The 144,179-nt window shown below is 38.1% G+C and overlaps 1 protein-coding gene across 5 annotated transcripts; it reads left to right on the top strand.

The window, feature by feature from the left end:
* Nucleotides 1–381: 381 nt before the first annotated feature.
* On the top strand, nucleotides 382–111,587 carry elfn1a (extracellular leucine-rich repeat and fibronectin type III domain containing 1a). 5 transcript variants are annotated; one of them, XM_079871787.1, is made up of 3 exons: nucleotides 382–1,379; nucleotides 63,228–63,291; nucleotides 108,612–111,587. In XM_079871787.1, exon 3 carries the CDS (start codon nucleotides 109,017–109,019, stop codon nucleotides 111,408–111,410), a length of 2,394 nt encoding a protein of 797 aa, XP_079727913.1. In that variant the 5' UTR covers nucleotides 382–1,379; nucleotides 63,228–63,291; nucleotides 108,612–109,016; the 3' UTR covers nucleotides 111,411–111,587. The 5 variants fall into 5 exon arrangements, with proteins under 5 accessions (XP_079727913.1, XP_079727914.1, XP_079727915.1 ...); XM_079871788.1 differs by having other exon boundaries at nucleotides 1,373–1,477; XM_079871789.1 differs by lacking the exon at nucleotides 382–1,379 and adding an exon at nucleotides 48,944–49,116.
* Nucleotides 111,588–144,179: the final 32,592 nt, after the last annotated feature.

A 144,179-nucleotide genomic window follows, 5' to 3' on the forward strand; every position in this document is an offset into this window, starting at 1 on the left:
CAAATGAACGAAAGACTCGGAAGGTAAAGTAATTATTTATGTTCCCTGTAAACGATTTTTGACTGCATTATAATGATTTCTTAATTCAGAATATGATCAAGATTACGTAGGTGGATGTGTTCTGGGAATTTGCCAGTTTATAACATTTAAAGCCCCTTAAATGAACGAAATGACTCGAAAAAAGATTTGTTCGTTTTAATGAACGAGATCGAACAAGAGAGTCAGTAGACACTGGTGGCTGGTGTTGCCAGATTGGGTGTTTTTTCCGCTACATATTAAGGCCGGTTTACGGTGTGTTTTAGCTGGGCTTTCGACTGGAAGGCTCTATAGAAATCTGGCACTCTATTGAACGAAGTTAAACTGAGAGAGCGTGCCGTTCACAGACACCAGAATGAACGAGTTCACAGTAACGCTCATCAGGCAGTAAGTACGTTCAGTTCACGTTCACCCAAAATATGAACGAGTTCATGAACTATCGTTCAATGAACGCGTTCAGGCACAACACTGGTTTAGTAGTGGTAAAGCGCCGTTAAAAAGTAGTGCGTGCGGTGCTCTACTAATGCAAAATCTTCAGCTGAACCGAATGACAAAAATAAACCGGTTCGAGTATTATTAATTTTTAAATGTGTTCCTGCACAACAGGTATTGTGGTAGCTATACTTTGCAAGATAGTAAATAGTTTTCCTGCCTCGACCAGCAGCCTAAATAATTTAGTGTTTACCAAAGGTTTATTCTACATAGTCTTCTATATTTTGCTCCACGTGTTGCTTATAGAATTACAAATTCGAAAATAACTCGCAATTTTTAAATGCTTTCTGCGTACAGTGATGTGTTAAAATCTCAGATCAGTTCTCTCACGTGGCACACAGCCGTTCAGTGTCGAACCCACACCATTTATAGCCTCGCAGTAACCTACAATCTTATTATGAGATTTAACTTTGCCCCAACTGGACTTGTGGATGAGCAGTGCTCTAGTCCCGCTCCTCAACTCAACTCAACTAATAAATGACTGGAAATAGTTGTAAGGCGCTGTCGCTCGCGTTATGACAGACAAAACAACTCTGCCATGTCTCTGTCTGTGCGGAACACATAAAGGCTCTGCCTTGAATTAATCACTCGCTCTTTAGTGGATCTTTGAGGATAGCGCTTGACGCAGTGAGGAGCTGCAGCTCTTTGTATTCCGAGGCCAAGAGGAACCTTGTGTGTGTGTGTGTGTTTTTTTTGTTTGCTGTTTGCTTTTTTTTTTTGCTTTTTTTTTTTTTTTTTTTTTTGCCCCCGTCCGATATCTACTGGCTCTTAGAAAATGTCAAGGGGATACATGGTGACATAGGGACCCCGGTTTGGTTACGGAGAGACTCTCGCTTCGCTCTGCGAAAAAGGTGAGTGAGAAATGCTTTGGAATGTCGCATCTACGTCGCTTCTAACGTTGGTTTTGTTGGACGAGAAATGAAAGGACTGCAAGTGTAGGCTGTGACATGTAAGTTATACGTGTGGCTTTTGTACACCCGCGTATTTGCAACAAATGCCTCGGTGTGACTTGTCTAACTTATAAATGCATCGTCGAATGTGTTGAGTTTGACAGCGCGCCTTACCAGACTCGAAATGAACATGAATTCGCTTCGTTCTGCACTAAGGCGTGATTGTATATCGACGTTCAAATGTGCACGCGAGTTGTGAGCGGGTTTCTTTTGGAGTCCTTTAGTATTCTGCATGGAATAATTTGACATGTATACACGATGAGGTCATATATGGAATTCTAAGCTACATTAACCAAGGAAACACTATATTAATGTTAGTTGATAGGTTGTTGAACTCTAAAGCGTCTCACTTAGAGATGTTTCAGGACTGAATATCTCGTGCTTTCGCTAACATCTCCAGAATGTCGCCAAATGTTTCAGGACCTTGGACAGCAGACCGGTTTAGTTTGCCGCTAGAGTTCGCCTTTAGCCAATAAAAATGACAACTGATTGCCCCTTTCAGCCCTCAGTCGCTAGATTCTATTGAATCGCGTGAGTGTATATATGTGCGATTTGTACATGGCAAATACGCTTATCATAGCTAATCGTATCCGTTTACACCAACAGAGCTCCGAAAGTTTCCCAGTCTAGTAGTGTTCATCTATTTCCAGAATGGTTATAACCATGAAAGTGTGCTGCTTACTGTATATCTGAAATACAATTGGTTTACCAGTTACTGAGTTACTGTTGAATGAAAAAGCCGTGCATGAGTTTCTCTCTGAGGACTGCACGTTAAGATTGCTAAATTAAGAAATCATTTGAAGCTAGTAGTCTAATAAATTATTCAGAGACATTATAATTGAGTTGAGATTGAATATATGACGCAGACATACTTTGGAGTAAGTCAGAATTCAAAGAATTATATGGAGTAGATGCAGTGATTTCATAAAACTTCGAGATCAAGAAAAATAACACTTTACAAACATACTCTGTTTAAAAAAAAAGTGCTAAAGGGGTTTAAAAAGAAAAGACATGAAAAATGACCAAACCCAATCTGTTTTATATGACTGTATACTGAGGAGTATCAATGCAAATGCCTAGTTATCTGTGAAATGTAAGTGTTGCATGCTTTAAACTATGAAATATGTGCATCCAATTGAATATGCGTTTTATTCACCTTGACTGACATAACTGTACAGTTACATGGACTTTGAAACTCACTCTCAGAAATCACAGAGTAACACAGTTCATAAGAAAAGAGCTTAGTCCGGCATGTTACTGTCAGAGCAGTGTATTGTAAGATCTCGATCAGCAAACAGAGCAACGGTGTCTCAGCTTGTAAGTAAAGCACCTTTCCCCTTTAAAAGACGCAAATGCATTTAGCAGGACAAACATGCACATTTGGAATGAAAGATTTTGTATTTTGAGTATAAATATAGTATTATACCTTTTTATTTGAGTATTATAAATGACTCTCCGAGGTCTCAAAACCCAAATGTTAGGATTTTAATAGCTTTTTCAAGTGCTAAGTGCAAATTAACTAAATAATTTTGGTCTTACAGAGCTGTTTTATTTTGACTATAACAGGTTGCCTACCCTGCAAAGTATTGTTGTTGCCTAAAATAATCAATGTTATTGAACTGAAGCAGGCTTTTTCAACCTTTATAGACCCAGGGACCCCTTATCCAGATTTTGAGCCAGACCCACAAAATATATATACTGCATTTCTTGTAACAAAATATATATACTGCTCTAAATGCCATGAACATGTAAGTTTATATGTTTCAAATATCTTACCCAAAGACCCTCTGGAGTACATTCAGGGTACCCGATTGAAAACCCTGTGTCGGAATGATTATTAATATTATTATTATTTTGGATCTTTGTGCATGTTGGTATCATTGCTGAAATATCATTCACTCCAACCTGTACATAGATGACCGATGGTGAATCACACTCTTTAGGCTATATCAGACACACTGAGAATCTCCACCCTCACTTTAATTCATTGGTAAAAGGCAAATCTAAATAATTCGTCAGGAGGAATTACACAAGAGCTGCGCCTAACCATAACCTAACGTTCAACAAAGAGTTGCGTTGTTAAAAAACAAACAAACAAACAAAAAAAACATAATTTGTTAGATGTGTGCATCTGTCTCTCTCTCTCTCTCTCTCTCTCTCTCTCTCTCTCTCTCTCTCTCTCTCTCTCTCTCTCTCTCTCTCTCTCTCTCTCTCTCTCTCTCTCTCTCTCTCTCTCTCTCTCTCTTATCTTGATTATGCAGCCTGAAGATTGAGTCAGCTGTTTTGTATGCAAGGTGTCTGAGCCAGGCTCTTTGTGGAGGAGAGAGCAATCGTGCCGCGGATACAGAGAAAGAAAGAGAGAGATGGATAGACAGACAGATAGACAGAGTGAGCGGAAGATGGCAAGATGGGGGTGAAAAAAACGGTATGTCTATATGTGCGGTGTTGGATTAGCACTCTCATATTAATATCATATTATCTGGCTTTATAAAAAGCATCCTTTATGCCTGCAACACTCACATATGGCATAACGAATGATAAATTATGTAGCCACCCCAATGTGCTCACTTAATACATAGAGTCATAAAACACAAGTGCAATTGTTGGTGATATGTGAGGTAGAAGGCTTTTACAGTCCCACTGAGTGTGTTTATAATGGATAAAGACAGTTCTGAACCGATCATTCTGAGAGATGAGTGCCGTGATCCAGAGTACAGAGGAGAATAAAAGAGAATATTTACATAGGTAAGGCAGAAGCAGACATTTATAGCAATCAAAACTATGAGATATTTGAAATTATAGCTTCATTATTATAATGTTGGTTTGTTTCTGTGTCTATTATAGCTGCGGTACAAATAGTATTGTAAGTAAGCTAATAAAATAACTACTGAAATAGTTTCCTTGCTTTGGCTGTTAAGATGTTAATAACTAGAATATAACAAGTATAACTCTTAATCAGAACTCTTTCACTTTTTCAAGTTTGGGGTTAGAAAGATTTTATGTTTTTGAAAAAAGTCCCTTTTGAAATCATTCTAATATGCTGATTTGCGGCTCAAGAAACATTCATTATTATCAATGTTGAAAACAGTTGTGCTGCTTAATATTTTTGTACAAACCAGTATCATACATTTTTATATATATATATAGTAATATATACTAGATCTCTTATGCTGCTGATGTTGATTATTGATGCTGCTGCATAAATAAACACATAAATCCCATAGTAGATCTAACAACGAACTTTATATAAAAGTTGATCAAGCAATCTCATTGGCTGCAGATATATTATTCCAGATTACCTTAATACATAAAACATGCATCTGATTAATTTTAGACATGCATGCTTTATTCATAAGATACCAATTTTTACTTATAGCTGTATTTTAGGAAAGCTACAGGTATAGGCACTTATACATAGCTGAGATTATACATACAAAAGTATCTATAAACACAGTGGATAAACCTCTTGGTATCATGCAGGAATGTGACATGACTATATGAGACTGGAAGGACCCTATTTTTATTCATACGCCAGTATCCTAGAACTGAGGCGGAGGAGGTTGAATAGGGAAGGAGGGGCTGTCCGTGGTCCTGAACACCCATGAGAGGCTGTTGGACTGAAGTGGCATATTGGGCTTTGATTTGTTGTGATATGAAGTATGTACTTTTGATAGATGTTTCTTGTTTACACATTGAGACGGCAGCCTTTTGATTTTAAATTGATGGGGATGTTGTAAGCCTGTGGCGATGTCCCTTGCGCTTCAACACACATTAGCAGCTGGATATGTCTTGTAGCAAACAAAGGTTTTACTATACCTGAATGCTTGAGGGCCTTCATTACAGTGACATGGAGATTCAAGACTAGGTCTGTTTCTTCACTTTTCTTATCCCGAGCACAATGCCTCTTGGCAGCAATGCACTGCCGTGTTGGGAGGGACTGACTGGGAGCTGACAGGCAGTGTTAAGCCTTGGGACAGCTTGAAATTGACAAGTAATTAAAATTTGAAGCAAATGTTCAGAAAGGGGAAATGGAGGTTTCAGTGAGCATCCGGTGGCTTCTACAATGTGTTAAATAAGTGACTGGAACTTGCAGATAAGGTTGAATTACAAAGCTGATGTCCTTAGATCCTTTGCCCTTGAGTGCTGTTTTATTTCAATTTAGCAAAGCAAAGATTGCACAGTTGTTGCGATTGTATCTCTTGGAAAGCACACAAATGGCATTAACAGCTTCACCTTGAATCAGCAGCTTGTATGAGTCATTAACCGCATGGCTAGCGATTACCGAGCGGTATGGGCCATTCCAACCCTGCAAGCACCATGGCAAAGTTTGCTTTGGAGATTGCAACTCTAACACTGAAGATGTCACTGTCAGTCGCAGCTGTCATAAATACAAATGATGCTCTCAAAGCTATTAGGATGAGATAACATTGACTAAGTGGGACCAGTGTTTTGGAACTGTTGGTGAAACAGATGGTCTCTTTAAAGAACCTATGTGTAGTTAGTGAAGGCTACAGTTCTGGACAGTACATGCAAATTTGTTTTGCAATAGATCTGGAATCTTGCTTACAGCATAAACTGGATGCAATTAAGTCCAAACAGTATTTAATATAACTAAATCGATGTGGCTATGGCATGGGTCAATGGGGCTTATTTTTTGTCAAATCTATTAATTGATTCAAAAATACAAAATGCAATTCATACATGCAATGACTTGAAAACAATTGTTCTGTGATTATTAAAATATGTATATTTTAATACAAAATGACACACACACACACACACACACACACACACACACACACACACACATATATATATATATATATATATACTAGAGAGAGAAGCAATAATTAGAGATTGTGTAAATACATACAGTATACAAATTTTATTTAAAGAGCTGTACATACAGTACATAATGCACAAATCTGTACATAAGTCTTCTGTTTCAGATGTATACCACATTATTATTATTATTATTGTTTATTTTATTTATGTTTTTTTCCTTAGTCTCATTTAAATGCCTGTTCTCATGTCATATACAGTATGTATGTATGTATGTATGTACCAAGAGCTCCTGTAAAAACCACAACAAATTCCTTGTGTGCATGCGCATACTTGTCAAATAAAACTCATTCTGATATCAGAAGTAGGCTACCTGTAAACATATATATATAAACAAAATAATATATTTGTTGCCATACATTTTTAAATGTCAGGGTGATACAACTATCCTGATATCATAATTTAAAAGCCTCATTAACAGAATGACATTCTTAAAAAAAGGAAACTTTTTTAAATGTTGTGGTATGAAATTATTTATTTGAAATAGAAATGTCATGTGGTGCAACCTATACATACAGCAAAAATAAAAAATAAATAGGAAATTATATTATCATAGAGACAATTTATTTATTTATTGCAAATGGTGATTGAGATGTGTCCAGTCGCATGTATTCAAAATGTAAGGAAATACACTATTGCTACTTGAAATGTTTTCCATCTTTAGCACTTATATATCATTGACCCATACACTGAGACCAGTTTGAAGTATCTCTTTTCATTAATGTCCATTGCTAGAAATAACTGTGCAGTTTGCTGTCGGCACTCTTATTATGGACAAATCCTTTAGTGATCAGGCATCATGTCCAGGAGCATAAGGGATATTGAACATTTCCAATACCCCCCCCCCCCCCCCCCCCCCTTCGTCGTCGGCATCCCTCCTGCGAAGTAATTAGAGGTCTGGATACAGACTAGCATGGCTGTATACCTGCAAAATCCATTAAAGCTGGTGATACATAACAGGTTTGTCAATGCTCACTTCAGAGGTTCTTTTATTGATTGAGTTTTTGAGCAGCCAGCCACTCTCCTCAAAGAGTTCTCTCTCTCTTGCTGTCATTTTCTCATGTGTGCTTGGCTGATGAATATGCACACAGTGCAGATATCAGTCAGATTGCCATGCTTTTAGGCGTTATAAGATCAGTGAAATCATAAACCATTGGTGTATCGATAAAATGTGTGATTCATGTGATGCAAAGCAAAAGTTGTGCTTTTGGGGACATGTTTTTTTCTTTACTAAACCAGGTCATTTTCTCAAAAATACAACTTTTACATACATGCTGCTCACTTATTATTTTAGCACAGTTTGTGCAGAATACAGTGTAATCAGACTTCAGCCATTAAAAAGGTTATAAGCCTTCATGTGAACTACCAGTCATTAGAGTATTAGTAGACTGTCAGCTTAATATCTGCTAACTCTTTATTTTGATGCTCCACAACAGACATTCTACTGACTATGAGTAACTTTGCAGCTACATGTCAACTTATTACTAACATGAACCCTAACTTAACAGTCTACTACATAATATACATAATAAACATAATAAAAGTGAAGCTATTTGAGAAAAGCTTCCTTTTTTAATATAAAATTGTGTGTATATATACTACAATATAGTATAGTGTGTGTATATATGCTACAAACGCTTAAACAATACATAAAGATTGTTTAATCAAATAAAACCATAGTATTTGAAATATTATTACAATTTAAAAGAACTGTTTCCTATTTTAATTTACAGGATGTTAAAATGAAATTTATTCCTGAAATGGCAAAGCTGAATTTTTTGCTGCTTAATTGTAGCTTTTTAATAATAGCTTTTATTTTACTTTGTAACAGCATCAACTTATTCCCTCTTTGCTGAATAAAAGTATTAATAATACAAAATAAAATCGTACTTACCCAAATCTTTTGAATGGTATGAATGAATCATATTTTCCTTAAAAAATATTAACAGCAAAAACTTTGTTTTCAACATTGATAATAATAAGAAATGTTTCTAAAATCCTTTTAGAATGACGAATAAACTTTAGTCAGGGTTCCATCACAGTGTCATTGTATTTAACAGGATCAATATTCTTGATCACTCTGCATGTCAAGCAAGAGCTGACGCTTGCATATACTTCACACACTCACTGTAAAATTGCTTCCTATTGAAAGAAATGTCCATATAGCAATCACTCTAATTAGTTCACATGGAAACTCAAGGCCTGTGCAATGACTCCAAAGCCAAAGCCAATATAATACTTGTGCGGCAGTCCAAATACACCGCATAAGAGTATTTCAGGGTAGACTCTCAATATAAAGCCTGAGTCCAGTAGTGTGCTCTTGTAAATTCCATGTGCAGTTCTTAATAATGCTTTTGGCTGGATGGAAAAGCATAGTGTCCTCAGCTGGTCCCTCACTGAGATATACAAGGGCTTTCATACTCTTGTCATGATCAATACTTTCTAGTTCTACTTTCTATCAAATCTTTTTGTAAATGAACGACACGCTGGCTCACTGTGAATGCTGTGTTTTTAGTTCGGTGACATGAACTGTGAATTTAGTTGTAAAATGCATAGTTAAAACACTGAATGTGTGTGTTTGTAAACTGCAATAAAATTATGGCAATAATGATAGTTTTGATGGTTTTGATAGTTTTCATAGAAATTATTACTATTATTATTAATTACATATCAGCATCATTTATAATAAAAAAAAAAGTGTAGGCGAAATCAAGTCTGTCTTCTTACATTCTTAAACAACTCATATATTTATATATGTGTTGTATTTGTCATGTGGCGAAATCAGAGACTATCCAAATGCAGGTTGGATCCAAATGTAGTGGGTTTATTAAATTAACCATCGAATAAAACAATTCAAAAGCTGCAAAACAAAACCGCGAGTAAACAAAACTGAGTGCACTAACATGACAGCTATAGCAAGACCTGACAAACAACATGGGAAACACAAGGGCTATAGATACAGTACAGACAAATTAACAAGATAACAGGGTAATGACACACACCTGTGGATACAATCAAGGGGAACCAAAAGGACTGCAAAACTAGACATAGGAAACAGGAAACTAGAAATACATTTACAACTTAAAAGTCCAAACAAACAGGGGACATAACAGAACTGAATATAAAAACACTAATAATCAATTACTGTATGTCAGTACACTCTATTTATTTACTTCAAAAATATTTTTGCATATGTAAAACCTATAAAAACATAATTTGCATATGTTTCTACTTCAAAATTTCATGTTTAAATTGAATGTGCCACTTGCTGTTTGTTTGTAATTAGTTAAGATATTTACTAGCAATTTCTGAGTGAAAACTGTATGCCATTTTTTTCAGTGTAGTTTAATATTTTAGAGTCATTTGATTGTATATATGTTAATCAGACTACTTTGTTATCTGTGTATTTCATTCTCCTGTAAAAAACATTAAGTACTTGGACTTTGTATCTTTTTCAAATACTTTACACTTTATTTTGATGGTCCCTTTTGAACATTCTGTTGGCTATACGTAACTTTGCAACTACATGTCAACTTACTTTTATTAGAGTATTAGTCTGTCAGCTTAATATCTGCTAACTCTTTTTTGTGATGGTCCTCCAATAGACTGGACTATATTGACTATAAGTAACTCTGCAACTAGTTCAACTTATTCAAACCCTACCAGTCTACTGATACTCTACTTGCACTCTAATGAGAGTTAGTAGACATGTAGGTGCAATGTTACTTATAGTAAAAAAAATGTGTTAAAGGGACCATCAAAATAAAGTGAAACCAAGTTTAAAATGTCATGACTTATTTCAGAGCTGCATTGTTTATTTCCTGACTAGAACTATGTATTAAGCAATATTTTTAAATCTCGAATACTTCTGGAATCAAGACGGCTGGAAACATGGTCTGTCACTTTGCACTCCATTTTAAAATGAAAAAATTGCACCGGTTCGTTTATCACGTTTCAAGATTTGACTCATTGCCTAGTGGGACAGAATAGGATGAGATATTAGAAATGTGTTGAGAAAGAAAGTAGAAATAAATTGAGAAACAGGTGCATGGAAACAGCCAAACTACCATCTGCTAGAAAATGCTTTTGGCCTCTGGAAGAAAAAAACAAAACAAAAAAAACCCAAAACTGTCTCATACTTGCAGATCTGATTAATGTCTTCGTCTGCTCACCAAAGACAATTCAAACAGATTGGGATATTGTGTAAAATGGGATGTCTCTCAGGAAATCAAATGGGAAGCAAAGGTAATATCATTCATCGTGTGGTGCTGTACATATGGCTGTAGAGGAGGAAAAAGCTGCGAAAGCAAACACCATGTCTGTCTTTGTGTCAAGTGTGTCACTGTTTACCCTCTCCTGGGGAAAAGCTCATTTATAATCTGACTGTGTGGCTTGTTCATCACAGTAAATAATAGGCTACTTCATGCCCACATGACAATGCAAACAGTCCACTCTTCAGGTTTCCCTCAGTTCAATCCTGCCCCCCAATTGAATCTGCAGGGCAATTTATCCGTGTGTAGAGCCGTATCACGTACGGACAGAGCGCATTCCTTTTTTATTTCTGACAGACTTATCTTGTTCATGGGGAGAAGTATACGAGAGGATATTTTCCTCTGACAGCATCACAAAAGAAAGAGTCGGGCAGGTCATCGGTCCGTATTCAAGCACGCCGGTAGCGTGAACTGTGCACTCTATACAAACAGCGGATATCAAATATTTTCCATCCTTTTGAGACGTCTTCTTGTTTTCTTTTGTCAGAGGCCACCAAGACATTTACACAAAACTTGAACTTCAAATACAAAGCTGGTGGCATAAATGTGTTATGTTGGTCAGTTGGAAGAACGTGTTTCTATGACGTATTTATGCAAATAAATGAGCCTACAAATAAATAAAAAATACAGTTAATATATGTAGAATTAATTAAATATGCCTCTTCATGGATGAGCATTTTACCAGTTTCTGAATGAAAGAAACTGATTATTTAGATTATTTTTGTTGTTTAATTCCGTTTGTAAAATTGTCATGGGGTGTTATTCCTTAAGCGTAACGATATTTAGGAATTAACTTTTATAAACGTAAAATTTTTGGAAAAATACTTCTTTAAAAAAATAAATAATAATAATTGCTGGTTTCAACTGAATGGATAGTTCACTCAAAAATGAAAATCTGGGGTCTCATTTATAAAGCGTGCGTACGCACAAAACGGGTCTGGAAACGTACGTACGCCAGTTCCCATGCAAAGGTTGTGATCTATAAAAAACAAACTTGACGGGAGAATGTGCGCACCTTTAAGCAAACTTTGAGCCGTGCGTACGCACATTCTGGAGACAAAGGGAATTGGCGACACCGATGGTGAGCTGGAGTTAAGTGTATTTTTGGTCACTTTTAGACAGAAAATCTAAAGAAATTAAACATATACAGAAAGATAATACAAATATAATTTCACTCACCAAGCCTGTCACTTGAAGCAAATATCCATCCCTTCTTAAATGTCCGCGCCAGCGAGCGTGTTGAGCCGTTTAGTGAAACTGACGCAAATAACAGTTTAAATAAATAAAATAATGATTTAAACTATGTTTTACTTCTGATATAAACATTTAGATTAAATATGCCATTCAAATTAATGGAGTTAAGCACTTAAACATGAAATCATTACTGAGAAGTTACAACATTTTTATATTCAAATTCAGTCAATAGAAATATTTGTTGTGGATGCGATGTTTTTGAACACTTTTCCTGTGGCATGCTGTGTTTTAATGTTTTAACCACAGAGATAATTTCTTATCATGATAATACAAGATTGTCTGAGAAAATAGTTTTGTGCAAATAATGCCCAAGGCCTATCTGTTTACATTAAAAATATAAATCAATTAAAAATAAAATTCAGCCAGTGGAAAAGATTGAGAAAAACTTTCTCTGAAATGTATTTTACACTATTTGATTTATGTATTCAAAAACAAGGCAAGGATAGGCAACTACTTGATTTTTATTAATGTAATGTGTCTTGTACCGTTAAACGTTATCACGTGGATGAATAATCATATGCAAATGATATGCAGATTAGGATCTGCATAGTAAAACTAGGCGTTGTAAGCTCCATATATGGTTATTTCGGGGAGGAGACGCATGTACGCACAATCTTCCGCTGACTGGGATTTATAAAGTGAATTCTGCGCAGGTTCTGGCGTACGAACGGTTTTATAAATCTGAATATTTTTTTGCGTACGCCATTTTTGGCTTTCGGGCGCACGTCCACTTTTAGTAAGGTTCCTACGCACAGTTTTATAAATGAGACCCCTGGTCATAATTTACTCGCCTTCATGTTGGTCCACACCTGTATGAATTTCCTTCTTCTGTGCGGGGAAACCATGCACCATAAACACAAAGAGCACATTTGTATGAACTTTGCATGTTTTAAACTATCTGTAAAAAAATAATATGATCAATAAGTTATGACAACGTATGTTTTTACATTGCTTTAACTCATCAGAAATAAGCAAAGTTAAGCAATGTTCAACTTATTTATAAGTTATACAAATTCAGCTAATTTTTAAGTCAGTTTAATGTAATTTAAGTTGATTATACTTAAAAATTTTAAGGCTGCAACTTTTTCTTTTTTACAGTGTAGATATTTTCCTAGATTGTTCTTTAGAACCTCTTGACCCATGACAGACCCACATTTCCCATGTAATTTATCAATGCCATTTCCTCCAATAAATAAATAAATGCAAAATACAAAATCAGCACTGTGGAATGTTTAAAGTCTGAGTAAACGTTTTCAATAAGGCTCTAGCAACCATCTGTCCATTTACTGGTTCAGAGAAATAGCGTTGATACTTAACAGGGAAGAAGATTTTCAGGGGCGTCTGTAGAGTTCTCTAGCAGACATGTGGAGCATTGTTGATGCTGAATGTGACCAAGCGCTTAACAAGAACCTGTTACTAATATGCTTTTAATATGACAAAGCCAAAAGGGCAGAGATTCTATGACCTATCTCTTGCTAATGTGCAACATTGATCCCTGCTTTTCCGGAATACCATTAAGGACTCCTATAGTTGTTCAAAGTTCAGGAGATAATTAAGTAAAATGTCTTTTAAACTCTATGACTGCAGATTGCACCAGCTGCCAAGATGGGTTTTAATGCATCAGATTTTAAGGGCCTCTAAGCATTTCTGCCACGATGGACCATAAATTTCACTTTTGGCTGGCAGAGGCTTACCTCAGAGCAAGCATCTGTCCATAATTAAGGGCTGGGGATTGTTTTATATCATTCATCTAATGCCTAGTTAAGAGGTCACATGATTAAAGAGCACTACTTTCATTAGAAATCTTTGGGAAACCAACTGATATTCCCTTGCAGTGTGGAGATAAAGAGCACAGTTGCCATAGAAACTGTCTCTGAAGTTGCCGGAAAACATACAGTCCTAGCATCTACTTATTAAAAATGTGCCAATATTCACACAGTTTGTTGGCTACGCTGTATGCTAACGCTCCAATTAGACTATCTCGCTGCACAGCGGATGGGACCTCTGTTTGCTCAGACCTCTTTTAGCGTTAATTTCATTCAGAGGTTTACATTCATCTGTATATAATTACAGTGCATACATCACTCTTGAAAGATTCAAGTTCCATATTCGTTGAAAAATTAGTTGTTAGCTTGATATAAGCCTGCTGGTTTGACAATCTGCTTTAGTATCACATCCAGATTTTTACAGACACTCAGGGACTCTTGAAGTGGAGGCAGACATCTTAATTGCATTACTGATTTGGAGTTTATTGGAGACTCAGGAGATGTAACTGAGATTTCTATCTATCTATCTATCTATCTATCTATCTATCTATCTATCTATCTATCTATCTATCTATCTATCTATCTATCCATCCATCCATCCATCCATCCATCCATCCATCCATCCATCCATCCATCCATCCATCCATCCATCCATCCATCCATCCATCCATCCATCCATCCATCCATCTGTTTGTCTGTGCTTATATTTATATATTTTTGTCAATTTTAAAAATATACACATATTTAATTCTTTTCATCACAACTCTCTCATATTATCCCTAGGCCATCTTTTTTTTTTTTTTTGTTGAGCTCTGAGAAAGAAATGAGGTGTATTTGACAGAGTAAGAGTATAGAGCTACAAAATGAACCAGATATCACCATTCAGATAATTTGATCTTGGAAGAATTTGATGAAAGATGTTGGAGTTTATATCTTGGCAAATCTAATCACAGTGTCATTGTTGCTATCTCTTTTGAAACTCCAGAGGACACATGTCTGAGAAAAATCAGAAGAGAAATCTCACAAGAAGGTGATTTGAGCATTTAATCTCATTGTTGTCTAGCAGAAACAACTGGGATATTATTTGGTGATTTTTCTTTTTCCTGTGGTCTTTTCTTGGATCCGTTTTGGGAATAGGTGAGACGAAACGGCAAAAAGCTACAGATTATTTTGCAGCCTTTTAAAAAGTGTTTGTCACTTGTTGTTTTGCCTTGAGTGGTTCCAGCCATGTAGACCTCTGCCTAGTCATTTCCACAAAAGCGGCCAATCCGATGATGATGGATTGCAGCCTAATGAAGGTGGACGTAGCATTGGGCTTTCAGGGCAGCAACTTCACACAGCAACACCTACTGAATTAAATCAATTTAACTCAGTATATTTGTGTGCCCTTAGCAATAAATTCGATCTCACTGCATGCCAAGCTTAAAGAAAGCCTTTTTACGGCAATCCCAATTCAGATTACACTGTGACATTCATTCAACCGCCTTTTCTTTCCCCGTCTGTTCACATGCTTTGCCAAAGTCCAGGTGGATTTCAGTAATTACGTTGGCATGTCGATCCGAAATGATCAAAACCCATCCCTCGTTTTCACGTGAAAACGTTCTTGCCAAATGAGGCGATAATACGCGAGTCCTTAACGGCAGCCTTGCCCGTGTTGTATGAAGATGATTTGCAGGCCTGCGGTTTTAATGATTATTATCCAGGCCCGACAGCTGGTAGAAACAGTGGTGCCTCCCCAGCTGCAGCGCGTGAGACTGATGCTCCACCTGTTGTCTCCTTACCCACATGCCCACTGCTTCTCATTAAACAGCGCCGGCTTTCACAGCCAATCAGAATGACCCGCTGATTACCTATTGTGAAGGCGGGAAAAGACTGGAAGAGAGAGATACTGTAAAAGAGAGAGAGAAAAAAGGGGAGCATGAAAAGCACTTTCTCACCATGGGATTGGAGATTGCAGCGCGCGTGAGGTGTTATCCTGAAGATAAATATGGATATTCACGGAAGCACTGCGTGCCAATTACAGCTTCTCACTTCAGCGCTGGACCACCTGAGCCAGAAAGCAGTAAGAGAGTTAAAGACGTGAGAACGATCTCCTCTGGGTTCTGCTTGAGTAGAAAAGCAGGAAAAAAGTAGAATGTGATCAGGCTGTGCTGTGGGTATTTACCTCCATCTGATCCTATCACTTTTACACAGCCGTGGAGTAAGTGTACACGCTGTTAAAACGTCCTATAGATTTAAAGCAGCGCAGAGAGGCACACTCCAGTTTTACAGAGCTATCAGATGCAAGTAAAGAAGGATATTCCAGCCTAATGTTGTCTTTTTTGTGCTTGTGTGTGTTCTTGAATACTACAGTAAATGATCAAGCCATTCTCAAATGAGGCTTTTAAAGTCTAGATCGATTAGTAATGAAATATTTAACATGCAGGGTTATAAAAGGCAATCAATGAAATGCGCAAATGATGAAAACTCAGGGGTGGGTTGGTGCTCTATTTTTCCATTTGTATTTTTTTCTGGCATCTAAAAATGTAAAGAAGAAATTAGTCAGTAAATAAAGGCTCTCAATTTTGGACTGGATTGAAGAAAAGCAAGTAAAGAGGTTACTGTTGGCCTTAAATGGGAAGGCTATGCCATGCCCAAAAGCGTTGTCTTTCTTAAAAGGGCTTTGGAATTTTGTGGATCATTGCTCTAATTCTCATTTTCTTGTTGCTATTTCCCTCATAAATGCATGCAAACAGCTGTCAGCAAATGTTATCTGCTGCATGTTAGCTTCAACATTTTGTGCTTGTATAGAAAAACAAATTGTACAACCATTTTGAGTCTTCGCAAACATAGATTTGGCACTCGCATCTTGGCAATTTCTGCAAATGGGGTACAAATGGTGTACAAATCGTCCAATTTAATTTTTTTAAGGTTACCTCTCCCACCTCAGAGGTCTTGGCCTTCTCATCTGAATCCAATGATGATCAAACAACAGTGTAATTTTTACACAATCTATTGAACTGATTTTCAATTATTGCAGCAAAAATATATTAATATTTATCATTTTTCTTTCATTTGTTGCAAAATATAAAGTTTATGACTAGCAACGAATCAGCATTAGGTCCCAAGCTAGCTTAATTTAGACAAAATGCAAATTTTTTTCTTTTAAACAAGCTCTATCTTGTATCCTCATTGTGGAAAGGGTAATTTGCTTACAAACATGCTGCAGTTTGCCCACACTTACATTCCTAGTAAGAAATTCAATGCATTGTCTGTTCTCCCCACCCCCAACAAACCCAGACCTTTTCCTTCCTTCATTCGAATTTCCTAAATGTAATAACCAAATCTAAAAATCCCTCCAAGGATGTGCTCAGGTAATCGGCAAGACAATAACAGAAGTGCTGTCCTTCCTGCGGCAAACCAAACCCAATCTTATTTGATTAACATTACATAATTCATCAGATTAGCTATGATTTATGACCTTTGAATTAATAAATCCACTCAGTTCATACGCTGTCAACCTTGTTTGTTATGAGTGTGACTTTTATTGCTCCTCTCCACCCATGAGAGTGAAGCATGCTTGTGAAAATACAGTAAAGCGCTGAGGCTCTTAAGGCACCCAGCTGCTTAAAACGACGAGGGCTGGGCACATTAATCACGTTATAAAAAGGCAGAAAATCCAATTAATTCTATTTGATATTCCAATAAGATCTGGGTCTGATTAAAAACTCTAATCTCTTCTGACCACCATATAAATCTACATTACCCACATTCAAAACAGTGGGGAATATCTCCCAGAGTGGAAAAGAGACCTTTTTTTTTTTTTTATCCAAACAACTGTATCCCTAACTGTCTGATCATATTTTCACGGTTAAATGCTTATCTCTGGTGGTTCGCGTTTTTTTCCTGTGTACTTTTAATTAGAGCGGTTGTGTCTTTCACCTCTCATTACTCACATTGCTCCAGAAACCTCCAATGCTATGAGCCTTGGTAGAGCCAATGCTGGTTTCATCGTATTACATTTACATTTACATTTAGTATATACATATACACTCACCTAAAGGATTATTAGGAACACCATACTAATACTGTGTTTGACCCCCTTTCGCCTTCAGAACTGCCTTAATTCTACGTGGCATTGATTTAACAAGGTGCTGAAAGCATTCTTTAGAAATGTTGGCCCATATTGATAGGATAGCATCTTGCAGTTGATGGAGATTTGTGGGATGCACATCCAGGGCACGAAGCTCCCGTTCCACCACATCCCAAAGATGCTCTATTGGGTTGAGATCTGGTGACTGTGGGGGCCATTTTAGTACAGTGAACTCATTGTCATGTTCAAGAAACCAATTTGAAATGATTCGAGCTTTGTGACATGGTGCATTATCCTGCTGGAAGTACCCATCAGAGGATGGGTACATGGTGGTCATAAAGGGATGGACATGGTCAGAAACAATGCTCAGGTAGGCCGTGGCATTTAAACGATGCCCAATTGGCACTAAGGGGCCTAAAGTGTGCCAAGAAAACATCCCCCACACCATTACACCACCACCACCAGGCTGCACAGTGGTAACAAGGCATGATGGATCCATGTTCTCATTTGTCTGAATGTCTCAACAGAAATCGAGACTCATCAGACCAGGCAACATTTTTCCAGTCTTCAACTGTCCAATTTTGGTGAGCTCGTGCAAATTGTAGCCTCTTTTTCCTATTTGTAGTGGAGATGAGTGGTACCCGGTGGGGTCTTCTGCTGTTGTAGCCCATCCGCCTCAAGGTTGTGCGTGTTGTGGCTTCACAAATGCTTTGCTGCATACCTCGGTTGTAACGAGTGGTTATTTAAGTCAAAGTTCTGGCACCAACAACCATGCCACGCTCAAAATTTCTTAAATCATCTTTCTTTCCCATTCTGACATTCAGTTTGGAGTTCAGGAGATTGTCTTGACCAGGACCACACCCCTAAATGCATTGAAGCAACTGCCATGTGATTGGTTGATTAGATAATTGCATTAATGAGAAATTGAACAGGTGTTCCTAATAATCCTTTAGGTGAGTGTATATATATATATATATTAAATATATAAACATGCAATCCTCTCTGTATCCCAACATAAAGCCGTGTGCCCCAGTGTGGGAATGTTCTGAAAAGAGCATGGCGAAAGCAGGTCTCATCTCATCAGCAGAGCAAAGTCCTGGTTAAATATGCAAGAAGCCTTTCTGCTAGACATTCCCTCAGGAGATGGATCAGAAGCTGCTCCATCTAACCTGTGAAGAAGAGGAAGGGTGCTCTGAAGGATACACTGTCCCTTGTCGCACATATCTTACACATCACCTCTGTTTACACCAAATCGGCTGGTCACAAAATTAAGCTGTGTTGAGTGATGTATAAAACTTTAATCACATACTCAGTAATTGACGTTTTCCTCCCCACTTTCTTCTTCACTCTCCCATCGGACTATAACCATTTAATCACAAATTCATCTGAGAAACGTAATTCTCTACAAATTGAAATAGAAATATGACCTTAAAAACGACAGTCTGGGTCAGGCTAAAGCATATGAAGAGATGTTTCTGCCATGAACCAGTTCAGTATTCACAGATTTCAGTTTTGATTTTACTACTTGCTTTTAGTTAGAACTTTTTTTTCTTTTTGAAATGGAAATCGATACAGTACACTGCGCACACCAGGATATCATTAATACACTGGAAATGTTAATTCATAACATTACATCTTGCATTGACACAAATGCATTAAGCCCAGCAGGAGAGAAAACAATCCAATGCAACTAAAAGGCAAAAAACTAAAGTGTAAAGAATGTAAATGTAAAGAATATTTGCGAACACACCGAGTCCAACAGTTTGTATCACGCCTTTTTGCGCATTCCAGAATATTAGTCTTTATTATTGGTAGGGATTTTTCAGTGGCTCGTACTGCAGTTTTCATGTTACCACTAGGTGGCAACAAACGACTGTATTTATGAATGAGTCATTTGAATCATTCATTCAACCAATTTGCTCAAAAATGCGTTTTTATTTCAGAGCCATAGCCTTGTGGACATTGCTCCGATATCAATGCAGTAGCGTTTCAGAGGGCCTGAGTTTGAGTCCTGGCTCGAGGCCCTTTCCTGATCTGTTTCCTGTCATCTGTACACTGCTCTATATAGGCAAAAATGGCAAACATATAACATATACAATAAAAAACAAACAAACAAAAAATTATTATTATATATTCAGAAACAAAATAAATGACAGGTTTTATAAGTGAGCCATTGCATCATTTACTCAACCGATATGTTCAAAAGCGCCAAATCTATCTATCTAACTATACACAACACTGCTGAAAAGAGCATGCTGTATATATATATATGCTGCTTTTTTCACCAGTGATATTGTGCAATTTTTGGTCACAAAAATTGGATTTGGTGCAGACCTCAACATTTAAAAATCTACATCCGTCGTGTTACGTTATCATCATTCTGCAAGGCACATCTGTTGTATATAACAAAATATAAGAAAGCCAGACAGTTCTCCATGGCTCCATGTCCTTGCCGGTGTATATTTTGTTTGTATATGTGTGTGTGAACAACACATTTTGGCAGCAGGTGCATAGTTCTAGTGTAAGACGCTGGCAGTGGGCCCTGAGGATACTGCTGCCTTTGTCATGCCCATGTTTGCGCTGGACTGCATCTGCGTTCACTCCTCTCGGGCTCTGAACAGCTCATGCCGTAGCAGATCTCTGCTCTGCTCAGTGGTAATATTAACAGTTAGTGTGTAAGACAATAAAATGCAGATTGCTTTGACCTCTGGAGTTGATCTCTCTTGCTTGGTCTGTTTGTATCATGGGGGGGAAACAGGCATGAATGGAAGCTCTATGCCTGGAGAACCGGTTGTCTTTGCTAATACAGAATAATTAACTCAAAGTCAAAACATTGCTTTACATGACATAATGTAAGACAGATGTCCTATGACCCCTGGAAGGAATTTTGGAAAGCATAGATATCAAAGGGAAAGTCAAAAGACCATGGCTGTGGAAATCAGTATATGGCTTCCTCTCTGCTTTACTTCTGCTTTAGTGAGCCTGGGGATATTTAACAGTGCCACGGCTCATTGGATTTGACAATTTTTACATGCTGTAATTTGGAGTTTTGGTGGAAAGAGGAGCAAAGGCACTTTTGAGAGCTGTTTAAGAATTTAAGACATTTGTGCATGCATTATTTCTCATCAGCAGACTTGATTTTCTGTTGACTTGGTTTTCATGTTGCAGTGGAGACTGGTGCTTGTTGTCACACAGGAATGTAACTTGTCACAAAGATATATCTCAGTAACTGTGAGGTGTTGAGTAAAAAGTCCAATTACACAAATGCTTATCTAGCATGTACGTCGGCTTTAAACATCTAGTTCATTTCATCTTCAAAACAAAATAAGTACCCCAAACTTTTGAACAGTAGTGTAAATTATTATATTTTTGCTGTATAGCTATCGGGTAACAAGTGAACACAATTAAGACACATTGGTGTTCATTTAGAAAAGCGTATTTTTCATGTTATTTGTTTTGTTGTCACATAATCGTCCCGCTCCCCAATTTTTTGTCTTTTGGAGTATGTTTTATGTTACATTTTTGCTTTTTTCTTAAATTGTTTTGTGTTTCAAAATTGTTTCAAGTTTGAAATGATTCTGAAATGCTATCATAGGTTGTTTAATGTGACAACTTACCCCCTAGCCCAATACACCTAACAAAAGAGGAACGTGTTCAGTGCCTTTTCCCCCCCTGGACGATAACAATGGAAATGTTCAACAGCTTTTTTTGTAGCTATGACTTTAAAGTAAGTGCAGATACAGATATTGATGCATATACGCTGGAGTAAAAGTGTTCATCAGGACTGGTGTGTTGTGTTTTCTGCAGCAGCTGATCAGGGCACTAGAGCATTGAGTCTCAGCAGAGGCTGGAGAGCAGCCAGCAGCAGGTGAGAAACCCCAGTAAACCACCTGCTCAGTCCACGACTGATGACAGTAATGGAGAGATACAGTAATGCACATGACTCATCTAATGGCATTCGACTGAATGCGTCCAAAGCCAGAAACAAATACGCTTGTTGTCTTGTCTTTTGGAGGGATTCATTTACGAATCCTCCCAGAATGGTTTCAGTTCTTTTGAGTCATTCTCAGTTTCCCGCTTTACATGCCAAAGAGCTGTTGGTATGTTTTCTCGGGGGTTTCTCTGTGGAGATCTCTGGCAGGTTAGAACAATTAGGGAGTGAATATAGGGGTATTAAACACAGTTCTGCTCATCACTGCTTGTTATTAGTAATCTCAACCCTGGCTCATGTGGATGATTATGTTACATAATACCTGTTGTTATTGCCTGCTCTAAGTGTGTTTGATTAAATTGCTCTGGTTGTAGACGTGTGTGTGTGTGTGGGGTGGGGGGGTTGTGTGCCTTGCAGTTGCCATGCAGCAGCGCGGAGCTGAAAGCAGTAAGCTCTCTCCTGCTCTCATTTGAATTACCTGTCCACATTGATTAGAGGGACTACGCACGAATGGGATCTTAGATTTTCTAGCCTTCAGAATTAAGATAAGCCTCTCTGTGGCCGTGCGAGTTACACCCAGTTGACCCTCCTTCAGAGTGGCACATCTGCTGCTGTGGGGCCTTTAGACTCACAAATCACCAAGGGTCTCGTACTGTTCGACTAACTAGCACCGCGCCTGTTGTTTTCCCCATTTCTCTCTACCTCGTGCACTCAACCGTTTCTTTCCAACCACTGCTGCCTCAAATCCTCACCTGCTTCACAGCATCCCTCATTGCTAGCATCCCTGCACTGGAAAAAACAAATAAAATAAATACAATGCTGGTCAGAATTATTTGCCCCCTTGGTAAATATGATCAAAGATGGCTGTAAAAATAAATCTGCATTGTTAATCCTTTTGATATTTTAATCAAACAAATCTAACCTTTCATTGAAGTAAAATAATTGAAAGTGGGGGGAAAATCACATTGTGAAATAAATGTTTTTCTCCAAAACACATTGGGAACAATTATTTGCCCCCTTTTATTAAATACTTTTTGCAACCTCCTTTTTCCAAGATAACAGCTCTGAGTTTGGAGAACACCTGACAAGAGATCAGAGACCATTCCTCCATACAGAATCTCTCCAGATCCTTCAGATTCCCAGATCCATGTTGGCGCTTCTTCTCTTCAGTTCAGCCTACTACTCATTTTCTATAGGGTTCAGGTCAGGAGACTGGGATGGCCATTGCAGATGCTTGGTTTTGTGCTCAGTGACCCATTTTTGTTTTGATTTTGATGTTTGTTTTTGGATCACTGTCCTGTTGGAAGATCCAAACATGGCCCGTTATAAGATTTCTAGCAGAGGTTGTCAGGTTTTGATTTTTTATCTGTTGGTATTTGATCGAATCCATGATGCCATGTATCTGAACAAGATGTCCAGGACCTCTGGCAGAAAATTAGGCCCACAGCATTAAAGATACAGCAGAGTGTTTCATTTTACACATGGGGTACTTTTTATTCCTGTATGAACCAAACCCTTATTAAGTGTTTGCTGCCAAAAAGCTCTTTTTTGTTTTTGTTTCATCTGACCATAGAAACCGTCTCGTTTGAATTTCCAGTAGTGTCAGTTGCTTTTCAAACATTCTATGGTCATAATATAATTAGAAATGTATCTTGAGCATCAAATCATCATATTAGAATGATTTATGTAGGATCATGTGACACTGAAGACTGGAGTAAAGATGCTGCAAATTCAGCTTTGCATCACCGGAATAAGTTACATTTTAAAATATTTTCAAATAGGAAACTGTCTTTTTAATTTTTTATTCTAATATTTCACAATATCATGGAGAACATTTGGAGACTTAAAAAAAATAAAAAAAATAAATACAAATTATTACAGACTGCAAACGGTGTATCCTGACTTACTGCATTACTGTCTGGTATAAACCGTTCCACCTCAAACAGAAGGGCCCTGCAGCCAGTTGTAAAAATGACCAAGTCCATTACTATTTTCTGGCTATTATGGACACCTACACAGAGAGGTGTAAAAGGATGGCTAGCGGCATCTGGAAAGATTTGTCTCACTCGTCCCATTCTATGTTCACACTCCCACCATCTGGATGGAATGAGGCAAAGGATCATCCAGTCCAGAATAAGCAGGCAATGGAAGAGACTTTCAGAGCTAAATGATAGTTAGCATTTAAATGCAGCTGATTTGCAATTAAAGCTAACGTGGGTAATCTCTTTAATGTTAAAATACTTTCTCAGCATACAGAGACAACAATAAGTAAGCCATTTTAAGAGGATTTTAAGAGCACTAAGAAAAGCTAAGAAAATACACATCTTGCCCAGCTCAACTCAGCAACATTGCCCCAACCAATGGCGTGAGGTTTGGGCGGGACTATCTGTTTGGCTGACCAATAGCAAATGGGGGAAGTATTTTGCAAATTGTTTGAAACATTTTCCTATATATATATATATATATATATATATATATATATATATATATATATACAGTACTCACTGTTCAAAAAGTTTGGGGTCAGTACGATTTTTTTCATGTTTTTGAAAGAGGTCTCTTATACTCACAATGCTGCATTTATTGAATCAAAAATACAGTTAAACAGTACTATTGTGAAATAGTATTACAGTATAAAATAACTGTTTTCTATTTGAATATATATTCAAAAAATATAATTTATTCCTGTGAGGGCAAAGCATCATTATTCCAGTCTTCAGTGTCACAAGATCCTTCAGAAATCAGTGTAATATTAAGATTTTATTATATGTACTCTAGTCAGTGTACTTTGTGTTTTTGTTATTTGGAATTTTAGTTAGTCCTTTCCTGTTTCCTGTTTCCAGTGCCATGTTGTAGTCAGTTTGTAGTTTTTTTTTCTGTTAATCAACCTGTCTGGATTTACTTTGTTTTTGCCTTGTGCCTGGATTTACTTTTGTCTTTTGTTGCGTTTGGATCCAACTGCCCCTTCTCGCATTACAGATTAGCTGCTCAAGAAACATTTCATACTATTATCAATCTAAAAACAAAACAGCTGTGCAGCATAATATTTTTGTGTAAACCATTTTAACAGTGTAAACTTTTTTTTTCAGGAATAGTATAGACACCAAAACTTTGAATGGTAGTGTACACTACTGTTCAAAAGTATGAGGTCAGTAAGACTTTTTTTTTTTTTAAAGAAATTTATATTTTTAATTAGTAAGTATGCATTAAATTGATCAAAAGTGAGAGTGAAGAGAGAGTTTTGTTTCAAATAAAATCAGTTCAAATCTATTTCTGTTTAGAACGATTCAACTTGATTTAGTTTTTGTTTATGTTCCTGTTAAAATTGTGTTCGTTTCCGTTCCTTGAACCGGTTGAGAGCCCTGACGTAAACCGCTATTTCTTTCAAATGTTGTGTGGTTTTTCCCCATTCAAGACAATCTCTTAGTAACTAGCAGTTTAGCACCACATTTCCGATTTCATTACAATGATTCCCCACTGGAAGACAATGAACATGCATGTGACACTATAGGCCGATGACAGGAAGTGCCTAGCTGTTGTAATTCGCATTCAGTCAGGAGGTGAGGAGTCAGTAGTGCTATTGTTCTTCCTCCTCTCGTCTTCCTGCTTGTCGGTGTCCTGCAGTGGCCACTTCTTCTGCTATTATTCTCCGTTTATAAGCCATTCATTCCCACAGGGGTTGCGTTGAAGAGCTTTATTGTCTGCTTTCAAACTTGGCACAGTAAAATTAAAGTGTCTTCTTAAAGTGGGTTTGTTTCCGTACTTATCGTTTCTTAATCCCTGGGTAATCGTTTTCTTACCGCCAATCCCATGAGCCTGGCGGCCCTAGACACTTCGCTTTGGTGGCTCCTCGGATGCTCCAGACCGTCCTAGAGTAGGATGGGCATATGTTTCTATTAGAATCGGGAGGGTTGGCCAGCTTGTCCGTGTTTCTTTCGCAGGGTGACCGTAAATCCCTGAGGAATACACAGTGATTCATGGGGTCTGAGAATAACAGCTTCTTAATTGGATTCATTTAGTCCTGATCACCGTCCTCATTAGCACCATTTGTGCGTAGCGATGTCGACTCATTCTTTTATTGCCTTTCACTGCCTCTTCCCTTCCCTCCGGAAATGTACAATTATCTTTCGTAAATGAATTCTCGCCTTACGCCGAAGCACGGCGGATCACGAATGCGCCGCCCTCTCTTGGTTCGCCGTATCATTGCAACTGGCAACATGCGCACACATGCAGGCTTTATCTCTCCTTCGCATGCACATACATCTAGGTCAGGAGGAGGTTCAAGACATATGGCTCTTCTCATGTTCGCCTGCCTCTAATCCCCGTAATCCATTATTTGTCATGCTCGATGTGCAGGGTACGTATTGGAAGTTCAGGAGGAAAAGAGGATCAGGACAGGTCTGAGAACAGAGCTAGGGGCCTCAGCAGCTGGCGTTATCTGATCAGAGGCGACAGAAACTTTTGCATGTACCTGCATCCCTGAGGCTGCCGCTGCTCCTCTCTTCATGCGGAACATACATCTGCCAGCGCTCGCCATGATGCACTTGTGCTGTTCTATTAAAAGCTGTCATGAGCCGTGACTTCTCCATGTCAGTCATGACTCTATAAATGCACGTGTGTTGGGCGAAATGTCATTTCTCTTGTGTAGCTGTATTAGGGCTGTCAAGCAGTTACTAATGTATTTATATGTCATATATGAAACTGAATTAATTGCATTTATATTTGTAAGACTTTACAGTGCTATTCAGTTTGTGCAACATGAAATATTTATTAATTTAATGCATTAATAAAAATGCATTTTTACAGCATGAATTAATCTTGGTGAATATTCATTTCTTCATGCACCAAGTAATATATTTTTTACATTTTTAACATTAAATGAAGTTTATATATTATATATTGAAGGGAGTTCAACAGTTCACCCCAGAATGAAAAGTTCTGCCAGCATTTACTCATGACATTTACATGTCGTTCCTAGTCTGTATGTCTTTCATTCTTCTGTGGAACATAAAACAAGATATTTTGAAGAATGTTGATAACCAAACAGTTTTAGTTCCCATTGACTTCCATTGTATTTTGTAGTCTATATAATGGAAGTTGGTTCTCAAACTGTTTGGTAACCAACATTCTTCAAAATATCTTATTTCATGTTTCACAGATCAAATAGAAAGTAATAACGGTTTGGAACAAAAAGAGTGTAAGAAAGCAATGACAGATGTTTTTATTTATTTTTGGGGGTTGAGTGTTGTTCATTGTTAGTTAGATACCCTTATTCATTAATTTATTGCTAATGCACAAACTGAACCTTATTGAAAAGTGTTACTAATATACTAATAGTTGAGGAAAGCCCTTTAATGAATAGAATTTAAAGATATCACACTGTGGAAGAAGAAAAAAGCATTGCATTGACAGAAGCAATCTGAGGTCGACATTCACAGTTCACTCAGCGGCTTATTTCGCTCATGCAAGGCCAACTCTTATCTGCTTCAATGGGTAGATATTGAAATCTCAAAAACTGTTTGCCATATTCACATTTAAATAACATATTTCAAATTTGACATGAACTGTTCCATAAATGTTGTCTTAAGCTCTTTTATAGGTTGGTCCATCTAATGTGTGTGTGCTGTCCCAAATGCGTATCTCTGGACACTGATACCAGAGCTTCTAATGGCAGCTGTAGTGACGCGATGACTTTAGCAATTGCAGAATGGCTTTTTTTTTTCTGGTGGTGTTGAGAGACGCGTTTTCTGGATGGCGAATTTTTTCACGTTGAGAGAGATCAATGTGATACAATGAAAAACATGCAGGTAGAAAAAAACACGTGCTGCAAATATTCACAATACAACCAAATGCAGAAACGCGCTACAAATAGCACAGACCATAATGGAAATGTTTCAAGGGGACCCCAACAACCCCGACGGATGCTTATTGGTCAATGTCTACTCATCAGAGGTGCAGTATTTGCAGCACTTTTCTGTATTTGGTTGCGTTGTGAGTGTTTTCTTCAGTTGCAGTGCTTTAAGCTCTCTCAGCCACCGTACTTTTTCTTTAAAAAGGCAGGACTTCTTATTCTTATATTTATTTCATTGTTGGGCATTGTTAACTTGCAGACTTAGGTCTTAGGCCGTTCTCTTGCAGTTTTTATATCGTCTTGTAGAACAGTATGCAGTATTTTTTTCACGATACTTTGTTAAGAGAAGATTTTCAGTTTGTACCCTGTGTGAATGGTTTCTGCTCTTGCTAAGTGTGCTTTGGCACAGCCTGAGTCTAAGCTGCAAAAAAAATATTTTGTAGAATTGAAATACAGGGCATGTTTAATTGTGTTGATTTTTAAAATAATTATTTTTATTTAATAATAATATAACGAGATAAATTATTTAATATTAATAATATTAAAAATAAATATTTTTATTTTGTAGTAATTGCATTAAATTGACCATTTTTATATCAAGTATCAGTATTTGACTTGTATTTCTGAGATTGTGAGACGTCTTGAAAAGTGAGCAGTGAGGAAATTACAGTCATGTACCGGCATCAGTTATTTTAAATTAGATATTGATTCGTATATCTAAAATACATCATTGAAATGGTTTCCTGTGTGTTATAGATGATAATATGAGGGCATGTGCTGATGATGTGTGAGGTTTTGTGTGATTTGCACAGTGCAGTGTGAAGCTGCTGGGAGATGAGCTCTGTGTGGGTAGCTAAAACACCCCGCGAGTGTCCGCGCTGGTACAGACTCATGTCAGCGTGCTTGTAGAGGAGTTCCTGTCTGACTGTGTGGCCCAGTTGTCACAGTAGGGTTTGTGCCCTATGCTGTTTACACCAAGAAAATTGAGGAAGAGGAGGGGTAGTCTGTACACCGTACACAAATAAGACCATAACTCAGTCGACTCGCACTCCGGGCTCTTTCCATCCATGCATGATTCAACAACTGCTGGATCCACGTCACCAATCAAGACTGGAGTCGCGATCGCTCTTTGAGGGCATTACACTGATGGACGCATGTCGGGCGGTGCATATCAGTGGCGTGACATACGAGGATAATTTGCTGTCTTACATCCCAGCTGCTTAATGGATTCAAAAGGCAGGAGATCTAACAGGCAGAACAGAGAGATATTTCTCTCACTGGCTCTGTCTATGCCCGTCTCCTTCTGTGGTTTACCTGTCAAACCTGTCCGTAGGCTATACGCAGCTCTCGCTACAAAACAGAGGGGAGGTGGTTCAGAATGGCTATGTTCACACAGCAGCAAAATATGGTTGTCAGTGCTGTTTTACCAGCCTAAAATACAGTTACATTCGCACATAGTTTAGTTCTAAGTCTAACCCAGAGTGACGTGCCTTTATGTAACCAAACTGACTTCCTTGAATCTCCAGGACTCATTTTGAGGGGTGAGATGAGGTTGTGCTTCGTCTGAAGCTTTTAGATCCAGCCGCTGTTTTCCACCAGAGCTGCTCCCGTCAGTTTTGTGGTCTGAGCACGAACCAAATGATGCACTCTGCAATTCAAAACTGCTGGTGGTTAATTAAGATTTGATGGGTGAACTTATGATTCGACTCATTTATTAAATAACATCCTGTCAACTGATAAGACTTTCCAGTGTTGTGGATGTCGCCATCTTAGATATTTACCTCTGTTGTTATGGTTACAGCAGTGGCAGAGATTTTCTTTCACTATGTGGGCGCAAACTATAAATAACAGTCAAAAACTCTATGTAAAACTGTGAATATAATACAATGATATAGAACAGATTTTATAGACCCTTTTTCAGCGCTGAGCTCTTTGTGTTCTGTCTTCCGGTTTGTATTTCCACAGCATGAAGGTATCTTGCGGATTTATGAATGAACCGCTATTTTTTTAAAAAAAACTTCCCGGTCTTCTGACATTAGTTATGACATCCGCTTCAAACATTACAATGCTCATGATAACTTTCGTTAACTCTACAATAAGTAAATCCACTGCAGCAAATTACTCTCCGACAGCGATGCCATAGAAATATACAGAGCTACCACAAAAATCTCAATAGATGGCTGTGCTTGTTTTTCTGGTGCATTAAGGTCTATAGTAATATCACACAATACAAGAGTTTGCTGTTTTTAAAAAAAAAGGGTGTAGGCCTATTGCATTGACCATTTAAAAAAAAAATTAAAAAAAAATTATATCAAGTATCAGTATTTGACTTGTATTTCAATAGATTGTGAGACATCTTGAAAAGTGAGCAGTGAGGAAATTACAGTCATGTACCGGCATCAGTTCTTTTAAATTAGATATTGATTCATATATCTAGAATACATCATTGAAATGGTTTCCTGTGTGTTATAGATGATAATATGAGGGCATGTGCTGATGATGTGCGAGGTTTTGTGTGATTTTCACAGTGCAGTGTGAAGCTGCTGGGAGATGAGCTCTGTGTGGGTAGCTAAAACACCCCGCGAGTGTCCGCGCTGGTACAGACTCATGTCAGCGCGCTTGTAGAGGAGTTCCTGTCTGACTGTGTGGCCCAGTTGTCACAGTAGGGTTTGTGCCCTATGCTGTTTACACCAAGAAAATTCGACTCGCACTCCGGGCTCTTTCCATCCATGCATGATTCAACAACTGCTGGATCCACGTCGCCCATCAAGCTGCATTTGGTGCATGCAGTCAGACGATGAATACAATCGGTCACAGGCGATCCACACTCCAATCCAGAAGGGGGCACATGCTTTAATGCAACGCTGTTTGCTAACGGTCACAACAGTAAAAGCGCAGAAGAACAGATGTTCTGTGCATAGATATGTTTACTTGTAATCTCTCAACCAGTGTTTCAAACGGGGAAAGACATCAATAAAACATCTTGAGAATAATATCTCATGTAGCATTACATTTACTTTTCACTAGAGAAATGAACTCTAAAGGGGAGCATTTCTATAAATATATTCACTATATTGGCTTATATATTCATTATATTTATTTTACCTGTTAGAAATGTCTTAATTATCTTAATTATTTTTAATATATATATATATTTTTTTTTAAAGTTATGAAAACAAGTTATTACAGGAACTGTGTAAATTATTAGATTTCAAAAATGAATTGGAGAGGTTAATGCAAAACCTGCTGTATGTGGAATTTACATGTTTTTTTTTTGTTTTTGTTTTTTAGTGTTGATTATTATGTCTAAAAATAATTAGCAACTGAATTTAATAGTTTGAGCTCTGTTGTTAATTGTAACCTTTAATATTAAAGTGATGTGCAAGAAAGGGCTCCCTATGTATACTTTACTGCATTAGCTGAGATAGATTTGTTTTGTCCTTAAAACATTTTTAATTATAATTTAATTTATTTATTAAGAGAGAAGCAATTTTTTCAATAATCACTGTTTAATAAATTTTGTGTTTAGTTTTCTCCCCCCTGCTGTACCGAACCGTGACTTCAATACCGAGGTTTGTACCGAATAGTCATGTTTGTGTACCGTTACACCCCTAATATACAGGCTTTCCAATATCGTTTGAACCCTGTTTCTTGAAATACATAAAACTGTTGTTTTAAAGCTTGTTTTATGCAGGGTTCAGAATACACAGTATTTTTGTCTGTTACGATAGTCAATGTGTCTGATTATGCGATTTTGACTCCTCAATTCTTGTCACGTTGAGGACAAGAAACTTGTCAGACTATACATTGCTCCCGACCAATCATCGTCACTTATTCATTTTGCCATGTTTGAAAGCTGTGCACGGAAGAGCTTCTGTGCTCCCATTGGTTAACATTACAGATTTAACGGAACACGTTGTGGTGGACCAGGAAAAGTCTTTCTTTCATGACGTCATGAAGTGTCAGAGATGCGCCATTGGTTATTGTCCACTATGACACATTAGACGAGATGAAACGATTGATTCTTGTGTTCCGACACCCATTGTCGTTTGCGAATGACACCCTACGCCAAACGGATCGTGCCAAAATCGGGCTGATATCATACTTTGAACCTGGCATTATTTTAAATCATTTTAAGTCATCTTGAGTCTCCCTAATAGCCCCTCCGGTTGATAACCACTGGTTTAGGGGACATTTCAGTTGGTAAATTAGCTAAACACCAGCTTGGCCAGGTTGGGAGATCAGTTTAGTTGGTTTAAGCAGTTTTTTTTATATAAGTTTCACTATAGAGTTACAGGCATTATTCACTGCTAACACAAGAATAGAAAAGTGTTGTATGAACAGGATCGTTTGAGAGTCACACCTGTTAGTAAATACAGTCGTCAATCCCAAACAGTTTGATTGTGTGAACATAGCCAATTATCCAAGCCTCTTTAAATGAACACCCAAACAATAGATAATTAGCTATTTTCTCTTAAGATCTTGTGTACTGTGTAACTAATTACATTTCAAATCAACAGGATGATTAGAGTGTTGCTCGTGATGCCTGGCAGGTGTGACTAAAGGAAGGGGGAACCATGGTGACTTTGAGAGTTTGAAAGTCTTTGTTTTGGAAGAAACAGCTGAGCTGACAAATCTTTTCTTCGTTCATTCCGTGATGTTGCCGTAGGACTTATCAGTTGAAAAGAGAGATGTCCTTTGTTGTTCTCACATTTATACTGCTGTGCCCAATGAAAGGGAAGCGGCCCATAACACACAGAGAGGCAGGGACAACCAATCAAATTGTCTAAAATACTATTCCATATATATATATTGGAAGTGTCAAAAGCTATACTTTATCCCCCGGTTTCACAGACAAGGCTTAAGCCTAGTTCCAGAATAAAATGCATATTTAAGCTATTTTAACTGAAAGGTTAACTTAAAATGATATTTAAATTGAGTCATGCACTCATTTTATATGTTCAAGACAACAGTAGAAGAAATCCATTTCAACCAAGCATTAACAAAGATCACTTTGAGGGGAGATTTTGAGCATCATTAGTTGTGTACATTTCAGACTTATTTACTGACTGAAGGCATGGGAAACTAATTAAGTGAAAGACACTGAACGGGCACTCATTAGGCAAGCTATCCATTTGTGCGTGCAAGCCTCCTGCTGGCTCCTACTGGAATATGCCGCTTGCGGATTCATTGTTCTAATGAAGTTGGCAAAAGCCACCCGGTGCCAGTATAGTGACAAATCACTGTCAAGCTCCCACCAAGTGAGACATTTTCAAGACAAACAGTAAAAAGTCAAGCATATTCATTACTGAATAGTGATAAATGACAATATGTGACCATTAGATGATAGTTGTTATAGTTTACAAAAAAAAAAACAGGAGAAAGAATTTAGACATTTAGTCTAAAATGTAGGCCGGCTCGCGAGCCGTGACAAAGAAGGAGACGACACGTTGGATAATGATCAAAAGGAATAACATTTATTGAAGTAAGAATAATTAAATGGGAAAAATACGAGACGAGATGAAAACAAACAACTGAATCAGGTACGCAAACTGCACGAGGATGAGAGAGCGCGCCCCATCACAGCTGAAGGGAATTGCTTTAATTGCCGGCATCAGCTCCAACGCAGGTGTAACTCCTCAGTCATCAATGACGTCACTCACCCTAACTCCATCCTGCAAACCAAACAAAGGAAAAACAAACAACCCACAAATATATCCCATACTGGGTTCATAACATTAGCCAAATTATTTATTTTTTTATGCATTTGCATTGCAAAACAAAATGTCAATCCAAGTGCCAAATAAGAAATATAGGAGAATGTATTTCATACTTTTTAGGTGTTGTAATGAAATTCAGACATTGTGACTTGGAGAGTGATTCAGACAAGTGTGTGGCAATATCCAAATACACTATACCGTTCAAAAGTTTGGGGTCAGTAAGAGGTTTTTGAAATAAGTCTCTTATGCGTACCAATGCTGCATTTATTTGATTAAAGATACAGTAAAAACAGCAATACTACTGTGAAATATTATTACAGTTTAATTTGAATTTGAATTCTGGGTATGATTTTTATGTTGTGGGCATAATTGGATTTAAACAATTCCTGAAAAATCACACTATGGAATGAATGAATGAATGATGAATGAATGAGGTAAAAACAGTAAACCTTTAATATTAATGCTTCTCACACATTACAACAAAAATAAACATGAGAACAAATAATTTTTAAAACTGTATTTACCAACTGTATTTTTAACAATTTGTTTTAAAATAATATGAAAATTATAAACAGTATCATAACTTTTTTTTTATTTCAAATTATTATTTTTTTTTATGTTTTTGTTTCATTTTTGCGTGCGTTTTTGTGTTTTCCTAAAGCTCAAACTGTAGAGCATGGTGCTAGAAACACCAAAATCATGTGTTCGATTCCCAGCAAAATTAACATGCTTGTTTTTACCAACTGATACAAATGTACGCCTTCAATGCAGCCGTCTCGGGTTACGACTGTAACTCTCGTTCCCTGAGAAGGGTACAAATTGGGAAACGCCTTCAGCGTGATGCGTCTGAAGTCTGTATGGAACTAGTCCAATCTTGATTGGTGTTGCATCATTACGTCACTTGTGACGTCGCATGTGATGGTAATGCGGAAGCTATAAAAGGATGCCGGATCACATCAGCTTCTGATAGGTCGAAGCAAGTCGTTCTCAGGAGCGCAGGAATTTTGGCCGAGGGACGCAGCGTCTCGTTCCCTGAGGGTTACAGTCGTAACCCGAGACGTTCCCTTTCGAGGGAACTCGAGCTGCGTCGAGAATCGACAAATTGGGGAACGAAATTCCCACTGCACCACACTGACTAGTACCCGCCCTGGTGTGAAGCAATCTGGCACACTCAAGACGAAAGAACTTGTGAACCCGTTGTAGAGGGCAGATCCAGACTATAATGTTTTATGAAGGTGTGTGGGGAGGCCCAGCTGGCGGCATCACAGACCTATTGAAAGGAGACCCCTGCTAGCAGGGCTTTAGAGGATGCCACTCATCTAGTTGAGTGGGCTCTCATCAGGAGAGGCAAAGGCAAATTGTGCGCCTCGTAAGCTGAAGAAATGGCCTCTACTATACATCTGCTAATAGTTTGTTTAGAGGCAGGGGAACCCCTCTTGGGTGACCCAAAACACACAAGCAGCTGGCCCGACTTCCTCCAGCCCGAGGACCTGTGTACATAGGCCTACAGAGTTGGACCGGGCATAATAGATTTAGCTTAGCTTGATCAACCGACATGCGGTGGAGGATGGAATGCCTGCAAGATTACAGACCGTGCTACATTTGTAGGCACCTTAGGCACATAGCCAGGTCTAAGGTGGAGAAAGGCTCTCACTATGCCAGGAGCGAACTCGAGGCAAGAGGGAGCAACAGATAGCGCCTACAGGTCCCCGACTCTTTTTAGGGACGTGATAGCTATCAGGAAGGCTACCTTCAGGGTTACATATTTCTCGGACACCTCGTCCAAAGGTTTGAAGGGTGCCAGGGATAACCCTTCAAGAACCACTGCCAGGTCCCACGTGGGGACCCAGTTCTGGACTACAGGCCTCATCCTTCTAGCTCCACGAAGGAAACGTACTACAAGTGGGTGTTTCCCCAAAGTGCCCACTCCTAGAGGCGTGTGGAAGGCAGCTATGGCCACCACATAGACCGACTCTGGAGGAACTCCAGCACTGAAGCCACTGGGCAGTTAACTGGGTCCAACTGATGTTCTCTGCACCATAAAAGAGAATACATTCCATTTTAATGCATATATAATTCCTCGTGGAGGGGGCTCTAGGGTTTAAGATGGTCTCAACAACCTCAGTTGAGAGACCAGCATTTACGAGTTGGTCTCTCTCAGGGGCCAGACCCATAGCTTCCACAGCTCCGGCCGAGGGTGATATATTGTGCCCCCGGCCTGAGACAGAAGGTCCCTCCTGATGGGGATTTGCCACGGAGGGCCTACTAGGAGAGCTATTATGTCTAAAAACCATACTCGGGCCGGCCAGTACGGGGCTACTAGGAGCAAGCTGACCCTGTGCCGCCGGACCCTCTCTAGAACCCCTGGGAGGAGAACGGTCGGGGGAAATGCGTACAGACGTAGCCTCGGCCATGCCTGCACCATGGCATCCAGTCCCAGAGGAGCTAGATGTGTGAGAGAAAACCAGAGCGGGCAGTGTGAGTTCTCGTGAGAGGCGAACAGATCCACTTCCGCCTGACCGAACTTCCTCCATATCAACTCCACTGTCTTGGGGTGGAGTCTCCATTCCTCGGGCCTCAGCCCCTGCCTCGACAGGATGTCAGCCCCCACATTTTTGTCCTCGGGAATAAACATTGCTCTGATTGAGAGTAGTTTGCCCTGGGACCACAGATGAACCTGGTGCGCCAGTCTGCATAGAAGGCGCGATCTCAGGCCCCCCTGTCAATTTATATATGAGACCACCGACGTATTGTCTGTTCATACTAGAACATGATGGCCTCTGAGGTCTGAAAGGAAATGTCTGAGAGCCAGAAATACTGCCAACATCTCCAGGCAATTGATGTGCCATGAGAGATGGTGGTCCTTCCATGGACCCCTGGTGTAGCGGCCCTCCTTGACCGCTCCCCAGCTTGTGAGGGATGCATCCGTGGTCACTATTTTTCTCTGACACGGTGCTTCCAACACAGGGCCTTGGGACAGGAACCATGGTTTCTTCCACATGAAAGCAGAAAGCGGCGAAAGGCGAAAGCAGGGCATCGAGGAGGAAGGCCCTGTCCTTCTCCCCAATGCCCGACAGGTTCAGCCACAGGTGTCTCTCCGTAGCTACTAATGCTACCATAGAGCGGCCGATGGCACAGGCCGTCTCTTTAGCAGCACGGAGAGACAAGTCAACTGCTCGACAAAGTTCAGTAATATCGTCGAGGGCGACCTCCCCGCTGTCGTCCACCTCTTTGAGGAGGTCGGCCTGGTATGCCTGCAATTACCCCATTGTATGCAGGCATGCACCAGCCTGACCCGCCGCCATATATGCCTTCCCCACCAAGGCCGATGTAGTATGGCAGGGCTTGGGGGGGAGCGCCGGAGCTCTCAGGGATAATGCAGTGTCGGGTGAAAGATATGATGCAAGAGTTTTTCCACCCGCGGCATCATCCCATAACCATTTTCTTTCGAGCCCACAATGGCTCTGTGTTGTTTGTCTCCCAGACAAACAACACAGAGCGAGAGTGTGTCACCCTCACTTAAATAGCGCGGGCAGGGGGACGCACACTTTCTGAACTGTTTCTCTTTATGTAGAGAAAGCGCTTAGACAGACAACACCAAATAAGACAATACAGTCACACAGAACGCTTGCTGAAGACCAGAAAGCTGACACTGTTGTGATCCGGCGTCCTTTTATAGCTTCCGCATCACTGTCACATGTGACGTCACGAGTGATGTAATGACGCAACACCAATCGAGATTGGACTAGTTCCATACAGGCTTCAGACGCGTCACGCTGAAGGCGTTCCCCAATGTGCCGATTCTCGATGCAGCGCGAGTTCCCTTGAAAGGGAACTACACTTCTTTGGATAAAAGTGTCTGCTGTATGCATTAATGTAAATTTAAATACCCTCGGAGGGTGGTTAAGAAACTGATATAAAAAATACATAACTTTTTTATTTTGGGTCAGTGCAGCTGCGTTTAACCATGAAACTGAACCGCGAACATTACAATCATCAGACATTTTGTACACGCATTCCACTTTTCAGGCATGTGTTTACCCTAATTGAGAAATTGTCACAAAATGTATCCCTATAAAGACACTTTTTGTAATGTCTAGTGAATGTTTTGCTCAATAATCTATAATATCTCTATATGAATTATTTTAATTTGAGGGATTTCTCCCCAAAAAACTATTGATATATGTGATTATATGTTGTGTTGAGGCCAAGACCGTATGGGCTTGTCTCGACTACAGCATAGTGTGATTAATTTTATGCATTAATCAGCATTTCATGTAATTAATTAGGTTCAATTTTGAATCGATTGACAGTGCTAGTTATTTCATGTACAATGAGTAGCACCTCCTCATCAAATCCCTGAGTTCAAAGGCATTCTGGAGGACAAAGTTTCTGAGTTCATTTGCTGATGCCATTTGAAAGGCTCTCTTATAAAATGGATGAATCAATAGTGGGATTAAATCCTTAGAGCTGGACCAAGAGGGAATGAAACTGAGGGAAAGAGAGACAGATCTTTCACTGTGATCTTGCATCACAAGCAGTCTCACCAGCACTCAAGCCTTATTTAAAACCATTGTGCTGGAGACATAACACCATATTTCATAGCAACCACACATGATAATGCACTACATGGGTCTGAAACAGGTTCAAGTCTGTGGTGATTTTATGGAGTGTTGGAGATTCGGGGTATCTGTCACCCTGAGCTCACGTGTGATGTGGAACAGCATGAACGTGGAAACATTGAACGCCGTTCTTTGAGAGTCGCACTCAGGTGCACACAATATCTGCCACGGCGTGCACGGGTTCGATGAATAATACATTTGGTTCAAAGGAAAACATTTGGATTACTCAAGAGCAAAGACAAATACCTTTTAAGTTCCATTTGATATGACTTGCTCTGGTAAATTATTCATTCTCTGAGGGGGAGGATTCGTGACGAACCTGACATATGTTGCGTTCAAACTACACGTCTGAGGTTGGCCTGTGACTTTTTGTGCCACTAGTACCTCTGACATACTCTAGGTTTTGGATGTTTAATCCAATCTGCAAGACTGTGGTGTTTGTATGCATTTAACAGTAATTTAACTAGGGTGACCAGAAGTCCCGAAAAATTCGTGACAGTCCCGAAATCTAAGCTGTTGTCCCGAATCCCGAATCTGGCCCTAATTGTCCCGAAAATTATACTGAAGCAAAATCTTGAGTAGTTATTGTCTGATAAAACATTAAAAACTGTCCATGGAGGTTGAGTTGTCCTGCAGCCAGCCCCCGCCGGCTGCTCATTGGCTGCAGCATCTTTTTTGTTTCTTTTTTTGAAGTTCTACAAAGATACCGTAGGCGCAAATTTAGATATGCAGTGATAAGCGAGCGCAAGTTGCAGTAGCCGCGAGGACAGTGAATGTGCAGGCAGCCAGTCGTTAAGGAGTGATTGATTGATCGCGGCACTGTGTGCAAAAAAAAATACTTCGGCCTAATGTCTGATGTCGGGTTACACAAAGCAAATCATCTACACAGTTATTTCGTTTTCTTATTTAATGACAGACAATTTTGTTTTAATAATAATTTTGGCATAAGGCTTATTAGCGTTAGGATATACAATGTAAAAAAAATAAACGTTGGTTTAACTTAAAAAAAGTAAGTTATGGTTGCCTTAAAATTTTGAGTTCATTGGAATAAAATAGTTAATACAGAGAAGGAGATTGGTTTAATCAACAGAATTTCAAAATATTATGAAATGGTTTAATCAACAGAATTTCAAAATATTATGAAATATTAATATATTTTATATTATTATAAAATATTAACAAATCATGAAAATATTTTTTTACAGTGTTGCCTGAAAGGTCTGATTTATGCACTGTTACAATAGTCCTTGTTTTTTTTTTGTTTTTTTTTTCACAATGAGATTTGAGTTCATGATTTTAATGTTGTTGTTTTTTGTGGCAGACTAAAGACTAATGACAGACTGTTGATCTTTGAAAAAAAAAAAGTTTGGTTCAGGTTTGAAATTCATTATCTTTTATTATTTTATTATAATATAGTAGGCCTACCTACATTTTACATACTGTACATTATAATGCTGTGATGCCTGGATTCACTTGTAGCATTTAAAATAATTTTATTTATTTGTTTATTTATTTGACATATATTTAGACAAATAGTGTAGAATTTTAAGTTCTGCCATCTGTCTGGGGTCTGTAATTAAAAAAACAACAAAAAACTTGTAACTGCCAGTGTTTGATAAATGGCAGTGAGGAGATATGACTGTCTAATGACATGTAACTGTCTAAATGTCTTTTGATAAGCAGGGGGCTTTTGGATGAATATTACACATGTGACTCTGTGCAACATCTGTCCTACCAGCTTTGAAGAAAAGCACATTTGCTGTGAAATAAGCTCCTTTCATTCACACTCACAGATGCGCCATGTTTCAGCACCCCTCACCACATCACATAACTAACATGGTAAATGAATAAGGCATTTATGTGACTTTGGCTGATGACTGTTCATTCAGTCGAAGTAATCTTACAGTTTAGATTCGTGTAATGAATCACATTGATAACACTAGGCTCAGAATTACAGAACCTCAAAATCTCATCTGGCGAATGGATTGGACCTTGGCCTCCTCCAAACAGCCTCAGCTCATCAATCTGTCCTGAAACATTGATTGGCACATCATTGCTGTGAGATAGTTGGAGCAGTGGATGTGATTGACACTGCGGGACTCCCAATTGGGCGCCAGCTCTGTTGGCATAGTCACCCTTTTCTAATGAGGAGGACCCGGTGTAGATGCACGTAAACAATACGGCGGGTGGAGAGAGCAAAGCAGGAGTAAATGTGCTGTCAACAAGCAAAATATATAGACTAGTGTTATTTGTTAGGGGAAAAGCTATGCTGCTTTATAGCAAGTGAAAAACAAATGTGGTGTCTTGGCTGATGTTTCTAGGCTCATTTCCTGTCTCTCTAATTATGATTGTTTCAAAAAGCAAATATCATAAGATTTTAATCACCTACCTGTTTAATCGCACTTCAGAGCAGCATTACGGTTTGCTAGCAGCGCTTTTGCTTTTGTTTATGCTTTTTACAGCCTTAGGTTTGATGGTAATGTGCTTGAAAAGGGATTCAATTTTCCACTCAGAAATATTTAATAGATCAAGTTTAATCATGTCAGGTTATTCATTTAAAGAAACCACCTCAGAGGGAGTGTTTCCATTTCTCTTCAGTCACTCTTGAGATGCATTCGTCCTGACTTACTGTAGGCTTAATCGACGAACGTTAATTGCTCTTCCTCCTTCTGAAAGTCTGAAAAATTATATTCATTGTGCCACAATCTATTTCAAGTGATTTAAATGATTCAAATGAGGAAGTAGCGTAATAGACTGATTGCTGCCAGCAATTATGTTTTATTAAGTCAAACTGAAAATGCACTAGTGAGAGTCACTGTGCCAGGAATACATAAATTATTATCTGAGAATCATTACCCTGTGAATTTTATGTTTTTAAAAAAACTGCATGTTGTTCCAAACCTGTGTGGCTTTCTTTCTTCTGTTGAACACAAAATGAGAAATGTATTGGTTGTTCAATTATTTGCAATGGTGACTGAAGATTTTTAGCTTCAAAATGGATGCAAAAGTACCTTAACCATATAATTAAGTGGTCTCCTGTGCTTTATTCCACGCCAGTGAACTGTTGTCAAGTCAAGTCAAGTCACCTTCATGTATATAGAGCGCTTTTAACAATATAGATTGTTTCAAAGCAGCTTTGCTGTGATAATAGGAAATTAAAGTAACAGAGATTGTTTTGACTTTACAGCAGCTCTAAAATAAAGTTATTGTCCAGCTAAAGTTAGTTTTGATTGATTCACTTCCGTCACAACGATCATTAGATATTAACTTAGGGGCCGCTAACACGACACTGTTCTAACAGAAAACCCTTAATGCGATCCGGCTGCTTATTTGCACAATACAGTGCCTGATGGCCTGAGAAGGCAAACCATGAAATAGGATCCAAGGTACAAGCCTTGAAAAAATTATAATACAGAATTTTTTATCGCTTCCGCGTAGCCACGTGAACCGTAATTATCCCAACAATGTTTTATCTGTACAGAGGTAAAGGGAAGGGAAGGAGGCCTTCACAGGGAGGGACTAGTTGACACTTCAGGACTGCGTTGTCATCGTGTCCAGGCGCTGGTCCTTCATCAGATCCGGATACGGCCTGGATCCGGCGGACTGCGATAAACCTCTGGATAAACAGAGAGACTATTTTATAGACTTTATCATTTGTTCATCTGTATTACATCTGCTTTTTATTTGTTGAACATCAATTACATTTTTACCCTTAAATGGGTTTAGGAGTTTTTTGTATGTCCTAATTCGGGGAACAGACACAGTCTCTATATGATGATGTCTTGGTGAAAGAGTCTCTATGTGATGGGATTTACCTGACCTCAGTAATGTGAGACAGCTAGCAGACGGTCGGTTTAGCCAGTCTGTCTGCTTCCTGACCTGAGCCCCAATTCATGTTTGAGCTCTAAGACTATGTGCCATATTACTAGAGAGAAGAGCAGCACCATCCCAGGAGGGATGAATACCATCTCTTTTCAACAGGTCAGGTCTGCCCCAAAAACTTTTCCAATTGTCTATGAATTCTATATTATTTTGTGGACACCACTTAGACAGCCAGCCATTGAGTAAGGACAATCTACTAAGTATCTCATCACTCCTGCGAAAAAGGAAGGGGACCAGAGCAAATTACAGTGCCTGTTCACACACACCTCTTTAGCGTTCATTTTGGTGATCTCCGACTGGCGAAGTCGAACATCATTAGTGCCGACGTGAATAATAATCTTAGAGAATTTATAATTAGCTTTAGCCAGCACTTTTACATTTGCTTTGATGTCAGGCACTCTGGCTCCCAACAATGTGACTATGGTTGTCTCTATTTTCACGTTTCGTGTAATAGAATCGCCAATAACTAGGGCACATTCAACATGATTCTCAGTTTCACTGAGTGGGGAGAACCTGTTTAATGTTGTAATCGAAACGGAAGAGCGGTGTTTTGTCCCACGACTACAGCGTCTCACGGTCACCCAATTGCCCTGCTGCATGGGCTCTTCAGCCAGAACCGAACAATGTACAGAGTTCACTAAGCTAGTCACATCCAAAGCAGTATCTAAAGCCCTTGCACTCTTTACTATCCTTGATTAAAGTTTGGATGCGTGTCTATAGTTCTGAAATCTTCTCTGTCAGCCTCTCCCTGCATTTATCACATGCAAATCCTTCATTGCTGACAGAAAATGCTATACTATACTTGTGACACGAAGTGCAAGTGACAATAACAGGAGAAGACATTACTCACCGTGCTTGTTGACTGATCCTACTTACGTTAGTTGTTTGATAGACTCGTAAAAGGCGCGAGAGAAAAAAAGACGGCAAGCATGGATGGCAGGTTAACAGGCTAGCGAGATACTAGAGTGTTGTGCTAGCGATAACGATTAAGATAAAAGCTAGCGATGTCAGATTAATGTGATAGGCAATATTAGACAATATCTAATATATGTTGATAAACAAGTTAAATGTAGCAAATAAGAACAGCAAGGAATGATAGTAAATAGACATTCAAAACAGAAAGCTATACAGAGCTACAGACACAAACCAGCAGCAAGGCAGACAGGAGCAATCGATCAAGGCCTCGATTGCTTGTGATTAATTGAACTCAATAGATTCATTCAAAAGATCCGACTCAAAAGAATGATTCATTCAACTTCTCTCATGATTTCTCATGAAGAAGATGTCAAGATATAGTTAGTAATGTAAATAGCACACAAATATTTGAAATATAGTGCACAAGTCTTAAATCCTGTTCACATCAAGGATGAAAACGATAACCATAAAGATTGAAATAGGGGAGTCAACATCAAAATTATAATGATAATGGATCAATTTCAGAGCGATTTATTAAAAGATTATTAAAAGGTAAAAACATTGACAGCCAATCAGATTCCAGCCGGCAGCTATGGCATAAATGCAGCGTGTGCATATAATAAACAATGTATTGGTGTAGACACTAGTATAGTTTTCATAATTATCGTTCTTGGCATGAACGGGCCTTTTTGGATATGTATTTATGGTGCTGTTTTGTCACTGTCATTGTGGCCAGGGTGTTCTTCAAAAATTCACCTTTTATGTTCCACAGAAGAAATAAAGGTCTGAAACAACATGAAGGTCAGTAAATGAATTATAATGTTTGAGTGAAGTATTGCTTTACTGCAGTGAAACACTCATTTTAGTACTCATTTAGAGCTTGAAGAGCATAAAATGTTACAATAAATTCTCAGTGAACAGCCTCTTTCCACGGTATATAATTTATCTGGTTTTGGATGATTAGTTTAAACAGAGCTGAACTTCAATTTACTTTTAAATAAATCTCACGATTCTAATTCATTTCAAGCGGGACGTGTCTGTTGGAGTCTGTTTTATATGCACAGTCGTGTGTGAGGTCTGCAGCGGTGCTTGTTTTAACACTGCTGTATGTGCGGCATGCATGTCTGATGGCAGACCGCCTTGCTGAGCTCTCAGTTGCTGAATGTTTGGCTGCGTGTCAGCATTGTGGCTTTATCTGATCCACAAGTGCATTACTAGTTCCTCTAAGTCCCTTTAATGAATCAACTGTGGCAAGACCCATCAATACCCAGACGTTGACTAATGCCCTGAGTGCAAACACTTCGCAAGTGAATCTTTCCATTATTGAGTGTTCTCCAAGTAAACAGCCAAAACAGACTGCATGAGACCTGCATGCAATTATCTCAATATCGATTGAGGAATGCCATCACACTTGGGTATTTTCTGCTTTTTTAAGGAACATATTTTATTTGAGTCCGGAATTGCATGCTCTCTAAGGACAATATGCAAAGCTAAAGCAATCTTTATGTCTGCCCAAGGAATTGTGATTCTTTCTCACTGTGGATGACACTGGATTCCTTGTACTTGTAACTTTGGCCAAAGTTGAGTCTCTTAGACTGTGATATGACCTGTGACAGACAATTTTTGGCTCAGCTGTGCTGAGATTCAGAGAAAATGGAGTGTGAAAATTGAAATCAAATCAATCAAAATTCAATCAAAAAACCTCTAAAATAAGTTGGTGTAGGTACGCGGTTTTGCCTGTTTAGGGCAGTATTAAAGACCCCATGAAATCCAATTTTCCAATCCTGTTAGTCCATTTCGATCATCTATATCAGTGGTTCTCAACCTTTTTGACTCAAAGGCCCTCCACCCATATAAGCTATGAAATTCGCAGTATTTCTGCTGTAATTATGACAATACATTTCTGCTGCTTATTTTCAGACTTCTTTATTAACAGAATTGATATGTTGATATATTAAAGGAGTTAGCCATCATTTTATGTTTCCAGAAAGTTCAAGAACTGCATGTTCTTCAATAAGAATAATAGTTACTGAGTGGGGAAAAAAGTAATATGATTGCAGTTTACAATTATATATATATATATATATATATATATATATATATATATATATATATATATATATATCATTTAGATTAGAGTTAGATTATTTAACTTTATTAATAATTATTCATTTAAATACTTTTAAGTTTTTAAAAATGGCCCCTCTGAAAGTTTGCTGAGACCCCCTAGTGAGCTCCGGACCCCTGTTTGAGAACCCCTGATCTTCAGTGGCAGCAGTTGCGTTTTAAAATAGAGGATGCACAAATCATTGTAGCAGTTCCTCCCAAGGAAATTATTAATATTATTTTTTTATTTTTATTTTTTTTCAAGTCTGATGGGATAGAGAAGGGGAGGGGAGACAAAATCACAAAATCCATAGCTAGAGACTTTTGCCTCCTTTGGTAAAAACAAAAAACAAAATTGCCAATCACTGTTGAGTATTTCACTTCCAGCTGTTAAAGTGGAGAGAAAAAAAATGCATAACAGAAAAGGCAAGCCTCCCTTGGTATATCAACCAATCATAACAAAGATGTAAATTACGTGATATTAGTTTAGACTGGTACACCACCATAATTGACATTTTTGCTTATTATACTTAGAAATTACACACTTCACTTTTAAATTCCCCATGATATCAAAATGTTTTAAAAAGTTTTTAGCTTTTAGTATGAATATGTTAGCCTTACTGTTAAGCTGTGGTCAAAAACAATGACCAAATTCGATTTAGAAGATGTAAGCATTCAAAACTTGCAGTCTCTCACTTCCGCCAAAATGGATCAATGATTTTGATGACATCATGCTCTACTTCAGCTTCTCCTCAGATTTTCTGTCCAATCAAATGCTCTCTAGAATCTAAAGTGTCCCATCCCGTACACTATAAATAGACGCTGAAGCTGCAGCTAAACTTGTTCTCACATTTACAATTTTCTACATGATGAATGGCACATAGGGCTAGGTAACGATTCGGACAAATGATGCTTTCCATTGGGGCAAATGAAGTCAGGTTTCACATTATTGTCATGCGAACCGACGCAGCGTGCACACAGTCCGCTTTGGTTCAGAGGCTTGATGGTATATCAGACCCATTTGAATTCTGCACAGAATGCTATATTTTAAAATGAAATTAGATTAGGAGGAAAGTCAACTGCTCTGGCCAAGCTGTGAAATAAAATAAACGCTATTGGCTATTTTAAAAAAGGGGAGGAGCTGTTCGATATGCCCCGCCCTGTCTTCCTGTTTCAATGGAAATTAAGTCAACGCTTAAAAAAATGCTGCACATTTCAAGGCACTTCAGTGGGCCTTTAAGGAACCATATTTACATATGTTTCCTTAAAGTGTTACATATGAGTGTTAATTGTTGATGGTGAAAGTTATTCACACTGGATTATTGTTAAAGGGTTAGTTCACCCAAAAATGAAAATTATGTCATTAATGGCGCACCCTCATGTCGTTCCAAGCCCGTAAGACCGCCGTTCATCTTCGGAACACAGTTTAAGATATTTTAGATTTAGTCCGAGAGCTTTCTGTCCCTCCATTGAAAATGTATGTATGGTACTGTCCATGTCCAGAAAGGTAATAAAGACATCATCAAAGTAGTCCATGTGACATCAGTGGGTTAGTTAGAAGCATCGAAAATACATTTTGGTCCAAAAATAACAAAAACTAGGACTTTATTCAGCATTGTATTCTCTTCCGGGCCTGTTGTCAATCCGCGTTCACTGCGGAGTCGTGAACGGACTACTTTGATGATGTCTTTATTACCTTTCTGGACATGGACAGTATACCGTACATACATTTTCAATGGAGGGACAGAAAGTTCTCGGACTAAATCTAAAATATCTTAAACTGTGTTTCGAAGATGAACGGAGGTCTTACGGGCTTGGAACGACATGAGGGTGAGTCATTAATGACATAATTTTCATTTTTGGGTGAACTAACCCTTTAATTAACTCCAAAACTTTATTCCTCCTGATTGTAAATGCTGATTTCTAACAATGCCATTATGAATATGAACATTTATGGTGCTGTGTCTGCTAACATATCCTGTGGGAACTAAAAGGGTGAGGGGAAAGCATACAGTGGTACATGTAAGAGCGTGATATGTGACCATGTGTGATTACTGAGGCTTCCATCCGTCGTTTAGCTGCTCAGGCACAATGTGCTTTGACGGAAACAGGCTCACGAGGGGTTTAATGAGCACCCAGCGGATGAGATTCAACACTGGCAAATTGATTTTCCGCATTTATCCGCGTTTAAATGGGCAGGAATTAAAGCATGAAAGAGCTGAGAGATAGTGCTCTCAGAGCCGTAACCTTAGAGATGGAGCATGGGAGAGAGCTGCCTGGTGCGCTTACAGGGCAACAGCATGTACGCCACACATTACGGAAGGTGAGAGTGAGCTTGTTAAGCACACGCTGAAACGCCTTTCTCGGCTGTTTCTCTCCCATCATGCCTCCTGCAGGGCAGAGAGAAAGCATTCTCCTTGCTGAACACAAGCCCGATGATGGGCCGTGCCTGTTAACCCGGCCAGGGCCATGTCCTCTCCCCATGAACAAGTCTTAGGTGAGCTACTGTGGATGACCCTGCGCATGTCAAAGCTCAGTTTTTATAGATTTTAATGGAATCGGCTGCTCCGTTGCGCTGTTAAACCTGTTTAAACTTCCCATCATGCTGGATGCTCCCAATAAATGCTTTTAATTTGCAATCTGTACTTGTTTTGTTTGGACTGCATCCGATCGTTTGCTCCTCGCTGAGAAGCATGATAAACATTTAGAGGGCATCTGTATGCAAACTGATGCTGAGAAACTTGATCTGCAGGCCTCCTATGATGCACGCTAGCCTCAGACACACGCCTTTTAAAGGCAGTTCACCCAAAAATGAAATTTTGGTTATTTTTGCTATTATTTCTCTCTCTCTCTCTCTCTCTCTCTCTCTCTCTCTCTCTCTCTCTCTCTCTCTCTCTCTCTCTCTCTCTCTCTCTCTCTCTCTATATATATATATATATATATAATTTTTCTCTTTTTTTAAAAAAAGTGTATTGAGAAAAATGTTATTATATTAACACTTTCCCCACCAGCGTTTTTGCTAATTTTCACAAAATGTTCATGCCCCCAGAATCTTTTGTTGTATGAATATCTGAACATGCAATATATAGAACAGAGCCTCTGCTTTAAAAAACAACAACAACAACAACAAGAACACGTTTTATTCAAGCTTCATGCATTCTTTTTTATCAAAAAAGTGGGAAAGTTTCATAAAAACAAAAACAAAGAAAAACGACATTACAAAACATAAACAAAAAGCTGAGAAAATCAAAGACTACAACGTGCATAAGCAATGCTTTTATCTCTTCTTTCTGTTACTTTTGTGCCTGTTCTGTTTTGATCCAGAGATTCTCTTTCAGAAGTTTCGTAATAGCGCCCCCGTATACCGTATAACAGGAAAAACACAGATAGCCAGAAAGTTCTGTCAATGGTGGGGAAAGAGTTAATAATAATAATAATAATATATATATATATATATATATATATATATATATATATATATATATATATATATATATATATATTTATTTCCATTATGTTATTAACATTATATTTTATTAATATTGATATTTTAAATAATAAAAAATGTAGGTGAACCATTCCTTCATTCATGTTCTTGTGTTGTCTTTTTACAGATAGTAGGCTACTGTTTGCTAGGACCCTGTATGTTTTACAATCACTCCCTTCCAGAAAACACCCTCATAAATTGCGTTTGATTGACAAGATGAACTGCAGTGTTAATCGTAAATTCATCAATGGCACGACAAAGTCTTTTGTTGATGGCGGTAAGCTCCATTTGTCAGCTGAGAGAAGAAAAATGTTTGAAATGTGCTTTGCTCCATCACCTTACGCAGAAGTTGATATGAAATGTCAGCGCTAATTCATTCTGGTTGGCTAAAATACGCTTTATTGTTCTCCGAAGTTGAAAATTGTGCACTAGAATCGGATAGAGTAGGGATGTTCAGATTTTATCATGTAAAAAGATGGACTCAGCAGCGCAGTGTTATTCAATAGAGCTCCAGTGGTCTTTCTCATTGTCTGTGGAATTACCTCAGCTGAATTAGAGTCCAGACACACTAATGGCCCTGATGACAATACTTATCCCACATCTATTCCTGCCAGTACTCGCCAACTGATTGGACACGCCACAGGCCTTCATTTCATTCCCAGCCAGAGATTATCGCAGCGATTGATCCAGAGCCGTGCAACACGAACAGACGCATTAAGGATTCCAAACCCTCATTCCTCGGTCAAAGGCTGAGGCGCGATGCCTCTGTTGACTGATAGCGTTATGTAGGAGTGCAGAAAATGCAGTCTTTTTCCCTCTGAGAATAGCTTCAGAATATAGACGACATAATGCATTGAAATGAGAGCAGAGCCAAAATTGAACACTTGCAAACCACCAGATGCAATGGAAATTTACTTTGGTGAGTAAATTAAATCAGTTTGGCAGGGAACTAGATCTATCTATCTATCTATCTATCTATCTATCTATCTATCTATCTATCTATCTATCTATCTATCTATCTATCTATCTATCTATCTATCTATCTATCTATCTATCTATCTTCCATCCATCCATCCATCCATCCATCCATCCATCCATCCATCCATCCATCCATCCATCCATCCATCCATCCATCCAATCCAATTGTTTTCTATTTCAAATAAATGCTGTTCTTTTGAACTCTCTATTAATCGAAGAATCCTGGGAAAACGGCATCGTGATTTCCACAAAAATAAAAAGCAGTACAACTGTTTTCAGCATTGACAATAATGTGAAATATTTTTTGAGCAGCAAATCATCATATTAGACTGATTTCTGAAGGATCATGTGACACTGAAGACTGGAGATATGATGCTGAAAATTCAGTTTTGAAATTACAGGAATAAGTACATTTTAAAATATATTCAACCACAAAAAAAATGCATTTTAAATATTTATAACATTTGACAATATTACGGTTTTACTGTAATTTTGATCAAATAAATGCAACCTTGTGAGGATAAGAGACATCTTTCAAAAACATAAAAAAAATTACTGACTCAAATATTTAAAAGGCAGTGTATTTAACTGGTTTATTAACGTATTTGTTAATTTATAAAAAAATAAATAAAAAAAACATGCAAAATTCATTTTAGTTTTAATATTTTTATTCGCTATTGGAAGGTGTGGCTAAATTTAACTTTAGACCTTGAATAAGTGATTGTGGCTAAATTTAACAGCAGCAGTAGCTCATGTATACAAACAACTCCCAAATCGGTATACTTTATAATAACTGCACGCTATTAATCATTAGTTAAGCATTACTAAACAGTTAATTCATCATTTATAAAGCATTAATTGACATTAATAAGCAGTTTATAAATACTGCTATAAACGCTTTATTCTTGATTTATAAGCATATCTATAATGTGTTTAATAATTGTATTTTGATACTTTATTAATGATCAATTTATCATTTCTAAATGAAGTATTGCATCATTTACAAACCAGTTACATTATTTACCATTATTTACAAACTAGGTGTTGTCATTGATTAATAAGATCACTTATAAAGTGTAAGTAAATGTAGCAGATTCAGGCAGTTATAAAGCATTTAGTAGTGGTCAGTTCACTATTTTGTGAGCTCGTCTAAAGTGAGGACTAGTTATGCTTTGTAAAGCATTTATAAAGGAGATGTAAAGACTCAGTTATCTTCTAAACAGAAAAAGGAAACAAACACAACACAGTCATACAGAACATAGAAATATTTAACAGCCTTTAAATCTCCTTTATAAATGCTTTACAAGGCATAACTAGTCCTCACTTTAGATGAGCTCACAAACATAGTTCACTGACCACTACTAAATGCTTTATAACTACCTGAATTAACCCTGAATTACAGTAGAAATACATGTTAATAAAGCATTTACTAACACACTAAGTAACTATTACTATATGTCTGAATAATAATATGTATTTAAACCGTTTATTAATCTTTTACTTACACTTTCTAAGTGATCTTATGAATCTCTGACAACTCCTAAATAACCAGATTGTAAATAATGCAATACTTCATTTAGAAATGATAAATTGATCATTAATAAAGTATGAAAATACAATTATTAAACACATTATATATATGCTTATAAATCAAGAAAAAAAACATTTATAACTGTATTTATAAACTGCTTATTAATGTCTATTAATGCTTTATAAATGACAAATTAACTGTTTACTAATGCTTAACTAATGATTAATAGCGTGCAGTTATTATAAAGTGTTGCCAAAAAGGTATCTATTTCTGGCTAAGAGGCTACTAAGAGTAAGTTCATTGTTCCTGGATACTTGAGCTGTGAGCAAAGCAGGCTCCTTAAGGAATCGGGATAATTAGTTCCACTTTTGTCTTCTATTTCCTGATTAGACTCCAAAATGCTGCACTTCTCTCTTTCAGGACCGTAAGGGAGACTACGGAGGAAATTAATCTTCCACGTAAATAGAAAAATATGATACGAGTCCATGTTTAATTAATAGCTAGCCGAACATCAAGAGTTGTTTTGATCTAAAATTAGATATACCAGCACGCTCGCACATTTATTAGGGAACTGTTGATCTTTTAATCCTTGGTAAGAGTGTCTGTTTTTAGTGCGCATCGTCTTATCAAAACAGTGAATTTGAAAAAACAAAAACAAAGCATATGCTGGTTTCGTTATGACTTGAAATGTTTAACAAGGGGCTTTTGGTTTCTGAATAACTCGCCTTTGATGTTTTTGAGCTCAAAGGTTTATTGATCTGCAGGCTAACACTCCACAGCCTATACTATGTATACCTTTGTGTCATAGATAAATACTCTCTTCAGATCTCACAGTGACATACAGTAGCATGCTTTGGGCGCATTCACCCATAGCCATGTCCTTGAGGTCATGTCTAATGAATCGCCTCCTGAAAGAATCCCTTTATACATTAACTATGAGCGAGCAGTCTCGTCTTTGCCATGCTCCAGAAAACAATCCCAGATTACTTATTTATCATGAACTTAATACATTTCATAGCTCTATATGCTCTGAAAAGAAGATGCTCACAGCCATAGCCGAAGCTGAAGCCAAGAAACGCTTTTGATGAATGGACCCGTCCATCCTTCCACCCTACATACTCAGTATAATAACTAATTACTGTCTGTGTCACTCAGGATATCTTCCATAGATTAAGCACAAAAGTCATTACAGCACTTTAGTTAGCTCTATAAGAGCTCTGTCGTTGTATAATACTTGAGAGAAAGAATAGGAGGGTCGTACATTAATCTCATTTTCACAAAGCTGTAATTCGGGCCATCCTTTGGAATATATTACAATTTCGACGCAAATCTTCCCCATAAAAGCAGGCTGAAAAATGAATAATTTCCCCCGAGCAAAGATCACCACAAAACCAAAATCATACTTCCTCTGCATTCCAAAACACAACGCTTGCTCTTTCTTTACACAGACGTGAACATCTTGCACTCCTTTAAAGTGGTTGTGACAAAAGAACGCAATGCTTCTGCTTCAAGCTTCCAACGCAAAACTGTAATGTGCTTTTATAGGGCAGACGCTAAGCGTACATCTTTTAAGTGGTTTTGCGTTGAGTTTGACATTTGTAATATTGACAAGTGGAGGCGTTAACTTTACATAATGGAGAACCTGGACTACCTTATGGAATGACAAACTTTAAGACAAAATGGATGTTCCACGTGTATGTAAACGACTGTTTGTTTTATATCGGAAGTTAATGTGGATGATGGTGAGTCAAAATGTGTTGGAAACACAAAAATTGTGGAGTGCAGCTTAAAAGTAATGTGCAACAGATTAATGGCACCTGCAAATCTAAAAATGGCATAAAAGAAATACAAAAGGAAAAACTGTTTGAAAATTGCTTTGGGTAACAAAATGTAACAATAAAAGCTGACTTAAAGAAGCAGTTAGTGCAGGTGTTGATATAATCATTCTTTTCATTTATTCTCATGTGTACTCCAGGCTATTTTGTCTCTTACAGCAGAAATAATCTTCAGACGTTCCTGTTTCTCTTTGAAATTATGTTGTATATATTACGTTTAGGAAAACTGCCAGAGCAGTTTTTTTTTTTTTTTTTTTTCCTTTTATCACGCCTGTGTTTTATTCAGTTTATAACAACTTCCCAGATTTTCTGCAATGCATCAAAATGTCAGACATAGATCAAAAGCCATCTGTATTCTTTATGGGCTGTGATGACTCAATTAGCATTGTGGATTTTCGAAAACCTGGTGAGTCAACCTGGAAAATAGCCCTTCCTAAGATGCCATTTTCAATAATCAAATATGTACATCTGCTGTGAGTAATGCTGTAGGTCTGCCTCCGTATTTTGAGGCTGATGAACTACAAATAACACAAGAGGAAATCCATTGCAGCATATGGCTGTACATCCTGCATGATACATCACAATTACGCTAATGCTCCGTCCGGCTCTCAGAGGCCAATTAGAATATCCAGAGCATGATGTCAGACATCATTGGTATTTTGAGACAGATTACACTATGCTAAAACATTCTTCCTCACTCTTATTAGAACATATGACCACTTCTGTTTGTAGTCAGGTTCCATTTTCAACAGTAATTCCTAAACTCGTACAGATGGATGGGTATGACTCTGAGCCAAAGCATGATGCAATGATCTTAGTCTCGTGTAATCAGACCCCAGCAAGATGTCTGGTCCACATTGCTGGCTGTTCTGGCCAAGAACTGCACATTTAGACAGGAAGAATTTGTCTGAGTGAAATGTAAAGTTGCCAGTCAGGGTTTGTTTTGTTTTGTTTTAAGTGCTGTTTAGTGGAAGGCTTATCTGAAATAGATTTGACCACAATATAGAGCTGAGCGATATGGCAAAAAAAAAAAAAAAAAAAAAAAAAAAACCTTTCTAAAGATCTACATTTAGCACAATATTAATTTCATAAAAAACAAAACAAAAAAAAAAACCTTCTACATGTTTGTTAGACCTCAAGAATCATTCTAAACAATAACTGGGTTGTTTGCAAGTAAACTAAGCTAGCTTTTAATTTAGGGCCCCATAAAATCATTCTCAGATTTTGAACAGTATACTGTAATATGGGAATAGCATTATATATATATATGTCCTTTGATATATATTTGATGTCCTATAACTTGATGTCCTTTGTTGAATTATTCAGATCTTCTGCTACAATTGATCATTCTTGTGTATATAATAGTCATTGATTTAGTGTGAGTATTTTATGGTGGAATTCTCTATGAGAAAATGCCCCAGTATGTTGCCCTCTCTGAACTTGTGTTGTCTTTGTGCCAAAACTGAGGGTAATGTAAAGGTATCCATCAGCCCTGCCTGAAAAAAAAAAAAAAAAAAAATCAATTCAGAGAGGCAGTTCTGTAGCAAATAGCAGATTTTACGCTTTTATTTTTGGTCTGAGTGTTTTTGGAGGTCCAACAGTTCAAGCTTTACTCTCTCCTCATCTCACTAGGGGGAAATGAACAGTGTGTCTTTTGCTTTTCTTCCTCCAGGCCTAACAGAGACAGAGTCACTCAGATGTGAAATCACGTTTACAGAGGTCTCTTTTTTCTTTTATTTTCGCCTTCTCTGTCTCCTATGCTGCCAGTCCACACCATGAGGAACTGTGCAATGTAATCAAACTGCCTTTTATTATAATTCTCTTGATGGCTTTTTGTGTACGATCCCACGAGTGTGGGATTGATGTCTCGCTGAGTGACAACACAATATCACAATGCCTTTTTTTCTTTTCCAATTAAAGTCACATTTATTATGTGGTCAAAATATTTCCTGTGATACTCGATCACTGTCATATACAAATTGCCTCTTTTAGCCTCTCTTACTGTGGCGTTCTCCCTGCAGATCTGCAGCGTGGAGGTTGGCTTAAACCATATGTCATAGAAGCCACAGTCAAACGCAGGCTCGTGCATCAGTAGATACCACCGTGAAGCATTAAAGGGATTCTCATAAATGCTCAAGAGATGAACCGCGTGACTTTTCCGTCTTAAAATAACCTGAAAATCAGCATTAGGGGCAGCCACTAGAGGAAGCCCCATCAGTCCTCGCCAACGGCATCCTTTCATTCAAAACCCCCTCCCATCATCCTCTGACACTTGCACACGCTGTGCGGCTTCAAAGACTCAACCCTTCTTATTCTCTCTCCTCTTGGTTCTCGTGGTCAAGAATGTGCTCTTTTTCCACCTTTCTTAAGCTGTGTTGTTGCTGGTCCATTTATTTGTATTATGTTGTATTGTATTTATTTGTTTTGTAAACCCACTATTTACAAACCATTTAGAAAAATAATAAAATTGAGAACTTCATTGTTGATGAAATAAGGAATAATTCAAGCTAAGGGGTTTATTTTACAACAGTAGCTGATTGAATGTAGGCCTACATTTATCCCTCTTGTTACAGAAGTACAAAATAAATAAATGCATGGACATGAAATATTTATAAAAGTTGAAATTATTTGATTATATTTTATCTTACTTGTAAATAGCATCAGTTTAAATTAAGAAGCTTCATTGGAAAAGCAATCTGCCCAGCAACAAGACAAATGCTACAACAACATTGCAACATAAATGTATAAATTATTAGTGATCTGTTATCTGTTACTTTTCTATTTGCCTTATTTTTAACGTGGCCATTTCTAAGTAGAATGTGCAATTCTTTATTTATTTATTATTTTAAGTTATTATCGTATTCATAAACACTGGTTTGTAGCGCAAATATTTGTACCGTTTACTCGTACTGTAGTTATTTCCCTATAGCGGCTAATGAATCTCACACATTCACAGGATATACCTCCACACTGAAAAATAGCTAACATATTTAGCTACAATCATTGTTTAATTTCAATTTCTAATTTATCTCTATTTTCTTACTCAGCTCTTTCTCTCTTACCTGTTTTGTTATTCATACAAGCGGTGTTTTAAGTTTTCTTGTTTTAATAAGCACACATAACATGTTTTTGTATTTAAAAGCTTGAGACGCAGAGCAGTATAGAGTAAAAAAATATGCAAGTTCTTGAGACAGTTTTATAAATTGAACTGCTTTTAACTACTTAGCTTTTTTAGTTTTTAGAACACCTTGTCATGTGCGAGATGCTGAAAAGACGAGACCACTTTTATGAAGGAAAAACGACAGCTCTAAGGCCCTGTTTACACTTGGTATTAAGATGCGTTTTGGTCGATCGGATTACAAGTGGACGACGCTAAATTCAGGTGTAAATGGGGTCTAAAACGTTTTGAGCTTGTTCACGTTTGACCACTTCCAGAGGTAGTCGAAAATACATTCAACCGGATTGCTTTCATAGTGTAAACGCTCATGTGGTCGAACAGCAACAAAAGACCGCCTTCTCTCTGACTTAATGCGTAAACATTATGGGAAGTGCACTAGACAGATGGGATTTAAACTTTGTCGGCTGAAGATCCAAGTTTGTTTGAAGATGATAAACTTACCATTCCTGATTTCTAACACGCACTCACTGCATTCGGCATGATCTTGTGGCTGTCAGAGCAAAAAAAAAAAAAAAGCTGAAGTTTCCGTGTGTTTTCCTGTCATCTCCGGTCTCGTTCATATGTAAAGTGTGTGAGCTTGTTTTGTCCATCGAAATATATGGGGAAAAACCATTTGAAAGTGGACAAAAGAGATGGATTAAAACACCAGGTGTAAACAGGAACGTGTCTCCCTCGTCCACTTGTGATCTGATCGACCAAAACGCATCTTAATACCAGGTGTAAACAGGCCCTATTGGTGCGGTCACATTAACCTTGAGGGCGAAATCCAGTCATTCCAACAGGAATCCACGCAATTGGGAGTTTTGTGTGAGGATGAAAAAGTTTCCCAAGCAGATTTTGCTCCTGTTCAAGTTGCTAAAGCGAATTTGCCGCCCTGAGCGACAGAAAGCTGCTTGATTTGAAAGTGGCTTTTGTCATACATCTGTTGACAATGGACCTTTTTTTTTTGCACACAATATTTTGCTGAAATTATGCCAATGTGACCGCAGCATAAGCCAGTTAGTTGTTCCATGTTGCTATGTAAAGGTCCAAAGACAATAGACAAAAATATTTGACAGCAAATTGACCAGTAAGAATCAAATAATCCAGATAAAACACATAATAACAAGGTTTAAATAACTTTTTTTTTTTTTAAATGACAGAACCACAAAAATTATCTGCATTAGAATAATCAAATAAACCATAGGTACCATTTCTACTTCCATGCACTCATGGATGTTTTTTTTTGCCTTTACAGAAAAGCATTATTTTGCTGGTGATTACTGAGTTGTACTGAGAGTAAGATAATTATTTAAGATATTAATTAATATGTGCAATACATTACTATATGCAAACAGACGGTCTGTATATTTCATAATAACCACATGCCGAGTTCATCATCACTGGAATGAGCTGACAGTGGATTTCCTCTGTCATTTGGGTTTGCCGGGCTTCTTTTTAGAACAAATACACTGACACACACTGACAATAAAAAGGCTTTGTCAGTTCGCTCCAAACAAATACGACCTTCATATTTTTCCTCTCTCTTTTTCTTCTTGTGTTCATAGTTTTCCTCATTCTTCTTTAGTCCCATGCTTTTTTTTTTTTACCTTGAAACAAGGCCCTATTTGTACCTGTGAGGATGAATAGAATTTTAAATAACTGTTAAGTGAGGGGGAAAAGTGTATCTTTTTACCCAAGACTGCTCTGTTACAGAGAGCAAGTGCTAAAGAGGGCAAATGTGCACTGGACCAGTACAGTTTTTTAACATAAAATTCTGCATCTACCCAGGGAGTTCCAGACTTTAGCAACAGCTCCAAAGGTCAGGAGCACCAGGATTCCGAGGATAATGAGATTATATTGAAATCATCCAAAAGCCTGTGAGTAATGCTTATGCACCAGGGAAAATCCCTTTAAGAGGTTTCTGTACAGTTGGCATCAGTGCTAAGTCATAAATGTAAAGAAACAAATCATTTAGCTCTGTATCTTTGTGGGACGGGAGTTTTTGTGCAATTGCATAGATAACATGCCATTAATAAACATTTCTATTAACAGTATTGATGAATGAAATCAATGGCCATTGTCTGCAGTAAACACATCCTTACTCTCCTAATGAAGGAGATCAGTTCAAATATTTAACCCGAGGGTGATCCCATTTTGCATTTCAAAGACCCAGGTCTCAGAAGTCGTGCATTGGCCATGTTGTTGTTTTTTATCTGAAGCAGCTGCGGCAAAGCTAAAGTGGACCATGGCGGGGCTATTTTTTCCCACATACGCATGTGTAGCCTCCTTCCCTTGTCAGCAGCTGAACAGAGGCTATCAATCAGAGCTGAGCGGCAGTAGGATGCACGGGCTGCTGCGGCGCTCATGGTTAGTGTGCCGGTGATATGCTCCTCAAGACCATATGGGGTCTGATCTCCTGTGAGCACCGGCCCATCCAACGGCTCTCCCTGTCATGCTTACATCACATATAGGTCAGGGTCTTCTCACAACTGCACATGAGGCAAACGTTTAAGATGGCCATGAAGTGGCTTTCGTTTTGAAAATGGTTTGAGATGGATTAAATTAAGCCAGGAATAGGCCTTAATAGAGAATAGTTAGTCGTGGCTTAAAAAAAAAAAGGCTTTCTGAAAGAAAGTTTAAGTACAGTCATGAACTGAAATAATCAAGATTAATTTAAAACTAACTGTACTAATCTGAATAAGTATGAAATATATATATATATATATATATATATATATATATGTGTGTGTGTGTGTGTGTGTGTGTGTGTGTGTGTGTGTGTGTGTGTGTATATAGCTTCACAATAACACAATAACAAGCTTCACAAAACATTTCAAGAAAATAGCACAAAATAGAAAATTGTGCAAATTTCCATTTCAACCATCGGGGCAATTAAGAAGTTCCAATCAACAGGAAATGTTACAAATCTACCTGGAAGAGAATGCGTGTCTATATTGTCTTAATGCAAGGCAAAGAGGATATGAAATTAAGGTTCCCTATTGAAAACATAAGAGGAAAGTGCATCAACATGGACCTGGGAATCTGTAGGATCTGGAGAGATTCTGTATGGAGGAGTGCTCTTTGATCTCTTGTCAGGTGTTCTCCAAACTCATCAGGCATTGTAGGAGAAAACTCAGGAGGTTGCAAAAAGTATTGAATAAAAGGGTGCCATTAATTATAGCCAACGTGTATTACAGAAAAACTTTTCATAATTATTGTGTATTGCCAAGTGTGCCAATAATTCTGACCACGACTCTATGCATCCAAGTAATACATGTGTCTTCTTTGAAACACAATGTTAATCTGAAGTTAAAACCATGACAGAGAAAGCAGATTTCTGTTAATCTGGTTTAAAAGGCCATTTTAGTCTAGGACTAGGCTTAAAGGAGAACTCCGGTCAATTTTAACATTGAGCTCATTTTTTGGTAAATTTGGAGTGCTGTCAGTACAGAGAACAACGACAAAAATTGGTGTTGCCTACACCGTGTTATCCTCTTTTTAAAATTTGCATCCTGTTGACTTCAATGGGGCAATATTTAAACCTGCTTTTAGCCTCTTAACATCCTTGATGTGTCATTACAAGTGCACAGCCATGTGAGTGATTCCTTTAGAGTCAACACGTGGTGAATCTGACTGCAGTAGATGTGAAAGATATGAATAAAAATTATAAAATTTCAGCCAGCGCACATACCTGTATTTACTTCCTGTTTTCGGCTGAAGTCCACAGTAGTCGATTGTCGAGTTCGGGCGCATGATCGTACGTACTAAACCTATGTGCGTGAACTCGACAATCGACTCTGAAGGAATCACTCATATGGCTGGTGCACTTGTAATGACACATCAAGGATGTTAAGAGGCTAAAAGCAGGTTTAAAACTTGCCCCATTGAAGTCAACAGGGTGCAAATTTTAAAAAGAGGATAACACGGTGTAGGCAACACCGATTTTTGTCGTTGTTCTCTGTACTGACAGCACTCCAAATTTACAAAAAAATGAGCTCAATGTTAAAATTGACCGGAGTTCTCCTTTAATCATATTCCGGGAAACTGCCCCTAAAAGTTCAAACAAACACATTATTTTTCTCGAACTGTACATTGCTGCAGCACCTCTTTTCACCCTCTGCGTGAAATGCTCTGTTTTAGTACCTGTCTCTTTAAAGCCGCTTTTATGAAAAGCACAGTCTGTTGTGATTGGTCAACCTCTTGGAGTGTATGACAGAAATGTAACATCCCTCAACACTGGTTTCCAGGTCCCAAGGCTTCATGAGCAGCTGTGAACAGTATTATATCTATGGTAACGGCGTCTGTATTGAAAGTCCATGCAACAGGTTTACTAGACAAAGCTAAATCACTTACCCAACTGTAGTTGAAGCGTGGCCAGTAGGCGGACATTATGCAGAAGTGTAACATGGTGATGTAGCTAAATCACGGAAATAAAAACAGGACTACAAACAAACCGTTTCAGGCAAGTGTTTTCTGTTGAAGGGATTAACTCTACTTGCAAAAACAGCTATATTACACATTAAAGGAAATGTAAAATAAATACAAACTTTAATTAATTAAACCACACATTATATTCCGTACAGTTTTGCACACATTGCTGTGCTACAGGTGTAGAAGTCACATTTGGAGCTGCTCTTGGTCCCCGCATATATGGAATGGCATGGATGGTGGGGTTGTTGAGAGAGGCCACAGTTTGGGTTAAAGGTAGCATACGCCAGGGCAGCTGCAAAATCTGCCCTGCCAAGGACGCAGTGCTTCCAAAGCCTGCTCTGTGCCATTAAATGGGTCATTGACCAGCTAAATGGACTCATTATGATGAGTAACTAAAAGAATAGCACCCAAATCCATGAACCCCGTCTCTGCGGAGCTCTGGGTTCCGCTGCTTTTGGGGTTTCACAGGCTTTTGCTACATGACAGCTGCCTGAGACTTCTTTCAAGGGAATGCAAATGACACACTGACCAGCTAATTATACCACATCAACAGTGCTTTATTGACAGTTGCAGTGCTCGAGATATCCATGGGAAACTTTATTTTTTTCCGGGTTCGGTACTATCTATACTGGTGTAATCCTGAGATCTCTTTTCAGAGGAGTCTTGTGTGAATGCTACAGTAGCAGGCTTGATATAAGCAAGTGCAAGCTGATCATAGGCGAAAGAGACATTCAAATACAGAAACGCTTTGAAATAACTAGGCCTATATGTTTTCACGTATTTACAATTATAATAGTAGTGATTATAATAGTGATTATTTTTTGCAAGTGATTGTATAGTGTAACAAAAGCTAGTGGCTAATCACAGCCAGTGTTAAACCTTTAAAAGTTCAATGGGAAGTTAATTTTAAACAATTTTAGTACCCTTGCACTGCTTGATATGAATTTGTGAAGTGCTAGTGAACAAGTCAGCTATTAGAGATAAAAAAGTGCTAATAAAAAGCAACACAAACATAATTTGTAATGCTAATTAGTGGAGTGTTAGAGGACTTTTCCAAATTCCAATGGTCATTCCATTGTGAAATATTTGTACATTTTAGCATACTTTTCAATGGAAATAACATACTTTAAAAGCATATACTGTGGTGCAAACTGAATGTAATGTTTTTGGACACTTAACTGCATTTTAATTTCAATTAAATTATAATGTATTATTGTTTAAATTTATATCAAATAATGTATATAAAATAATATTTTGACAATCTTTGTCATTTCATAATCTCTTCATAATTAGTCTTTGAATTATATAAACTATAGTACTTACTTAAATGTCATTTCTATTGAAACTTGTACCGTGCAAGTACACTTACCCCCAGTTTCACAGACCAGGTTTAAGCTAGTCCCAGACTAAAATGAATGTTTGAGCTGTTTTAACTGAAAGCAACGTGCACTGGCAGTAATGTTTTTTTTTTTTTTTTTTTTTTTTTTTTTCAAAGGCATGTTTATAAAAGCTACACAATTGTCCTAATTGAACTAAGGCCTTCTAGTCCGATTTTACTCAGCTATTGTGGAAAGGATTCTGACATTGTCTATCAGTGTGTGGTAAGGCATTGCTGACTTCCTAACTACAACAACAAAAAAGAATGTACGCATCCTCACTAAAACCTCAAAGGTCACAAATACAGATCTCCCCTCAGCTGAATCCATGAACTTCCAACACACCACCACACATACTAAAAAGACCCATCTGACCCAGAACATAACTTTCAGCTGCTCCCCTCAGGCGGATGCCCGAGACTACCAACAGGCGAAACATCCTGGTTAAAAACAGCTTCAGTCTAACAGCTGTCAGACTCCCCAGTAAACATTCATTGAGTAACTCTATTAATCCTCAGGTAAACGCTATATGTTCCTTGTTTACTTTGCACACCATAAGTGCCGTAGCCTATTCCATAGAAGGAAATCACTTGTATCTAACTATCTATCAGATTATGTATAGATTTTTTTCTTACAGTTTTTAATCAAAATGGACAATTTATATATTTTATAGAATATTGCAGTATTTTTTTTTTTTTTTTATAAATAATTTATCCATTTACATCATGATTTTTAAATTCATGTGCCCTCATTGTCTTTAATCAAAATAACTTTCCCTCCCTCTCACAGTGACATCTCTTCTCTTCTCTGATGATGTGTTTACAACCTGTCACTCACATGACATCACAGCAATAGCAAACCACAATCAATCAATTCCCAATGGACAAAATCAAGTCCTGCCCTACATTTATTCTTGTTCGAGCAGCCGTTTCACTTGGATGTACGTCAGGCTAGGGAAGAAAAGACTATCACAATTTCCGTTTCATGCCAACTTTCATCTAATATTTAAATTTGAATTCATTTTTACCGAAAATCTTTTTGAATAGTTTTCATTTTATTTAACAATAACAACACCGAGTAATGCATTCTTGCACATTAGCAGACTGTCTGCTGTAGGTTTTAAAGCTGTACCTATATTATACTTGCACTCAGGCTTCTCATACTTTCTCGTATGTTCAAAAGTCATCTTCCTGTAGACTGTTTTTCCTATTTCCACAATTAATTGTCTTTATGTTGGAATTTTTACATTGATATGCCGAACATTCATTAGCACTCTGTGTGGATGTGCATGGAGCTCACAGAAAAAGACGTACTGAATTAATGGAGTGTTAATAATCGCTAACTCATTAGTGTCATCTTATTTGCATAGCATATCATTGCATCTTTTGAGCAGTGAATATTAATTTCTAAAGGCATGAAGTATTGCATGATATAAATAGAGGAATTATCCATGGGTAAAACACTCATCACGAAAAAAGTAAAAGCGCTGAAAAGAGCTTCCATTAATATTTTTTTGTCTCATGTGCTTCTTTTTAGGCAAGTCAGGAGAAGTATTATTCATTTATTTTTTGGCAGTTTAAAAAGATTAGTAAATGGCTTTGCACAATGAAAGTCCATCTCACATTTTGCGTTTTTGTTTTGATGTCTAAGGCAAAGTCATTGCTCTTATACTTTCTAATGCACAAAGTGACGTCTTTTCTGTCTCTTTTTTTCCCACAGGGACTGGCCAGCTACCAGTGGTGGATCTCAGACATGCATGCGATCACTAGACAGTTTAACCGGGGTAAGTCAATTTTGGAATGGCTCCATGACCTGAATAGTGGCACTGCGAGAGCCTGCTCTAAAGCCCCAGTGTCCTCCTCTCTGATTGGATCTGCCCCTTTTTAAATCAGCACTGTGAGCTTTAAGACTTCACATTCAGTTATTGCTCCGATGTCTATAGAGGCTCTCAGACACTGAATGAATGTATTTGAAGAGTGATAACAGATGCTTTTAGTTTGTTTCTCCTTGTTAGTTTGTTTTTCCTTCATTTCTAGGAAGGTTTTTGTCTAGTTTTGTCAGTTGATAAAATGTAATCAAATTTGTTCCATGATACTGAGTAAATAATCTTGTTAATTGCATATATCAGTGTTTGCCTGATATAGAAAAATCATACTGTAGAAAAATTAGAAAATTTTTCAAGAGACTATCATTCGTAGACATTACATTATTGTGGCAGATAAGTACAGCGTGGAATATAAATTATTTAAAAAAGTGTCTTTTGGAGTCAATTTGTTGATCTTTTATTTTCCTTTTCACTGCCCAGCTAACAAAAATGTTTTGCTAACATTCCCATTAAGTAACATTTGTTCATAACTTTGAGAGAACCTTGTCACAGCTATAGCTAAAGTTCTGAAAACATCCCCTGTTAGCTGGGTCTATCAGTCCCCTAAAGTCCACAGCAATCAATTTTGCAGGTTTGTTGTTTATTCCAAGACTAGGGGTTGTCTATTTGAAAAAAAAAAAAAAATGTAATTAATACATGGCCACTGTTTTTCAGTGTAATGGACCACTTACTCTATAAGACGCTGTTTCAAGATACATTTCAGTTCAGCTTTGAAACCTTTGTAAAATTCATTATTACAAAATGTACATATGGGGCAGGGTTGATTAATTAATTGAACATCATTAATTGTTTCAAATGAATGTGTTGAATCGGCAACTGTAATCATTTCATTTATTTAGACTGGTAGAAGAACAATTGATGATAATGACTTTTTACAAGCCCTCCCTTAGATCCAGTCACAGACTGGTCAATTGTTTCAAAAAGAAAATTAATTAAACACACACATATAATGTGTCATTATGTTTAAAACATAATATGGTATTTCAAAGCCACATAGAGGATACTGAAACTCTATTTTCATTCATGTTTGAATCATCTTTGTCAGTTAGACTTTAATTATCATCACAGCTGACAGCCTCTGCCCTCTTCTAGAGATTGATGACATGGACGTCTACAGAAACAGTTATGACAGCTTAATTTTAGTAAGAACGGGCCAATCCTTTGATGTGTTCTTATAAATCACATTAAGTGGCAAATATGAAAGATCTTAAATATTTGATCATAGTGAATATCCCAGACAGTTTAATTTGCTTAGTTCTTATGGATATTTCCCTAGACACCGTGCACTGTTCCACCTCTGAGGCTATTCACTGACAGCAGCAACCACGTGTGTTGACTTCTTGCACGAATCTGTCGGTTTAGTCTTGGTGCATTCATTCTCGTTCACACTGGCTGATGCAACCCAGACTGTCATTGGGGCAATGCCAAAGAGATTAGATGCTGCTTTACTCTGCTTGTCTTCACAGGGGAGAGAACTGAGCTTAGAAAATCCTCCAAATATGCACCAATTCATTAACATCCATGCATTCTCTTTACTGATTATCCATTCTAGGGTGACGGGACAATTCATTAACACGAAACCTGTATGAATGAGAACAATATAAATACTTGAAAGAATGTTTCAGGTTCAGTACAAGTTTAGCTCAATCTACAGCATTCATTCGACAGAAGTCGGAATTGTGTTTTTTCGTGTCGAATGCTGTTGCTTGAGAGTGGTATATAGTTTCTGCAACACTAGTGGCACCTAGCGGAATTACAAAAATACAGCAAACGCCCCTTTCTTGCGTTGCGACTCCCCCAACTCAAACATCACAAACACAGCTCTTACTGGGTGCTTCTGAAGGCATATCTCGACAGGTACTGTAAAATTAGCTACTTTCAATACAAGGTTTAAAATATTAGGAATATTTGGTAACACTTTAGAATACTGTTCCGTCATTAATGGATAACTACACAGGAACAAATGAGTAACGCATTATTAACACTCCAGTAACTACTATTAACTAACAAGAAACTCTAATAACGAATTAGTAAGTAATAGTACTAGTAAGTAATAGTAAGTAATAATACTTGAATGCGGTAGTTCACTATTAGCTAATCAGTAACTACTATTTTTAAATCTCCCAGAGGACTATAACTACTACAGCTTCATAATTAACATGAATAATGCATAATGTATAATATAAGGTAATGGTAACCCACTAGTAATGACTCAAGTATTACTACATCCTTCTAAAGGAACTACTCAAAATTTAGATCAGTATTCTAAAGTGAAAAGCATGATAACTCCCAAATATTGACTGAAGAAGTTGTAAGCTTTTGAGGTTTTTGTAAGGTTTTGGATAGTAATCCTCCTAAAGGAACTATTAATTATTTGGAACAGTATTCTAAAGTGAAGATCATGGTAACACACTAGTGTGACGGATCTCGTCGCTTTTGTAACTGGATCTGGTCTCTTTCCCCGTATTCTGCGTTGTGATTCGTTCACATGTCCTTCATGCACTCAGATAAACAGGAGTCAGTGGGCTCAATTCCCCAATAAATGCATGGACACGTCATTTGTGTTGATCTGTATTTACTGAAAAGTGAAATAAAACATCCTCTCAGTGGTGTTTTGCTGCAGACATTACACATCAACAGCACGCATTCCCCGTAGCAACTCTGTGTTGCGCTACAACAGTATATAATCAATAATAGAACACACGACACATGACCACATTTCGTATGAAACATGACACAATAATAAAAGCAAAGGCAATAATAAACACAAAACTATACATAAAAACATACCTGAAAAGTGAAATAAAACATCCTCTCAGTGGTGTTTTGCTGCAGACATTACACATCTAAATAAAATATACGATACAATTAGCAACCTCGTGGCCTTGCTAACGAGAGCACTATCAGACGGAAGTTTACAAAAGGCCATAACTAATCAAATATATGTTACTACTCGGATTAAATGGTTTAAACATTGGCTAAACCAAATCACAAACACAAAATATTTGAAATTGCTAGTCATTTTGCTTCATAATCACACAAATATTGCCAAAATGAGATAGAGCATGACCATACGCACCAACAGCACGCATTCCCCGTAGCAACTGCTGTGTTGCGCTATATTCCGTCAAACCACGCATTTTTGTCTGCAGCTCCCAAACAAACCACATGAGGGCACTACTTTAACATGAAATTAATAACTACTGTTGAATTCAGGAGGATTCACAATAAAACTAAATACAATTCTAACTCTGTTACACTAGTAATGACTCGAGTGTTACCAAATCCATCGGAAGGAGTTACTATTCAAAATCTAACAAACATCGCAAAAGTTTACAATGATTTCAGTAATTACTAGAGAGTTATCAAGTTTTTCATTTTGGGAGATGGGATGGAAGAGAGCCTTCAGAGGTTGTATCCAGACAGCTTGAATTGACAGACAGATTTCCCTTATAATGCAAGGCATTTGTGAGGGGAATTTCTGAGGCAGATATTCAAAATGTACTGTCTGTCTGGATTCCTGTTTATCATGCCCCAGGTTGATTCCAAATATACATCATATTTTCTAGTGGTGAAAATGAATGATTTGGTCATGTATTCAATAATTTATGAATTCTAGAACGATGTAAATGAATTCATGAATTCCTATGAACAATGTAAACTGAACAATATCTGGCATTGGAACACATTAGTTCTCTCCTGAACCTTGTGTTCGCTGCTATACGTATGTCTCAGACTAGACTGGGCTGCCTCCTCCTCTTAAACAAAAGGGATTCACATTTAATTTTTGCCATTCCATATGTACAAAGGACATAATGTCTTTAATGACTGTTGTTATTATGTATTATCCAACACCTACCTACCTATCTACTGTCTATCTGTCTATCAGAACTAGCATTTGTGGAGAAACAAAGAGGCAGCATAATTCTAGAATATAAAACAGTTTAATAAACAAATTTTAGACACAATTTTGCCAGTTACTTTGTCTGTTTTTTCTCTACCAACGAAAATAGCAGAACTGTTTCAACACTGAGCAACCCACAGTACAGAGTTTTAATGTTTCATTGTTTTTAAACAAATCAGTTGAATGAATGATTCAATGACTCAACCAAAAAGACACACTTGTCTACGTTCCTGAACATAACTTTGATTAATGATTCAGTGACTGTTTCTAGCGTTTTTGTATGAATTGGTTAAATGAATGATTCAAATCCCTCACTTATGAAGACACCTGTGTAACCTGCAGAAAGAATCACCAAAAAATCCCCACCACTAATGCACAGACTAACAATTTGCTACATTGCTTGGTAACTGCCGGTTCTCCTAATGAGCATATTACTTGGGGGACGAATCATTTATTCAGATTTTGAGGACTATTTAACTATATAGTGAACTGATGCCTTTTTTGATGTTGCTGTTGTTCCAATAATCTGCTCAAAGGCAAGGCCTGTGATTTTTACCACGGCTAAGGGGATTCACATCATGCCCCAAAACACCCCGTGGTAAAATCACTGTAACACACAGCCTCTTGTAGCTTATTGCTTTAATAGACAACTCCTCTGAAGCTTTCTACTGTAGCTCTCAAGATGCATTTCTCCTAAGTAATTCAGAACATCATCAATATTCTTCCTTGCCCCTTGGGCTCTCGCTCACTATCACTTTCACATTGAGTAAGCGAAACTCCAGACTGTTTCACATCATATCATTCTACTTTCTATGCACAACACTGTTTTTGGTGTGGAATGATTTGGAACATATAGAGTGTTTGCGTGTTGTGTGACTTTTTAAAACCCCTGAAGCCTAACATCTCCAGAATAGGTAAATATATTTCTGTTGCGCCGCTAATGTTATTCATCTCAACGAATCAGTCGGACGCATTTCTTAAATGTCATCATTTTTATTTCCAGCTGAGAAGAGGCATCCCTCCCACAGCCATGGCCATTAGCTCTGCCATACAATCATTTCATCTATGTGGGGCATGAAAAAGAGGTACAACGTGCTGCATCAGCTTAAAGCAATTGTTCATCTCTAATGACTTACATTTAGAAAACTCTCTGCAATGCTAGCTGAAAGTAGAGAGGATTAATAAAAGCCAATTGCATCTCCAAAACCGGCACGGACGTGATAGCTTATCATCTCGCATGCAATTTCAACTTCCTCTACCGAACAGAGCCTATTTAAAGCAAGTCTCCCAATAAACCCCTATGATAAGAGTTGAACTATAATGTTTTATTATTATTATTATTATTATGTATTTATAATAAACTAGACACTATGGTTGGCAGACGTTCACCATAACAGGATGGTATTGATATTACAAACAATGTATTTGTAGCTGATTCGACTTTGTTACATAATAGAGGGTATGGACATGATATCACAGTGGGCGGAGTTTTGTTTCTACAAAATATTCTGAAACAACCAGAATATCCATGTCCTCATCACTTTAATTTCACCAACATATCCTGTCTTGAAGTACAAACAAGCATCAAGTCAAATGTATATTACATATTACTTCACAATACACATCACTTCCAAGGGGCTTTACAGAAAGTCATAATGTCTAAAAAAATTAAGGGCTGTGTGATATGATGAGATATAAAAATTATATTAGTAATCATCCAGATTCCCCAGTGAATGAATGTAATTCATACATTTTACTTCGAGAAACTATATTGCACAGTGAAAATTACATGTATTCTCTTTATAAAAATACAATTAGATTTTTTAACTATTTGTATTGCAAAAGCACTATATGAATAAAGGTGACTTGACTTGACAAAATGGGAAAAGTAAAATAACTATAATCTAGTGTGATGATTAATGCAGGAGCTTCTTTCCCAATGAATTATAAGGCAAATCATACCTTTTCCTCAAAATCGTAAAAGTATACACATTGGCTTGTTAAATTCATGGTTTCCCCATAATTTAATAGGTACTTCAAGAAACTACCATATCACACAGTAAAAATGACATGTATTCTCTTTTAAAATACAATTTGATTTTTTATTTATATTGTAAATTAACCATAATTATTACTTTGAAAAGTCTATTTACTTTTCTGTAATTATAAACTTTTTTTCTGCAGCAGCTGATAAACAGTGAGTACTGCTATCCTTTTCACCTGTCAGAGAGAGAGAAGTAGGAGAAACATTTTACCAACAAGCAGTGCTTAGAGTATGTGACCAGTAATGGTTCTTGTAGACCATGCTTCATAAGGTTTTTTTTTTTTTTTGGTCATAAACAACCAATGCTCCATCAAAACCGACTGTCACAACAGAACATTTTCATCAAAACAGACCATGAATTGCACTATGTGTAGACATACACAATATATATACTGTATATATATATATATATATATATATATATATATATATATATATATATATATATTAGTGGTGGGCATAGATTAATTTTTTTAATCTAGATTAATCTCACTGTAATCTTGGAATTAATCTAGATTAAAATTGCTCATTTGAATTCTGAAGAAGGCATTCAGAATATGTGTGCTACCCAAATAATGACTAAAGGGCACGTGTTTCTTGTGAAGAAATGCCATAGATTTTGTTTTATTTTATTAAAAATAACATAATAATGTAATTTTTTTTTTTTTTTTTTACTTTGAGCAATGATGGAGCTATAATAGACTCTTCTTATGAGCATATAAAACAAAACAGCTCCTTGGAAAAAATGAAATGTAGCCTAATATTATAGTAGTTATAAACAAATGTCTATTTTTAGTTCAGATTAACATTTGAGGGCAGCAATTTTATTCATAATGTCAAAATAAAACCAACGTAATGTTACTTGAAAGCATTATAGCCTACTATTCCTGCCAAACTTCCATGGTTGCAGTTAGTGCTACTACAGTAAATGTTGCGGATCTGTGGACACTGGATAGTTCATTCATGGCATAATGTTTCTTCCTGGCTTCCACGCACTGTTTGATCCATTAATAACAGAGAAATGTGAATGTTTCTCACTAGATCTCGCAGCAATGTTATTACTTAAGTAGCGAATTCAAATGATTTATTTACTGGATCTCTTAGCGCTGTGTAGTAACAGTGTCGCTTGATCAAGATCGGCTCGCGCTGCTTTGGTCCAAACTGATAAACAACGGTCCGTCAACCACACAATAACGAGTAGCTCAGTTTCGTTCCGCTTACATTACGCTTGCCATTTGATGTCGAGAATGTTGTGGTCGCGCCAGCGTCTCTTATGAGCGTGCTTGCCACGCGCGACCCGCCTACATTTGAAATAACGAAATTTTGGTTGGCAGGAAAAATGATCCAACGAACCGTTCGGTTTGAAAATGCGTACCGAACACCGAACCGAATTCGGCTAGGTATACATCCGCGCTAAAATATCAAGGTGAAAGTCATCATAGCTTGCGTAGTATAGACCCAGCTCCCAACCCAACTTTGAGAATAGATTAACGGTGATATTTTTTTTTATCGCCCGATAAGAGTCTCACGTTAACGCAGCACGTTAACGCCGATAATGGCCCACCACTAATATATATATATATATATATATATATATATATATATATATAATGAAAGTGCTACACAGTCCCTGTTTTTAGTTTCCAGCATGCTTTACTGTTGAGTGTCTAATGCCTTGATCCTCAGACTTATTTGAATGGATTACTGTAGTAGATCTGAGATCAGCCTTTAAAACACTTCTTGGTTTTTTTTTTTTTTTTAGTTTTTTTTACAAATCTAGAAATTTAGAGTTGATCACAAAGCAAAGCTTTTATTTAACTCCTATTGCATTGCATTCAGAAATTAATACACACTTTGCAGAGAGGGAAGTCAACCATTGTGGAGACCGGAGCTCTCACGTGGGCCGGTTCCCCGGCAACAGCCATTTCCAAATGGTCCAAATGAACAGTGCACCGGCGGAAGAGCTAGAGGCATGACATGGCCGAGCAGACATATTAGTTTTTACTTGTCAAGTTACAGCTCTGGAAACCAAAGATTCATGCACCACTAGCTCAAAAGACTATAAACAGTCATTGAGCAGGCAACACAAATTCTTAAGAAACATGGGTATATAAAATGATATACCCATTATATGGGTATATAATGTATCTAAATGGGATGATTCAATATAATTTCACTAGTATTGACAGCATTTAAAACCATTTGAAGTTTATAGAATATTGAATTCATGGAATTCAGAAGTTGAAAAAGTTGATTTTATTGTGTTTTTTTATCAATTAAATTAATTAAATATGCCAGTGTCATCATATTTATTAAATGCATGTGCATAACTTTTGATATTATAACTGCCTCATTCTGTTCTCTAATTTCTGGTGCTGTATTCAGCTTTTGAAGTTTTCAACTTGTGAATGTAACTGTACAATATGAAACCTGATTTCACTAAGTACAACATGTTACTTCCTGGATCAACATCTTTGTTGATCCTGGAACATTCCAATCAGCTAATCAGATTTTAGGAACAAGTTTACAGTTTATGTCAAGTTTAGGCTTATGAACAGGGTTAAGCTGTATTCACACTACAAGTGACTTTGTAGCTGCATGTTTCCAGTGGCTGGCGGTGAGGTCACTAGTGGGTGTTCCCACTATGGTTGCCTAGTAATGTTTGTGAATGACATTCACAGATGTTACTCCATGTTGTAGACAACTAATCAGTTTTCTTGGTGCTACAAACAAATATTTTAGAAGGAAAAGTCTACATATAAATGGAATCAGTACAATAAATGCCTTTTATTAAAGATGAACGAGAAACATCGAGTGCTCTCTGCCATTGCGAATATTTATCTGCAACAAAGGGGCAAATGCCGGTCTATCTGGGCTCCTGTCACCAACGGTCACTGGCGCTCTTGTTGCCAGCTCTCCGTTGAAATGAATGGGATCGTGTCGCTTTGTCGCTTCTTCTGTGAACACAGCTTTAGGTGCTTCTACATCAGTGTTATTCACCTATCATTTCACTCTGATTTTAGGGATAAGTTATAGGTAGGGTTAGGGGTAAAGGATTACATTTTTGGACAGGATTGTTGTTCCAGGATCAACAAAATTTTTAACTTGGCAAAATCCGGACATGCGTATACAGCATTGCCTGCTTACACTGTGACTTTATTTGTGAAAGCTGTATATTGTATTGCCCATTACATCTGCATGGCAGGATAAGCAAAGATCCCAATGAGATGCTGATCATCCCAATGTAAGAGTCAAACGGCTGCTTTACTGCTCTATTAATAATTAGAGTAATTAGAGCTTGCTTGTTAATCGAGGCTCACTCGGGCCGAGAGAGGTAATGATGAAGAAAATAAATGTGAGTCGAGGCTGAGAGGCAGCTGTCACATGTTCATTACAGTGAGTGTGACTTCTCTCACTGCCGATGCTGATGAGCACATGGAGCCCTTCCATTGACACTGAGCTCTCATCTGTGTCCTCTCATCACAGCCTGCAAGGAATCTACGCCTGCTGAACTCCACAAGAAGTTTGATGTTTGTTTAATTCATATTTTGGATAATTAATAATGCTTTTAACTGTATATGTAGAAGCAATTCTTTGGTAAAATGTGGAAAGAATTGTGCATATAGTCTGTTCAGGCCTACTTTCCCTCTTCCATTCTCATTTGCTGAGCAAAAATCATGACAGATATACAGGAAGATTTGTCTCAGTGTGACCGTTGAATGCTCTCTGTCTTCTTCCCAAGTGAAGTGATTGAGTGAAACAGGGCAGTTCTACCAGAAAGACTCAGGAGGAAAAATACAGTAACAAGTATACATTTATTAACAGCCCAGCAAGCAATATTATGATATAAAGTTCTTTGGCGTAGGCCTTGTCCGTAGCTCGCAACCCGAGGGTACGGAATCTGCATTTCCTGCCTGAAGACGAAGGCAGGGGCACAGCTGACCCCTTGGGAGGTATGAGAAGGGACCATCCTGGTGGTGGTGGGGAGGATGGAGGGGAATGTAGGCCTCAGCATCTGCGAACTCAGATGTGTAAGTACCGATCTTTTATACTACAAGTATTAGAACATGATTGGATAGATGAGAAAGAAGTGACGTAACAATTGAGTCTTCCCGGCAGAACTTACGCAAAAGCTTTCATTTCTAGGATTTCAGTTTTAGGGAGGCTTAACCTCCTGAGCATGAGCTGATGTGGCTCAGGGGAGTATTTCTTGCTTTAAGTGCAATAGGTCATAAATTCGAATATTCTCAGTCAAGCAAGATTTGGTAAATAAACATTAATATTGCATCTGTTTGTCAGGAGATGTATATCGGTATCAGCGGCAGATTTGGCTGTATTTTATATTGTGATTTCATATGAACGGAAAGCCCTCTGAAAGGGAAATAACCACAGATTGCAGTCACTGCTTTCAGAGTCGTCACATTTATTTATATAGCACTTTTTACAATACAGATTGTTTCAAAGCAGCTTTACAGAGATAACAGGAAATTAATGCAAAAAAGTTTGTTTCCAGAAGAAAATAGCATCACAGTACAGCTTAAGTAAGTTCAGTGTTGTTTCATTTTTGTTTTTAAAAAAGTTATTAAGTTAATTTATATAATACACTGAACAAAATTATAAACACAACACTTTTGTTTTTGCCCCCATTTTTCATGAGCTGAACTCAATGAAAGTACATAGACTTTTTCTATGTACACAAAAGGCCTATTTCTCTCAAATATTGTTCGCAAATCTGTCTAAATCTGTGTTAGTGAGCACTTCTCCTTTGCCGAGATAATCCATCCACCTCACAGGTGTGGCATATCAAGATGCTGATTAGACAGCATGGTTATTGCACAGGTGTGCCTTAGGCTGGCCACAATAAAAGACCACTCTAAAATGTGCAGTTTTATCACACAGTACAATGCCACAGATGTCACAAGTTTTGAGGGAGCGTGCAATTGGCATGCTGACTGCAGGAATGCCCACCAGAGTTGTTGCCTGTGAATTTAATGTTCATTTCTCTACCATAAGCCGTCTCCAAAGGCGTTTCAGAGAATTTGGCAGTACATCCAACCGGCCCCACAACCGCAGACCACGTGTAACCAACACCAGCCCAGGACCTCTATCCAGCATCTTCACCTTCAAGAATCGTCTGAGACCAGCCACCCGGACAGCTGCTGCAACAATCAGTTTGCATAACCAAAGAATTTCTGCACAAACTGTCAGAAACCGTCTCAGGGAAGCTCATCTGCATGCTTGTCATCCTCATCGGGGTCTCAACCTGACTGCAGTTCGTCATCGTAAACGACTCGAATGGGCAATTGCTCACATTCGATGGCGTCTGGTACTTTGGAGAGGTGTTCTCTTCACGGATGAATCCCGGTTTTCACTGTACAGGGCAGAAGGCAGACAGCGTGTATGGCGTCGTGTGGGTGAGCGGTTTGCTGATGTCAACGTTGTGGATCAAGTGGCCCATGGTAGCGGAGGGGTTATGGCAACGGCAGGCATATGTTATGGACAACGAACACAGGTGCATTTTATTGATGGCATTTTGAATGCACAGAGATACCGTGACGAGATCCTGAGGCCCATTGTTGTGCCATTCATCCACGACCATCACCTCATGTTGCAGCATGATAATGCACGGCCCCATGTTGCAAGGATCTGAACACAATTCCTGGAAGCTGAAAACATCCCAGTTCTTGCATGGCCAGCATACTCACCGGACATGTCACCCATTGAGCATGTTTGGGATGCTCTGGATTGGCGTATACGACAGCATGTTCCAGGTCTTGCTAATATCCAGCAACTTCGCATAGCCATTGAAGAGGAGTGGACCAACATTCCACAGGCCACAATCAACAACCTGATCAACTCTATGCGAAGGAGATGTGTTGCACTGTGTGAGGCAAATGGTGGTCACACCAGATACTGACTGGTTTTCGGACCCCCCGAACCCCCTCAACACAGTAAAACTGCACATTTTAGAGTGACCTTTTATTGTGGCCAGCCTAAGGCACACCTGTGCAATAATCATGCTGTCTAATCAGCATCTTGATATGCCACACCTGTGAGGTGGATGGATTATCTCGGCAAAGGAGAAGTGCTCACTAACACCGATTTAGACAGATTTGTGAACAATATTTGAGAGAAATAGGCCTTTTGTGTACATAGAAAAAGTCTTTGAGTTCAGCTCATGAAAAATGGGGGCAAAAACAAAAGTGTTGCGTTTATAATTTTGTTCAGTGTATATAGCCGCTCTGGAGTAAATTGTGATGTCATCGTACAGCTCAGTTCAGTTCTTGTATAATTGTGTCAGTGCAGGCAGATCAATATTATTGCTGAATATTAAATTAAATTTTAAATTTAATGTCCCCCCCAGAGAAAGATCATCTAACCATATAATAAGAGTACTGACAGATGAGATAATCAAAGATTTTTGGGGAGGCCCAGATGAAAGAAGCGTTCATGTTAAATGTGTAATTTCTCTAGCAACACCAAACACAGTTACCAAAAAAATAAAAAATAAAAAAATAAAATCTGTTTACAAGCAAGTATTCCTGATTAAGCCTCCCATTTGCAATTGGTTGATCAAACGGGTAGCCCCGCCCCAACCACATGCCATTGATTGAGCCCCTGTTGATGTGGCGAACAGAGCAATGTTTTGAAAGCGCCAAAAGACAGTGTTTACATTTTTCAGGAAATCAGTGTATACTAATGGCTTAATTATAAATCTCTGTAAATAAAGACATCACGAAATGGCTTAGTGCAATTATCAAATCGCAAAGGCTGTGATTTAAAGGTGCAGTAAGTGATTTCTGAGAAACACTGTTGATATTTTATCATAGCTGAAGCAAAGCAAAATAATGCTTCATGAAAAATAAAATGATGACGAAGGAACAAAATCACAATTTTTTTGATTTTTTTTTTGCCAAACTCTTATAGCCCTAACTACACACGCAAGATGCTATTTTAGTCACAAAAGGAAATCTGCTTCAACTGCTTCAGCTTTCAGTTGCAAATAGATGCAAATTTAGAGGCAAGTATATGCTGATAAACACTGTAGTCTCAGGACAATGTGATGGTTTAAAGCTGAAGAGAGCACCCTGTCTTATGCTGTAAGCACAACAAAGGTTTAAACCCGAGGCCACACCTCTAAAGAGGGATGTCTGACCATCTGCCATTGCTTTTTGTTGTAATTTAGGTATAAAGTGGTATATCAGATATTGCTTTTGCTTACAATATGAATGATCTCTCTTTAATACATCAATTGGTGATTTTATAAGATCCGCTCCTGCATCTAGAGAGTATGGTTGGCCATTGCCTGCATGCTGAGACTTGAGTACAAACACTAAGAGGCAAAGTAGACAGACTTAAGCCATTCACACCATAATCCTATGTAATCCTTAAAGGGCCAGGTAACTTCTTTGGCCCAGGTACTTAACGTGCCGTCTATAAGAACATATTGAGAAAAGGGTTACTACAAAGGTAAGACGGCCTTAAAGGGACAGTTCTCCCTAAGAATAAAAAATCTGCGGTTTGTTCACCTTTGACATTCCAAACTTGTTTTAATTTGTTTACTTTTGTACAAATAAAGAAAGTAATTGGGGGTCCATTTTGTTTTGGACCCCATTAACTTTCATTGTTACAATGTTATATATATATATATATATTATAAATATAAAATGTTTGACTTTTTTTCATATATATATATATATATATATATATATATATATATATATATATATATATATATATATATATATATTTGTTATGACATTGGTGAATATTTACTAAATGAAAACTCTGTCATCATTTACTTACCATCATGTCATTCCAAAGTCTAAACCTGTATAACTTGCGTTTAATATTATCTCATCACTTTGAAAAGTCTGTCAACATTGTGAAGGTTAAAAAAAATGATAAAGAGACTGTTAAAAAAAATAAATAAATAAATAAATAAAAAAACATTGTGATAACCTTATTGCTATTTTGTTTTATTCTTATTAAACCGCTTAATTCATATTTAGGATTCCAGATTTTTGCGTGAACTATCACTTTAAGATGTTCCAGTTAGACTAAAGAGTTGAAAAGGTGAGGAATATTAACACAGAATTCCTTAGTAACATAAATGCTTTATAAATAAAACCAGCTCTTAGTATCCACATCAAACTCATGTTATACTCTGAGGAAACATGCTTTGTCAAACTATTATTTATTCATGCAGCATGCTTTTTTATGTGCTCTTGAAAGGGTCTGGTGCAGCACTACAGGTTTTTAGCTGAATGGACTCGCAGGCCGCGTTCTGTGGATGCGGATTAGAAGATGGAATGCTTTTTGGCGTCTCGGGCTTCGAGTACTCTCTCAGGCATGAGATGCAGTAGTAATGGCTGCATAATGCCTACGGTGATCTCAGTGATGACATGAGATAGAGAGGTGTGAGAAAAGGGACGCTTTGTGTGAAGTGTGGAAAGTGCCATCTAGTGGCATTAAAGGCCAGCTCTTTCATCTTGCTTGGCACATCATCATAGCTTGCCTTTATAGCTTGAAAGGACTTTCTCTCATGCATTTGTCAAAAAATAGCACTGCCATTAGATAGCTCGTACTTAGCAATGCTGAATTTGTAAATTTGCATCTACACCTACAACTAAAAAGGCAGTTAGAGAGATTTCAGATCTGAGACTTCAGTCAAACTTAACTTAAATCTATCTATCTATCTATCTATCTATCTATCTATCTATCTATCTATCTATCTATCTATCTATCTATCTATCTATCTATCTATCTATCTATCTATCTATCTATCTATCTATCTATCTATCTATCTTAAATCCCACAATTCCATCAAAAATGATATCCCGTTCCTTATATTTTGTCTTGTGGCTAACATTTTCCAACTAAGACCAACATTTGAGGACTTTAAATGTTTGCTGCAACTACTGTAAGGATTTAGAAGAAATCAAAGGAAACACAGTGTCAAGAGCCAATGAACTGAGTGTGATAGTTTCAAGATTGATTAGATGTTGTCATCTGATATGGAGTCCTCATCATCTTAGAGTCGCTGACTGTTTCTGAAGAAAAGAGGTTGAGACCTAAAACAATTATTTACAGACTTTAAAGAGACTGTCACACAAGCTTAACTGATCTCTCATAAAGATGTCAAGATAAATTGCCCTCATAACATTTGAAACTCAAATGTCTGTGCTGAGCAGTAAAGCGATTTGAGAAATTTAGTTTACTGTAATTGCCATAAACACAAAATTACCCCTAAACCTAACAATTTAGAATAAACAGCTAAGAATTCTTCTAATATTGTGGTGTCTTTGTTGCCGTCTGTTCTTCAGTAACAATATTTGATTTTCGCAGTAACAAGGGCATTCACACTGACAAAACAACTGGAAGTCATTCTGTTTCAATGAGAGCTGTCGATTGCAGCGACATGAGTGACAGTGATCATTGCAACAAATTTTAACTTCATGCAACTGAGAAGTGACAACTACCAATGAGAGAGCAGACGGTAAAGCCAGGTTATCCGCCTTCTGATGGGATTGGATACAGTAGAAATTTTTTTTTTTTTTTCTCATTTAAAGGTATGTATAATGTTTTTAGGAATGGCACAAAGGTCTGTCTTTGAAGTGTTTTTTTTGGCATTTGTTGTGTATCTTTGGGTTATGTTGTGTTGTAAATAAATCCAAACAATTTAAAAGCCATTCTTTTTTAAATCTCCTCATTTACAGTATTGTGCAAGGTTGCTCAGAATGACAGGGCTATTAGGAGCTATATTAGGATAGCTCCTAATAGGGCCGTTGGGGAGGTTCTTTGTCTTTCTCAGGTGAGAAAAGCTTACATATTAATGAGCTGCCGCATAAGGCTTTCTAACACAAAACACGTCGTAAAATTTTTAAATCAATATATTGTCTTCTCTGAATGAGCAGTCAGGGTGATTTTCACATTGTTTTGGAGCAAATATTCTAGGCTATGTGATACAATTTTCAAAAGTCTTGTGAAGAAATAATCAGTATGGGTTTCATGGCCTTATTTCAGTGAGAATTTTTTTTTGTATTTTCACAAACCACGCATAAATGTCATTATCTCAAAACTACAAACTTTTACATACATGCTGTTGATATATTGTTGTAGCAGAGTTTGTGCTGAATACAGTTTAATTAGACTTTAGCCATGAAAATGTCACAAGTAACAGAAATAACCAGAAATGTCAGAGCATGTCAGAACACCTCCAGGGCCCAGAAAACAGCTCAGACCTCAGAGGGTTAAACAATGAAATTGAACCGAAAGTTTTAGGATTTTAATGATTTTAAAACGATAAAAGGCACTGTAAATAATTTTCCTGTAAAATGATTGTAAAGAGCTGGCAGCAGGGACGCCAGCAGTTTACTGTTATTTTTACGGTACTCATTCATAAAATGACTTTACGGTAGTAGTAGTCTGTAAACCAGAAAAACTGTATATTTCTGTATTTCTATAATTTACAGTAAAGAGCTGGCAACAAAGACGCCAGCAATATACCGTAATTTTACAGTATCCATACTGTAAGATGACTTTACAGTAGTAGTCTGTAAACCAGTAATACAGTATATTTCTATAGTCACTATTGATTGCAATATTGATTGCAATGAACTTCATTATTCTCAGGGCTATAGACAATTTCTTAAGAAATGCATTATTGTGAATATTATGCAAAATAAGCAATATTGATTGCAATGAACTTCATTATTCTCAGGGCTATAGACAATTTCTTAAGAAATGCATTATTGTGAATATTATGCAAAATAAGCAATAAAAACATAAAAATCAAATACCTTTATTTCAAAGAGTAATGTCAATGTCAACATGAATAAAATATAAATAAATAAATAAATAAACCCTGTTGGACGACGCTGAGAAGAGATTTCTAGTAGCAAACAGAAACAGCCTAGTAGTGTCTGCTTTAGACTATGGCAATAAACTTAAATTCTTAAATTGCTCTTCAGAGACTGCCCCTAAACCTTACCAAACGTGAAGGGCATAACCTATAGTTTACTTTTTTTATTTAAGACATAAGTTTGAACACTTACAAAATTCTTGTCATAAGTGATGTATCTTACCTACAGTAACTTAAGCTTTACCTTGAATAACACAATGGGTCTAAGAAAAGGACCAAGGCAACAAACAGAAGAATGAACTTTCCATGAAAATTCAGATATTTCAAACTGTATCAGAGCCCTGGTCAGAAGCACTAGTTTAAAGTAGAGAATGTTTTAGAAAAAAAGAAAAAAAATGTTAAGTGATTATATATAGTACATGGCAAACGATACTTATCAATAACATTGCACACACTTTTAAATGAAACAGAAAATGAACTGTTTAGTAGATGACCGTAATTAGAAACTTATTAAAGATGAAAAAATGAAATTTATGTCAGTAATTACTCACCCTCATATCGGTCCAAACCCATAAGACCTTCGTTCATCTTCGTAACACAAATTAAGATATTTTATATTAAATGAAATTAACAGTCATTTAATTAACAATTTGAAGGCACAGAAAGGTAGGTAAGACATCGTTAAAATATTCCATGTGACTACAGTGGTTCAACCTTAATTTTATGAAGTGACGAGAATACTTTTTGTCTGCAACAAAAATAACGACTTTATTCAACAATTTCTTATCTTGCGTATCAGTCTCCGACCCGCGTTCACGAGAGCACCACGGCACATGCGTGACCTTGTAGTCACATGGACTATTTTAACGATGTCTTTCCTACCTTTCTGGGCCTTCAAGGTGTTAATTAAGTAGCTGTCAATGGAGCCATCGGATTTCATGAAAAATATCTTCATTTGTGTTCCGAAGATGAACGAAGGTTGTACGGGTTTGGAATGACATGAGGTTGAGTAATTAATGACAGAATTTTAACTTTTGAGTGAACTATCCCTTTAAGTAAATTAATGAGGGTGTAGGTTTGTTACTGCAGAGAAAACAACAAAATATCATCCTAACAGAAACAGGGGCCAAGACATGACAGTTTAACTGTGTGTAAAAGGAAGTGATTTTCCAGAGGAGTGAATAATTATGTGATTGAGTGCGTGTCTGTAAACTATGGGTGTATTCTGTATGCTACTGGAAACATGCATGTGAATTTGCATGTGCCTCACAAATGCATAGATGGTACTGCATGTGTGTTCACAAATTTTGCAAAAGTACATGACTCTGATCTTACAAAATCGTAAATACATTTAAATCAATTTAAGGGTTCCTATAAAAGAAAAACAAACCACTTTTGCAATAGTAGGCTACCTCTTTATAATTTTGTTCCAGCTGTTCCAGGCAGGTCCAAGTAGTTCCGGGCATCTTGAGCATTTGACCATTACAGTTCCATATCACGCCACCAAATGATTTCAGTTATCTCACAGGTCCTTAGGGCCTAGAATAGCAAAATAACCAAAACCCACAAAAATTTGATCAAGCAAATAAATATAACTAACAAAAGGATAAAAATTACAAACTTTTTTCATGTTCTATCATCTATGGAACGCATACTGTCTTTCTCCCGCTCTTTATTCCATACAAACGCACAAATATATAGTGCAGGCACACACTTGCACATAGACCACTTTATCAATAAAATAGTTTTAAAATTAAAAAGCGTAATGTACCATTTCTCAGTTGCATAGTAAAGTCGCTGTTCTTGAAGCACTTCTCTGTTAGTTCTAATGACGTTTTGAATTAGCAAGGCTTGGTATCTGATAATATGAAATAAGACAAAAACCTGACAAATGTCTTGAAATACAACATATACAATGCCTTGAGGTGTGGTCACCGAGGAGGAATAACTGACGACGAGCCGTTGAATTGCACTTCGAGTCATGGCTGCCTGCATTACAACCTTGGATGTGTATTATTTTTCCAATAATTCAGCAGCCCGTCGTCAATTATTCCCAAACCTAGAGTTATAATCTGATGGAGAACACTGACTAGTGAAATGCCTCACCCGAGAATGGTCTATGTGCCTGCAAACACGCGATTCGCGCCAAGTAACGTAAGTACAGTCGAAAAAGGCGAAGTTACTGTTAAATGCTGTAAATTTACTGCAAGTGCTTATTTTAACCACCATTAGCTGTAAATTTAGACAATTTAGCTGTTTATTGAAATAACAGTATTTTACTGTTGGAAAATGGCTTTAATTTTACAGCAATTTTTTACAGTAATATATATAAAAAAGAAAAGTTATGCAATTTTGGTCTCAGTGTTTTTAAGTGAATGTTGTGTGAAGTTTCGAGAACCAGTGCAATTCTGCACATCTTATCTTCTATCATAAAAAAAAAATGGGGTCCAGACATCTGAGACCATGCTTAAAATCCATAACTTACATAAAAGGTAGAAATATTAAGATTAAGAATCTGTAGTCTAGTATGCCTACTAGTAGCCAACAACAAAAACTTGAGATATAATTACTTTTTTCTTGAATTCTTAAAGTAAATATTATGTGAAAATAACTGCTATTTTGTGTACATCCAATTTGATCCTGGAACTGAACAAAGTTTTAGGTTTTTAAAAAGGTTATGACATAAAAATTCTGAGAAATATGTACGTTTCAGGAGACAAGTAGAAACCTATATTAGCAGCCAACAGCATATAGACTCAACGGCCTCCAGCGGTTTGACGGCTGTCAGTGTGAACCGGAGCTTAATGCAGCTGAACTGTTTCGCAAGTGCTCAGGAACCAGGTATTTCAAACAGTTCTTCGATTCTCCGTGCCTCTTTCATTAGGTGGTTTGTAATGCGAGAGCGCATGTGACAGCGAGAGCAGCGTGTTAGTTATGCGAGTAGACGAAGTGCCTGTGGAGGTAATAGCGTGAGCTCAGCTGGGCAGGAATGGCGACTGAGGTCTCCCGGGGAAGCGAGGAGGCAGTGGACAGCTGCAGTCTGCGAGGGGGGCTGGCTGACTCACATCTCTGCAGGAAGAGGGAACCTGGGGATGGCTGCGGGGCGGTGGAGGCGAGGAGGAGGTGGGCTGCATTGGCCAAGGTGCCCTGTCAGGGGCCTACTGATAGAAATGACTTAGACCTTAAAGATGATTTCCCACAGAAGGAAGATTTGCCACATTTCAAAAAACATTTCAGACTTAATGAATAGGATGAGCATTGCGAATTACATATTCACCAGGCTCCTCCCGGCTTTGAACACGTTTCCCTCCTCACGCCATGTCTGATTCTAAAAACATCAATAAGCAACAGCAATAAAAATGCAAATTCAAAGTTTCTAGTGCAGCCGTTATCAAAATGTGTTGTTTCTTCCTAGATGTTTTGCTCAGCACTTTAAGGACAATAAGGTTCAATAACATGTCCTGAATCCTAATTGGTATGATACAGAAATCATCTTTCAATCTTTACAAGAAGAGTGCCACAAACACTATATGTTCCTGTTGCTGTCCTGATGTTCCATAACTCTCGACTTTCAGTCGCAATCGCTTCTCCAGCTCGGTCGCTGCCCTCTAGAATTATGCCATGTCAAATGATTTCATCTCAAAAAGCGAGGGGAAAAAAAAACAACCTTATTTTCCAAAACAGCCATCTGGCAGGACAGCTCTCAATGTTTCTATCCACCTCCATCCAATTTCCCATTCCGGTCTCCACTCCACAGTCACTACGTCGCTGCGGATAGATCACACATGCAGGAGCTGGAATATTCTGACAGGCCCAATGTCCTCGCTGCCGCCGAATTCTCTGCGTGATTGATTCCATTTCTCCATCCAACATCCTCTCCCCCTCCCCGAAGCTTTCGCCTCATTCCTCCACTCGCTGCTGTCATTTGCTATTCATATTTCCTGTGCTCTGGGAAACTGTCTTTTCGCTTATTTCTTAAATTAAAGTGAAATAGATCATACATTGTGCTCAAGGTGTTGGCATTTTCAACCTCTTGTTTAGCTGCATTTTCCTTTCCACTGGGTTGTTTTAAAAATATCATTTAAAAATGTAACCAAATGGCTGGGTTAGTCCATATGTGACCCAAATTTGGGTTAAAACAACCCAGCAGTGTGTGGGTGGTGCAAAGTGGAAGCGGATTAGAGTTGCTTTGACTTATTTTAGAGCTATTTTCCTTCGCGAAAAAGATACACAAACTAACTCGACAAATTATATCTGCTTGATAGTAACTCTCTGTTTATAGAAGCATTGTATAAAATCTCTTTTGCAATCATGCTGTTGTTCTAAATATCAGCATGGGCGTGATAACCCCGCATGTGGCGCCATATTAATATTCAACATAACAGCCCTCTCGTTTTTGATATTGCTTGAATGCGCATATACTTTCATGATGTAAGCCAGGCGGCCAAAAATGGCTCATGTAGTTGAGGTTTGACTTGTAAAAAAGATGAGCACTGCAGAATTTCAAATAAAGCGTCATGAATTAGTTTAGCTGTGGGCTCTTATGTTAATGCATCCTCAACTCTTTATGTCATAGTTGTGAAACCATCATCTCTTTAGTCTTGACATGACAGATGGAGAGAAGGCTGTGAGGTTGTACGGCATCCCACAGCTTACTTACAAACACCGTACATAAACAGCTCTGCAGAGGATCAAGGCCAATTCATTTAAAGAACACTATATTCTGTGTTGCTTAGGATATGTTTTTCAATATAAGTATGTAACCATGAATATTGTGGACACAGAACGTTTTTCATTGAATAACAGGATGTCACGGGTAAATAGTTGTTGTTGGAGTTGGATGTGTTGGATTCTTTAGAGAACAGTTTTACTATAATGAAGTGCCTTGTTCTTTTTCACAAGATTACAAGATACAGAGTGCAGAAAATATCTGTATTAATTCAATCAGATTTTGTTGACTGGCAGCCCTTTCTAAATGTTTTCTTTTGGTCTGAAAAAATAAATAAATAAATAAATAAATAAATAAATAAATAAATAAATAAATATATATATATATAAATTTGCTCTTTTCCGAAACTTTGTAAGATAGGCCGGATTCTAAGGCAGCATTCCAATTCACTCTGTTCTGGTGTTCTGTTTTCATGACAAAGTTTCTGGACATAGAGCTATTGTTTTCTTTTATTTCTCATCAAACAACAATTCCACATAGGCACTTGTATACTACATTTCTATTGTCATCCAGTCTGCGATGACATTTTCTCGAGTTTTCTTGTGAACACTCTGTCTGTTTGATGCTGTTATTTGTTGTGATGGTGATTTGAGGTTAATCTCTGTGGGGGTGAAGAGCATGCTAGCAATATGCTCGGCTCCAAATAACCAGATGTTATGCCCAGAACCCATTATGAGTTCACTTGGTAATAATGAGGCTTTGCAATAGGTTTCCATGGCAGCAGCACAATGCCCTTGCTTTCTGTTCTGTTGTGTCATGTTTACATAAGAGGGATTCCTTATGCAGGTTATTCAGTCTTAGGCTTTTTTTTTTTAAGTATTTGTCCAGTAGGCTATTGTGTCCTGCTGTAAGAGGTTCCACTCTTATGATCCCTTTAGGTTGCACTGCCTGTATGTAAGTAAGTAAGTAAGTAAAATGTATTTATACAGCGCCTTTCACAGACACAATGGGTCACAAGGCGCTTTACAATAGACAATAAAACATAATAAAACACTTTGAAATCAATTGAAACAGATAAAATTAACAACATCTACAACATAGATCACCCAAAAGCTAACTTAAACAAGTGAGTCTTCACTTGTCTCTTAAAATTGTCCACATTCTCAGCAAACCTAATACTGATCGGTAAAGCATTCCATAGACGAGTTGCGATAGCGGCAAAAGCTCTATCCTCACCTGTCTTTAGGCGAGTTTGTGGCGTAGCTAGCAGATTTTGATTATTAGATCTGAGGGACCGGAGAGGTGTATGAAAATGAATTAAATCCGCAAGATAAGAAGGGGCCTGGCCATATAAGGCTCGATATGTTATGGTGAGAATTTTTAATTGGATCCTGTAAGTTACAGGAAGCCAATGAAGGGAACAGAGTATTGGGGTGATGTGGGTGCGCCTATTTGATCGGGTAAGTAACCTAGCAGCTGAATTTTGAATGGTTTGTAGTCGATGAAGAACAGATTTGTTGAGTGAAGAAAAAAGTGAGTTACAGTAATCAATACGGGATGAAATAAAAGCATGAATGAGCATCTCCAGTTCCGACTGAGAGACCACAGACCTCAATTTACTAATATTACGTAAATGAAAAAAAACAAGATTTGGTCAAAGATTTAATGTGGGTTTCAAAAGATAAGGATTTATCAAATATAATCCCAAGGTTCCTTAAACTAGGCCGCACAGCAGATGCCAAAGGTCCAATGTCCTGTATAATTAGAGGTATAGCGTTGTCTGGTGCTACAATTAAAACCTCAGTCTTATCTGGATTCAGCTGCAAAAAACTTTCGGCCATCCAGCTGTTTATGACATCTATACAATCTAAAAGCCTCGAAAGTTTGGATGACTCATTTCGCCGGAAGGTAAAGTGAAGCTGAATGTCATCTGCGTAAAAATGATAGGAAATATTAAAATCTCGTATGATCTGACCCAGAGGCAACAAGTATAAAATAAACAATATTGGGCCCAACACAGAACCCTGTGGAACACCACAAAGCAGGGTGACGAGGCAGATTTAAAATCACCAATAGATACGTCAAAACTTCTATCTGTGAGATATGAGCTAAACCAATCTAGGGCCACTCCTGACACGCCGACCCACTCGCGCAATCTCATAATCATAATATTGTGATCCACAGTATCAAAGGCAGAACTCAGATCCAAAAGTACCAATACTGAACATAGGCCTGCATCCGATGCCACTTGAAGGTCGTTATTAACTCTCACTAAAGCGGTCTCAGTCGAGTGTCTCTTCCTAAATCCTGACTGAAATTTATCATACAATTCCAAGTTCTCTAATACAGCAGTAAGTTGATTAGCAACAACTTTCTCAAGTATGTCCTGTACATCCAACAGTTTGGCAACCAGCACATATCATAATTTAGAGTAGAGAACATTTATCTTTTCTAAACTATCTATACCATTATAAACCAATACAGGAATACAATACTCATAACAAAAGTAGGGAACATTTTTGCCATTTTTGTCCTACTTTCTTCTTTCTTCTGGTTACGCCAACCTTTTCTTTCTTTATCAGGATTTTGTTACAAAAGGTCAGAAGAAATTCTGTCATCATTTCCTCACCCTCATGTTGTTTAAAACCTGCATGCTGTTTTTCCCCCACAAGTCTCTTATGCTCAACTAGGCTGCGTTTATTTGATCAAAAATACGGTAAAAACAATAATATTGTGCAATATTATTACAATTTAAAATGCTGTATTTTCAGCATCAATGCTCCAGTCTTCAGTCACATGATCCTCCAGAAATCATTCTAATATGATGATTTGCTGCTCAAGAAGCAGTTATTATTATTATCAATGTTGAAAACAGTTGTGCTGCTTAATATTTTTGTGGAAACCGTGATTCATTTTTTTGAGGAATAGAAAGATCAAAAGAACACAATTTGTCTAAAATTGAAAAAGTGACCGTACAAAGAATTCTATTTCTATTTAATGCATTCTTGCTGAATAAAAGTATTCAATTCTTTCAAAACAAAATAAACCCCAACTACTGAACAGTAGTGTATATAGCCGTAATCCCCCCAAAAAACTGTTGTTGTCCTGTGTGAATATTCTTCAAAAGTATCCAGTCATTTTTGTTTAACCGAAAAAAATAAAATAAAAGAAATGTTTGGTTTGGAATGACTGTAAATGAAAACAGAATTTAAAATTTTTCTGTGAATGATCCTTTTAAGAAAATCTTGACCATTTTCTGTGCCCTCTTTTATTATGCGTTTTTCGATTGACTAGCCTTTGTTCGTTGGATGACAAAAATTAAACAGCATCCAAATGGTGCACAGGGCCACATTAACCTATCAAACTGTGTATCATCTTCTTTCCATCTCTGTTTTTCCATCTTCTGAGCTGGCTGATTATGTGCTGTAGGCTTCCATATCCTGAGTCAGCAGTAGGAAAGGAGTCAGCTCCCATCCTTCTGCCTGCAGCTGCTCCACGCAAAGGCCACAGCACCGAGCGAACGAATTGATGGTCTGGAAAATTGCATTAAAACCTGCAGGTCTTATTCTTCTGTCCATCACGTACATTTCATGTGCTGAATCAAATTAGGCCAGTTATATATTGACGCCAGTTCTATGGAGAAACAGATGCTTTACAACCTGATTATTGTCATATCCTTAAGTTTAATTACATGCTGGGATGGAAATGGGCCTTGGATGTTTTGTTCTCTCGGCTGCATTCAAGAATTTTAGGGCTCACCAGTCTTTGTATTGGATAAATCCTGAACATAAATGATAGTGTACCTGCTTGAGTTGCTTAAAGGAGAAGTGTAACATTTCTACACCGCTAGTGTGTAGATGTTGTTGCTGGGCTGATCGAGATGGTCACACAAACAGAGCAATGGTTTAATGGCGCCACAGGTTTTATACTCTTTGATTTACTTATAGTTGTCTTTGCATAGCAAGTGAATAAGAAGTACAGTATGTTAAAGCAACAACATGGAACTTTTCCTCTGCGGTCGCCCTACAGGTTGGAAGCGGAATTGTCCATTACCGCTGTCGTAAAATGATTTACGGTTACTGTATATGAAGCATGTAGGTTTTTTTTCATATGGGCAATGATAATATTATTAATCTTCCTCCTTTTATAATTTATACATATTTAGTAGACTAAACATTTTAACTCAAACATTTGCGATTTGCATGTCGATTACAATGCTCAAATCTGAACGAGAATGATAGCGATAGCATCCTAACCATCTAAAACTAACGCATGTTAGTGTTTACTAGCTACCAGATTGATAATTCGCTCATCTACTAGCTGATTCATGAAGATAAATAAATGGAGGACCAGATAGTTTCCGTAACGTAGCCAGGCAGACAACAGATTAGAAAAACTAAAGATAGTATGCAAGCAATTTACAGTTACTTACTAGTTCAACAGCATGACGGCCAAGTCAGCATCGGTCTGGAAACACTCCTCCTCCATTAGCTCACGTCAGCGAGCAAACGCTCGACCCATATTGATCCTCGTCCAACCTTTCAGTTTATCACTCTCCCTTTTCCTCTTCCGACTCTACTCCGACAAAACCTTGGACTTCTTACGTTTCGCTGCTGCTTCAGCCATGACGAAAACAGACGCACGAAAACAAACGCGCTGGTTGGCCACATTTGAGGAAGTGGTGGGCGAAGTGACGTATGCCGTAAAGCAGTCGAATTTTGTAGTTCTTTTTGAGCGCTGGTTACTACCCGCACCGCGAAGTTACATAGTGCCAGTAAAAGCGATACAGACCCCGTCAGGCTCTGGCAGACGTCTCATTCAACCTATTGTAAGTCGATGTACTATCACAAGGGTCTTGGAAATATATTATGAAGGTTGAAAAGCTACATGTTGTTACTTTAACAAAATGACATACTTCACATTTAAAGATTCTTGGTCTGGATGGCATCTGTCATTTTCTGATCCCATTCTTCCCTCCCTCTTTACTGCCCATCCATTGTTGCAGTAAACTGTAAAATTGTGTATTTCATTAATTTGATATTCAAATATTCCTCCTTCCCTCTAAATTAAACCCTAGAGGTTTTCTTCAGTTTACATAGGCCAGTTGTCTGGAGAGCAGACTTATACAGCATACAGTCCTCCAATTTTAATTTTAAAAGTGTACATTTAGCCTTGAATAAACAAGTACAATCACACAGCTGTGACGGATAGCTTGTGTAAACACAACGCTAATTGATGGGCAAGAGGTGAATATAATGACTAAATCAAACACACGAGAAAACTATAAGTCACAGGGGAAACACAATGAAACATATAACTATGACAACAGCACCTAATGTCATAAAAGGTTTTTCTCAAGGTGCCACGAAATAGCATGTTAAGCATGTATCATACATAACAATATGGCACTTAAAATCTTGGTTTAAACATACATGTCCCATGCAATGTGTTATATTGAATATTTACAAAAACTAATAATTATATTTTCTTTGAACTTATTGACACTTAAATGTATAGGTCACCCAAAAAGGAAGGGACTTTTGAGTTAAAGCAGATCTCGGCCCCCATTGACTACCATACTATTTATTTTTTTATTTTTTTCTACTATGGGAGTCTATGGGGCCGAGATCTGCTTGGTACAAACATTCTTCCAAATATCTTCCTTTTTGTACAGCAGAACAAATCCCTTTAAACTAAACTGTTTTAGAAGTTTTTTTTGTCTTAAAACCCTTCAAATACACAATATCTAGTGATCTGTTCTTGAGGCATTTTAGCGTTCAGTAATGTGCTCCCAGAAAATCCCTATTAAATACAGCATATCTAAATATTCAGAACCTGTGAAAGAAACTGAAATTGACAGAAATGACAAGGTCACGTTTAAGAGAGTCATCTGTTCATCTGTGTCACCTTCAGTTTATATTTGCAGGTGACGCCAATGGCCATGAGGAAATAGGCTTTGTCTCACAAACAATTGAATCCGAAGTACCCAGAATCGTCAAAATGCTGCTAACTTATCAGCAAGGAAACGTTAGATAAAGATAATTAGTGTGCAGCACCCCAAGGCTGTCCGTGCTCTTGACTGAGGCGTTGGGACAAACCTGAAAACCGGACCTGAAATTGCTTCTCCGCAGTCATATGGAAAAGTCCAGCTCTCTTCACACGGAGAGGTCTGGCCAGGGTAAGACCAGTGACACTCAATTCCAGCCAGTCCTTCTCTGGTAATTAACGTACAGCGCTAATACCATCTGATACAAATGAAGCACGACTCCTGCCTCCTCATAATTCTCTCTCACTCAAAAGTAATTCAAGGTTTCAATGCGCCCGAATGTCCTCCTCTCCCACGAGAGCTGGCTCCATTACAACTGAATTGTTTCAGCACCTCTGAGCCACTTCTGTGCAATTCTTTTATGTTTTCCTGTGACACACGTATGAATTCTAAATGACCTCAAATATGCAGTAGGAGAACATCATAGATGGACGACCTCAGAGGGGATCAAACACCTTTAGAAGGCCACCGAAGGAAGGCGAAAGGAAACAAGGGTGGAGCTGGAAATATGAGGGAAATGACAAGGAGGAAAAGGGGTACCTGGATATATGGAGGGTGTAAAGAGGGATGAAAGGGAGGCAACAAGAGGGAGGAACTGCGGTTCAGCTTGTGTGGAATTCAAAGGTGAATTGAGAATTAATGAATTCGATGTAGCAAAGAGGATATAGAGCTGTGATATGAATTTGAATTTGAAAAAGTAGGTACTGTATATTACATTTAGAGGTGAATTCAAATTTATTGGGACACTTTAAAGGCATGCATTTTCAGGTCTTTATATTATGTTTCTGGAGGTTAGCTTTTAATTTAGTTTTTTGCATCATACAAGTTCAAATATTTGTAGAAAATATATTTTTCCATCCTCATCTTCACTTTCTTGTCTCAAACACTTCATTTCAAGGGGCGTTGCATCTTTCAGAAACGCAAGTAATCCTTTTATTGGTGAATTTCAATGAATTTCAAATCATGACATTTCAGAAAGGTGGAAAACAAAAGCTAGAGAGTTAGCTTTGAGGTATAAAGCTTGCAGTAGGTTTACAACCTCGTATATGTACAACTATCAAGGAAATTTTGACATTTCATGACTCCTTTAAATTGTAACTTTTCCCCAACCCTACTATGGTTAAACAGACAGCTCTGCTGAAAGTTCTTGGGTGGTGAGATTGTTACAGTAGTCAGTGAATCTGCGTCCTCCATGAAGCGTGAAGGTCCAACCAACTGCACTTTGCTCAGAGTGATGTTGAGCCCACAAGGCTCTACAGAAAATCACAGCAGAATTTCTGCTCCGATCAGTCTAACAGGATTTCCACCAGCAATCATCATTACACACATGGTATTATACAATACTGCTTTGAATAGCCATTATACAGGTATGTGTAGAATTCAGTTCAGTTCAGAAAGATCATTATGGAACATGATCCGATGTTTCTCCTGAGATTCCTTAGGAAAAAGTATAAACAAATAAGACTACCTGAGATTTTACACTTTAAAAAATTATGTGTTCGTATATGGCAACAGTTGTCTTAAAGGGGTGGTATAATGCCCTTTTCACAAGATGTAAAATAAGTATTTGATGTCCCTACAGTGTGTATGTGAAGTTTTAGCTCAAAATACCCCACTGATATTTGAATAGGGCATGTTAAAATTCTCACTTTTTGAGGGTGAGCAAAAACTTTTGTGTGTCCCTTTAAATGCAAATGAGCTGCTGCTCCTGGCACAGAGGGCGGAGCTTCAACAGCTTCCACTCACACAGACATGCACTGAAAATTTCAAAAACTTTTAGCCTTTTATGTTCAAACCAGAGTCAGACAAAGATAGAGAGACTCAAGAAGTGGCAACATGTTGACAACATTTCTGAATGGTTAGTTGATGAATGTATGTAGCTAGTTATCTTCTAGTCATTGATTAGCATATTCTGTCTTGATAATCTATAAATCATGTTCTGGGGGCGGGGTTTATGTAAATTTTAGGGTTCGTGATGTCACTAACCCGGGAAGAATGTTGTGTAGTCCCAACCAGCCGTTTGTTGTAGTCCTTAAAAAGTGATTTCTTTAAAAGCAAATATCTCCCTTTGCTTTGAACTTTGAGCGTTGTAACTTTGCAGATGTTATTTACGCTCAAACAGCAACATTACACACTAACTAAAGTTGGAAAAGTGAAATCATAATCAACCACCCCTTTAAAGTCTGCCTTCATTCTTCTCAGTCTGCAATCAATTCAGAGATTTCAAAATGAACTAAAACATTTCTTTCAGGACAATTGGTTTTCAGGGTAATTTACTTCATCTGAGAATATTTTTTTTACAATGCACGGTCTTAGAAATTATAATAGGCTTACTAATAAAATAAAATAAAAAAATTTCTTCATCAGTCTCTCTAGCTCTTATTTACCATTCATTTATGAAATGAGAAATGACAATTTAAAAGTCTTCACATATACAAGGGAGCGATGACTTTATCGGCGATTGGCTCTTATTTAGAAGGTATTTAGAATCTCTTTCTTATTCTGCCATATTGAGCGTTGCACTTGTCCCCATTCAAAACAATACAAGTGACACGTCTTGTGTTATGAGCGCTTCACCCAACAGTTCTATCTATGTATCACTACACAACAACCCTAGCAACCTCTCTTAGCAACATAAACATGTTCTCACTGATATTGCACAACAAGTTTCAGTCCTTTCAATAGACCAATTTCAAGCCGACGTCACAGTTACGTCACGGCGTTAGCTGGTGGCAAAACAAAGGGAAAACTGGAGGCGACCAATACAAACCAGCACAGATTCGGCTACATAATAAGGAGCTTAAATTAGTATTATTGTTATTAAATGCCATCTTGTTGTGTTGTTGGGTGCAAGAATCGACGGAGTACAGGCTCCAATTTGATATGTTATCGCATAATGTTTTCTAAATGATTGTGATTATTTGTGAATCATCTATGATTGTATACATTGTTTTGATTGATTGTGGCTAGACTTTTTGAAGAACCTGGTAAGAAAGGGTAATCAAATACATAGTTAAAAAATGAATATGCTGTATCTGGAATTTTTATTTCTAGAAAATATTTACATCATTAAAATTGCACCGTAATGTCACTCTTTACATTGTCGTCTTCTGTCTGGCCTTGGCGCTGGCTAGGCAGAACTGCGGATCGTAGGCTACCACACAAGTCTTGTACGTGACCATTTAGTACAGTTATATAGGCATCTAAAGATTTATATGCCCTCAGTTTCTCTTTACGCTCAGTTTCTCTATCAGGTAGGTGTAGAAGTCAGGCCACTCAACCAGAGTTTTCCGTTAACGTTTTCCATTAACTTTAATCCTGTCAGATCGTCCATCCATTGACTGAGCGTGTACGGGTCAGCCAATCTGGGATGTCCGTTAAAATTAACTTTTGCAAATAACAATCGCGGTCCTGGACAGTGAGTGACCTTGCACATTACGATAAAATCGGATTTTCTCCAGTCATTATTAAAAAACAAGCTAACAAAACTTGCAAACTAACGTTAGTGAAACGGCCAGAGGAATCGTTCTGCTACCACCTAAGCTCCGCCCACAAAAAAACGTCACCATGTTTACCAACTGAAAAGGGGTCTATATAAAAATCTTCTCAACTGACTGACTCACTAATAAAGATGGTCTTTGTCGCCATCCAATGACAAAATAATGTACCTTCAGTTGCTGTTCACGGTCAGGGACTATTTTTTCCTGTGGAAGGAGGGCTTTAGGTGATTTTACTTCATGAAAGTTGCATTGATACATATTTTATTGGCTTTAATATTTGTATTGTGTGGTAACCGTTTTATAAAAGCAATAAGGTACTCGTGGCTAGTGCTTCAGCTGTGATTTATTCACGATATAGCACAGCCTTGAGTACCTCATTGTTTCATTTGAATAAAAATACTATAGCCTACACCTATTTTCTACATTAATAATAATCAGAAATGTTTCGTGAGCATCAAATCATCATATTATAATGATTTCTGAAGGATCATGTGACACTGAAGACTGGAGTAATGATGCTTTTGCATCATAGGAATGAATCACATTTCATATTAATTAAAACAGAAAAATGACAGTAATAATTCACGATATTACTAATTTACTGTATTTCTGATCAAACAAAAGCAGTCTCGGTGTGCATAAGATAGCTCTTTCAAAAACTTTAAACATTTAGAATGGTAGTGTAAATCAAAATCTGAGAAATTGTTCATATTGAAATCTTGACTTGATTGCAAACTTAACTCAAAAGTCCCTCCCTTTAATTGCATCGCAGTCTAGGGGAAACGACTGAGATATTAAAGAAATCTCTCTTTTTTTTTTTTTTTCCTAATGAAATACCACACAATTTCAAATGGCCAGAACAAGGAACATTTCACAAGTGCTTAATGTGTGGTAAAAACCTTTGAGTTCATCTACTGCCGTCTCATTAGGTTTTGCACAGGAAACAACAGAAAAAGCCATCACTGCTCTGCATGATCGCCAATGCGAAATGTCACCCAGACCAGGGAGCAGCTGTGCGCTCCCAGAGGAGGCTCCGTCTGGCTTGAAGACCCTGACTGTTCTGGCCTATAGCACACATGGCCTCTGCTGGACCATGGAGACTCAGGCTATTAATGAGGAATGGACAGAGGAGAAAGCAGAGCTAAGAAGATTCCCTACAGACACTATTACCATTTGTTTATGTAGCTCATTTAAGTGTGGAGTACAGGCTTCCTCAACAACACATGCCTCATGTTGTTAATGGAATCATTTATATTAATATTTGCAAGAGATTCAGTATGTTTTTAAGGAGCTTGGGGCCAAATGCAAGCAAACACACGAATAATTTTTTTTTATAAATGATGGCTTATGCAGATCAGGGTTGTTGTTGTTGGTTTTTTGTCCATTGCAAACACTTCAGTGTTGACTCTAACAAGTTACGTGGCTCATCTGTAATGAATGCAGACACTTTGCAGTAAAATCAGCCTAACTGGAGTGAGTCAGGCTGGACAAACAGCATGTCTATGTTATATTAATGAGCCCAGTCTCTATTGGTTTACCCAGAACTTACCTAGAGACCTAAAGGCCTCCGCATCCTGCTGGCTGAGGTTATGCACGCTCTTGGCCTTTGCCATTTTGTTGCTTTAAAGGTCACAGACTTGGGAGAATGGACCGCAGGATGGAGTCTGTTTTCTTATGCCCATTAAAGCCATCAGTCATCCCACTTCACATTTTTCCACCGATGGATTTCTAATATTCATTTCATGGACATTTGAGTTTGGTAGGTAAAGTTTTTGTAAAGGATAGAGGAAAGTGCCGATATAATTTGCCTCTCTGTTCTCTTTTCATGCTCAGTTGGAGACTAAGCTGCGGAGGAACTGTATTGCTTTAAGATCATCCCGGTATTCCTGAGTGAGCCCTCCACTAGTCTATTTTTTTCCCTAGATATCCTAAATGAGAGTTTTAAAATGGTAATGGTAAAAATAACGATGATGATGAAGAGGAGGGGATGAAGGTGTGAGCGACGATTCCAGTGTTGCAGTTTGGTGGTGTTTAGTCCCAATGGATATAGTTGTGAGTCTGACTTACTGTGGAGCCTTTGATATATATATATAATTTTTTTTTTTTTTTTTGCTCATTTCTCATAAGTTGTGGTCTGATTTTATTAGTCACTATTATAGATTGTGTTAGTAAACAAACACAATTTGACCAGTAACACATAAACAGTTGTACTTTACAACCATTTTGTTGAAGACTGTTATGAACTCCCCTGTCTAAGGTAGAGAAGGAACAGATAAAAAAGAAAAAGAAAAAAGAAATACAAAAAAAGCTAATGGTCTTCAGAGCCCCCGTCTCCCGTCCCAGCCCTTCAATAACAAAACCATTTTGCACACCAGGCAAAAATATTTATTTAGGGAACATAGGAAACCAGTACAAAAGAAAACTAAAGATCTTTACATGGAAGCTTTTACCTTCAGGACAAATGTCAGTTCAGGAGATGAGATTGGAAGTGTGGGTCGCACAGGTGTCCTGCCTTTTAAATAAAGTCACACAAAGCCTGGTTACTGACAAATATGTTAAAATACAAATATGATTTGTTAGTATGAATCATGCGTAGGGTGGTTATTGCTCTGTTGCAGGACAGTATATGGGATTTTATTGGACAATACAGGACACGTGTGTGAGAGATAAATGTACTACTATTATACTGTTTAAATATTGATTTAGATTAGTTAGAAGGCCTATTTACCATCATGTTGGATGATAACGTTTTAAAGCTTTGTTAATTGTGAGCAGCTCTGTGACTCAATTTGCCCAGGTTGAGTGATACAGTTTACTTTATACCATTTCTGATACAGAATTTACTTTACAGGACCTGTAGTAGCTAAAAATCACATTTTATACTAATTAGTGCTGGCAAATCGATTAATCGCATCTAACATAAAAGTTTGTTTATATATTTGTGTGTTTATATTATATTTATTTATGTATATATGTATATATATATGTGTGTGTGTGTGTGTGTGTGTGTGTGTGTGTGTGTGTGTGTGTGTGTGTGTGTGTGTGTGTGTGTGTGTGTTTTGTGTCTGTGTGTATGAATATTTATAATATAAACACACACATATATTATATAAACACAAACTTTTATGTTAGACGTGATTAATCGCGATTAATAAATTTGACAGCACTATACTAATACAAATTTCCTTGAGTAGCGACCTGTTTATTTTCTTTTGTTTCATTTTACCGGATTCGATGCATCTTGAACTTGCTTTTTTATTTTATTTTTTTTATCTGACAGGTTTGATCAGGATGTTCTTATCCAGTATGTGTCTAGATGAAGTCATGGCTGGTGTAGCTGTATTTCACGAGTTTGAGATCCACACTGGTTCCTTTGCTTCGTCCAGTCGTCATCAGCGGAAAAAATCCTTCTCTACGAATGCGTTGGTAATTTACCCGCTCTACTGTAGCTAGATCATGACGGCTGCACAAATGGATTTTTAAACGGCATTTGCATTTTTAGTATTATATTTCATTGTGATATTGTGATTTCAGGGAAGCTTAAGTCTTGTGGGATGTGGCACAAAGCTCCCAATTTTGGGACTGTCCCACAAAATGGGCAGCCAGTCACCCTAATCATGCCTCCATCCCAAAAGCTTTCATATGACCTTATAAGTACATTACAGAGCTGCACAAAGATTTGTTTGGGTGTTATTAGTTTAGTCAAATTGTGTTTGTGTATAATCGTTTGTCAAATTAAAATCTGGACAGATTTTATGAGTAATCAATACAGAAATCCAGATATTTTCAAAGGGTTCACAAACGCATTCTTTCCACTCATAATTCCCAATGGTAAGACAGTTGCATAAACTTTGCCACTATGTTAAGACGTGTCTTAAGAACTAGATTGACCAACTAGCAGTAAAACAAGATCAGTCTTACTTTTTCGATTTAAATGAAACTGTTGACTAACTTGCAAGACTAATCTAAGCAGTTTATGCAACTGGCAACAGGACACACACATTATATGGTTTTGGTGATTGTGCTTTTGATATTTGGAGATTGCAGGAATTCAGATATAGTCTAAACCCGTTTATGTGAGAGATTGGCCCATGTGTTTTTCTTTGGTTTGATGCGTTTTATAAGCAGTACAACTTTAAAGATGCTTTTGTTCTTATGAGCATTAGTGGGAGTCTGGAAGAATTATGAATTCCATAGTTTATAATTATAAGCGCCAGTCATTAACCCTGGAGAACCCAAGAACCCTTTTCTTCTTTGGAAAATTATGAACTATGCATTAAATTACTGCTATAAGTTCACTGAACACCAAAATATCCACTTTTTCAATTTTAACCCTTTATTCCCTAATTTAGGATTAGGGCCAAATTTGACCCATTGGGCTTTAGGCGTATAATTTCAAAGAATCACAATAACAAACACTGTCAATGCAAACTATTTTAAATTTAGGAAAATAATCAGTCAACCACACAGCTACATTTAACAATGTTTTTTTTTTTTTTTTTTTTACTTTATTTGTTGCATGATAAACCTGGATTCCAAATGTGGCCAATGGAAACAAGAACACAAGGCCAAAATCACGACTGAAAAAAACTTTGCTTATCCAAAAATCTGTTCTGCTAGAGAGAGGAACTCACACTAGACATTGTGGTAGTCTTAGAAACAATTTCTTTTTTGTTGTTGATGCAGAGAGGAACTGCACATTTTTCACAGTGAATTTTAGTTTTGAGGTCCTTGCACATATGCCAAACTCCCTGAAAAGATATACTACTTTATTAGTCTCTGGCCCTGTACTACTGAGGTAACTTATTAAAATATATTATACAAATGAAATTATTTCAGTGCTTTAGCCAAATACAGGACTGTCACCATTCTCCAGCAAAGTAACTCAGAGAACCAAAGGGTCATTTTTGACCCGACATTTTTTTAACCTATATACACCCAGAGTGTCATTTTTGGCCCATCGTTTTTTGAACTAGCTCAGAGTCACTAATTTATCCAAAAATAATATAAAACGTACTTCTAGGCATTCTGCAAGCTAATACTAAATAGATTAACAACAAATACACAATTTTACCATCCGCTGGTTTGCTGAGAAGACGATTTTGTTTGGGTAGGTTTCCAGCTCAACAAAACAGCATGTGGTCAGCCATCATGTTACTACCACTCTGGCACTTGTGAGTTCAATATTCATCCACTAGGTGTCTCTATGCAGGGGTCAGAAGTGGCACTCTGGGCTTTTGAAGTTAAATTTGACAATTTTTTTTTTTTTTTTTTTTTTTTTTTTGGGTAGCAGCAATTAACAGCGGCCAAATTTGACCCCGTGGGTTCTCCAGGGTCAGAATGTGCAATATTCGAAGTAGGTTTGTCATTCTCTGAATCAGTTTTTTATAAAAAATCTGAATTTTATAAATTCATTATTTACTCACCCTCATGTCCCTCTAAACATGTATTTTACAGAATTCGCTAACACTTTATTTTGATGGTCCACTTTAGATATGTTATTAACTCTTTCCCTGCCAACGTTTTCTTTTTTGGCTGAACTATCCCTTTAAGACCGTAAGTGAATTTTTTTTCTCCCTGTCCCCCATTCTTCCTGTTTGTATGGGAGGCATCTGTTCTGAGAGACTCAGGATCCATATCAAAAACTGTTCCAACCCAAACTATAGTCATGTCACTGCATAGCACCATTACTGATGTGAGAAGCTCTGGCCACATCCAGACAGGTTTTTCAGGCCAACCAATTTCACATCCATCCAATAGCTGATGCCAAGCAGCTCTCAACACATGGCTGTCCGTGCCCCTCCTCAGGCACCCCTGAAAACAAAGTGAATTTCTCTAACCCTGCCTGCCAGCAGCCACTAATGGCATATGCAGAGCGAGAGTCATTAATATGTGTGGATGAACATGCAGAACAGAACGATGAGAGGGCACAAATTTGTGGGTAGGGAAGCAGTAATGATTGGCACAATGTTTGAGTTTAGGATAGAAATGTGCATTGTTGGTAAACCAAAGTTAATTCCAAACTCAAACCCAGCCGACACTGAATAACAATTTCATATAATCCCTCCCCTAGGCCTCATTCTGATCACACCCCCACTGGCTCTCTGAAATGGATAAAAAAATAATTGATTCAAACATGCTGTTTTTAGGCACTCGATAACGTCCACTATGGTTTCACTACAAATGGCTGTCTCCTCAAACAGTGCCCTATTTAAGGGTATGGGGGGCGATTTTGGACACAGACAAAGTTTAAGTCCGGTATCAACAAAGGCACAGGGAAGAGACAGATGAAACATTAAACCAAATATATACACAATTATCTCTGGTATTTTCCATTATAACATGTGTATGTATTATCTCACTGGTCAGCATACAGTAAGTAGCCTTTAGCATTGCATATAAATATATTTTTGCCTCATATGGTGATGAGAATCCCTGTCGGATCACAATCGGTAGTTATTTCAAACACTCGCTGCATTGTGTCTGAAAGTGTCTTTTGAGCTGAACATTTTTTTAAATGGCTTAAATGTTAAGGTCAGCTGGTAGCTTGGTATGAAAACATAGGAAATGAACAGAGGTGTTGAACCTCTCATGACTCAGGTAACCTCTTGTTCACAAACTTTGTTCATGACCATTCCTCAAGACCCAGTTGGGCTGCTTTGGACCAAGGAATTTGGCAGGCCAAAACCCCCTGGCCGTTGGCCCAGAGAAAGCCCCGATCAGGCCCGATCAAGCCCCGGAAGTGACAGTGGAAACGAAACTGGCCCTGGCACGCACTAGCACGCTCGCTTTTGGCCCGACAGTGGAAACACGGCTAGGCCATCCTTAAAAATATTTTGGTTTGCCGTAACAGCAAAAAAAAAAAAAAAAAAAGGTCGGTAGGTCGGTCTATATATTTTTTTTCGAGATTCGATGTAAAAAAAAAAAAAGTACAATTTTGCATATCGGGACTTCACTGACAGTTTTCCAGAACTTCGAGCCAAGTTATTTATATATATATAAATATATATATATATATATATTAAATAACAATTAGAAAATCTGTATAAACTGAACACCAAAGAATAATATTATAGCGGTAATATTATAGGCCTATTCATGTAACGGGTGCGCTGCCAATAACGCGCCTAAGCTGTCAGAACTGGGAAAAGTAATGATTATTAGTATGTCAAATATATCAAGGAGACATTTCAATTGTTTATTAATAAACAAGTGTTTTCTGTGTCAAAGATGAAGTTGACGATGCTGACGCGATCTTCGCAGTTATGAACGCGCCAGAGAGAAATGCACATTTCATTACATAAGCAGAGAGCAGTCTGTTTTCTTTCGTTTTGAATTGTTTTGTTTAAAGGGGGGGTGAAATGCTCATTTTCACTCAATCTCCTGTTAATTTTGAGTACCTATAGAGTAGTATTGCATCCTTCATATCTCCAAAAAGTCTTTAGTTTTATTATATTTATAACAGAAAAGATAGGCTGTACCGAGTCTTTCCGGAAAAAAACGAGCGTCTGGAGGCAGGCCGTGTGGGCGAAGCCAGAGCCACAGAGAGAATCCGTCGATCTGGGCTTTGTTTATAAAACATTCATCGTCGAAATGCAGGGAACAAACAGCATCCACTGTTCCTAACTCTGGGTTCTTTGGTAAGCTTTCCCTCACATCCAAAAACACACTTTGGAGACACTATGCAGCGCTACCGATGATTTCCTGTTGAAGCGCGTTGATGTGCGCGGTCTCGCTCTCCTCTGGTCGACGTGTGCGCGGCCGCGCTTTTCCGGGAGAAATGCTCATATAAGGAGTTCCACTCTGGTCTACGTCATTAGATCCACGGTCGGAAAAAAAAACAGCCGAAACTTGTACCAACCCGGAAGTAAGATTTTCGGCACAGAAATTCTCCGTTATTCGTCCAAAATATTTTTTAAAAACTTTGGCCATGTTAAGCATGAGAATCCATCTCTTTAACACTGTAAACAACTCTGAATACATGAAACACCATTGTACCCCCCCTTTAAAAGTGTACATTTCGTGCTTTTTTATATATAGGCCTGTATGTCTCAGGTCTGTGAGGCAAGTAGCTTATACGCTGAGTTTCGGTTCATTTAAGAGACCAGCTCCAGTTCACGCGCCGGCGACTCCGTGTCCTGATTATATTGCCTTATTTAGCCTACCTCTTATTTATTAAATACAGGAAATTGGTTGTTGAAACATTGATCAAAATTAAGATACAATTAATACAAAACGAAATTCACTTTAAAGACAGACATTCTACAAAAACAAACTTAATGAAGTGGTTAAAATCATGTCTGCCCACTCCATTTGTCTTCCGATATTTTCGGGATCATCTTATCTTATTCATGCTATTCACTTTTCATATAAACAACATGAAATTTAAAAAATATATATTATTTTATTTAAACATGAATATGAAACTAAATCGTTTTTTAATGACTGCGGGCTACAACACAGGCCTAGACAGTTAGCCTACAGAGAAATTTACTGTCGGAGCGTTGCCGGTGGGCATGTCGGAGAAGAGATATAATTTTCAATCAATCATCGAATTTTATTTTGCTTGATATGCCAATTCTTAATATTTGGTGTTTTAAATGCCTGTTTGAGATCTCTGTGAAGTTTTAATTGTAGTGCCGCTTTCAGAGCGGTCACGTCCGTAACATTGTTTCTTCCTCATAAATGCAAACACGAAAAATAAAATAAAATGAATAGGCTATTATGTTCTGTGGAGAGCCGATCCCTCTTCATCCGGTGGGTATATTAGCCTACTTTTGGTTTGCGCAGTGTAATTCATAGAAGTAGCCTACTAAAACATATTTTTCGTGGATCTGAGTGTCGCGATTTCGCTTTCATTTCGCATAGGCCTACAGCCTACACAGCCCTTATAATCATAGATGACGCCACGGGTTTTTATTTAAAAGAAAGAGCGTAGCCTACGTTTGTAGCCTATGTAGGCCTATTTTTAACAAGACTATTTTTAAGGATGGCCCTATTGTTTACCAAGTGTTAATGACCCAACTTTAAGTGTTTAACTTACATTGCTTATTATACAAGCTCTACATTGAAGATTGTCCGCACAGCTGAGATGATGTGGGTGAGAAACGCAAGTGTGGATATCTCCATTGCTACATTTGTTGCTTATGTTGTCATTAACAATTCAAAAACAGTCATGTCGCACTCGCTTTAGTTTCTATAAGCCTCTGGGTGCTACTTCATTAGTTTCAGGGTGGTTGGCACGAATTGCAGCTTGTGTGTGAAGACTCTAAATTAACTCTAAATGAAATGAATAGACCATCACAGATGCCTACAATTTGTTTATAATATGCTTTGTGAATGCATTGCCCTCCTGGTTCACTTTATTTTAACTTTTATGCAACTCCAAAAATAAATTTGTCCGTTACAGTTTACTACAAGACTAATGTAATGCAGCTGCACTAGAAGAGTTTGTGGACAGGATTTTTCCTCCAGCTATTCCCATGTATGGAACAAGGGCAACTGAAGTCATGTGATCCACAACTAGTCGACACAGAGCCAACAGAACAATTAATAAATTATACATATGTTTTTCAAATCAGAACTTTAGGATTAACTGTTTGCATTCAATTATTGTGTAAGAAATGAAATCTGATAAGTTCAGACAGTAGCTGAGTTTACATGGACACTTATAATCGGATTGACGGTTCAATCGGACTAAAAAACCTTCATGTAAACACCTTAATTGATCCGATTGAGCTCGATCCGAACGAAATTTCGATTGGATTAAAAGGGGTGGTTTATTCCTTTTGTAATCCGATCGAGAGAACATGTAAACACGTGACTGAAAACCGTAACTGAAAGGACTGCGCATGTGCAATGACGTTAAATAGCGCAATGACGTATGATGCGCGGAACGAGCTTTTGTTCCTGCGGAATAAAGTGTCATATAAATAAGTGTCCCATCATTCTAAAATTCTCATTTCACTGCGTCTGTGAGTGAAGCAGGACAACGTCCCACCAGTCCTTGTTTTGGATTCTCATCCACAGACGACTGGTTTTGGCCGCGGGCAGGGGCATTTTTACTGCGTGATAAATGTAAGCAGCACGGCAAAACGGTTAATATGCTCATTGTCTCCAAATCATGACCAGAGACGGATTAATATTACGTCTGCTGTTTAAAACAAGTAAAGAACCAATAGAGGAGAATAGTAATGCGCGAACAGCGGGAAGCTCTGTATATTTGTGCAGTGTGCGCATGTCAAAAAATCTATTCCGATTTGAAACTTGTGACATATAAACGCGCACATCAACCCGATTACTTTATTTATCGTTCATGTATACACCGTGTTCGGATTCATCAATTGTATTGATTTCATTCCGATTGAACCAAAAGGTGTCCATGTAAACATATCCAGTGTAGCTAAAATCTGGTGTATCTACGTCAGATGTTAAAGAAATGATGAACACTAGTATTCAAAAGTTTGGGTCTTTTTTAAGAAATTAATATCTTTATTTTATAAGGACACATTACATTGAACAAAAGTGTCAGTAAGGCATTGATAAAGTTGCAAATAATTTCAAATAAATGCTCTTTTGAACTTCCTGTTCATGTATGTAAAAAAAAAAAAAAAATTATATATATAAAAAAATATATATATAAAATAATCATGTTTTCCACACAAATATTAAGCAGCACAACTGTTTTCAACATTGATAGTAAAAAACTAAATATTTATTGAGTACCGAATCAGCATATTGCAAAGATTTCTGAAGGATCATGTGACACTGAATGTTTGTATAAAATCATGTGGCGAATTTTCTGATTTCATGTTTTTGTGCTCATCAGACTACAATTACCTAAACAGATTTGAGTCTGACACACCAAAACAAACACCATAGGTGCTACACAGGAAACCAGGGACAAAGGTTTATTTGGGGAATAAAAGAAAACCCTTGTGCAATGTTTTCAAATTACAGAACAATGCATCCTATGCTAAAAGTTAGTCAGTGCACATCTGCCTTGTCCTGTTGCTAGTCATTTTAATGTCTGACTTCATTAATGTAGACAACAGCTTGCAGGTCTGAAAAAAAGACTAATCAAACGGAGAAAGGTCAGCTGACTAAGAAGATGACCTCTGACCTTCAAGTGTCATTGATGGATCTAGTCGATTGGTGCTGTGGCCACCATTACCATGAGCTGTCATTCTGATCTCCATCCACCAATATATCCACCTGCTAAGGTTCCTGCCTCTGCACCTGTCCGTGACACTGGGGGATCTTGTGTCAGCAGCTGCCATTCTGGACAGCAGGATATCTGTTTGCACAGGGCAGCTGAAAGCAGGCAGCGGCACGGCCTGAGGATTAAACCATCCAGAAAGCAGTGTGGCATGATGAAGCTGTCTATCAGCCCATCGCCTGCCTGTCCTGTCACAGTCCTAACAGTCGGCAGAGAAAAATATGGGCCGTGAGCAGGCGAGGTGGGTGCGTGCCGTGGTACTCGTGAACACACACACACCTCAGAGCAGAAGTGCTGAGCTTCAGGAAATAATAGGAGCTCTCTGGGGGACGGCTTATGTTTTTTGAAACTTTCCAATTACATCACCCTCCCCAAATGTTAATATACTATTTTACTGAGGCCTGGTTGCCTTTCACAAATCTAAGAATGTGAACACCATGAACATATATCCACAAATCTCTTTGTAATGGGGTTGCATGAAATTTCTCACCGACATATTCTAGAATTTTGAAATTAAAACCACACAAGGAGTATTTGATTGCGTTGTGGCAGTTTAGTGGCAGGAAAAAGGTTGTTAAAAGAAATGGGATATGATTATGTTTGCTTCGGTTCATGGACATTGCTAAATTAAAATTAGGGCTAACTATCAATAAAATAAAACAAAAGAAATTGAATTAAAATGACTTACAGCAATATATTTTTGTGACTGCAAGTTATATTTATTAAGTGACTAAAAGTTTTGCACTTACATTTCTATGATGGTATGAAAATGATTATTCTGGAATTTATGAACAGGTAAATTCATGTTTTAATGTTACATTTGTACCCCTTTGTTTTAAATTTATATTTGTTTGCAGATTATGAAAATGATCTCTCTCAGTCTGATGAAACTGGAAGTATTTCTCAAAAACAAATGACTTCAGTGTTACTTTGTTTGTCATGAATGCAATTTTTTCAGTGGCAGACAGAGAATCTTGCAAGTCTCAAAGGGAAAATGCAGGTGTATTTGTCATGTGTAAATGCATATTTCTATAAATAACCACATGCAGTCTTTTTCTTTGGGAAACACGCACGCACGCACACACACACACACACACACACACACACACACACACACACACACACACACACACATACAAATTGAACTTTTTTTTCTTAAAAAACTTTTGTTTCTTAAATCCCAAAACCCATATTTTCAATGTGTTCTCAGACCTTTGGATCTCTCTAAATGCTTAGTTGAGACACTGATTAAAATTGATTTCATCAGATGCATGACATGTAATTTGCGGTTTACACCAGCGCGTCATCTTAACTCATAGACAATCTAACACATCAATTAGGAGGAACCCAGGCAAAGTCCAGTGAAATCCCAGCTTTGATCCACTGCCTTCCATAGGGAGTTTTATGAACCGTGTCCATCTACAGTATGTTTCTTTCCTCTTCAGTGAAAGCATGCCCTTCTTGCATAATTCACTAATATATGGCTTGTGTAAAATCAGTGTGCTCCCTCTCTTCCAGTCATTGTGGCTTCCACAGGGCAAAAAGCTGCTGAAGTTACGGCTTACGGCGGGCCAATCAGACAGCGCAATTAGAATGCGTTTTTAGTGCAGTTGAAATCACTGTACAGAACTCAATATTGTGCAAGTCTTTACTCATAATTCCTCCATCTAGCGAAGTGGTTTTAGGAGCTTCCACCAGCTTTAAGGATTCAGAGTGCAATAATGAATGACTTTCATTTTGTGCTGCCATTGTTGTGTTCTTTTTTTAACACATAGTTTTATCCATATTATATGGATAATGTAGGTAGCATGCACATTACTTGACATTGCTGTGATAGGGGACAAAGTGGTCATTAGTTACAGGACAATATACTGTATTGCTCCTTTAATGTAGCAGTAAATGCAAATACACACAGGAGTGTGTAGGTGTTTTAGGAGTGTTAGGAGAAGGAGTGCAGCAGAAAGAAAAGCCTTTACTTTCAAACCCGTTCCCATCCTCTCTTAACTCACAAAATGATTTGCGATACAGCCAACATTGCTTACAGCTGTCTCAATGTAGTTTCAAAGACTGCCAGGGATGACTGTGAACTGAAGCTCCCTCTTGTCTCTGCCACCCAGGGAACGTACCTTCTCTCTGTGAGGGCAGTGTCTTTCAAAGAAATACTATTCCCATGTGATTTGCTTCTGTCTCCATAGCTGGGTATTTCATTTAAAAAATAAATGAGTATCAAGAAAAAGCTTGAGAAAACTTTAGAGGCAAAGCAGCTTGTGAAATACAGAATTTCTTTCACCCACAGTGTTATTTATATATATATATATATATATATATATATATATATATATATATATATATATATATATATATATATATATATATACTGTATGATGAAATTATTTAGTAATTGATTATGTGTATTTTTGCCCACATCTAGTACATTTTTTAACATTATGCAATTCTTCAAAAGCTCTATGGATGCATCTGAATTTTTGACAAAACTGGTCTCAAGAGCGACTGGTTGTTTTCACTTGAACATTTTAAAGGACAAAGTGAAATTGATTTATTTCATCCCCCAAATATTGGTTCTGCACATTTTGATGGTTTCAGAGTTAATGGAGAGAGAACAGGGACACTTTTGTTTTCTTTTATCTGTCAGGTGGAAATTGGCCAATAATAGCAGTATGTCACAGGAACTGAAGGGAAGGAAAATTGTGTGCAAAATAAATTGATGGTCAACTAGCAAAGTTAATTTATCTTCCATGTCCACGGACATATGAGTGAGGCGTTAGGGAAATAAATACAATGGGATGATTTGAATTATTCCTTTGAGCTGTATTAGGTTGCACACTCTTGCATAGTATGAAACGTCTTCACTGCTGCCCCATGTTGAACTGTATTTCGAATATTGCTTTTCTAATTTAAAGACTTTGTGAGCGTCAGTCAATGCTTTCTTTTTCTTTTCTTTTTCTTATCCAGGGTGTACCTCTGGGCCCATAAATGAGACTAAAATGGTGGAAGAGAAGAAAAGACAAGAGGATGAAAGCCATCAACAATGCTCTACCCTGGGGAAATAAGCACAGGCCATTTTGAATTGGTGAAACACTAGGACCCAGCTCTAGCACTCCACTAGCGTGAAGACTTCTCCATTGGAGACTTAACCTGTAAATGAATAAGCTATGGTCAGCGGGTTTAATAAGGGGCTGATATATCAGTGCAGAAACACCCAACTCATGTGAAATAATTCTCTGGACCAGAGACTGAACATTTTTGTCCCTTGGCTAAAGGGAAAGGGTTTATTACCCTGCTCAAATACTGTGAGGCTCCATCCAGCCTAGTTCAAACTCAAGTGTTACCCCAAGCTGCTACCAACTGGCATCGCTCATGGCTTCCAGGAGGGCATCAGGAGCTTGTAATGGAGGCATGGTGAAGAGTGCCTTCTTCTGGTCTGTGGCCATAATCTTTCTGACTCACATAGGTGGTGTGAGGGGGGATTGCTGGCTCATAGAGGGCGAAAAGGGCTTTGTATGGCTGGCCATTTGCAGCCAAAACCAGCCACCCTATGAGGCCATCCCTCAGCATATCAACAGCACCATAGTGGACCTTCGATTGAATGAGAACAAGATCAAGAGCATCCACTACTCTGCCCTTAGCCGCTTTACCAACCTCACATACCTGAATCTGACCAAGAATGAGATTAATTACATTGAGGATGGGGCTTTTTCAGCCCAGTTCAATTTGCAGGTTCTCCAGTTGGGCTTCAATAAGTTGCGTAACTTGACTGAAGGGATTCTCAGGGGTTTGGGCAAGCTGCAGTACCTCTACCTCCAGGCCAACCTGATTGAGACTGTAACACCCAATGCCTTTTGGGAGTGCCCAAACATAGAAAACATTGACCTTTCCATGAACCGCATCCAGGTGCTAGATGGGTCCACCTTTACCAGCCTGACTAAGCTGACCACCTGTGAACTCTACACCAACCCTTTCAACTGCTCCTGTGAGCTCTTGGGGTTTGTTAAGTGGCTCTCTGTCTTTCCCAACAGGACAAGTGAACGGATGGTGTGCGATTCTCCTGTAGGAGTCTCGGGCTACAGTCTACTAAGCCAGAATCCGAACAATCCCACATACCGGAATGCTCTGCATATACTGTCCACTGTGTGCACGGAGGACTACGTGACTCCGTACATCCCTGTGCCTCCCGAGACCACTACTTTCCCTCCGGACTCAACACCGTGTGGGCTAGAAGACTGTCCCTCAGGGACTGAGCCGGAGGAAATCAGCATCAGTCCCACTTACATAGACTTGGATGTGAAACCAGTCATGAAACTCAAGCAAGTGTCTCACACGAACGCAGTGATCACTGTTCAGATCCCTTACCCCTACAAGAAGATGTACATCCTTGTCCTGTACAACAACAGCTTCTTCACTGACATACAGAATCTGAAGCGGCAGAAGGAGGACATTGAACTGAAAAACCTGAAACCCCACACTGATTATACCTACTGTGTGGCTTCCATAAGAAACTCGTTGCGTTTCAATCATACTTGTCTGACACTGTCCACTGGGCCTAGGAATGGAAAAGAGCGAGTAGTTAGTGGTGCAACAGCCACTCACTACATAATGACTATCTTAGGATGTCTTTTCAGTATGGTAATTGTTTTAGGGATTGTGTATTATTGCCTGCGAAAAAAGAGACAACAGGATGAAAAGCACAAAAAGGCAGGTAGTTTAAAGAAGAACATAATTGAGCTTAAATACGGTGGTGAACTGGAGGGCGGAACAATATCTAGGATGTCTCAAAAGCAAATGATGGCTGGGGAAAGCATGACCCGCATGCCCTATCTACCCTCCGGCAGTGAAATGGAGCAATACAAACTACAAGACATCAGCGAAACTCCGAAAATGGCCAAAGGGAATTACATGGAAGTGAGAACAGGGGAGCACCAAGATCGAAGGGAATGTGAGATGTCCATGCCTGGCAACAGCCAAGGCTCGGTTGCCGAAATCTCAACAATCGCGAAGGAGGTGGACAAGGTCAACCAGATTATTAACAATTGCATAGATGCTCTCAAATCAGAGTCAACCTCCTTCCAAGGGGTGAAATCTGGTGCTGTGTCAACAGCTGAACCTCAGTTGGTACTGATCTCAGAGCAGCCTCAGAGCAAGTCTGGCTTCCTGTCACCTGTCTACAAGGACAGCTACCACCACTCTTTACAAAGACATCACGGATCAGATGCTTCTCCAAAGCGTCCGAGTACAGCCACTGGTGGTCCGATGCGGAGCCCGAGGCCTTACCGTTCAGAGGCCTCGTACAAGTCAGAGTCGAAGTACATAGAGAAGACTTCACCCACAGGGGAGACTATTCTGACCATCACACCCGCAGCTGCAATACTAAGGGCAGAGGCGGAGAAGATCCGTCAGTATAGCGAGCATCGGCACTCCTACCCTGACTCCCACCAAATTGAGGAGCTGGAAGGACCGGACAGCCGGAAAACCTCCATCTTGGAGCCCCTTACGCGGCCTCGGGCCAGAGACTTGGCTTACTCACAGCTCTCTCCCCAGTACCACAATCTCAGTTACTCATCTAGTCCCGAGTACTACTGCAAACCATCGCACAGCATCTGGGAGCGCTTTAAACTCCATCGCAAGCGACACAAAGATGATGAGTACATGGCTGCGGGCCACGCTCTGAGGAAAAAAGTGCAGTTTGCTAAGGATGAAGACCTGCATGACATTCTAGATTACTGGAAGGGAGTGTCGGCCCAACATAAATCTTAATCTACTCAAGTGTTTGTCTGTGTCTTTTCCATTTCCGATGGACCACAAAGAACAGAACCAGAATGAATCCTTAATCTTGTGAAATCACATTCTAACGGATATTACACTTCTGTGAATTTCAACTTAGGGAAAGAGGTTTGTGTACCAAAATTAAAAGATGTTACTTAAAGCAACAAGAGGAGAATATATTGCAAATATATATATATATATTAAAAAAAAAAGATGTATATATATATATATATATATATATATATATATATATATATATATATATGTTGAAATAGATTTTTAGTATTTGATTACCGCATGGCCAAGTCCTGTGACAGTGGATTTGCTGTTGTGTACTGTGAGACTAAAAGAACCCAACAGTGACAGACATCTTCTGAAATCTTAGTATTTCTTCTGCAGGACCACTGTAATTTATGGACCTTTTTTCTCCCAATATTTGAGTTTGTTCTAAATACAATTGAACTGTGTACAGATACTGTTTCTATATTTGCAACGTTTGCTGTTAAAAAAAAAAAAAAAAAAAAAAAAAAAAAACTATGATGTGTATGATTCAGGTTTAGACCATGGATTTCGGAGTTAGCTCCAGTGATATTATCTGTCTTTAAATGAATGTTTACCGTCCTGATGGATAAACATTGCACTGGTCAATGAAATGGCATATTTTCCTTTAGGCCACAGTTTACGCTACCCTGCTCTGCTTTGCCAATTTTCTTTTTAATCCATGCCACTGATCAGACCGCACAATATTACACAAAGGCTTATTTTATGTTACATTTGTGTATCATAACCACAATGTAAATCCTTTTGGTTGGGATTGTGTAGAGGAAACATCTGCATTCAAGACTGCAGTGTCAAAGTGGAAGAAAATGAAAAGCATTGGAGAAGTAGAACATTTTGATACACATTCAGTAGTTATGTTTGGTTTGTTTACCAGTGAATCGCTCCACAAAACATGCACTTCTGCTTTTTACCTTACGATGCCTAATAGTAGTGAGGGGTTATCTGATCGTGAACCAAAGTGCTTGGGTGGCAGCTCATCACACATTTTTCTGCAGATGTTTCCACCAGTCTCGAGCCAACAGCCCTATGGATGAATGTATTACATACATTAAGCAGCCTTTTCAGCTGTAATTTCTTTGTAATTTTTTACAACCACATAATCCCCATTTTTCATGCTGTATGCCGTGTTTTGATATTCATACTTCTTTTCAGTTTCATGCATTTGTCATTTCTGTCAAAAATATTTAATCAATCAGAAAAAAAAAAAGTTAGGTTTTATTTTAGGCTTTCTTACTGTTTGGCGGGTAAAAATGCTTTTGTAAATGTCGAATGCCACTGCACGGACCTTGTGATGATCAGCGCTGATCCGGAAGGTGAGGCATGTGAGAAAGACTAAATTACCCAGCTGAACTGTTGCCACTGGAGTTGAACATCAGCTATTTAGAGAAGTACAGGAAGTAACTGGGTTGTCCAATTTCTTTTTTTATTTTTATTTCAACCGCCTTAAACTTCTGGAACTATCTGTATAACTGTATTTGTTTTTCTTTAAGTGTTGATGTTTTTGAAGAGTCTTCATCTGTTGTAATTTTTTTTTAAAAGACAATACATTTCAGTAGATTTTGAGAGCTGTCAGGTTTATAGGTAATCTAGAAAGTAACTTACATGTTTTTATATTGCATAGTGTAGCACTCCTGTATCTCATTCAATTTAGAAATGTTGGAAAATCTGTGAACGGAGAGCATCATATACAAACAAGAGCACAATGAGTGTTATTTTGTATTTCTTAAAAAATATGTTACCTGCTTTCAGACAAAGTACTGTGAAATAAAGGAAAGGGGGCACCCATACTGTCAAGATCCTCATGATACATTTTCTTTGGAGTCCTCTGTACCCCTCCCCCTTCTTTGCAAACTCAACACACACACACAAACATAAGTAAATAAATAAAATACAAATAAAATAAAATAATACATATTCACAAGGGCTGTTGATTGATTTGAAATCATCTAAATCAAATTAACCCTAAAACAGGCAACGTGACCTGGGAGTCACATAGTTTTTATTGTCTTTTTTGGGGTATAAGAACGATTTTTTCATCAGATCCTTTTATCATTTATCACAGCCTGGTCTGTCTTGAGTATGCTGGTCACATGATTTGCTTCAAGTTTTTTGTGATAAATTAGTCAGCCTGACCTAAATCCAACATGGCTACCGGTGGTGCAGGACATTCAGATTTTGAGGGAAGTAAATATATATTAAACTTACTTTTCTTCAGGAAAAATAATAATAATTCTGCTAACATTAATTGTGAACATTGTCTTAAGGTGCTGAAGAAGAAAATTAATTAATATGTTGTTCATGTTGTTATTTAGCACATTTTGAAATACAGTATGCGACTCCTGAGCCTGTTTAGGGTATAAAAAAGGGATTAACCCTAATTTTGACCATCTTTGTATTTTGAGTTTTTAATTCACTATATTACAATTCAATCCTAATCTAATCATGACAAACTATATATCGTTGGAAAGGTCTAAGACTCCTAAATAGATATTTTAGCACTTTTCTTGTTACAAATTATGTAGAAACAGTAATAGATGAATTTATGACAAGAGTGCACCTTAAAAAATCTACATCATAACATGAGTTCTGGCTTTGTCACAAAAAGTCGACACACACTTTTAATAATTGAAACTTTGGTTTTCATGCCAAAAGTTCATAATGAAACATATAATCTAGTATTTGTCAATAAAAAATTATAAAATAAGATTATCCTCTAAAAAGTATAATACATATTTTATCCTCTAAAATATAATATCTTTTTTATCGCCTTTTTTTATTACATCACATCTTTTAGTAGTTATCATGAATTAGGTATCATTTGAAAGCATACAATCTCAGAATTCATCCTGTGAAAACTGTTTTGAAATTGGACGTTGCGTTACCATAGAAATGGTACTCTAAATTATTTTATCTGGCTCCAAACCCTTTTGGGCGTAATCATGTTTTTTTAATTTATGATCAAAACCTTTTCTAATCTTGACAAAATATTGTCAGAAAGGTCTGAGTCTCAAGGTTCGATATTTTGTGACAGAAGTGATATTTGGACAGAAATGTATTAATTTGTTACGGCAGAATGCATACAATTAAATTCAATGGAATGTATGTCACCCAGTGGATATTTTTGGTATTATGCCTAAACAAAATCTCATGGGAACTTCAAGTTTTGTGATATCAACTTCAAATTTGGAACACTACTTGGTTAGATATATGGCTTTGATTTTATATTAATTTTAGAGTAAAAAATATTTTGTAAAATATATATTTTATATAAAAGAATATTAAGTATAGTATATTTGATTTACTGTAAATTTAAACTTCCATACCTTTTTCATACTTTCATTTTTTTTTAAGTGCTTTCACTTCAGCAATAATCTGCTGAGTGTTTTCTTTAAAACAAGACGAAACTTAGGTCTATACCCATAAGCATTCTTGAATTACATTTTTAAATTTAATTCAAGAATGTTTTTACATTTTATGAATTACCATTTAAGTTTGAATAGTGCATGTTAATGTCCATTCTCAAAAAGGGGGCTGAGAGTTAAGGGGTTAAAGTACCATTTTTATAGTAACGCAAGGTCCGATTTCAAAACAGTTTTCACAGGCTGAATCTTGAGTTTGTAAGCTTTCGAATGATATATAATTTGTCAACATTAGATCAGATGAAGTATAGGATATAATTGTTTTAAAAATGCAGTGGCAAGTGGGCCAGTAACAGTTAACAGTTTAATGACTTGGTCCTTTTTTTATACCCTAATCAGGCAACGTGACCTGGGAGTCACAACTCATAAATTCCAAAATATATCAAATACTTCAAAAATTCTTTTGGATATGTTTTACTTAAGTCCAGATGATGAAAAAAATGACATTGTTTGCTTATCATTTTCCACTCTTGCCTGTTTAAGGGTTAATAATTGTATGAAGTGCTGATCATATTACAATATTTGCTGAGAAAAGCCCTTCAAATAAAGATAATTCAAAGACATGATATTATTGTGGCAAATGAAAGCATTGAAAAGACATTACAAGCCTGCCACTGACTAAAGTACACCTAAAGTACAGACCACAGTGAACAATTTTTGCAATTGAACCAGTTTATTACACAAGAGCATTCACACAAAATGTTACCTATAACCAGTTTATCTCCTGACAAAGAGGAAAAGATAATACATAAACTTTAACTGGTAATTATTCAGAGTGTTTCCTGATCTGTGGGAAAGTGTGGTTTGGCGACTCAAGAATTTACATACAGGTCGAAGACATGATTAATTGACAGGTTTATTTATTTTTTATTGCATTATTGGTTTATATAATTAAACACACTAAATTAGCATGTTATTATTAACAGCCTTAACATTGACATTTCAAAGGCCCTGAGACGTGATAGTTATCACTGAGTTTTAGCAGCAGCATTTCCCTTTTTATTCTTGGTTCACTTGACTAACTCATTCAAAGGGTCCTGAGTGACACCATATCGAACTAAAGGAAAACCTCTATTTTAATGAACTTGGGGTGCTAAAACGTCTAGGTTACGACTGTAACCTCTGTTCGACACTGCGTCAATGACGCTATGGGGAATACCCTCCTTGTCAACAGATGTCTGAAAAGCTATCACAATCATTGCAATCGATATTGACTGGCAACAGCCTATGACGTCACAACTAGTGCGACCCGAAAGTATAAAAGGCGCACCTAGAGAACATGTCATTCACTTATCTTCTGAAGGGACTGTTCAGCAGGCATCTCCGAGGCATGGCAAACGACGCAGTGTCTCGTTCCCTGTTCTCAGGGAATAGAAGTCGTAACCTAGACGTTCCCTTTCCAAAGGGAACTCACACTGCATCGATGACGCTATGGGGAACGATATATAATGCCACCACGCTGAGGGGAGTGCATGCCAATTATGGCTTGTGACAGAAATGTCAGAAACGCCAGGGGGTCTGAAAGGAGTCCTGTCCAGTCACTTTCTGAGGGGAACATAAAGTCAACCCTTTATGGTCAACCTGGTCAAATTTACTGACCTAGTCTTGCCAACAGCCTTTCTGTTTCCTAAACAGAGTCTCTCACAAAATCCAATAGGGAAAAACTGCAATTTAAAGGCAGTAGTTCACTCACAAACCGGATCATAGAGACAGGCATCCTAGAGAGTAAGCTTCCTGCTAAGCTTCCAACTCGTAGGGGAGCCGCCTTCAAGGAGGCCTGTTAACCCCCTGAGGTTGGCAATCGCGCCGGCGCGATAGGCTCGTTTTTTTCCTTATCAGTGCAAAAAAAAAAAAAATCTAAATACTAATATTAATTTTTATTTTATATGCTTGTGTTATACATCAATCGATCCTGTTAAGTGTGTATTATTTTTTTGTATACTCACAATAAAAACAAAGTGTTGTGCTTTTCGCCAAATAAAGAAAAATAAACGTGATGCGAGTTCTGCCTTCTCTCTGTCAGTTAAGTCCATTCTGAAACGCGTCCGAAAATGAACTGTAACTCAGCGAATACTCAGTCAAACAGGCATACAGACGCACAGGCATGAAATTTGAATTCTCTTCTTTTAAATGAAGTAATTTATATAAAAAACAAATATTCTCATCTTGTGAAATCTGTATTAAAAGAGAGCTATTCCAGTCGAGCTCATTAGAGCTCATTCAAATGTAATATGACCACGCCCCAGGAGAACGCGCGCTATTCAAACGCAAATTCTGAGAACCATTTCAGACCTGTAAAACGCCCACATCAGCTGTAAACACAGCGCGCCGCGAGTGAGGCATAATATAGCCTACCTAATAAACCTGGAGAAAAGTTTCCTCAGAACAGTGCTGATATGAGGAGCAATAGATCCCGCTGAGGAGTGAGGTAGGCTAAGTTATCTTTTCTCAAGTGTTAATGTGGAATAACGTTATGGAATAACGTTAGTGTAGGTCTATGTAAACCGCAAAAAGATGAATCGCGTTTCTATAATATGAATCGCGTTTCTGTGAGATGAATGAAGGGTACATATTTGTAAAGACTGTTTAGCCTAAATATGAATCGCTTGTCTGTGTGTGAAAGAATAAACCGCTTTAATCAACTAAAATGCTTTGCTATACTGAGATTAGTAAAAATCGACTGAAATATGTTGAAATAAAATGTCTTTGTATAAGCAACGTATTAAACTGCAAATTAACATTTATATGCCCTAATATTTCATAAAAACAATGTTACAGTCAGGTGAAATATGAAAGACAACATTTTGTTGACTAGATTTGGGTACAGTTTTTACTGTAGAATATACTGCCACATCAAATAAGCTTTTGTTTAGCAATTTCTGCTCATATGTTCCAACATATTTCTACTCCTCCTTCACGCCCCCCTCGCATATTGGCTTTCCAAACAAAACCTGTTTTACACAATTTAAATCAATGTATTGTTTTACGTGAACGATAAAGCAAGACTATTTTCACATAATTTTGAAGCCAGAACTCGAAGCGACAACATCCATTAGTCAAAAGTCTTGTGGACACATATTTAATATGAGTTTTGTGGTCTTATTTCAGCAACTTTCATTTTTATTTTTTTCAATAACCACGCATGAACATTATTCTCTTAAAAGTACAAACATCTACATTAGTGTTGTCACGGTACCAAAATTTCAGTATTCGGTACCGATACCAGTGAAAATCCACGGTTCTCGGTACCAATTTCGGTACCAAACCAAAGTTTAATTTAGACTAAATTTACCAGTAAAAATTCATGGTTCTCTGTACCAAAGCAAAACACAAAAACATGCTAGCTGAACAACACATTATTTTTATTAATAAAGTTAAGCAATGCCATTAAATATATTCACTCACTGTAAGTTGATGTTAGATAATGCATGAAGTAGCATAATGTTAGTGAATGGTATCATAAGTTTTTTAATGCACTTTTATTTAATCAAACTGTGTTCATATTTTTTTATTTATTTTTTTAAACCTGCTAGTTATCCAGCCAAGAATAAGTCTAGGCTAGAACTGCTTTTTTGACAGACTGATTTTGAGGACATAAACACTGAACCATACATGTTTGTACACCTTTTGGATATACAATCATTAAAAAAACCTCTAGTGTGTAAAAGCAGTAAACGCCTTTATGTCGTCCTGTTTGTTTTTTTACCCTAATTAAATGTATAGGAGCTTTAAATAGTTAATAAAGAATCTTAATTCTAACACTTATTATATTAGCGTTAGCCGCATCACGGATTTACTACACAAACGGCTGTTTATTTCTATCCGACTGATTCCGACATTCAAATTAAAATATGATATATAATTCATAACAGAAGCTCTAAATTTGAAATTAGTTTGAAACGTAACAGTTGCCTGCTTGAACTCTTTCATCAGATCCGGGTGTCGGTCTTTGAGGTGTTTTATTAAGTTAGCTAGATGTATTTCTTTTGAGAGAAAACTTCGATGACATCGTTTGCAAATGGGTTTTTGATTATCAATGATGTTCCCCTCGTCATCAGCCGCACATCTGAAATAATTCCACACATGGCTCTTTCCTCCTTTTTTATCAACAAGTGGATTTACCACATCAGCTGCACCGCCGGTCGCCATGTCTCAGCGCTTTTAATAAAGAGGACGCGCAACTGCACGCTCCCAGTGCATGCATGCGCATCAAGGAACCGGGTTTGAACGGGTCCTCGGTACCACCGGTACTTAAGAAAACTTGGTACCGTGATGTTTACATTTTTTTAGTACCGACTTGGTACCGAAGTACCGGGTCTTTTGACAACACTAATCTACATACATGTTGCTCGCATATTATGGTTGCCCTGTTTGTGCTATATAGAGTGAATTTACACCTTTGCCATTATCATGTTTATAAATAACTGAAAAAAGCACAAATGTCAGGGCATGTCAAAACATCCCAAGGGCCCCAAAAACACCTTAGACCCCAGAGGGTTAAGGCCTAACTACTTGATAGCGAGGATGTTAGCAGAGTTAGCCTTCAGAAGCCTAGGTGCTCTCACAGACATTTCTATGGGCCCTGGTTATACTTATTTAACATTTCCAACAGGCAGTGTACTCAGCAGAAGTGTTATTGACCCTTTAAAGCAAGGAGAGTACAATCTTACACTACCGGAGTATCGAGGATGAATGTCACAGGTATCAGCCCGGGCAGTGCTTTGGCTCTAAGGGAGTATACTCAACCATCCCAAATGGGAGGGAGTAACTAATCTGTCTCTACCTGAGCCTGGGTGGTGAAAGGTGATTGCATATGAGCTATGGGTAGCGAAGTACTCTAATTAATGACCCTAACAAGGGGAGCACTATCAGCATGACCCTGAAGGATGTATCATGGTCGAGGCCTATTATCTTGTAATTTTACAAGACAGATTTTATATTCTCTACTAAACCCAAGGGAATGGTGGCCTAAGTAAGTGGCCAACGGCATTTGACCTTATGACTTGAATTATTATATTCAATGGGGCTCAGAAGAAAAATCCCTTTTAACTTAAGGCCTTGCTGCCAGCTACTACACTCGACGCTGTAAAGGGCGGAGGCCTGAGCACACTGCTTCTTACTCTCAGGAGAGAAAGACCTGACAACATCCATAGATCCCATACACAAAAGAAATATATTTTAAATATATTTTCAGGATATATTTTGGAATATATGCAAATATTTGAAATTGGCCCAATAAATATATTTCATACTTATATTTCATATATTTTTGTTATATTTCAGAATATATTTCAATGTATTTGTAATATATGCCACATATATTTTTTGACACTTTTGGGGACCCATACAGAAAAAAATACATTGAAATATATTCTGAAATATAACAAAAATATATGAAATATAAGTATGAAATATATTTATTGGGCCAATTTCAAATATTTGCATTTATTCCAAAATATATCCTGAAAATATATTTCAAAAATATTTCTTTTGTGTATGGGATATCTGCATGGGAGGCTTTTTGAAGGTAGCCTGCTACCTATGCTGCTATCTACCCTGTTACACCACTGGCATTTACACCTAATGCAAAAGGCGGGCCTTGGCCAGACGACTCTTGCAGTAAGTGGAGGCTAGTACTAGGAAAAACTAGATTTACAGGAATAAAATCTCCTGATGGTCTAAGAAACCTACACTCAGATACTAAGAGACTCGAGGTGAGAATGCTTAACAGACCACCACCTAAAATCCTAGATACTAAGCCTAAGCCAGATATCGAGGCGGCCCCACGAGGGCCGACACACGAATATTATATGTCTGAAATTCAGAGTAGAACTACTGCTCTAGTATAAGGTGGCTATCAAGGTGGCCCAATGAGGGCCAACACTTGATTTCGTAGTTCTATCTGGAGCTTGACAGAGCTCAGTTGAAAAACTCCCGATAGGTAGGAAGCCGTCTCACGCAGAAATGTCTGTTTGATGCTCGGATGAATGGTGGCCTGACTAGAAATGTTTCATATAATAAGGAAAGTGTCACTACCACACTCTTCACTACCACAGATTGGCACTACCCACTATAAGCCTGACAACTCTAAATCAGAGGAAGCCTATGGGAAGGGTATGCATAGCCTACCTATATACGGGCACTTCAGGGTCCTATTTTTACTCCTATAAAAACCCTAAATACTTTTTAACAGGGAACCGAGGTCTACTGTTCAACCTTACTAAAAAACGCTCGTAAAGGGATGAGACCTACAGAGCTCAACTTTCTGCCTGTAGAGCGATGGCCTAAACGACATTCACAAAATGGAGGCCTATCACCATAAAAAGCTCGAAAGAGCGCACTTACTACCAAACCTGACGCCAGACCTACAGAAGGGTTTCAAATTGAAGTAATCACTCATCACAGGTCCAGCCTCAGGGCTGATGCAAGAAGCACCTGGGGTGTAGGAAGTGTGCAGATTCGAACCACAGTGTTATGCAAGATTTAATGCAGCCGAGCGCGCCTTCGACACTGGTGCATCGAGAAGAAAGGCTTTCCAAGTTCAACCACAGATGCCAATCCCTGGCCACCATCGCCGCCATCGAGTTCGATCACGGCGGCTGTTTGTTTGGTGGCCCGGAGAGCTAATCTGTAGTGCGGCGCAGCTCATTTTCACTGCGTCAGGGGAAAGACCCCAACCGTGGTCCAAATATTTCAGCAGATCAGCGTGGTATGCTTGCAGCACAGCCATTGTGTGCATGGCATCACCAGCCAGACCCACCATCATGTATGGCCTGCCATTTAAGTGCGATGTTTGTTTAAAAGGCAGGGCCAGAGCACTTAGTGTCGATGCCTCTCCAACCGCGAGATAGTTCGCAAACCTCTTGTCAGTTGAGGCATCGACACATACCTGTGTTCGCGCATCCCCTCAACATCAGCATAGTTTGCTCGCTGATGGCGATGGATGCACGCTGAACACGGGTTCTTCCATGCCTTTTCGATCATTGCATAGATCGGGCAGGAATGGGAGGCTCACGGGAGCTGGAGCATTATGGCTGGAAAGAAACCATTCGTAAAGTCTGCCACGAGCGGTCTCTTCCCTCACGTGGTCCTATGGCAGCAAAGCCTCGCTGAGGCACTCACAACACAAAACACTCACAACTCATCATACGCGGGGAAGGGTGGATGTGAGGGATTCGGGTTGTAAATCGTCTTCACCCTCATCAGCCATCTCCTACTTTCTTGGGCTGCCAGCAGAGCACTCGCTGTCAGATCAGTGGATGTTAGTGACAACACATCCTCATCCGGCAGCCTCCGAAGGGCGTGAGAGATAAATAACTCTCTCAAACTCCTCAGCGAGTTCCCTCTGAAACCCCACGATTCTAGTCTCTGCTCTGCCTCAGTGTGAGCGGGACCTGAATCGCCTGTCACATATTTCCCGCCTGTCACATATGTCCCTCTTCCCTCAAGGAGAAGGCCAGACAAGAGCGGAGTTTTCTCAAGGGAAAAAACTCACAGCTGGCACAAGCAGTTCCCTCAAGAACTGATCGTGCTTGCTCTGAGCCCAAACAGTAAACGCACAAGTTGTGTGTGTCATCAAGTGTCAATATCTTAGACACGAAATCCACACACTTCCTGAAGCATTTTTCACAAGCCATGATTACCTTTTGAAGTTTTCAGGTTGAAGCTTTACAAACAAAACAGTCCCTGAATACGAAAAGAGGATGACATATTATCTAGGGGCCCCTTTTTATACTTCCGGGTCGCACTAGTAGTGACGTCAGGCTGTCTCCAGTCAATAGCGATAGCTGTGATTGGATAGCTTTTCACCGGTTCACGTGGAGGGCGTTCCCCATAGCGTCATCGACGCAGTGCGAGTTCCCTTTCGAAAGGGAACAGTATTGAGGATTCAATAACTATATCCTTCATGTGTGACATTTCACTGTTCCTGATGAGAAACTGATCATCAAGATTTAGGCTTTAGATTTCTGAAAGGGCCATTTACAGTTTGGCTATATATTGTGAGATGTATGGTATCAGTTAAATATTCCAATTCTGTTTGTTCGAAATGTTCAAATTCGTTTCTGGCCAGAGGTTTCTTTGACAAATGCTCATATTTGCTCTAATAACAAATATTTCCTTTTGATAGATAGATCCTGGCATCTGCAAATGGATGGTGAGCAGTGAAAATTAGATCAAAATTTGAAACGCTGTATAGCCACATCAAATATATTTCAGAAAATAAATTACACTTTACCCCAAATCAAATACAGACTAACATTTGTGAGGTTTGAAGATAGCTTGTCAAACCAGAGACCCAAACAGATTTCATTTTTCAAAGGCCAAAAATAATGAAAAATAAAAAATTTTAGCCTGTCAGTCACATCAGGCATCTCTTGCAGATACATGCAAAGCTGAGAGGGGAAAAAAAGAATCAGATATCATGATTGCTTGGTGCTTATTCTGTGAATGGAAATGTCTGTAGATTATAATCTAATTAATAATAATAATTTGAGTACAGCTACATAATCCCCAATATCTAAATAATGTAACACTGATAACGTCTAAAATAATTAGAAGTTAATTTGATTATAATATGTGAAGTTTTTTCTTCACATGACATCCAAACAGCTAAAGAAACAGATTTTACCGACAGTCTTTGATTTAAACCTGGGTCTAATTATATATAGATTTAATACAGAGTGAATTAGGAATTATAATCTCCACTGTAAAAAATTAAAAAATTAAAACCACAACATTCCCCAACAATCAATAATTTCACTGCTCACACTAGAAGGATGCTATATTTTTTCTGCTTTAGATGTCATTCGTTTTGGCACGTATGTAATACAATACAGTGGGGGGTGGGGGAAGGAAAAAAAAAAAGAAATCTCACCAGGCTGTCATAACTTCACCTCCTAGAGGATCTTGTTATTGCAGCAAGTCTCAGTGGAATTCTGTGCAGAGATTTAATTTCATTGACCAAAGGCTAAAGGCTGTGAGAGGTATTTAATCTAGTCGCGTTCAGTGGGCAGTTCAAGCACTCTGCTCCCATCACTGGATCTACGGTGAGCATTCAGAAGCAGTGAGAGCTGTACGGCTGTTTTACTGCTGAATTAATTGAGGTACCACTTGTGTTTCAGCAATGGTTCTTTTTGGAGAAGTTTGTAAAGAGGTGATGCAGCCAGCTTTACAAAACCCCAGAGAGCTGCAGGAAGATATAAATGAGCCTGTGAGTGTTACCTTTGTGCCTCTTTTGGAGATAAACAAACATCAATCCATATTCTTACAAGCCTCAAGATTATTTGGCATGAGGTCAGGTTTATTGTGTGCTTTATAACTAAATTAATAGGTCTGTGATGTCTTAAAGGTTGTACACCTTGGTAGAGGTAGAACAGATAGATATGATTTCAAAAATTCATTAAAATATGGCACATAAACACATTGATGCCAAATGCCATTGACTGTTCCAAGTGTTTTAACTGATCAATACGTGCTAGTTTGAAGCAGAGTTGTGAATGATATATGAGTACTATTGCAGAGATGAAGATTTTCAGTCAAGAATGATTAAAGGGGTCATAATGTGAAGAATCAAATTTCCCTTAGTTGTTTTTTTAGTTTGTTTTTTTTTTTTTTTTTTTTTTTTGCTTGATTGCTTAATGCCACTGCATATTGAAATGAAAACTTTGAGCTGCTTCCGGATGTGTTTAGAGGCACTCTGATTATCCTTTTGAAGGATTCCAAGTTTCTTTTTAGTAAGATTCCTAATAATTACACTCTGATTTTAATCATTGAACTTGGTTAAAAAGGTTAGATAGATGGATAGACTGACTAAAGTTTTGTCATTTACTCACATTCACGTGGTTCCAAACCTGTATGACGTTCTGTGGAACATAAAAGAAGACACTGAAGATATAAAGACTGCTGCATATTTCATAGTCACATTTAACTTTTTAGAAGCTACAATGAAGTTGATTGATAAACTAATCAAATAGCAGAAGGATAGTGATGTTGTTAAATAATAGTGATGTTTTAATACCACTTTTAAAAAAACACATAATCGTGTCGCAGTAAAATCTGTTTTTTTTGGGGTAGTCAAATCATTAGCCTCTTTTTTTTAAATATAACTTAGGCAATTATGCTATGAGGCTAACGAAATATTTAAAATATTTAAGCTGTTTTTAAATAGTTAAATGTAGGCTAAAGGCATCATTGTCATTTGTGTAAATGAATATTTAAGCTTGCAAAACACTAAACTTTTAGGATTATTCTTATACAAATATCACAGACAGAAGGTCTGCAAGTTGCAGTTGGATTTTCCCGACAAATGCATAAAGTACACTAAAAAGTTAGATCTATTTAAATAAGGTTGGCTTTGCATAACCAGAGGTGTCAATTTGCCCTGTCCATCAGAGTTAGAGGTTTTTGTGACTTTGCCACTTGTTGGATAATCGTCTTACAGACTTTGAAACCTGAGCTCATCCTGACAACTCTTCCATCCTGAAGTCTTTTAATTGAACGTACCTCATGCATGCGCAGCCTCCACTTTCATGTTAATGACTCTGCATAGTAGTTGATTGCAGAGGGCCCTGCACATCTGAATAATAATCATTTCATTAGAAAAGACTGTTAACATCAGGAGGTGTAGCAATTTGAATGCGACATTAAGGAATGTTTTTGTTTACCTTTTGGGACATGATTTTAATTTACAGTGTGAGACTGATACACCCGCTGTCAGTGGTGGGTCAATGACGAGAAAAGGAACAAAACAACTCAAAGTGACTTAGGCCTATGTGTACTTTTATATCTGATAATTAAATGGAAAATATATGATGAATATATATATATATATATATATATATATATATATATATATATATATATATATATATATATATATATATATACACATTACACATGAATTCTGCATCAAGTACAGTGTGGCATAAAACCTAGTCCCCCATGATGCTTATTTATTTATTTATTTTTTAAATGGGACTGAGTCAATAACACACAATGAAGAGGCTGTTTTGAATGCTCTGTGGAGTGTTTTGAGCTTAGTCTAATGATTGCAAGCAGCAATTAAAAGTAAATTGTAGTGGGAACTATAAAGTGAGACAGTATTAGATCCACAATAGAGCAAAGATAAAAGTTTTGTATAACCTATAAACTGATTTTTTTGTTTAGTTTTTAAATGCAAGATACTGAAGCAATATTTATTATAATTAAAAAAATAATAATAATAAAGTACTCAATTTTAAACTTTACGTTATATTGCATATAACATTAAACATATGTGCTGTTATTGTTGTTTGAGGGCATCCAAATATCTCTATCTGTCTGTCTTAAAGAGACTTGAAACAGGACATCTCACAAAATAGTCATTTAATAGGAAACTCCAACACTTATAAAAATAAACAACTAACATTTACGATCACTAACTGAACCAAACAGGGAAATTAGCTAATTAAATGACAACAGGTGAACAAAATGACAAATCAAATGAACTGAGAAACTAGGTCAGGGGTCCATTCTTCGTACGTCGCTATAACTCAGTTAGCTGGATTTGATTGTTGATAATTTGGCATGATCTTGGATTGTTTGGTTCTTCGACGCTCATCTTGCCTCAAAGGAATTGTCCCGTATTTAAGGCATCAGTGAAGCGTCCCGTATGAACGCAGTTTGTCCCGTATTTTAAGGCATAGGCCTACGCTCTAAATTGAGAATTAACAATTTCTTTGAGACAAATCTTTGTTTGATTTGCAAACATAGACGTTCGCGGAAGTCTTTAAGACCCAGCAAAATCCTCTAACGGCTGTCGCTCCCGCTTCACAGCCATCGGGACTCGCGCTAACGGCAAATCCATTCTTTCACTGTCCGCGTTTTGATTCCGGCTAATCAGTTTTGCCGACTACAAACAACAACGTGATTATTGTTCCACATGAGTAACGCAAGAAAACATGCAATCTACCTGAGGGAAGACGTTATCAAAAATCTTTCACTATTGTAAGTTAATGTTAAATAGAGAAAAACATTTTACATTTAAAGAACTTGTAGCCTACCGTAGCCTAGGCTAGCCTACTTGGTTGGACCTCCTTATTGAAACACAACATAACCAAAACAATCTCAAGCACCAAAAGCAGCCCATACTAATCATCTAAGTTCTACCAGAAAGACTCGGGAGAATTATTTCAATAAACCATACATTTATTGACAGCTCAGCAAGCTGATAATATACAAAGTCATTTGGCGTAGGCCCCGTCCATAGTGCATAATCCGAGGGTATCGGATCTACAATTCCTGCCTGAAGACGAAGGCAGGGGCGCAGCCGACCCCCCCCGGGAGGTATGGACAGGACCATCCTGGTGGTGGTGGGGAGGATGGGGGTAATCGTCGCTTCAGTATCTGCGAACTCAAACATGTGTAAGTACCGAGCTTTTATACAATGAGCCTACGAATATGATTGGATAGAAGTGAAGGCAATAGGTGACATAGTAATTGAGTCTTCCCGGCAGAACTTATGCTAAAGCTTTCATTTCTCTTTATCTGGAGAGTATGCACTTTTCATTTATTTATACATGGTTGCAAAAACATTTAGGCCTAGTTCAACATTTTAAGTGCCATTGTTTAAATGCTTTTTTTTTTTTGGGCTGTAATTATAAGACGTTCAGTTATTGTGCTTTTATATTTTATACCATCTATGTATCTTCCTGACAATTTTTTTTTTTTTTTTTAAATACACTTTATGTTTATTGTTTTGAATAGAGGTTGATGATACAGTAATATCCGTTGGTGTAGCTATATATTGAAAATGGGTAAAATTCAACAATTTGGAGTCACTTAAAAAAAAAAAAAGATACATTTTTCAACATTATTTGTTCTTCAGAAAATGTGCGACCATTGAAAACGTGTACTAATTTACTCATGGAGCCACATTAACATCCCTATATATAGGGACTTAAAATTAACCATATTTGGCCTTAAAAATTAAGAAACCAAAAGAAAAGTTTGTTAAGAATTAGAATCTAAAAGGATATTAAGATATTTGTAATATGAGTTGCAGGCATGCAAACTTTGGGCAAAAAAAACAAAAGTAGTGCTTTTTCCCATTTTTAAAATGCCATACAGTAGCTATAATAAAACAAAGATGGCTAAAGTCAACCGATTTAGCTAACTAGACCTAACAATCTCTGTGTAAAAGTAAAATAATGATGCAGTTCTAAAGTCATTTTAACCCCTCTGTAATCTGACTCCAAATCTCAGGTGAAAATTGTCATTTTGACCCATTTTACAAAACTGTAATTTCTCAGTAAATATACATCCATCACATGTAGCCTAATATTTTGTCTTTCTTCTTCATTTACGTTGGTCTTTCATCATAATATTTTTTTTTTTTAACAAAATCAAAAATTTGAGCCTGGAACGTTACTGAAATTTGGTTGATTTTTTTCCACGAAATGACCCAAATGTGTTTGTCTGAGAACCTTTTATACACATATTTAACTGCAGATGCTAAAATGATATGCACGGTGTGGTACAGTACAAATATTTTGAGTGTCCCTTATTCTGTCCCTTATTTTCCTATAAAGAACCACGATTGTCCCTTATTTTCCTTTCCATAAGTTGGCAACCCTAGCTGTCATAGCAACAGGTCCGTAAGCTTAAACCTGCTCGCGAGCAGGCTTATTTCATGTTAACAGGATTAGATTGCGGCTTTATAAGCGGAGGTGATACGGGAAGTCTTTCACAGCCATGTCTTGTCCGTTTTCGAATTAATCACGTATTGCAAGATAGACAGGATCCTTTAGCGCAGCGCGATATTCTACTTATTGAGAGATATCGTTTTTCTTTTGAGGGTATCATATACATCATTCATTTGTTGCAGACAGAAACTTGTCGGACATGTAATATATCAAAAAAAAAAAAAAAAAAAAAAAAAAATCTTAGAACAAATGTGGAAACAAAATGGCCTGGATCTGTGAATGACTCCAGAATTGTGTCACATTTATGCACATTATTTGAATGTAAGGGAAATTTATTTATATCAAGCTCACTATATTTATAAATTTATTCTGAGCCTAACAACTGCATTTTTCCATTATACAGGTGCTTACGACAGGATCCTGCTTGGTGACGGGCTATGCCTGCAGGCAGTAATTCATGACGTCATTCCCTGGACCACAAACCTGTTTCAATGCAGCTCTAGCCAGGACAAGGGCACAGATTGAAATGACCTTGGGCAACTAAAGGGAAGATTTCAGTGTCTGAAAAGTCTGAGGGTTGCACCTGACAGGGCCTGTGAGATTGTTGCATGTGCCATACTCCACAACATTGCCACCATCAGAAAGGAGAGGACCCCTGTGGTGGAGGTGCCGCCTGATGATGACCTCCAGCCAGTGCACTTGGACCAACCTAGTGGCAGAGCTGCACGGACAGAATTGTGGAACACCATTTTTTTTTTTTTACAAAAAAAACAAAAACAAAAGAAAGAAAAAAAAACAACATAACCTTCATTAAATTAATAATAAAAGACAATATGCTTAGTTCCTTGAGTTTTATTTCAATTATTCTTTGTCAAGAAAAGCCAGTGATAGTCATCTTTTGCCTGCAATAAGAGATATTGTTATGCAAGGTCAGCAATAGTACTCTGTGTGAAAGTGTATTAGCACTTACTCTGAAGTTCCTTTTTAAGCAACTCAATCTCTTGCGCCAGGTTTTCTTTAAGGTGTCAAGTTTTATTACTCCCCTTAATTTTTATTTTTTATTTTTTTTCAGGTCAAAATACTCAATTTTCTCAATCACCCTCTGCCATTTTTGGATAAAAAGAATAATAAAAAAAGAACTGTCAACACAAGCCTCATGCAACAAAAATAAAAAGGAAAAGTACTACACTGCCCACCTCTGTATCACTTTGTGCAGTAGGCCTTTCTGTACGTCCTGCAACTCATTGCAGTCAGAAATAATATGTACACAACTATAAATGAAGTAAAGTTATTTATGCACATACAGGTACTTCCTCCAAAGGACAGTCATCTGAGAAGGTTTCTTCACCGTCCAGTGCAATGGAAACAAATGGGAATTACAAAGTGTTGCACTTTCTTCCCTTTTGATGTAAAGTTAGAAGAAAAAGTCAACTTACTGCACATGCTTCAGCCACTTTCCTGGGAACAGGTAAAAGTGTTTGTGGAACAGAACTAATTAAACTAGAGACAAACTGGAACACAACAAGGAAACTGAATCAAACAGATATACAAACTATAACCATGACAAAAACAAACTCCAAACGTGACAGTACACCCCGATTAGGCAGCAATACGGTCTCTTACAGTTTTTTACAATAAATTTGTTATTTTCAGAACCTTGATGTCATTTTTCACAACTCTAGACACAAAACTCACAACCAATGATCAAAATGCACATTTTTCAAAACTCTAACCCTTTTCTCAATTGCTTGGATACAATACACATAAAACTTAGATCATTTGTTCATTCAACAAAAAATCACCTGTTCAATATGACACAACTTAACATCAAAGTACTACTATTTCAAAAGACAATTCACACATTACATTTCAAATGAGTGTCTATTCATTTCCTTACAATGATCTAACTATCAATTGATACAACTGCTCAAAATGATAAGAAACTGTTGCATTACTCTTAATGCATAGTTGTATGGAAACAGACAAACAATCTTCCATGTTTACTGTAAATCATGAAAGTTTCAAGATAATGAGATTCATTGTCACCAATTAGCGTGGAGCATGAACCAATTAGACTACAATATCCATGGATGTAGCCTAATATTTTATCATAATGCTTCATCAGACACTGTGTCTACACTCTCAGAAAATAAAGTACATAATTGTACATTTAGGGGTACAATGGCTTGTCACTGGGCTGTACCCTCAAGGGTACAATATTGTACCTTAACCTTTAAAAGAAACGGTACATATATGTACCTTTTAATGCTTTTTGACACTCAAAAAGCTACATATATGTACCTTGAGGTCCAATAAATAAGCCCTATGGGGTACGTTAATGTAGATTGTACCTTGGGGAACAGAAATGGACTCCTACTGTACCCCTATTTCTGACAGTGTATGGTCCCAAATACTGTACCACCTTTTCAGACTATTTACAGTATTGACAGTACTGCACTGTATAGATAATCACTCCTGTTTTGTTTCTTACAGTACAAGCAAACAAGTTGAGGAACACTGCATTTGATGTTTTACAGAACTGTCTTTTCTTTTCTATTTCATAGCTAATTATTTTTGCTTTGATTCAAATAAACCTATGTTGTGATTGTACTGTAGTGTTTTGCATCAATATATTACAAACTTTGTTCAATGATTCCACTGTGTCTGTAGTATTCTCTCTACTACTGCAGTACTTTTACAGAGATGTAGTACTATAATGAAACCTATATCACTTATTTTGTTCTACAATATTTAATGATTGTACGAACAATGACACAGTGATACTATCGGTTGCTTGTGTGTGGGCACACAATCTATAGTTATGTTTCAATGGTATTTCACAGTAAATTTGTTTTTTGAACCAATGATTGTGCAAGTGCAAGATTTCTTTAAAGATGTGAATGCACAATGCAATGTTTTGAACATTAGACAGCCTGTGCTACAAGTGATAACCGTTTTGAGTTTTGTGTCTATAGAGTTTTGAAAAATGACATCAAGGTTCTGAAAATAGTAGCAAAGTGATTGTAAAAAACTGTAATGAACGAATACAGGCCAGGTGAATAAAAAATAAAAATAAAAAATACTAACAATAATTCAACTAAACTCCAGATTTAAAGCTAAAAATAAGACCTCCCATACAGAGATACACCAATAAATAAAACAGAAGATTTACATGATGAAGATGAGGACCATACGATCACATTAATCTACAATGGCATGGAATTCAGATTAATTAAATATACACATAGGCCTACATACAGTAAAAAAAAAAAAAAAAAAAAAAGCCTCAAAGATAAACAAACAGAATAACAAAGCAACGAATAAATCTTAAATTTTATTGGGAAAAGAAACAGTGGCCGCTAAGCCCATGAAGGATTTGAGGCCTGTAATTTAAAACATTTTACATCTTTAGTGCACATAAAAATCACCATATTCCACAAATAATTTTGTTGACCGTGAGCCATCTCCTGAGAGGTAGAAGTGAGCCATTCACTCACATTAAAGGGTTAGTTCACCCCAAAATGAAAATTAGCCCATGATTTACTCACCCTCAAGTCATCCTACTGTAGGTGTATATGACATTCTTCTTTCAGACGAATACAATCGGAGTTATATTTAAAAAAAATCCTGGCTCTTCCAAGCTTTAAAATGGCAGTGAATGGTTGTTTCTGTTTTGAAGTCCATAAAAGTACATCCATCCATGATAACAGTCCTTCACACGGCTCATGGGGGTTAATAATGGAATTCTGAAGCGAAGCGATGCATTTGTGTAAGAATAACTAATAAAATAACTAGCTTCCGGCAGACGACCGTACGCATACTACGCAAGTCGACTTGCGCCACACCACAAGAGTAACTTGTGACGCATGTATGACATAAGATGTAGGAGTATCGTTTAGACGCCTCTCACGGTTCAAACAAACAAGGCTGGGCAACAAACTCAAGTTCCTCCGACATTTCTCTTTAAAAATTGTCGTTTTAGACTTCTAATTCGAGACTGGTTTTGTTTTGATCTATCCTCTGTGCTTCCGCATTCGTCATTATGTCATGCCTCAGGTCAAGGGTCACTCTTCCACCGTAAATCGATGCGTATGGCGGTCTGCCGGAAGCTAGTTATTTTAGTCGATAAAGTTTTAAATATGGATATTTTTTAAATGAATGCATCGCTTAACTTCAGAAGGCCTTTATTAACCCCCATGAGCCTTGTGGAGGACTTTTATCATGGATGGATGCACTTCATGATGGACTTCAAAACAGAAACAACCATTCACTGACATTATAGAGCTTGGCAGAGCCAGGACATTCTAGGGACAGGTGTTGCGAATTAGCCTTGGCTATAGACACTATGATACTGACATGGGATTGCTTCGAGAAGATAATCTGTGTTCACTGTATCTGTCCCTACCAAATAAACTATAAATAAAATAAATAGTATAACTCTGATTGTATTCGTCTGAAAGAAGAATGTCAAAAACCAGCAATTACGCAACTGCAGTTCTTTCAACGCGCCAGTGTAGGAGAACAAACACATGTTCGTTCGTCAGAGGAAAAACAAGAACAAACGCTGCTTTACCAGTGTAGAAATTGTGTTTTTGTCAAACAGCGACCCCTAGAGTCGCTGTGGAATACTTGCACTGTCGTAAATACTGGCTATAACATATAGCCTATAACACGCTCTCACACGTTTTTTTATTGATTTTTTTAGCATTTTTGGGAGGAGTATAATTTACATATGTGGTTTCAACAACCAGATGCATTTACACTTGTCCAGTTTCGTCTGGAATGCGGCCCAGACCTCCTGAAGTGGTTTGAGCGATCGGATTCAAATCCGTCTTGAATGCGTTTCGGAGGGCATTTACATCGGATAGCTATCCGATCTGAGAAAACGCATGAAGTGGCCAGGTGTAAACAGCCCCCATGACAAAAACATACGCACGAAAGCCGAAAACAAACGCTGGTTGGCCTCTCATGTCCAAATTTGAGGAAGTGGTGGGGGAAGTGACGTATGCCGTAAAGCAGTCGAATTTTGTAGTTCTTTTTGTGCTCGGGTTACTACCCGAACCTCAAAGTTACGTAGTGCCAGTAAAATCGATACAGACCCCGTCAGGCTATGGCAGACGTGTCATTCAACCTATTGTAAGTCGATGTACCATCACAAGGGTCTTGGAAATATATTATGAAGGTTGAAAAGCTACATAGTGTTCCTTTAAACTTCATCTGCCCTATCACCACACCTGTCAAAATAACCGGTTCGAAAAATAACCAGTTCGAAAAACAAAATACTACACATTAAAAACAGTTATTATGCAGCTGCAGTCTGTAAGAGATGATAATCTCAACATTTACGAATATACTGGATATTTTATTTTAGGACAAAAAAATATAAATAAATATGGTAGTGCCATCAAAGATTATTCAGGGAAGTACTGATAAGGGTGCAAAGTGAGGTTTGAGGCTTTACGGAAAATAAGATAAAGCAGAAGCCCTTTGAAAGCATCCAAGCATCAATTTCACACAGTCTTTAATCTAGACAGACTGGAGCTTTCTGAAGGAATAGTAGAAGAACTGAGGGAAAATGGAAGAGAAAGAGCCCAGGGCAAGCCCAGACGTTTGGCAGGGGAAACGTGGCCCACACTCCAGAAGCCTTGACAGGACGCTGGAACACTGAGATGAATGTGCAGAATAGAGTACCGAATGGGTGATGGGTATGTTAGAATGACATTTTAAAAAACACATTTGTGTGACTGACCTTGGGCAGCCTCTACGTAATTTCTGCTGATGTCAGATTACTGCTGCACTCTTCCATACATATTTTTAAATCATTTATTCTCACAGTATATCCTCACAGAGCTCTTTTGATGGAGGAAATGACACATCCGAGTTGGCACATGCAAAGAACAGAATTCAAATTAAAAGCTAACATTTGAAAAGATTGAGTTAATTGAATTAAACTGCAAAAAAAGTGAAATGTAAAGGAATGGAAGAATCTAATTAAAATGAACAGAAGTTAATGATAAAACTAATCTCAGTACAAAAGAGGTTTAATGTGTACATTGTGATGCCAAGTGGTTCACACATACAGCATCTTTGATGGTTGGCTTTTCATTAGCACAGACGCACTGGCATTTCACAAATTGACAAAATTAGAAAACGTCTGGCACATGAAACAAACTAGGCTTCGTCATCAGAATCTTTCTGTTTAAATGAAAAATTTGGCTCAATTTCTCCTGTAGTTCTGCCAGCAGCCTTGACCTAGATCAGTGAAACGCTGTGATAACTGCACAGAAAGACAGTGACAGCTGCTTGGATGCTTGTTAGTGCCAGACCTCCAGACATTTTAAATTCAAGCATGTTGTAATCGGACTGTCTTTAGGAAGGTCTTTCATGCCTTTTCTAATTTGTTCTTCTGTTGTTTTGGATAAAGACCACATGAAGTGTGGTTTTAATTCCGTTTTTTTTTTTTTTTTTTTTTTTACAGGAAGTTGGGGTGGAACATAAACAGTTTGTCAGTTTTTGGAGTACACTGGCATGCAGTTGACCTCAAAGCTAATCATCCATATCTATTGAAACAACATGGATGAATGGCCAGTTTATTGCAGAGCCAGAGCTAATCAACATGAACTAAAAGCCACAAAGCATCTTTAAAAGATCTGGTTGGTTTGAAACTTTAGCTTGTATGGTTAGTAGCTCAGTTTGAGTTATAGAATGGGTTTGTTTACTTGTCTGTTTTTTTGTTTTGTTTTTTCAAATGGCATTGTGTTTCTCAGTATTCAGCTCCTCAGTTGAAGATGGATCCTTAGATTTCTCCTGGAGTGATGTTGGAGAAAAAAGAGTCTGTAGACTTTTTTCTGTTTCTTAATCTAACATGCTCTTGTCCTAAATAATATGAGTTTATACAATCACCCTTTAAATGGTTATTGCTATTTCTGATATTAGCAACAAAAAAATGTGATATTAGCTCTCCCCCTCTGCAGACAATCAAGTCGGTGTATCCAGTTCTAACGCTGTACAGTTTGCAGGTTACTTTCAGCTGGGATGATGTTGAAGGGTCCAGTTCTTTGTACGCCACCTTCAGCCAGGAAAATGCTGAGGGGTCCGGTTCTGTTAACACTACCTTCAGCCAGGACAATGCTGAAGGGTACTGTTCTGTCAACGGCACCTTCAGCCAGGACAATGCTGAGGGGTCCTGTTCTGTCAACAGCACCTTCAGCCAGGACAATGCTGAGGGGTCCAGTTCTTTGTACGCCACCTTCAGCCAGGACAATGCTGAGGGGTCCCGTTCTGTCAACGCCACCTTCAGCCAGGACATTGCTGAGGGGTCCAGTTCTTTGTACGCCACCTTCAGCCAGGACAATGCTGAGGGGTCCCGTTCTGTCAACGCCACCTTCAGCCAGGACATTGCTGAGGGGTCCAGTTCTTTGTACGCCACCTTCAGCCAGGACAACGCTGAGGGGTCCTGTTCTGTCAACGCCACCTTCAGCCAGGACAATGCTGAGGGGTCCTGTTCTGTCAACGCCACCTTCAGCCAGGACAATGCTGAGGGGTTCAGTTCTTTGTACGCCGCCTTCAGCCAGGACAATGCTGAGGGGTCCCGTTCTGTCAACGCCACCTTCTGCCAGGACATTGCTGAGGGGTCCAGTTCTTTGTACGCCACCTTCAGCCAGGAAAATGCTGAGGGGTCCGGTTCTGTTAACACTACCTTCAGCCAGGACAATGCTGAGGGGTCCTGTTCTGTCAACGGCACCTTCAGCCAGGACAATGCTGAGGGGTTCAGTTCTTTGTACGCCACCTTCAGCCAGGACAATGCTGAGGGGTCCTGTTCTGTCAACGCCACCTTCAGCCAGGACAATGCTGAGGGGTCCAGTTCTGTCAACGCCACCTTCAGCCAGGACATTGCTGAGGGGTCCCGTTCTGTCAACGCCACCTTCAGCCAGGACATTGCTGAGGGGTCCCGTTCTGTCAACGCCACCTTCAGCCAGGACAATTCTGAGGGGTCCCGTTCTGTCAACACCACCTTCAGCCAGGACAATGCTGAGGGGTCCTGTTCTGTCAACACCACCTTCAGCCAGGACATTGCTGAGGGGTCCAGTTCTTTGTATGCCACCTTCAGCCAGGAAAATTCTGAGGGGTCCGGTTCTGTTAACACTACCTTCAGATGCAGGACAATGCTGAGGGGTCCTGTTCTGTCAACGGCACATTCAGCCAGGACGATTCTGAGGGGTTCAGTTCTTTGTACGCCACCTTCAGCCAGGACAATGCTGAGGGGTCCCGTTCTGTCAACGCCACCTTCTGCCAGGACATTGCTGAGGGGTCCAGTTCTTTGTACGCCACCTTCAGCCAGGAAAATGCTGAGGGGTCCGGTTCTGTTAACACTACCTTCAGCCAGGACAATGCTGAGGGGTCCCGTTTTGTCAACACCACCTTCAGCCAGGACAATGCTGAGGGGTCCCGTTCTGTCAACGCCACCTTCAGCCAGGACAATGCTGAGGGGTCCCGTTCTGTCAACGCCACCTTCAGCCAGGACATTGCTGAGGGGTCCCGTTCTGTCAACACCACCTTCAGCCAGGACGATGTTGAGGGGTCCGGTTCTGTTTTGTCCCCTGTCTATTTAACTTAACATGATTCAAGATTCTGTGTAAAACAGTAAAATTGTATGTCTATTGGAATGGGTTGCTTGGTTGGTTTTTGTTAACTTCATCTTGCTTTTAGATTTGCTAAGATTTTACAGCCACTTACTGTAGATTAGTTTGTAATGGCTTGTCATGTGGATAACAGGAGGCCTGCCTTTTGAGGTCAGGTTTGGCCCAACAAATCTTCAGCTGTGAAGTTCAGTGAACATTGATTCTTCCCAGTTTAATTTCATTTGAAGACTATGATAGGAAAAAAGTTTCTGCAATTATATTTTGCAGATATTGCGATATTCATAATGATTAAGGAGCCCTACTGTCTTGCAGAAGCAGTTTGAAGGAATAGTTTGACCAACATTAATCTAGTTTACTCACCATTAATCTAGTTTACTCACCATGATATTACCCTAAAGCAGGGCTCTAATTTCAGCGTGGGATTGCGGGTATTGCACATAATTTTAATCATTCCCACTGGTCTCCCACTTATAATGCGGGGAATTCCTGAAACCATTGATTCACTTTAGCATGTAGCCTAGGTTGTATTAGTAAATTAATCAAAACAGATTTTAAAATCAAATCAGTCTTTTTAAAACCATTTGCGAGACACAATTTCACAAACAGCGTGAGTGTTCAGGGGTGCTGGCGCGTCTTCTCTCTTTGTCTCTCAAAATGGGTTTTGCACACGGCAAGCGTCAAGCGTGCTGTAGATGGTGATACTGTCTACTCTCTCGCGCTTAGGAGTCGGGACATGACGGAATATTCATTGACACAATCGGGCCAGCAGTGCATCGTGGCTAAAGTTTATCATTTGCATGTCTTTTTAAGTCTTACCAGTTTAACCTATTCAGTGCTCGCACGCTCTCTGAGATATGGTTTCTATGTGTGCATATAGCTACATATAAAAGCCACCTGAAAAACAGCGCGCTAGAAATATTGCTTTAACACGCAAAATTGTGTGAATTTCGGTCTTCGTGGGTATCTTCTAAACCAGTGGTCTCAAACTCAATTCCTGGAGGGCCGCAGCTCTGCACAGTTTAGCTCCAACCAGCTCCAACTCACACCTGAAAGGAAGTTTCTAGTAATCCTGAAGACCTTGATTAGCTGGATCAGGTGTGTTTGGTTAGGGTTGGAGCAAAACTGTGCAGAGCTGTGGCCCTCCAGGAATTGAGTTTGAGATCACTGTTCTAAACACAGTCGGTTATGTCTTTAATAAGCATAAAACGCATGTGACAGTATAATGAACACATGATCCACTAGCTCTTAAAGCACTAGCTCTTAAAGTGACGGCAGCCATATGTGTCTGTCATTAATTTTGTTGCCAAAACAACAAAAGATAGCTTTAAGTTTGAGGAATCAGGATTAATAGCCTATTTATTTAATTTAGTCAAAACTAAAATACTACCCAGTGTTATTTTCCATATGATTACTTTATTCAGTTTCTGTGTTTCTGAATGCTATAGCGTTGGACCTATTAAAAAATGTTTCTCTTTATTTCTCTTTATTTCTATCTTTATTCTATTGTATTTATTTGTGCTACTTGTTTCAATTTAATTAAAAAAAAAGAAAAGAAATCAAGCTTTCTTGTGTTGTGTAAATTCTTAACAACAATATTACCCCATTGTAAAAATGCAATGAGCCCAAACATTTAGGTGAGATAAATGTAGTACTTTTTTGGGGGAAAAAATCCATAAGAATCACCTAAGGGTGGATTTCCCTATTAAATTTCCTAATTAAACTAAGGCTTAATCCTGGCTTATTCTAAACCCTGTCTGTGAATCCAGGCCTAAGTAAGAGTGTGTGTTGGGCCTTCATTCATTGAAGGTCAATCACAAGAGATAGACATTAAAACTTTAGTTCTATGGGATATAACATCAGCTGTTATGCTAATTGATTAATTAATCATTGATCTCATTAATTAGCAGATCCGCCCCAATAATGAGTAAACGAGTCATCCAGGTGGTACAGATTTCTGTTTGTCTTTAAAAGACCTGGTTGTTTTGAAACTTTATTTGTATTCTTACATTGGTTTTCTTGGTGTCTCAGTGTCTGTTATAGAATGGGTTTGAGCAAAATTACTGTTTTGGTGGTTCTTTATCTTCAATTGGTATGGCATGGTGAGTTTATTTATTTATTTTGCTTTTAGTAAATATACTTGTATGTATATTTTATTTTTAAATATCAATGTGTTTTTCAGTTTTTGGCTCTGCAGTTGAAGATGGATACTGGGATTCCTCCTTCAGTACCACCTTCAGCCAGGATGATGCTGGGGCTTCTGGTTCTGTGAATGCCACCTTCAGCCAGGATGATGCTGGGGGTTCTGGTTCTGTGAATGCCACCTTCAGCCAGGATGATGCTCAGGGTTCTGTGAATGCCACCTTCAGCCAGGATGATGCTCAGGGTTCTGGTTCTGTGAATGCTACCTTCAGCCAGGATGATGCTCAGGGTTCTGGGTCTGTGAACGCCACCTTCAGCCAGGATGATGCTGAGGGTTCTGGGTCTGTGAATGCCACCTTCAGCCAGGATGATGCTGAGGGTTCTGGGTCTGTGAATGCCACCTTCAGCCAGGATGATGCTCAGGGTTCTGGGTCTGTGAATGCCACCTTCAGCCAGGATGATGCTCAGGGTTCTGGGTCTGTGAACGCCACCTTCAGCCAGGATGATGCTCAGGGTTCTGGTTCTGTGAATGTCACCTTCAGCCAGGATGATGCTCAGGGGTCTGGTTCTGTGAACGCCACCTTCAGCCAGGATGATGCTCAGGGTTCTGGTTCTGTGAATTCCACCTTCAGCCAGGATGATGCTGGGGGTTCTGGTTCTGTGAATGCCACCTTCAGCCAGGATGATGCTCAGGGTTCTGTGAATGCCACCTTCAGCCAGGATGATGCTGGGGGTTCTGGTTCTGTGAATGCCACCTTCAGCCAGGATGATGCTGAGGGTTCTGGGTCTGTGAATGCCACCTTCAGCCAGGATGATGCTGGGGGTTCTGGTTCTGTGAACGCCACCTTCAGCCAGGATGATGCTCAGGGTTCTGGGTCTGTGAACGCCACCTTCAGCCAGGATGATGCTCAGGGGTCTGGTTCTGTGAACGCCACCTTCAGCCAGGATGATGCTCAGGGGTCTGGTTCTGTGAACGCCACCTTCAGCCAGGATGATGCTCAGGGGTCTGGTTCTGTGAACGCCACCTTCAGCCAGGATGATGCTCAGGGTTCTGGGTCTGTGAATGCCACCTTAAGCCAGGATGATGCTCAGGGTTCTGGGTCTGTGAACGCCACCTTCAACCAGGATGATGCTCAGGGGTCTGGTTCTGTGAACGCCACCTTCAGCCAGGATGATGCTGGGGGTTCTGGTTCTGTGAATGCCACCTTAAGCCAGGATGATGCTCAGGGTTCTGGTTCTGTGAATGCCACCTTAAGCCAGGATGATGCTCAGGGTTCTGGTTCTGTGAACGCCACCTTCAGCCAGGATGATGCTGGGGGTTCTGGTTCTGTGAACGCCACCTTCAGCCAGGATGATGCTCAGGGGTCTGGTTATGTGAACGCCACCTTCAGCCAGGATGATGCTCAGGGTTCTGGGTCTGTGAACGCCACCTTCAGCCAGGATGATGCTCAGGGTTCTGGGTCTGTGAACGCCACCTTCAGCCAGGATGATGCTCAGGGTTCTGGGTCTGTGAATGCCACCTTAAGCCAGGATGATGCTCAGGGTTCTGGGTCTGTGAACGCCACCTTCAGCCAGGATGATGCTCAGGGTTCTGGTTCTGTGAATGCCACCTTCAGCCAGGATGATGCTCAGGGTTCTGGTTCTGTTAACGCCACCTTCAGCCAGGATGATGCTCAGGGTTCTGGTTCTGTGAACGCCACCTTTAGCCAGGATGATGCTGGGGGTGTCTGGATCTTCGGCTGAATGGTGAATAGTTTGACAGTCACAAACCTCCTCTGTTAATATTGACCAAAGCACATTAAAAGATGATGATCCATAAATAGTTGTGTTCCTGTTTTCATTGATTCAAGTCGTTTCGCTGTCAAAAGTCCTCCACAGTTGACCTCCACTAAATGAAGTCCCAACAACACAGGCCTGCTGTATATTGTTGGGTCTTCATTCGGTGGAGGTCAATGAATCCCAAAATATAAACCTTAGATATGTGGGATATAACATAAGCTTGTATGATGAGTGGTTTAATTATTGATCTCAATTAGCAGATTTGCCCCAATTTGAGTCAAGGTGGTACAAATGGTTTTCAGTTTGGCTTTAAAGGGGTCTTGACATGGATTTTTATTTTAATAGTTCACTTCAAGTTCACAGGTTTTTTTTTTTTTTTTTTTTTTTTTTTTTTTTTTTTGCACAAAGCGGAAAAACCATTATTTTCAACCTTCATTCTGACTCTTTGAAATGTTCTGTCTTTGAGGGGTGGTTCCTTTTAGGCTTGTCAGTAAATGGCCAGTTATAATTTGTTAACATTGCATAGGAAACAAACAATTCACTTGCTATTGCGTGTGACTCAATATAAGTGTTTTGAAAACGTTTACTTTAATATAATCTTACTTTCACTTAATCATTTGTGATGCAGCTGCTGTCAGATCCAATATAGTTGGTTGCTTCATCTGTCAAAAGTTTATTTGCGAACTCTATTATGCAGTGTAATGGCATCTATTACACATTTTGTATACAAAACAAAATGCTCTCAAACATATCATCTGATGCAATACGGGACAGTAAATCATCCACTTGTTTCCAACTCAGAGATCCTTCTGAAGTCTGTACAAGGATGCAAACTAGTTGTTTAAACTACATGTCAAAACTAAGGTTCTTTCTTCCATTTGTCCTGTTGTCGACAGACTCAAGTGCTTGGAGTGTCAGAAACATGTAATTGTATACTGTAGACAGCATCAGTGATTATAATGGGTTCTATTTGCATTTGACGTGATGCTTACATTGTAGGCAAATGTCAGCCGTTAAGTGACTGAATGCCAGTGGGTGAGGCCTATGGGGCAATGATATATAACTGTGTAAATGTATTTGCCTGTGTGATGTCACAGATCCTGCAACATCAAAATGAGCTGTTTTTGGAGACTGATTAAATAAATGCTTTGTTTATGAGGACATTTTAAGCTATGAAACTTGCAGGATGATTTAATGGTACAAAGTCCTCTTATATGTCAAAAGATCATGGAAAATTAGATTTCTCATGTCATGACCCCTTTAAAGGCCAATTCACAAGGCCCCGACAGACACCGACCAATGGCGTCAGTCACAAGATTACAGTACATCACTTCAGAGATTTCAAGTTCCAACAAACGCAGATTCAGCATGTTAAATCTGCGAAAAACAAGAGCCGACCAACAACGACAGGAGTAACACACTGAACCGACCAAAGTATTTATCGCGTCTGGTGCAGTGCGAATTGGCCTTTAAGAATAGAAACACAGGTAACACAGTGTTAAATTCCGGCCATTAGGCAGGTTGTTAATAAGTAAATAATTTCTTAAAAGCCTGGAGCAGGAGCAGTCCAAAGCGATTGCAGTGCTGTGCCTTTGGATGTTTTCAAGACAACACATTCTACTTGTCTAAATGAATTGTTGAATAAACAGCACCAGCACTGCATTTTTTAAATCATGCAGTGACACATGACTGCATTAACACTTCCTAATCTCCATCTATGAAAATTAATGAGTTGTTTCTAGCAAAACTTTCAAAGGTCATTAAAATGGTATTGAGGAGTACAAGTCCATGAGGACATACGAGTCATATCAATTAGCTAACACTAACCCCTGCAGCCAATTAAATGGGTTTAAGGATGTGTGTGTGTGTGTGTGTGTGTGTGTGTGTGTGTGTGTGTGTGTGTGTGTGTGTGTGTGTGTGTGTGTGTCATACACAACTCATGTAAAGTGAATGAGAAAGTGTGTGTGTGTGTGTGTGTGTGTGTGTGTGTGTGTGTCATACACAACTCATGTAAAGTGAATGAGAAAGTGCATGTGTGTGTGTGTGTGTGTGTGTGTGTTTTCCTTGTTAAACAAGACATTAAATCAAGACAGATGACATTTAAAAAAATAGTTATGGCAATTATTGGATGAGCATTATGACAAAATTAGGGATGAATGTTATTCTGGGTGAATAAATCATGCACACAGATGTATGAATATATGAATTACATTAACACCCCAATCAGAAGAGTTACAGGCTTCACTTCACCTACTGCAATGCAATGAAACAACATTGACAGCAGGGACATCCTACAAAAATACATACAAGCAACTTTTTTACAAAGACACAATTTTATATGAGAGCATTTGAGGTTACAATTGACAAATAATAGTTATTTGTGTACAGTATATGAAGAGGCTAAAAATTAATTAACTCTCTCCGCAACAGCATTTTTGCTCATATTCACAAAACTTGCATGGCCCCCAGAATAGTCGGATTCAGAATGATGATCAAAACATAGATCAAGGCCATAAACAGCCCCAAAGCTTGCACAGTTGTATACCTCTTTGTGGGTTCGACATTTCATTTGGTAACATTAGGCAATTTTTATTTATATGCTGTTGAACATTTGATGATCCCGCTAGCTTACCCTGCTGATAAATCTAGCATTGCTGGTCACCAGCATAAGGGATGATTTGCATGCTGGGACTAGCTGGTTGCTGGTTTGCTGGTCATGGGAAGCAGGAGTATTGGTGGACCAGCTAGACCAGCACTATAGCTCCATCCATCATAAAACAGCCTAGAGCAACCTGGAATCCATGCTGGTTTATGCTGGATTTTTCAGCAGGTTAATCCTATCTACTCCTTCTGTTTCACACAGATCTTCTTCTTTGTTTGTTTCTGGATCTGGAGATGCTATACTATTTCAGAAGACAGCACCCACTACCATTTGAAAATTGACTGCTGAAAAAAAAAAAAAAATGTGTCAATGGCAGGTAAGCATTGAGTCATAAATGGCGGGGAAAAAAATGTATCAATAGCGGGGAAAGAGTTAAT

The sequence above is a fragment of the Squalius cephalus genome (assembly GCF_949319135.1).
Source record: "Squalius cephalus genome assembly, chromosome: 1".
In the NCBI taxonomy this organism is placed as follows: Eukaryota; Metazoa; Chordata; class Actinopteri; order Cypriniformes; family Leuciscidae; genus Squalius; species Squalius cephalus.

Excerpts from the sequence above, each read along its gene's own strand:
- elfn1a (XM_079871787.1), top strand. The coding sequence starts at position 109,017 with ATGGCTTCCAGGAGGGCATCAGGAGCTTGTAATGGAGGCATGGTGAAG.